Consider the following 135042-nt stretch of genomic DNA (forward strand, 5'->3'; position numbering starts at 1 on the left):
GTTTAAAATCCTCTGAATATGCGCTGCAAAGCATCCGCAGAACACCAGTATGCTAAATGAGTATGGTAAAGTGAGAGGTAACCAGCAGGTAAAGGGGTGGACGTACTGTGAAATTCTGAGTTGATACCAATATTTTTTATCATTGATTTTTGACAGAAACTAAGAAATCTTCATTATCTAGAAAAACAAGTGTACTCATTAAAGCAAGTAGCTGAAAATCAATGAAAAGCTGATGTGATGCAGCATATAAACAGGCCTCTATTTGTGAACATTAGCTTTGTGCTAATAGGCTGATATTTGCCAGAAAGACTGATAATGGCTGTTGCTGATGTTCAGTCAGCATATGGGTCCATAGATTAAAAGACCACACAATATGAAGTAGCTCCACCCTTGCTAACAGCAAAGGCCACTGACAGTAAAGTTAGCTGATTGGACAGTCCCTTTGAATGCAGGACCTTGTTTATTTGAGTGGAATTTATCCATTAGTATTACTACTTAAACTTAACAGATCTGAATACTTAAACTGAACAAAGCTCTTCACATGCCTAACTCGGACTGTTCTGAGTTTGATTATGCTTCTGGCTATAGTTTGCTTGAATTCATTAATCTGTGCATTTTCTGAACAACATACCATGATATGGTTCAAACTCATCACCTGGTCTGGCCCAAAACAATCAGTCTATGTAAAGAAGTTAATAGTAAGGTCCAGTAATTCAGCCATAGCAATTTTTTAATTTATTAACTGCATAATTTATCAATTCAATTGGATGCAGTGCACTTCTATATGTGGCAGCACTATTTATATGCAAACTTATCCAATTAAGGTTCAGATTATGCTGCGTGCCAATTAACCCACAAATTAACAGCTGTTATGTTTTACAATACTGATAAATAATTTATAATCTGTAAAAACGCTTGCAACTTTGCAGAAGCAAAGCGGATGCCTACAGCGTGTCTGATTTTGCATAACAAAATACTATTTAGTTTAATGTGAAATATTACCAGTAAAAACAGCAAAGAAGCACTTTAAAAAATTAGACTAAGTGGCTCAGATCTGAACCCAGTGACATATTAAGAACCACTTCAGCTAGGAAATATGCAAATAAGCACATGACATCGTAAATATTTTATGAGTCCTATGAAACGAGGCTATATAAACACATTTAAGCAGCACGTGCGGGCTATTTGTGCGTTGTTTTCAATGTGAAGAACCTGGAAAACTTTTCCTTTTTCGAAACAGCCCCATTCCCCACCGACGTGCCACGCAGTCAGGTAAACTTTAAACAGGATGGCTGGAGGCCTGATATTACAAACTTCAGCCAAACAAAGTTAACAGAAAGAAAAAAGCCACTTCACAGAGTAAACTTGGCAGGAACTAGAATCGTCAACGTCCCGTAAACACTCACCCGGCTGCTCCCTCAGAGCCATGACAGAGACGATATAATGCGCCATGTCAAAGAAAGGAAACATGGACAAGTTTGCCAGTCCATGAGAAAGTTCGTCGAAATGCAGCACACTGAGAAGATCCATCTTTCTAGAACAATTCGGCAGGAATGAGCTTCCAGACGAGGACTTGAAGCGGAGTAAAGGCACCGGTCCAGCTCAGAGCATCAGGGCACAAACTTGGCTTCATCCGCAGTCTTGTCAAGTCTGTCAGAGAGGCTGCTGCTGCCCAGCCGCTCGCACCAGGTTAGCTGACCCTTAGAGTAACTGGGGTTTATGTTGCTGGGCAACAGACCTGCACTATCGTACAACAGTCATTACTGCTGTTATCTCTTCAGCGACGCTGTCATCGTCGCATAGGCGGAATTCCTGCTCTACGTGCCGCCATGCTAGTGATGTGGCGGGCGGAGCTAGAGAGGCTCGGTGATTGGGGGAAAGAGTGCACCGCGAACCAATCGCTTGTCAGAGTGTGGCTTTCTGAGGTGATCGACCAGGGATGGGTAAAAGTAAACAAACCGCTTTACGTACCTTTTGTTTGCCTGTGCCTTTAATAGGTGGAGCTTACAGGTAGTCATGACACATGCTGTAGTCAGTTTGAAATATATTCAACCACTGGTATTGTTTTACTCAGTATATATTAACTTTAACTCTTTATTGTCATTGCACAGTCACACTTTATACAATAGTACAACGAAATTGGAGTAGCTACTTCACCACATCGATGCTACATGAAAGGCAAGCAGTAATCAGAATAAATAGCATAGCCAGCTGGATGGGTAGAAAATTAACATATAATGAAAAGTCAGGTCAGGTGTAAATTACCCCTGTTGACTATTCCCCTCTTGTAAAAGCTGCCCTTGTGTCTCTTTGTGACCTAATTATTCTGTTGTTATTACTTATAATATAATATCACACTTTTATTGTTGAAAGTTGGACATAATAGCCTACAAAACGTGATTTATTATCTGTTTCAGAAATTAGCAGGCTGCACTTCAAAAAAAAGAGCCATATATAAATGTATCCAAATGTTTAGGATAGGTCTACTTTACCTCCTGGCACTCTAAAATCAAAGATCAGAGAAACTAAGTGAGAGGATGCAGGCATGATACTAGAAATCCCTATATGCTGTTGTTTTTGCATGGGTTAACTTCATTGGGCAAGCTTTAAAAATGTGTCGACATAACAATCGTGAACCCTGTTGTCATGCAGCATGAGCCTCCACCCACCAGTTCCAAGAACAGTAGTATTCAGGTTTTACAATGAGCTGTAAAAACGCTTCAGTTAAACAGCGTTAGAATGTGTGGACATTCACACTCTTTAATTGCACACAATCTTCTGACACACATCTGTGGCAGTAACAAGAACAACAACAAAAAGGGGGGGAAAGTAAAGAAAGAAAACAGGTTTAAATCATGTGCTTAATAAAACATTAACCAGCTTACAGAGGGTAATATAAAACTGAGAAATTTCAGGTTGGTGGGTTATTTGTGAACTTTTGCAAGGCCGTACCCTTCCCCTTTTGCCATAAGTTACTAACTGCTATTACAGTGTTCAGGCAGGAGCACGACACCTGGTGGTGACTGCATGTTAATGTTTCCCAGTCTTATGTTTGTTTTTTTGATGATGATGATGATGATGATGATGAGATAGCCTTTATTTGTCAGTTGCAGGTCTTTTGCCCACAACCGAGATGACAGACCTTGCCGACCGTACATACAATACACAAACATCACATTGGGGAGACAGGTCAGGCTAGGTAGCGAGGAAAAAAACATCGAAATGTGTAACACAAAAGGATAATACAGGAATGCACAGATATCAACACACCATAGCACAATAAACACAGACAAGCAACGTGGGAAAGTTTTTGCTTTCTTGCTTGCTTTTTTGTTTGACTGCTGAATCACATGTATTAATTTGGGGCTCACTGAGACACTGACAAGTGTCAGCTTGTCACTGTGCTACAGTCAAATCATATAAAAACAGGACGAGTAACAGTTTTAGTCAAACGAGTTAAAGCTTGTTTATTAGAACAATGGTTAATAAATGGTAAATATTTGCATTTTAATAGCTTCACTGTTAGCAAACAAAGAATGACAATTGATACAACTTAATAAACTCATTAGTAATTGGTATGTAAACCATCTGCAAACAGCTGAAAAAGATTTTTATCAAATTTTAAAAAAAGAACTAGTTTGTGTTCACTGATGTTTGGTTATGTTTAATTATCAAGACAATTTGGTTTGTTTTGAGAAATTATTATAGTTTGAGTAAAAGACACCTGTTTTCAACATAAATCCTGCATTTTGCATGATGATGATCAAAGCAACTCAGTGTGATTTACTTATCAGTATTAAAACACAGGCCTCACTCGCCTCAGTTAAGACCATAAAAAGAGACTGGGCAGAAATGGCCTGCATGGCATAGTTCCAAGATGAAAACCACCGCTGAGCAAAAGGAACATAAAGGCTTGTCTTTCTGCCAGAAACATCTTGATGATCCCCAAGTCTTTGGGATGTTTTAGTAGACAGACTTCTGCTGTCTACCAAAACATCCTGAAGGAGAATGTCCGGCCATCTGTTTGTGACCTTGAGCTGAAGCGCACTTGGGTTCTGCAGCAAAACAATGATCTAAAACACCAGCAAGTCCACCTCTGAATGGCTTAAAAAAATGAAGCCTTTGGAGTGGCTTAGTCAAAATCACTCCAATTGAGATGCTGTGGCATGACCTTAAAAAGGTCCTCAAAAACCCTCCAGTATGCCTAAATTACAACAATTCTGCAAAGATGAGTGGGCCAAAATTCCTCCACAGCGGCGTAAAAGACTCATTGCTGGTTATCACAAACGCTTGATTGCAGGTGTTGCTGCTAAGCATGGCCCAACCAGTTATTAGTTTTAGGGGGCAATCACTTTTTCACACAAGGCCATGTTGGCTTGGACCTTTCCCCTTAATAATAAACGCCTTCATTTAGAAACTGCATTTAGTGTTTACTTGTGTTGTCGTTGTATATTATTTAAAGTTGTTCTCTGAACTGAAATGTTTAAGTGTGAAAAACATACAAAAAAAAAAAATACAAAATCAAGAATGGCCTGCATTTGTATAGCGCTTTTCTAGTCCATAGGACCCCAAAGCGCTTTACACTACATTCAGTCATTCACCCATTCACACACACATTCACACACTGGCGATAGCAAGCTACATTGTAGCCACAGCTGCCCTGGGGCGCACTGACAGAGGCGAGGCTGCCGGACACAGGCGCCACCGGGCCCTCTGACCACCACCAGTAGGCAAACACGGGGGCAAACACTTTTTCACAACACTGTATTTTGTGCCTTAATATGTTTTAGGGATATGGAAGCCTTTTGAACCTCAGTATGTGATACTGAGCTACACAAATACAATTTATCCGACCTGAACTGAATTCATTCATTGCATAAATACAAATAAAATCATTAGATATAATAATTTATAGTTTATAATCACTGGTATCACAGTGTCTCTTTCTAGCTCAAAAGTTTGTTCTTTGTTACAAGAAATTATAATATTTACCTATTTTACCATACATTGGTCATTAATTTTGTGATACTAAATGACTGGTGACAAAGGTGAATAAAGGTTAAAAAAAAAATATATATATATATATATATATATATATATTTTTTTTTTTTTTTTTTTTTTTTTTTTTTGCAAGAAGCTGTAATGTGAACTCTTGGCCAATAGGTGGCAGCAGTTAAACACCTAGTGCCGTATCTCCCTGCTGACATCTGCCCCCTGACCGACTGAAATACTCCCAGTCACCAGCAGCAGTGTAATGAGGTGTGGTTTCATGTTCTGTTATTAATATAAATAAAGAAGTGAATGATCACACTTCATGCAGAGAGGTGTTGGACTTCTAACTCAGAAGTGAGGCCCGTAAAAAAAAAAATATATATATATCGGTTTGTGCATCACAAAAGCTTTTATGTCACTTTTTAAAGCCATGATGGGAGCTCCCACTGGAGCTGATGTGATCACAAAGCCCCAGTGAAGATGTTAAAGACAGTACTTGCTGTAACATGGCAAGGTGATTATGTAATCATACACTTGAAACCATCATTCACAGGCAAACTGCCTGACACCACTCCTGTGTTTGTGATGGTATCAACAAACACAGATCTGTGCCATCTTGTAAGACCTCTGACTTTTACATTATGTCATCACTGGAAGCTGTGGGTGATTTCCACAGACAGCATTTAAGACAGGACACTTCCCATTAGTATGTTACAGGAGACTTTCAGGTTCAAGGCTCAGTGCTTGCCGATGCTTTTTACACACACACACACACACACACACACACACACACACACACACACACACACACACACACGCCCTTCAGCCCCCCTGCTGTCTGAGCTCTTCTGATCAGTATTCTCCCAGTGGTGTGGGATTAAACTATGTCCTCAGCTCTTAGAGCCCTGGGACAGCCTCTCATTCCTCAGATTTCTGGGGCCCACCTCAAAGACCCAGAGGCTACATCCAGAGGTTTTTAGAACAACTGGAATCTTTATTCAATTATGTCTGTGGCCGACAAGCATGTCACCAGCGGGTTACTCCTCAGTTCAAAGCCCCCCCTAATGAAGCCTTCGTTGAGCAAGTCAGGCAGGGGTGAAGTCAGATGGGTTTCTAATAGATATACTGTATCGACGTGTAAGTCTTGTATTCATGTTAAACAACTGTTGAGGCTGAAGTGTGTAATATTTGTTTTTAATAGAAATAGTTGACTTAGTAGTCGGGTAAAGCTCTACCGGCAGCTGTGTGTGTAAAAGTTGTACTTTCTTGTAAACCATCGTTTCACTTTACAACAGTAACATTATTGTTAACTCATAATGAAATGTGTCCAATGTTTCCTTAACCATTCCTCTCACTTCTGCCTAACTCATTCTAGGAAAGGCTTTAGCTAAATTAAGTCACCTGTAATTCCCCATCCTACCAGAAGAACAAAAGAAAAAAATCAGCTTGTTTCATTTTAAAAGGAGAAACATGTTCTTGTGTGGTCCACATTTTTTCCCTGTTTGCTATTATAGGTTAAAAAAAAATTCCTTTTATCAGTCTATGCTGTTTATAAAGAACATGTACCCCGCTGTCTTCAGCAGGCCACTATCTTTACCAGCCATTACCTTCTTTCTGTCGTTTCTTTGATCACTTCTGCTTTTGCTTATTTATTTGTGCATCTGGAACTGATTGTGTCTGTAGCCAAACAGGAGCTAAAGATGCGAATCAAAGCAAAGAGAGGTAAACACACATCTGTGCAAAATATTTTAACTTCGGTGAAACATGATGCAGTGTCTCCAAGCCTATCAGGTGAGATTCTGCCTTAGATTGTGGATTTTTGAGAAATCCTGGGAAGTGAAAACAACCTTACTGTCACTCTGAGTGCAGCTGGAGCTGTATAGTTCAACTAAGCTTATATATAGTGAGGGTAAAAAAAGGGATGGGGCTTGGATAAATGTATAAAGACCCTGGTAAGTTCTTTCAGCTATTTGTTGTACATTGGAAGGGAGGATGTAGTTCTCCGACTGGTTTTGAGGGCTGAATATTTTTGAGTTGCGAAATGCTCCAACAACACTACAGTGACTGTAGTTACATCGGAACGCATGTGGAAACTTATTCCGCATTTCATCTGTGATGGCCATGCTAGTGAAACCACTGAAGCCTGAGGGTAAACTAAAAGAGAAACTTTCTGAGCCTTAAAACCAAAACAATGAGCTGAAAGAAGCTAAAACGATGATGAGAGCTGAGGCAAGATTCAATGGAAAGCAAATGTAAAAATGTTGATTGCAGCCACTTAGAAGTCATTCTGGGATATTTTAGTAGCTGCTGTGTAGTTAAGGGTTTGCAGCTCTGTAAACTATAGCCTTAGTTTATTCCTTATTGAGCAGATGAGCAGTGAAAGGTGTCTGGCTTTTCTAAGATGTGTTGATTTGAAAGGGAGAGAAACGATGGCTCATAATTAATGAAACAACAAGCACAGATGTTTGGATTATAGTTTTATTTAAAGAGGAAATTTAAGGAAGAAGAAGGTGAAAACAGGTAAAAAGCCACACCTTAGGAAAGATGACATAAAGGAAGACTGAGTAATGCCTCGCAGCTGTTCTTAAACCGTGGGTCTTTTAAAATCCAAAGCACCTGAAAAATATAGCCATAAATACACAACTGGGAAACTGGTCCACAACATGTTTTTCAAAAACACAGAACTCATGACGTGCTTTGCTGTAAACAACATAACCAGCGGGCATGTTGTTGTGTATTAATGTAGCAACAGAGCAAATTTTTTGGTATGATGAGAAAGAGGCAGTGTATAAGTCCATTAATCACACTGAACTGCTGAGGATCTCTTCGTGTGTGTGTGTGTGTGTGTGTGTGTGTGTGTGTGTGTGTGTGTAAAGCAAGTCCAAATGATGCAAATCATTACGTAGAGACTTGTTTTAAGGTTAGGCCCAGGCAAGTTGTGGCTTTGTGGCTGGGCGGTAGGGAAAGTATATCTCTGCAGGAAATGACTTTAATTCAGTCTGTCTTCCTGTAAAAACAAAATTTAAAAGAAAGAAACTGTGTTTTTTTTTGGTATACATAATGTATACAAAATATACATTATGTATATAATGTATATTTTGTATAGCATGTAGGGGATGGGGTGGGCTGAAGTCATCGCAGTCATGGTACACCCGGAAAGGTCACAACACCCGGAAAGGTCACGTGGCTTGTGTCATTGGACCTGTTTTAAATGTGGGTTAGAAATAAACTCTGGCATGAATTGGAGTAATTCAGTGAGGAGTCATCACTGTGTGATTGTTCCAGTTTCACAGACAGAAGGCAGGTAACGGCTAAGGTCATAATGAAAGTACATTTAAGTTAATGCTTAATTCATCTTGGTGAAGTTCTCTGTAGAAAGAAGAGCCGTATTAAAAGTCCAAATATCCCAATCTTCCACAGGATGACCAAAAATCGGTTTAACACCCCCCCCCCCCCCCCCCCCCCCCCACACACACACACACACACACACACAAAGAAAAACAAAACAAATAATGACAGAAACAAGCCAAGCCATCTGATGCCTCATTCCAAGATTCCTTCCCAGCTGTGACAGATTTCTTCCCCCTTGCATTCTTGAACTCTCTGAATCATTCATTCACTTGGCTTTTAATTATGTCTTCAGACTCTAATCTTCCTAAAGTCTGGGCTTATATTTCTGAAAACAATTATTCTTCAAAGACATGCCCTATTGTCAGAGATTGATGGTGTTCTGTCTTGGATTTAAGTCAGGATCACTATAGTCACAAGGAATGTGTTGTTTCTTATGTGTAGTACCATATATTTGGCAGCATATCTCTGTTCTTGAAGAGCAGCAATAACATCTCCATGCAGTATAGTTTGTTGTCAGTTGGTTGTCAGCTGATGTGGTCTGGAAATAAGATCATGTGATCTGCTAGGAATGCTGGCTAAGCTTGACTTCTTAACCTGCACCAAACAGACTAAAGCTACTTTCAGCTCATCCCTTTCCAAACGGGGTTGCCACAGCAGGTAGCTCCACATGTTTGATGAGGTAGAATTTTATGCATGAATTGAGCCAGCAACCTTTCACTTCCTAAACAAACATGTTTAGCACCGCACCAATGAAGGTACAAACTAGAGTAGATGGGCAAAAGCACTGCAAGAGCTGCTTGGCCTTGGAACCAAGAGCTGGTGCACAGTTTTTGTGCTGATGTTAATGCCAGAGGAGTTTTCAAGCTCAGCAGTTATTGAGTCAGCATCGGCCCCTTTTTACGCACAGTGTGCATCAGAACTCTGCAACCTGCTCTGCATCCTATCATAGTACCATGCTTGAATTCGGTGGTCTCTTTAGAATGAGCAATGCTTTCACAAATGTGTATAAAGGTAAACTGCATGGCTAGGTGCTTGATTTTATACGCCTGTAGCAATAGGATTGAAAAGACCTGAATTCAAAGATTAACACGTTTGGTGTTAGAAGGTGGATGTTGTTTCTTTTTGTTTAATATTTGTTTGGTTTTTTTTTTTTTTAGTCATTCATTTTTTCTGATAATACAATTTTGATTGAAGTCTTTTTCTCTTTATGTCCATGTTTCATATTAAGCCCATGAATTTTGCTTGTCCTGTGATCCCTTCGAACAAGGTCTACTTTGGTCTTTTGTTAACTTCAAAGTTAAATAAGCTGTAGACTTGGGAAGAAGTTCTTGTAACTACTTAACTGTATTTAAAGTACAAAAAACATCTCGGCTTCACTTAACAACCAGTAAAATGGTGCGACCATGCTTAAAAATTTGATAACGTCATAAATCAGTCATGGGTGTAGAACAGGTGCTGTTTGTTTTTGCAAGTTCACATAAGCATAAAACTGCTCTGAACACCAGCGCAAGGTAAACAATGTCAACGAGATTTGTTTACAGGAACTTCTATCTCAGGCCTGATGACTCAGGCGCTGTGAAGCGATGTCTTGACACATTAATCCCCAGCAACACAGCTTAAAACGGAAACTAACCCCAAAATGCCTCAGAATAACCAGTGGCATTTTGTGGTTAGCTAAATATGTCAAGTGACAGCAACATAAAACCAGTCGTGCAAGGTTACAGCTGTTTGAAGTTATGCACGTTTACCTGGCTGTGTTTGTTTCCAATGAATCTACTTCTCAAGAACACACAAACACAGTTCCTGCTGGGGTCGTCTTCCCTGAAGAAGAAGAATGAACAAAATGTAACACAACTCCAATGAGAAACACAAAGCAGCAGCCACAGCGCCGCATGAGGATGCTTTATTTATTTCAGCCGTGTCACAAACTGTGGAGCTCGCGTTCACTCCCATGAGTCTCATGATCAAGGTTCCTCGGCAGACACAAAGAAGCTGATTACACAAAGACTGGCTTGTCTTCCTCCTTAACACCCTGTTTGTATAAAAACAGAAAGACTAAAAAGGTCAGGAGGTGTTCAGGATCTGTTCCAGCAAGTAATACCAAACCGTTCCTTCTCCTCCTTCTCCTCATCAGCTGAATAGAAACACTTTTTTTGCAATTATATCCAATAATTGATCTAAATGACTTAGTTTACTATAAGCAAACACTGCTCAAGAGCCATGAGACACTAACAGTGATTTAATCCTTTTGCTTGAACTCGTAAAACATATGTTTTGGACTTCTTTTAAAAATTAAATGGCTTCATATTAGAAATGTACTTTATCACTGAATGAGACATGATACAATATGTTTACAGACAGGATTTAAAACTAGCTTTTGTACTTTACAGCTTGTAACAGATCTAAGGAAACATGATAAATGTGTTTTTCTAAAATATGGTAGCGTTTTTAAATGTAGACTGCTTTTTACTTCTAGCTTTGGTTCAGTGGAATCCCCACGAGCTACAGCAATGCAACATCCATTTTGCCCTGTATCGACTAAATTTCTCTTTTGGTCTTTTGTCGGAACAATCCAGAGGTGCACTGATTTACATATTCTTTGTTTTTATGTTAGGTATAGTTTGGGTCTTATGGAAACTTATAGATTGCACTTTGTACAGTTCATGGCAAATGTTAACATTTTTTAACCCGCAGGTCTTATTCTGTTATTCCTCTAAAAATAGTTCAATACCTAATTTGTATTTTACACCTGCTTGTACAGCAGCTAAACCTTGGTCTGTTTTTGTTTCCCTTCCTGTTAAGCTGCATGTCAAGTTATAATGTAAAGTGTGAGAGTGATTCGTGACAAACCCACAGACAATCACCATTTAACTCATCACTTTCATCAGCACTGGTTTCAGGTGTTTTGGGAAAACCCAGTGTACTTTGTCTCTCAAACACCAAACAGCAAATAGACAAGTTAGTAAGCCGCAGCTTATGAACGCAACATAAAGTGAAGCCATAATATGTGCAGTCTAAGCATCTCACTTCAATTTATGTCCTTTAGGATAAACTGGGACACAGTCAGAGTTCTTCCAAAATGAAGAAATGGTTTAAAGAAAGCAGGAATTTCTCCCACAAAACTACCCGTTTGTACATGTAGACACAACGGCCATTTCAACAAGTCCTGGAAACATTTCTCTAAGATTTTGGTCCATAAATGATAGCATCAGGCGGTTGCAGCAGATTTGTCGACTGCACATCAGTGAAGTGAATCCTGCATTTCACATCCCAAAGGTGCTTGATTTGATTGAGATCTCTTGACTGTGGAGGCCATCTGAGAACAGCGAACTCATTGCCATGTTCAAGAAACCAGTTTGAGAGTTTTGTTTTTAACTGAAAAGTGCTTAAAATTATCCAGATAACCATGACCAACAGGAGTGTGTGGTCTCCAGCACACTGAATGTACATATAGGATCAGTGAGTCAGCTTGTTGCTTTCTGCCTTAGGGAACTAGATGTATGTGGGACATTGGCTGCCTCTGGGTCTGGTTGGAAAAACCTCTCACCCTCAAGACCTTTCCACAGTGCTCTCCACTGCCAAATACACACACATACACACACACACACACACACGATTGCACTGAATTCTATCTAAAGCATCCCCAAGCACGTGGGTGTGCTTGTGTGTGTCCATCTGTGTCAGCCTGACCACACAACGATGCAGTGAGTCGTGTGGCTGGCGTCATTCTGTGGTAAATTAGTAGTCATGTTATAAACAGATGATTTTAGTCTCTGATTACGAGCGCACCAAATGATGGCTTAGCCTAAACACCCCGAGACTCTGCCTAAAAGTTCCCTCTTTGATTACACAGAAGAATTTTTGACAATAATTATTGTACTAAAGATAGTTGGAGAAAATTATTACTAAAGGGGAAAACTTACACCACTGGATCACCTCAGAATACAATGGAAAGACTCGTCATGAGGCTGGAGGAGGGTGTTACATCTGCGATTGATGGACAGACATTGAAATAAAAGCCATGTCAGTCAACTGGATTTAGTCCATTAACACAATATAATATCTGAATCATAACATGCTTGAGATGTGATAGTTTCATAATAATTTCATTGCAGAAACCCTTTTATCTTCTGTTTGACTGTCAAAAACACACTTGATCTGGACCAGTTGTTAAACACGCAATAATACAGTACATATAATATATTCTAGTATACACACAATATCTGTGAAATGGGGCATTTGCTTGCCGAGTTACAATTTTCAGCACAATTTATGGACTGTTGGTTGTAGATGTATTAGTACTTTTACTTTTTATTGAAGGATCTGACTGCTTAAACAGTGTAGCTAAGTCTTTCTCAATTTTCCTTCTCTTTCTCCCTCCGGATGTAGCCGTTCCATCTGCATACAGCCAGGAAGTGAAGAGAAGATAATGCTCCTATCTTCCATACCATGCAGCACTTAGAATAACAGACCGTCCACTTTAGCTTTTGTTTCTTTTCTAGCTTGTCCACCAGTACAATTCACTGCTGCATACACCACAGGGAAAAGAGTGGAGAGTGAACTACAACCTCCTCTCTATCATAAACGTGCACATGCACAATTTTCTCTCTGCAGCCAGATTAAACCATATCATTTCAGGAAAACCAACCGAGCTGGGTGTTGTCTCTTCTAGTTAAAAAAAAACATGCCACACAGCTGGTTAGAGAGGTGGGTGGAGAAATAGGTTAACAGAAACTATGACTATTTGTGTTAGTCAGATAGAATTAAGTAGGACAAGGCTTCTCCTAAATCTGCATGTATGTGTATGTGTGTGTCTGTGTGTTTGGTTATCCACACCCACTCATGCAGGTTTGGCAAAAAAACCAACAAAAAAACATAAAATTTTGATAATAAATAAAAGAGTGAAAGCAAAAGCAGACATGAAAGAGGCTGCGACATTAGGCAGGCCAGGACTCTCATGCTGACCTCTAACACTGACCTTTAACTTGTTCAGCAGATGATCCACAACACTGCACTAGAGGAATGTAAGCCATGTTGTTCTCATGACAGACAGATCCTTAAAGTAATCCCAGTTAACCTTAAGGATAACTATTTAAGGATAAAATTGTCCTAAATCGTCTAGAAAGTCTCAATTTTCATGCCAGCTAATGTACTGTCCACAAAGGATGCAGTTAATTGTAAAAACACATCTTTTTGTCAAAGCTTCATTCTTGTTTGCTGACAGAATAAAGGAAAACAGGATTAGCAGACTGCACACTGAAGTTTCCTTAAATACTTTTTTAACCACAAGTTTAATTTTCAGTCCCTTTAAGGTATTTTTAAACATCAATAAGAGCCAGTTACTGGATACAGTTGTCATAATTAACTTTAGTCACTGCTGGTTAGCAGGTAGTGTTAATGATATGTAATGAAATTAACTATTTTATAAGTTGAATATTATCTCAATCTGAATCTGTGGTTTGTTTTAAACAACCACTGAAAATGTATTTCTATAGGTTAGCTTTCCTTAACCTTTTGTTCATTATCTGTCGCCTCATAATTTTACAGTTACTCACAAAACAAGAAGTCAGAACACTAACAACTGCAATTAATGGCATTTAACAGTGAGACGCACTGTCTTGGTTGCCTGGAGGCCATCTCTCTGGCAGGATGATATGTTTATACCAGTCTCAGTGTCTCTTTTCCATTGCCCTGTCTGCCAAGCTCAACAGTTGATCAGCTCTCAGTGCAACACAAACACAACATGACTTAGCTACTAAGGTCAGTGCGGCCAAATGGGAATGTAAATGATATTTGGGGAAAGTCAAACAATCTTAAAGTCCGAGTTATCTCCACACTTTTTTTAGAGCTTGAACTTTTTTAGAGTAGTCAAATATAACTACATTAATTCTTGTGTTTGTCAAGGCACTGTCCTATCTGAAGCAAATCTAGTGGCCAAATTTATCATTAATAACAAAGATTTCCTGGAACTCTAGTAACAGCAATTCATTGTCACAACCATCACGCTTTGAGGGATGCATGCCATAATCCAGTAATCAGTGTTCCCTTTCACTTCAGCAACCAGCTTTTATCAGACCAAAGAGGACCTCAAACAGCTTTAACTACGCTGTTTTTGTGTCAGTGTGTGCGAGGATGCGCTGTGGGAAAATCACCAATCTTTTACACCTAGTGAAAAGATATGGCCCTCGGTGTTAAAATCACAGCCAAGTCCCAACAGAAGCACTCAAAAGCTGGCAGTCAAGGGCACTCATTCATTTCCGCACTTCCTCAGCTCAGTCTTGATTGACACAAACATGTTTATGATAAGCCCTTGATTGCAATCCTGCCTTAAAAAAAGAAAAAAAACATGCTCCAATATTTCTCAACATAATTAAAACATAGCTGTGTAATCAGCTTCATTTCAAGTTACATCTTTTAAGAGTAACTTAATTTCCTTTTTTCCATACACTCTAATTCCCCGTGCTGCTTCAGACAGACACTTAGATTAATCAAGCCTGACTTGAGCGGTCGTCGTGCTGAGGGGGAAAGCTCCTCTTGACTCTGCTCGTGTTTGAGGATAATTGGTACTGATTACCACCTCTTACTGTGTGTGCTCACTGCTCACCGAAGAGGAATGGCTTAAACACAAATATGTGCATATTACACAAAGCGTGTTTGCGAGCCAAGAGGTGTGCATGCAGGAGTTTCACCCATTATCTCCCACAGTACATACCTGCAAGCAGAGGAAGTTTGTTTATTTGAGCCATTTTTGCCTCTTAAAGACATTCCAGAGGGGTTTTCCCACGCTGTGGGTAGTGCTGGTAGCTGTTAAGGCTGGAGTTTGATGGGCTTAGGGCCTTAGACCTTTTGGACTGTGTGTTGTCGAACTGCTGAAAATATCTTTTCTATCTGCTGTGAGACATAACGCACATTCCTCTGAGATATGTCCAGACATGTTATTAAAGACCATGCCGGGACGGACACACGTACTCACACACTCTCTCACAGATTAAGTTGTTTAGAAAGGAAATGGGTTTTGTGTGAGTGAGTGTGTGAGAGAAAGGATATTTGGATGAGAGGATTTAATGGTGCACTGTTACCACTGTATTTTTATTGTTGTGTCTAAACTCAACATGCTGCCGCTCGATACAAAGGCTAAAAGAGTGGCGGCAGATTTACAAAGAGGGCAGCAACATGCGTTAAAAAAGGGGGCTGGATAATCTGGCTATCATTAGAGACGCCATTTAAACCAAAATCACAAGCGTGGAGCTCTGCCCTGAACTGTGTGGCTGCAAAATAGATGTTATCAATGTGGCTCCTGTTGCCAGACGAGTAGTGACGGAAGACAACGGTTTGCTCTGTGTGTTGATGCGTAACACACACACATGCACAGGCACCGTTCGGCCCTCTGCAGCATCACCAATGCTCCCACTGTCAGCTTATATCAGAAGTGTTTTTTCTGAGGGGTGGGGGGGCTGAAACCAGACACCCCAGACATTGGAGTGCCAAAGAAGCAGAGCAGGAGAAGAAGGACCCATCCCCTCCCTTTCTTTCTCAGCACCAGCTGCCAGAGAGGGGCAGCTCTGTGCCCTGGGAAACTGATTTATACCCTGCAGGTGTCTGGCATATTCACGTGCATGCATGCATGCAAGTCCATGCACGTGTAATGTCAGCGCAAACTTCTTCAGTGTATTTAGCATCGAGTTTAGACTGTGGAGTGAAAAACACTGAGATGAATGCATCACACTTTGAGCCCAGCCAATTCATTCTGCACTGTAAAAGAGCCTCTTTCTGTGCCGTAACGGCATTTTGATTTAGCATGTGCCCGGTGACTCTTTACAGAGCACGTGATAAATTTTGTTAGAGGCCACACAGCAGTAGACATCTATGGCCGTATATCAAAATAAAGGACTTTATTATATTTTCTCATAAAAAGATATAAATATACAGTCCACAGCCACAGAGTTTATGATTGTAGTAACAGTAACAATTGACTCTGAAGTCTATAAATGACAACTGCAGACACTTATTTTTAGAGTGCAGAGGCATCTGCTTATCCAAGCACAGTACCAGCATAATTTCAAGGTAAAACCTGAAATTGTTTAAAAAAAATAAAAACAAAATAGGCTTCTTAACACAGTATGTTAAGACGTGTGGCCACAAAGACTCCTCTGTAGGGCTGAGGCAACCAAGAAAACAGAGCCTTGATAATCATCTAGGTCTGGGATGTCTGAGCCACACACAACCCATTTTGATCTTAAGTGGACTGGACTGTTGAAACTGCCCTTTCTGTAAGTGAAAGCATATTAATTTAATTAACTGCACATCTAGCCCCAGAGATGTCTAAATATAAGAAAAATGTGCCCAAAATGTGCCATTCTAATAAGAGATGCAGAATAGATGCATGTACAGACTATTACATCCCAAGAGTATACCCAGCCATCAAGTGTTTGATGAAAAAATCAAACCCCTTGAAATACTCGATTTGAAAAAAGCACAATCTCCTGTGCATCAGTTGCTCATTTCAGTTCCAAAAATGTTGCAATCATCAGTAAAACTTTCACACATCAGCGAGTCATACTATTGCTCTAGGTGACGTGTCCCTTTTATATTTTTATGACCCACTTTCCAACATTCAGTAATGGACTAATGTGTTCACAGACGGAAAATATTGGCGCGCGAGCCTGCCCTCGGCTCTGGCCTGTTATTGATGTGAAAATGCCAGGAAGTGTTTTAAAGTGCCACAAAAGCATTTCAGTCAGACAGCTCACATTTGAAATAATCGATTTGTTACAGCAACGCCACGTGGGTTTGGGTTTAGCGCTCGGAACCTCTATACATACTGAAATTTGCAGTGATGAGTAAAGATTCCCCTGGAGCCTACAGGTGGATGTTGGAGAGGATTGCAGGGATGTCTGGGAAGTTAGCGTGCATGAATAGTTTACACTGCATACATTCCTTTATTGTCCAAAACTGCAGCAATAGGATGCAGCCAGAACAAACTAAAACAGAGAATGTTTTGCCAGCATGTCTGTGAGGTTCACAGGATGCACAGATTGCATGCTGTGGGTCTGCTGATATGCATGTGTGGATAGATGCACACAAACTTTTCTCTGGAAGGCAGATTAAGATCAAATTCAGATAACACCGTAAGCGATGAGGCAGTTTTTGCACTTCTGTAAATATACAAGAAAGATTTTATTAATTTTATTATTTTCTTGGGTTTTGGGGCTTTTTTTTTCTTTTTGTAGTTCCCTTCTGGTCTCTATCAGTCTCTGTTCCTGCGTAACCCCCCATCTCACGCCACACCACCACCGAGCCCTACTCTTGTTTCATGTTCCCAGACTGATAGGCTCGATAAAGGGAATACTATTAGAAGAGATAGTGGGAAAAAGGATGGGATGATAAGAAAGAACGGCGGTGGAGTGTGTAGCGGGGTATTGAGGGTGGTCAGGTCACTTGCAGTGTGCTGAATCAGCTCTTACCAGAAAGATCTATTCCAGAGTTTCCCCAGGGAGCAGTTATGTTCTCATGGCTGCACTCTTTATATAACGGCAATATTCATAGGACTGTACAGCACTTAGTGACAGGGATCACATTACTAGAATGGTACAGAGGCTCCACATAACTGCACACATGTCCAACAATGAATCTAAACTTTAAAAACAAAGCTAATTTGATTAGAAATGTAAACAGGTGTTGTTTTTAGCTGTGTCACCATGTGGCGTTTTTTTCTATCTGTCCAAAGAGGATATACATGAAGTCAAATAGACTTAAATAAAAGTCTTTCCACATCTGTCAAAACAGTACTGTTCGTCTTCGATTCGCTCTTCCTCACACTACTTCCCACATTCAGCCGACTCAGTGCATCTAAACAATAGAGAGAAGCATAGAGTAGGTCAAGGCTGTCAACCGTGTCACTTAAAAAGCAGCTGAGCGGACCAGACCGGCCAGAAACTTAGACGTACGCTTCTAATTGGCTGTCAGGAAGGAAGTGGATGAATACCAGGAAGTGAGGTTCATTGAAAAGACCCAATATGGCCTTGCTTGCTAGCTGTGCGAACCATGAAAATTTCATGAGTTTGCTCAAGTCTGGGTGCTGTTGCTTAGCAACACTGATTAAGTGTAATCACAGAGGGACTTTTATCTATTTATCTATTTTATCTGTTTGTGACAGTAAAGTGTGTCCTGCCCTTCGGAGAGGTCACCCCAGATAATCCGAGTGTATCTGAGCATCGCCGAGCCAATTAACTATTCGGCTCTAGCATTTCTAGTCTGAGTCAGTGAGTCAGTTTATTGGAGAAAATCTTTCACGTTGGAGTGCTGGAAGGAGTCCAGAGGTGCTCAAGGTAACAGCCTTCAAGGTGGTAGTAAGCAAATTTAAAATAGGTTCCCACGTGGCTCCTCAGCATATTCATCATTCGGTTGTATATACAGTTTCAGTTTTGGTTTTGTTTTTTCACAGTTGATTTTTAACTTCATAACTGTATCTTTTAAAAAGGCTTTTAGGGTAATTATGCATAACCTCTGCTTGGCCACTGTATGTGTTAGTGTTTATATAATCCATTCATTACTATTGTATTTTTTACTTTGGAAAAATTAAAAAAGGGACAACAACCTTAAAATTCTTTAATCTTACTGCAGCTCCATAAACAACTCTTTATTGTGACCGAAAAATCCAAAATGTAACTAGCTGGAGGGGTTATGCTTGCTAGCCAGTGGCTCACTTATACTAGTAGAGTAAAAATAGGAAGGCAACTTTCTTGTGGCTAGAAAATGTGGTGATCGCAGTGAATTTTTATTTATTTATTTTGCAGTCACAAAAAGTAGAAAAGTCGATTGCAGAGCGCCTATGTCATTCTAGAGTCAAATCATCATCCGGCAGCAACTATGTCACTCTTTATAAAGGAATTTGTGAACTGTTTCAAATCTCGGAGGTTCTGAATGAAAGTGATCCCAATTAATCATTTTAGTACCATATCCATCCATCCATCCATTTTCCTCCGCTTATCCGGGGCCGGGTCGCAGGGGCAGCAGCCCAAGCAGAGAAGCCCAGACCTCCCTCTCCCCAGCCACCTCCTCCAGCTTATCCGGGGGAACACCAAGGCGTTCCCAGGCCAGCCGAGAGATATAATCTCTCCAGCATGTCCTGGGTCTGCCCCGTGGCCTCCTCCCGGTGGGACATGCCCGGAAAACCTCACCCAGGAGGCATCCTTGTCAGATGCGCGAACCACCTCAACTGGCTCCTTTCGATGTGGAGGAGCAGCGGCTCTACTCTGAGCCCCTCCCAAATGGCCGAACTCCTCACCCTGTCTCTAAGGGAGAGGCCAGCCACCCTTCGGAGGAAACCCATTTCCGCCGCTTGTATTCACAATCTCGTTCTTTCGGTCACTACCCACAGCTCGTGACCATAGGTGAGGGTAGGGGCGTAGATCGACCGGTAAATTGAGAGCTTCGCTTTTACGCTCAGCTCTTTCTTCACCACAACAGACCGGTACAGCGTCCGCATCGCTGCAGCCGCTGCACCAATCCGTCTGTCAATCTCCCGCTCCCTTCTCCCATCACTCGTAAACAAGACCGCGAGACTCCTACCACAAACATATTGCATGTAATTGCCAACTCAACTCCATTCGATTACAGACTGACAGCAGATAGCAGCCTGACTCCATCTTATTGCCATTTTATTGCAGTCATGATGCACCAAAGTCACTTTGAATATGGGGACTGACTGCAGGGTCTTCATCCTCAAAGGAACCAAAGGCAATGAGATTGCAAGTTCATTGCCCACATCGGCAATAATTTTAGTCATGTGGCAGTCTCCAACTGCTGTTTTCCCTAATAGGACTCTGGTATAATCTTTGTTAACTATTTCTCCATTCATAGAGGTATTATAGAAATAGAGAGATCAGGTTTGTGCAGATTTGCAGCTCCCAAAAAATATCAATAGACCAATCCACTGTTAAAGTTGGTGCACAGAGCATATGAAGTCAGTGCAGAAAAGTGCACTGACTGCTTCTGCCCCTGTTGGTGATGTTTTCATTATCCATTTATCAAAAACACAATTATTTAGACTGTCTGTCTGTTTCTCCACAGCACATTCCACACGATCAGCACTCTACCTTCTTTTATTCCCCACTCGGTTTTTATCTGCAGACTTTCCTCTCGATCTCCTATTCTGTCTGCTCTTTCTCTCCATCTCCTTGAACATTCCTCTCTCACTTCTCTGCCTCTGTCTGTGGTTGAATGGAAACAACAGGTAAGCCTCTCTCCTTCAAAATTTGCTGGCTTTGCAAGGTCAAAGACAGGAGGGAGCGGGCTGTGTTGTTATTTCAGATGCAATAAATAATTTAGTCTAGACATGAAATCTGATCATTTTGTATTTCTGTATCAATTTCTCTTGGGTCGATGCAGAAGTGAAGCAACAAAAAAACATGCAGGGAATAAAAAACAATCAACAAATCTAAAAAGAAAAAAAAATAGCCAAATCATTTTTACTTGATGAGATTGGTAACATGAGTATGTTATTCCATATTCTGATGTTGAATCTCAGTAGTGTCAAAGCACTCTGTAACACCAAGCACATCTTCATCTTCTTTCAGCTCTATGCCATCTAAAAGATGTTTTCTTATCTAGCAGCACCTTAAAGCAACACAAACATGCGGCAGTAGGACTTCCTGTTTCTTTGTTGACAACACAGACAGCACGCACAGACATATGTAAGCACTTTGTGCCACAGGACAGAAAGAGGCAGCTAGCAAAACCACAGAGGTTATTAATCAAACCACTGATATGAAGAGACAGATGGCAGGATGTGTGTGTGTCTAAGACAGCTGTGGCTGTCATACTGGTTTGACGTAAACTTTTACCAGGTGTTGCCTCCTGGGCTTTGCTGAGGACGGCTCAGTGGGCGCTGCATTTTTCTGCACATGTTTGTGTAGATGTGCGCTTGTCTCAGGGGAAACCATTCCTTTCATGAGTGCGTGTATGGGGTTTTTTCACTCGGGTTTCAGTGGTAGTTTACTGCACAAGTATACGTGTCAAGTCATGCCTTCATCCAGGAGAGTGTTAGCTGTAAATCTCATGCTGTGCCTTAAAGTCACTGGTATGAAAGACAAAAGTGATTTTCCTCACGTGTGCATTCTTCTCCTGTCAAAGCCCAGCCAACACCTAGATGAAATAAAGTAAAAATATCTTTTAGTTATTGCACAGTGGTTCACAAAGTTACAATTAGAAGAGAGGTAGATAAGCTCACTGCTATATATTCAACATTCAAAGAATACCAACCAAGCAAAGGGCTGAAAGCCACCTCATTACACTATCAAGTGCAATCCACGTTATTCTTTTACCATTTAGCATGCAATTTACCACAATTTGAAATCATTCATACATATTGAAACCAATCATATGGCCACTATGAATGCTGGTGGGTGCAGCGTGGAACACTGGGAAGAACTACAACCATGAGCATGCTTGTAGTTCTTCTTATCTTGCTTGGCCTTCTTCTTCTTCTTACGTGCACAACATAACTTCAAGACAGTATATCCACTCAGCCAAAATAAATAAAAGTTCACCATTTTTATATATTGATCCAGTGCCAATTACACCTACTAATGTGAACTTAGATGTGCGTCTGTTAAAACTGATGGGTAGAATGAAGCACTATTAAGTGGTACCATTAAGATCCCAATATATTTTTATACCAACCACTTGGGTGGCCTCAGAATCTCATCTCTGCTTTTCACGGATGATGTGGTTCTGTTGGCTTCATCAAGTGATGGCCTCCAGTTTACTTTGGAACAGTTTGCAGCTGAGTGGGAAGCGGTGGGAATGAGAATCAGCACCTCCAAATCTGAGGCCATGGTCCTCAGCCGGAAAAGGATGGCGTGCCGACTCCGGGTCAGGGATGAGTTCTTGCCCCAAGCGGAGGAGTTTAAGTATCTCGGGGTCTTGCTCATGACTGATGGGAGATCGACAGACAGATTGGTGCTGCAGCTGCAGGATGCTGTACCGGTCTGTTGTGGTGAAGAGAGAGATGAGTGTGAAAGCGAAGCTCTCAATTTACCGGTCGATCTACGTCCCTACACTCACCTATGGTCACGAACTGTAGGTAGTGACCTTAGAGATACGGTGAGAAGTTCGGCCATCCAGGAGGGGCTCAGAGTAGAGCCGCTGCTCCTCCACATCGAAAGGAGCCAGTTGAGCTTGTTCGGGCATCTGACAAGGATGCCTCCTGAGCGCCGGGCATGTCCCACCGGGAGGAGGCCACGCTGGAGAGGTTATATCTCTCGGCTGGCCTGGGAACGCCTTAGTGTTCCCCCGGATAAGCTGGAGGAGGTGGCTGGGGAGAGGGAGGTCTGGGCTTCTCTGCTTGGGCTACTGTTCCCGTGACCCGGCCCCAGATAAGCGGAAGAAGATGGGTGGATGGATATATTTTTATATAACCACTAAAACAAAAAAATTAACCAAAGTAATCAGGGATAAATTGACGAAATCATTAACATTGTAGTGACAGAATAAGGAGATATACCGTAGATCATAGGTGTCAAACTCTGGCCCGTGGGCCAAATTTGGCCCGCAGCCTAATTACATTTGGCCCGCGAAGCCATACCAAATTACTATTAGAGCTGGCCTACTGGTATTATACAGCTAATATATATATTGTTTAGTATTAAGCTTTGCTTGTTCCATATTCAGTTTTCCAGCAAAACTTATTTGAGTCCATAAGAAAAGATTCATTCTTATATCTGGAGGAAGATTTTTTTTTCAATAAATATTAAAGTTAGCCCGCGACTTTGTTCCAGTTTTGAATTTTGGCCCACTGTGTATTTGAGTTTGACACCCCTGCCGTAGATGGTCACCAAACATGCTGTATTGCAAAAATGACTTTTTGTTCATTTGACTTTAGCTGATCTGATTTCAATTACACCATCAGGCCGGAGTCTTTCTGTCTGGAGTTTGTGTGTTCTTCCCTTTTTGCGTGGTTCTCTCCTGGCACTCTGGCGCCTTCCCATAGTCCTAAGACATGCAGTTAGTGAGGTTCAGTTAACTGATGATTCCAAATTGCCCATAGCTGTGAATGTCAGTGCAAATGGTTGTCTGTCTCCATGTGTTAGCCCTGCAACAGACTGGTGACCTGTTCAGGGTGTACAAGGCCTCTCACCCAAAGACAGCTGGGATAGGCTCCAGCTCCCATTTGACCCTGAACTGGATAAGCGGAAGAGGATGGATGGACTTTTGCTGACATTGCATTAGCTCAAAATGCATCATTTTTTTCATCTGACCTCTTAATCATTGTCTGTGCATCTTTCTGCTGACTCTGAGTCTTGCAACAATCTCCTTTTAATCGGTAGATTTACAGATTCTTTTCTGACTGCATTCATTTGAGTGCATAAATTGACAATCAACATACTAAGTGACTTTTGTTGATTTTAGGGTGTTTTCCTTCTGAGATTAATGTACCTGGGAATATTTTTCACAGTAATTTGCTGTAAATGTGATTACTCATATACAGTATAAGTCATGAGTAACACTGAAGAAAAAAGTCAGTATTCGTGTGAATCAGCTCATACACAATAGACTTTTATGGCTTTATGTCTTGCCGGTGAGTCTGCTGTGTCAGTCATTTGCCTTCTTATCACTTCCACATTCCTGTAAAGCATTGATCACTGGCACCACATCACTGGAAAACTCTTAAACAGTGAGGGAAGTGTGTGACTTCAGATCGTGATGTGGCTCGACCTGAGAGAGAAGTAGCTGTCACCTGCCAGAGTCACATGGACAGGAAGTTGGTCACTTACTGATTTTGTTTCACTTCCCACTGCCAACTCAAAAGCAGGAAGTCAGACCGATAAGCAAGAGTGACCACAGACAAGGACCAACTGTAAAATACAATACCACAAAATTAGTGCATGGTCACAGGCCTATATGCATCAGTTGACTGACCTGAGAGTGAGTTGATGATTGCGAAACATGATTCATGACCAAAGAAGTGCTTGCTTTGTTTCCCTTTTTGTGCGCTACTCTAAATGAGCTTATTGTTTCACTATCTGCAGAAAAAGACTTGGCAGTTTCCCCCCGCTATGACCAAAATTCATCATATTTCCCACAAAAACTTTTTTCTCATCAAAAAAAAGAAAAAGGCCTGATGGAAACAAAGGACTGCGCTCCGAGCTCGCAAATGGAATCAGCAAGTGCAGCGTCGCAGTTTGGAAATAATAATGCACACAGGCACACATTCAGATAATTCAAAGATTAATCAGCACCAGGAAAAGTGCTACACTGTGTGTCTGTGTGAATTAGAGAAAGAATTAATCACATGCGGCAGGCTGGCTGCTGTCCAAGCAATGAGAAACTGCGTGTTTCGGTTCTGTGAGTTCATCAGTGAAGGGACCTGCAGACTCGCAGTTAAGGATGTCCTGCTGGTAGTGATGCTTCCTTAAGGAAAAGAGATGGAAAGGCTGTCACACAGTGGTATTTTTGTCATCCGGAGATGAGGATTTGTGTGTGTGTGTGTGTGTGTGTGAGATGTTCTAGATGCCACGCTGAATGAGGTTAAAAGTAACTGATGATTAGCATAACCCTTTTTTTCTACACAGTAATTATACACTCACTACAGCAGCAAACAGAACCTGAAGTAGCAGATCTGTCATGCTCAAGTTTGCGTGTAGAGTTAAACAAATGCACATTTCAACATTTACTGTGTTAGGACTTAGACACACGAGGATAGTTAGGGGTATAGTAGCAGTAGGTTTTTAAACTGTCTATTTCTTTTTACAGTCTATTTTTACATCCACAGCATTACCCTCAATGTCCCAAGAGCATGTGATTATATATCCTGGGTTACATGTTGTTGTTTTTTTGTGTGCTGTTTAACATAAAAAAAAGTCATTTTTCATAACTAGCACATCCACTGTGTAGTCTTACAATTAGAGATAGAATTAGAGATAGAATAGTGTGTAAATCATGATTATGCATAGAGCTAACCTCAGCTGATTTTTTATTTGCATGTTGTTTACACAGAGTATACAATGATGATGTTGACTCTTTCATTGCAATATCGTTCAGCACATTAGGCCTCAATCACACAGGCCTTGAGATTGATCATTGACCCACTGGTAAAATCCACTCACGAGGGAGAAATGCTTTGGTGAATAGTTGCTGGAGGTTCCTGGGTCTCACCAGATGGTTCTCCTAAAAACCTTATTGTGAGTTGTTAGGTTGCTAGCAGATGCTAGCCAGAGTACCCATGCGGACATAAGGAGAACATGCAAACACAGAAAGGCCTCAGACTGGATACGAATCCAGGACCTTCTTGCTGTGAGTCAGCGGTGCCAGCCACTGCACCACTGTGCCGTCCATTACCCCAAATTTTGATGGTAAAATCCACATTAATGTTTGAATAATTTGTTTGTGAAGGCATTTGTGTGCAAAAAGTTGTCTGGTCCTGAATAAAGGGCATCTTCGTTGTTAAAATATTCCTGACCAGCATACAGCATTGTTTACATGTCTAATCTCTAATCCGATGCACATCCTTTACCCCCATTCAAACACACAGACACACACACAGACACATTTCCCTCAATACCACAAACAGAGCATAGCCAATTAAGTAAGATGACCAGCAAAGCTTGGGGTTACTGGAAGCACACAAAAGGCTTTTGTATAGCTGCCTCAAAGTGACACACACTGGTTGAATGTATGGGAAAAGATTAACCATGCGTGCTTTACAATGTGGCCAGCAAGCATCAACAAGTGTGATTCACACGCATTGCACTTTTCTATATCTTCACAATACATCACATTAAAATCTATTTGGAGAACTGTTTGGAGAACTGCAGCTTGTAAAAAGACGTTCATCATACATCCTGAAGGTTTTCCTGTGTATTCGAGCAATGCTTTAGGCAAATCTAACATTTCTATCATTTAAAACAAAGGGAAAAATGGAAACTTTGAAAACTGTGGCCAGAAATGGAGGAAAATACACTGTAGTGGGGAGAAAGACGATGGTGAAAGAGAAAAAGAGAGAAAAAATGCAGGAGATTGAGTGGCGGCGGGGGGGGGGGGGGGGGGGGGGGGGGACTGGTGGGACAAAGACTGACCCTTCAGCAAAAAAGAAGAGAATAATAATCACTGTTCAGGCAGAAAAAGAATCACTACGAGACAAAGAAAAGGAAAACAGTAAGAAAAGAGAGTCGGGACAGAGAAGTGGGCACATCTTGGCTCATTTAGACAGACAATAGTTGAATGATACAGTGTCTACTCTGATAATAACTTGCCATATTTTGCACTGTTGTAAAGGAAACACAGAAAAGACAAGCGTGAAGTGCATAGCTTTATAAATTCATATCTTGTGGGAGTTCTTGTATATAAAGTATAGCACAGGAATTATCTTCTGAGTATAGCAGCAGCAAAAATTGTAGCAAATGTACATTTACTGCATTATAGGACATTTCACCTTTTCCTTTTTCCTTTCCCTTTTTATGTTTGATTTCTAAGTTATGTTGGCCCTGAGATGTTAGTGTGCCTCAGCAAAAACAAAGCACCACTGAATAAAGAGCACACCTTCACTAATCTGACAACGCAGATGGCACTTAGATAAAATGCTGCAAATACAGAGTCAAGCTGAAAACAGATGCAGTGTGCGGAGCCCTAAGAGCCACTCGATGAACACCTGCCAGCTCACAAAATCCATACATAGAAGACAGCACGCATGCAAACAGAGACACTGACAAGCATACAAATGAAGACACTTGTTTTGATTCCATTACACCCACTGCTCCAAAATGATCTATACAAGTCCTTATAGAACTGAATAATTCATCTTCACACACACACACACACACACACACAGGCACACACACACACACACACACACACACACACACACACACACACACACACACACACACACACACAAAGGCACAAACACACACAACTAGTACATTCACCGGTGTTGCCCTCCAAAAGCATTCAGGGTCAAACCTGTGAGATTTAAAAGTCTGAACTGCATGACTATATAAGAGCTGTGAGATGGTTCAGAAGGTTGTTCGTCTTTCAAGCAATAAAGATTTTTCTGGATATTAGCAAGGCTAATACAACTATCTGTTAAAAAGGGAAACAAAAATCTTGGCATGGCAAACCAGAATTTCTGCTCACCCTTTCTGACCTTTGTGATGTGCTAAGCTAACCATATTTTGCCTCTTGTGGTCATCTTCTCTCTCATGTGACTCTGCAAAGTGAATAAAAACATCTGGCAAATGCTGAAGCGTGCGTTTGTTCAAGCGATCACATGATCATGTTATGTGGATCACATGTAAAGCTCAAAAACCGGAGATGTCCTGATTCTTGTTTTTCATGCGAGATGGATCGGGGGGGGGGGGGGGGGGGGGGTGATGCATCTGTTTCCTCCCTGTTCAGAGCAGGATCAAGGAACAAAGGTTACAACCCTTAAGGACTCGCTGGATTGATGTGTCTCTCCTCTTTGATGGTGACAGCATCAATAAGGAATGTGGGTCTCATCATTCCCACTGAAGGAAATGGTCCACGACAAAGTAGTCATTACACTTTCCATTTAGACACAGAGAAAGGGAGAGTGTGCTGCCCCACCGTCTGACAGATAGCTTGCTACACAGAGCTATCTGCAAAGAAAAGGGTAGTTTATGGCATGTGTCTTACAAGGTGTTTTTGCATGTGTAGGATAACTCCACTTGCCAGAATTCAATACCTGATGAGCTAGTAAACAGTGACGACGATGTTTGATAGGTGCTCTCCATGTAATATAGCCTCCGGCAACTGAGCAAACACTGATCTGTGGGTGATTAGATGAATGCCGGATTTCAGCATTTGAAATAAGCAATAAGCACTGGACCTGTCTTTAATAGCTTGCATTGCATCATGCTGAATGGCCTTTAATTGCACAAAGGAGTCTAGTCTTTATACCAGTGAGGACTGGGTGATCAGAATGTAAATTAATACTACCAGAAAGGACTGCACAACGGGTTCATCCCATTAAGTATTTCATCCTGAAAATCTGTCCATAAAAGAAAAAAATAGCAGTCAGCACACAGTCACTGCTAAATCAACAGCTCTGAACTCCTTCTTGTCACATTACAACTTTATCTCTTCAGCATATTTTTCCAGTATGTGAGGTACTTCCAAGTAAAATTTGTGAATTTGATGGAAAACAACAAGAGTCAGAGTGTGAATTGTGTGATATGACTTCTATGAACTACTTTGTTAAGTTTCGAAACTACATCCTTTGAGTTTGGGGGTTACAAAGCTAACATTTCCCATCTGCAACAAAGCTTCTCTTCCATTTCCACGGTTGCCATAGTAATGTGTCCCACAACAGTGACTACATAAAAATGCCACATTTTTGAAGGGATACACTGTGACGCCCAATGTGAATTTCTACTATAACTGATCGCTTAAAATTCTTTTTAGTACAAAGTCCCATTAATATACCTAAGCACCTTGTCTCTAACTTTAATTCGGGGAAACCAGCAGGGATAATTCAGCATGCAAACTAAAGTAGCAGGGGCTCAAACTTCTGACTACCGCCACCCTGTTTCTTAATTTAATTTAGTGTAGTAACCATGAAAATAGATAAAGATATAATTTTCTAATTAAAAACTGCATTAAGCTGACAAGAAACCAGCAACCAATCACAATCCACATGCCAAAGACAGAAAAGCCGCCAACATCACTAAGCCTCGATTATCCTCTGTTATGGACACGGACAGCTGGAGACACCATGGCCGAGTAGTCATTCCTGTTATACTTCTTTGTTGTGCAGTACTTGAACCGGTCACAAAAAGAAACACTCACAAAAACTGAGCGGGAGTGTTTTCCCTCATAAGCCCCGAGGTTGGAAGAGGATCCAGAGCAAAGTAGTGCGTTTTTCTCTGCTGTTTCGCATATCAGAAAATGATCAGTAAACTAAATTTTTGGCAACAGTTTTGAGTGATATTGTAGACAATAAAGCTCAGATAAGAATGCTGCATACGACAGCATGATTGCTTGGGTGCTTTACTGAGCTGCCAGGATTCTTTGTCTGTTTCTGTGGATTGCTTTTCCCATGCTGCGTCACAAATACTAAAAAGCAGCTTTAAGTTATGTTTTTGCCAAACTCACGAATGCTAGCGTTAGCTTACCCTTCCATCTGAGTGTTTAGTCTGAGGTGCACTGTGCATATGTCGAGCCTTTCGCTGCCAAGGATTCTGAACTTGGTGTTAATCAAGTTTATTACTTTGTAATGCATCAAAATGTTTATGATACAAAGTCCACACTGCTCTGAGACTGAATATTTAAGCAATTAAAACACTCTTGGCCTCGTGTGCATTAGAGGAAACTTTGCCTTACTGCAAGGTTCTTTTTAAACAGCCCATTAAGTTGCTGCTCTAAAGTGTGAGGGTGAGGTTGTCAAGTATAAAAGAGGACTGCAGACCAAACAGAACAACCCCAGAAGGGCTGGATGAAATAATAATAAACACTGACACAGATGCAGCATGCAAGAATGCAGGGTGACTGCTCAGTGCTGGCATCAAGATCGCACTTTTCAGCAGAACCTCAGAATTAGGTGCTGAAATTCAAAGCATTTTTTAAATATAATTAATTATAAATAAACAAGGATCACATCTGTTCAGCCATTTACAGGGTCATTCACATGCTGCTACTAAATAAAGTAAAGCCTTGTTTAGAAATAAATAATGAAAACATCAGCGTGTTTCCTTATCCACGACGTGTAAAATCAACTAAGGAGATATTTTTTACCCCTCTCTTCCCAGCGGCAGAGTCAGTCTCTGAGTCTTCATATCATCTATTACTGCTGCAGGCCAGCATAATTGCACAGAGCCCATTTTCTGATTCAGCGTTTCCCCGGTGTTAGAACAGCAATCAGAACTGTCCCACAGCGATCCAGTTTATTGCTGTGCTCACTTCGTCTTATTTCAGATGATGTGAAGTGAAACACGGAACGATGGGCGGTTATGCTCCAAGGCCGCATCAGGGACAAGTTTTTCTCCATCTTGGAATTATTTATTTTAATTCCAAAGCCAAAGCAGATTGATTGGAAGGTTTTGCATAAAGGCCCATTTGTAATGGCTCTGTGGGCGAGCTGATGAACCGCTGTAGCATTTCGATTAACTTCTAACACACCACAGTCGCAACGCTTGATTAAAACTACTTTCTCAATTTGGGAAATGGACTTTGATCTTGTAAGAGGGAGAATACATGCATTCAAACATATAAATGTAAGTTTACTCTCTGTTTTTAATTTATCTAACGTTTGAAGATGGAAATGCTAATCATCCAGTGATGAATGAGCATAACTCCAAACCAGTAACCACCAGCGGTGGGCTCGTTGTGCAGAATATCAGCCCAATTATGACCCAGTCCTGTGTAATATAAAAGAAAACCAACAGTGCATCTGGAATGTCTCACAAAATCCCCACAGAAAGATTGCTATGTTTCTTCAACATGACACTGCCAAACCCAAAGTTGCCATTTGTCCATATATTAAATTCCTGAATCATCCCACAAATGAGTGTGAGGAAATGAGCTGAAGACTGAGGAGAGAAAGAGATGACTTGACTGCAGTCACTGGTTAGACTCGAGGCCCAAATCCTCCACTGAGCCCCCTCTGAAAAGAGTAATAGAGCAGGAAAAACCTGCACCTGTGGCTGTTACATCAACAAATGACAAGTAATCAGTGATCCCTGTTGTGATGGGGCTTACCAGACACACAAAAACCAGACAGGAATTTCTGGTCTCTCTAAGACAGGTGCTTAGCAAGACAGCAAAGCCCTTCTTTCTTATCCTTTTCGTGGCCTATTTAACTGAGGTCAAGAGCCTGAATGTGAGAGAAAATGCAACACAGAGAGTGAGATGGAGATTTTATCCAGGCCACCCACCATCCTCAGGACCGATGCCTTGTTTTTCGTTCTTCCGAGTAACTAAAAGTGGGACAATGTGCCAAATTCCCCTCCGCAGTTTGTCAGCTGCTTGTTTTGTGAACCCTTCAGAGCTCTGTTTAGGATAAATAAGCAACGATTTTCTATTTACTAGATTAACGCAGATAAAACCTGGGCTTTGTCAGCTTCCTGGGAACCTGTTTTGGAATTCCCAGACAGACAGGAAATCCATATAATTAATAAAGCTATTGAAAACAGATTAGAGACTTGTTTTGTTACTCTGTGCCCTCTCTCTCCTTATTTATAAGGCATTATAAAACCTCTGTTTTGTCACTGTTTTGTTTTTCATGAGCGAGCGTCTCCCATTCTCAGTGATAGTGACTCTGGACGATCGTCGGTTCTGCTGAGTGTGGCACTCTGAAGCGAGCTCTGCTTTTAATATTCTCGCGCTTGTTGTGGCTTTCCTAACCCTGCTCTTAATCTGGAAGTTGTTTGATATGTGATGCCAAAGTGCTCCAGGGTTTCTTGTGGTGAGTATGGATGTAGAGTGGTATGTTCTTTATGAATCAAGGATCGGCTAGATGGTGTGGGAGCTGGGACAGCATTCCCTGTGTGGGTTGATGGGAACTTTGTGGTCAAGCTGTTTTGTTTTTTTCCCTCTCTTTATATGAGCAGCAGGCATTGGTGCAGTGATGGATCGGACATGACAGCTGCCCAAACTGTAGACCACTTTTTGCATTTTTCATGTGTCTGTTGCATTACTTGTGGGCGGGCACTACTTTATGACTCTCCTTCAGAAGAAAGTTTGTGTGACTTTAAAGACCTCATTAAGCTTGGTTGGATGGTTACTGTAACTCATTAATTCCTACTTTGGCATGGGTCAGTGCATGTGTATGGAATCAGAAAACTAGTGTGAAAGCTATGAACCCGATTAAGGAAGTGAGTAAAGTTTACACTGTCAAGTATAACTGTATGACAGGCAAGGCAGGACCCGAACGCAGGACTCAGACACAAAAGGATAAACTGAAAGAAACAGTGTTATTTTTGTGACTACTTAAACATAAGAGCACTAACAAACCAAAACTCAGAAACAAGAAACTTGAAGCAAAAAACTTGAAACAAACAGGAATTTACCACTAGAACTTAACGAGGGAGACGAGGGAAACATGAAAACACAGGAAACGGGGACAACACGCAGAGGGAGACTGAGGACTTACTCACACAGGATAACAAGAGGATGAGCAGCAAGAGGAACAAATCAGGCATAACGAGACTAGCGAAGCAAAACTGAACACAATGCACGTGAGACACAGACTACCAAAATAAAACAGGAAACACAACACAGAGACACAAAGCGATGGAAAACACAGACAAGACCGAGAATGCCGGGATACGAAAGGGAACCGACTAAATGAACAAGTAACTAAGAGCTAGAAATACAAATGAATAAACTAGGAAGCACAAGGAAAAGCTAGATACACGCAACTAGAAAGAAACTACATAATAAACCTAGAAAAAAACCCAAATCACAAAGGCCAAACAACAGATCAACCTTCAAAAGAAAAAAAAATAGTTAATGAACAGGAATTGTAGCATTCCTTGTACAATGGTAATGTTTACATGCAAACGAATGGTGTGTAGGGTTAGTATCTCAGTTTCTGTCCTCACAAATGCGGCAGAAACAAAGTGCAGCAGCTATAATTCAGAGTTAGTATAGTATAGAGTTCATATAATTCACCCTATAAGCACTACGAACATTACCAAATGTTATAGCATGCAGTTATTTTCACATCACTATGTTCTGTAGCATCATATTTAACACGCATGAGAATAATATCCCTCCTAGCTCTCAGCAGGAATGCAAAAGCCCTCCTAACAAACATATACTTACACCATGGAGGGTTCACTCACTCATCTTTACAAGGGGAGAAAATTGATGCTGTTTTGGTAGCTGCAGTCATTAGAGAATGTAAGACTGTAATGATTTATATCCTCCAATCTGCTGTCAGAGCTTCATCTCACGCTCTTCCTCCATCAGCACACGTAATTATTAATCATCACATTTTAATTTAGCATCATAAACACCGACCTCCACTCAGTGTCTGATAATAGCTATAAAGGGGAGCAGGTGCTCTCATCGTCTAAATGCAGTAATGCGATCTCTTGGAGAGACAGGTTTTAAGCGAGCAGTTTCCCACTGTCATCTCTTCAAATCCCACGGGGCAAAAGTTACGCTCAGCTGAATTATTAAAATGGACATAAGTCTGAATGATTTATCATCAGGGGATTTTTTTTGTATTTGTCACCTTAGATCACCTATCTTGCGTTTTGTTTTCCTAGGTATTGTTTGCAGAATTCGTCTTCCTGATGTTTCGCATTTCTAACGTGCTACGTAAAACCACAGTGTAAAAGACCTGCTCTGTTTCTCGAGGCTGAGATAGAACGTGGCATACGTGACAGGGAAGTGTCTTGTCAGTTAGTCCCCAAGTGTGCAAAGTCATCCGTGTGGTCAACCATCAGCCATATAGCCCTGAGTGCCAGATGTGGCCTGATACATTATAGATGACAACAGTGTCAGAGAACATGATTGTCTGCTGCACATTGTCCCTTCTTTGCCCAACTCTAAAATCATTTAGCACCTTATTTTGTTTGGTTTTTAAAGTATTGCCAAGTATTTATTGATGTTTTGTAGTTTCAGTATAGATTTTGGCAACTCTTAGGAAAACACATTTTTAATTTAATAAGAGCTTCAACAGATCTTTGCTTTGGCATGGCTCTCAGTTAGTGGTTTCTATTTTTAAATCCTATTTTCCCCAACTAACAGAGTGAGAGAGAAATGAGAGAGACCAGAAGTTATGTCAGAACTTCTGGTCTCTCTCATTTCTTGTAGAGAACATTTGTAGAGGCTTATTTAAGGGTAAGTTACAAATAGATCACTCCATATTAAATCAAACGATTTCTAGAATATTTTCTGCTGGATCATCTCCAATTTGTGTAAAAACTTTATGGCACAAAGTCTGAACATATATAAGGAGTGCTGTGATATTTTAGCTTCATATATCAAATGCACACCCATATTTGTTAATAAGACTGCACATTTCAGCGTGCAACAAAAATGGCATGAACGCGTGTCAATGGAAGGTTATTCCAAAAAATGTATCTGGAAAACCTTTTGGTATATGAAGGTAAAATTTCACAGCAATCATTATATATGTTCAAATTTTGTGCCATAGCATTTTTGTGCAAATTGGAGATGGTCAAGCAGAAGGTCAGTGTGGATTTGAGACAGAATGATCCAAATACGATATGGAGGCGGTGTGATCTGAAGCAACACTCTTTTTCTTCTTTTCTGTGTCTGAAAACAAGTGCTGAAGGGAGTAAGGCATACATAAAACAGATCAGAACATTCTCAAAATAAATAAATAAACACAAAATAAACGCAAGTTGTCTATATATATGTTGCAGCTTTGTCTGAGTGTGTCTTAAACTCCTAAGACTATTCGTTCTTCCTCCTTTTTCTTCTCTTTCAGCTTGTAATTGGTGGGCAGGTGTTTGGGTGCAGCAAAGGCTAATGCATCATTCTCCCATCTCCTCTGAGACCTGTGCACAAAGTCATGTTTAATGCCATTAAAAAGTAATTGTGATTAATGCATACACACACTCACTGGCAACATGTTCATTTAATTAAAGCAGGACTGTATATCTTCTCTCAGAGCGCCTCATATGGCTTTCAAAGTATGGTCTTATTATATTATACGTTTTAAATCACAATATAACCAAGTAATTACTCCGTCCCTTTTATTCCGAGATCACACTGGCTCACCGGCATAATGCTAACGTCCACACTTTGCTTCGCATAGCTTCCATTTTTCTTCCTGCTTAGAAGACAGGGGATTTAATCAAGACGGTTGTGTCATATAAAGAGACCCTATTAGTCATTACTACAAGCAGTTTGTTATAGCCGATAGTTACGTTTGATTAAAGGGTGACTGGGGGTGTATGTGTTCAGAGAGCTGGGCTGTATTCAGCCCCCAACAGAACCTAAGAAAACATTTACTTAAAAGTGCAGAAGACAAGTTGCAGCTTCAGCCAGAACCATCCAAAACGTGGAAAAAAAAGTACGTACTTGCACTTTCACAGCCATCCTTCATTATCAGTAGATCTGCACATTCTTATAGGCATTTGTTAACTGTTTTATGTCAACATGATGATAAAGGAGTAGTTCTGATTTTTTTTTTTTTTATTGTAATTTTATTATTGTCACAAAACAGTTCTGAAGTAAAAGGTGGTGACGGTGATAAAATGTGGAGAGAAAAGTGTTGGAGAAGGAGTATAGAAGAGAGAATATTCCTCTTCCTCTCTTCATCCCCTCAATCTCGTCTTCTTTTCAGCTTTCCTTTTTGCCTTTTGTTCCTTGCCTTTTCCTTGTTGTAAAGTTGAGCAAAAACCTGACACCCTGCCCACCCCAAAACAAAAAAACAAAGAGCAAACATGCACTGATTAATTAGTCTGTCTGTGACACAAGAACAAGCTGTTAATCCACCGAGTCGTCTCCCCAGTAAATTGCAAAGTCTGTATGTGTCTGTGTCCATCTGTTCTTTCTCTTTCTCTGTGACCATTCATCCAATCGGCTTCAAACTTGGCAGGTGTACTGCTGCGGTGCCAAATTTGAGGCTGTTTGGATGAAGGCTAATGACCAATGGCGGCACAGAATTAGAAGTGGGGCAGTTAGCGGGGCGATCAAGAAGGTCAAGATCAATGAACAGAACAGAACTGCCTGAGAAAGTACGATTTTACAATCAGGACAGCAACTGCAGTGTTTTACTGCATGAGTCGGCAAACTGATGAGCTGAAGGTTGGACCTGAATTCTCCTGTTTTCTTGTGTGAGGAGGCTCATTTCTTCCTCCTTTTTTTTTTTTTTTTTTTGCTGCAGTAGTTCCTGTGCTCTCTGCCAGCTTTTTAATGCACCCATGATAGAGCCACCATGTCTGCATGAGGAGGACCTGGAAAAGTTAATCATAAAATGAATAACAAACGATGACAAATATCTTGTATTTGCTACAGTAATTTGACCTCTCTCTACTTCTGTATAACGTGTTTTGTGCCTTTTGGGCCAAAGTACACCTGTCCACCCATCACAGGTAAAATGCTTCATGGACAAAGGACCTACATGGTTGCTGCAGGACATTTAAGCAAACCCTTGGGAAATATAAACATCTGCCAGAAGTATGATTACTACCTGGGTGTTGTCAGTCAGTATGGTGATTGGGGTAAATTGTTGTGTGGCTAAAAGCTTCCCATGACCACCACAGCTTACCACACTGCTTAAACACTGATTTGATATCTGACTCACTGTGTTTATGAAGGGTAGAGGACGGACAATATTTAAAGGAAATTGGTGTTTTTTGCAGAGTGCAGTATATACATTCCAGAGATCTAGTTAATTTCAAATAAAAGCGTTATATTCAGTGTTGACAGTTTCTCTTAAGGTGGTATGATTACCATTGCATTCATGATTCAGTGTATCACAGCTGCTGACATGCACAATGCAAGAAGTTGCGATGCAGAATGCAGATGAGGCATCCTACTGAGGGAGAAGGAATGTTTATAGATGCCTCTCTCTGTGTGAAACTTGGACATGTAAAACAGGTTTATCTTCAGGGGCTTACCAGGAGGAAACACACTGCACATTTCTTTCATCTGACATCATATTCTGCGTTACACTGCGGAAATGTTTGTTTTGTTTTGTCACTGCTCAAATATATTTATTGTGACACGCTTCTGTACTCTAATAACCCTCACACGACTAGCTCTGAATTCAGCTGGTGTGTTTCTCTTTTGCTTTTAATAGTTATTAACAAGCTGGCTGGATATTTGATCACCCTTTTTTGGCAGAATTGGCCAATTTCCCAGCACTGATCTGGCTTTTGAGCTTAAACCACAAATTTTCAATAGCTTTGAGGCCAGGGCTTTGAAAAGGCCATTTTAGAGGCTTAATTATAGCCTGCTATCCGGTTGTTCAGTGATGACGTGACGAATCCTACTTCCGGGCCTAAAGTAGTCTGCGTTTAATATGGCATTTGTGTTGTTAACATGTTTAATGTTATGTATTTTCTTCTATTTGATCTCAAAAAGCTCCTAAAACAGTCAGTGATCACTGCTGACCTCCCCCGGCTTTTATTACCACTAATCATTTATTTAAGCTCAGTTTTTAAAACCTTAGGATGTAACAACAGCCCAGCCCATGCAGCAGTATATGAATGACTAACCTCGTATTGTGGATGGATTATCTCAGTTGTCCTCCTGGCTGAAGTTTGGTCCTTTTACAGCATCCTGCCATGCGATTACATTTGTTCCTGACCACCGAGAACACTCACGTTAACTTTTATCGAGTGGGGAAAAAAAGTTAGCTTGTTTATATTATGCTAACATAGCTGTGTCGCTAGCGGTCACGTAGCACATCATTATATACCAGCTAGCCAAACTTCAGTAACCCTACAAACGTCACTGCTGTTTAGTTTTCTGTCTTCATTTATGTTGGAAGTGATAACAGAGCTGTACGTTTTAATTTGTCTCCAAAACCCCGCAGTCAGGACATGCTATATTGTATTTGGATAGAAAACTAAACTATCGTATACACCAACCTGTAAATGCTCTTTTTGCACAATATTATTACTGGATTTTTGCACTAACTTCTTTACTTCCTAGTCTTCCTTAGATAGTTAGTTTTTTGTTAATTTATGTTGTAATTTATGTTAGGTCAGTTTGTCTTGTCTCTGCTAGCCAGCTAACTAGGCCTCTTAGTTGGCTAGTTTAGTGTTAACTTATGTTGTAAATTTATGTTGCATGTAGCACCTTGGTCCTGGAGGAACGTTGTTTCATTTCACTGTGAACTAAATGTATACGGTTGAAGTGACAATAAAGCCAACTTGAACTTGAACTTGAACAATGTACCACATCACATGCAGCAAAAACAGCCCCAGAGCATGATGTTACCACCACCATGCTTTACAGCATATACGGTGTCCAGTCATACCACTCGTAGCTCAATCTTTGTCTCGTCTGACAATAAAACTTTTCTCCAGAAAGCATTTGGCTCGGACATTTGGGCAGATGAAGATTTCAGTAAAGCTTGAGGGTGTTGATTTTGAAGGTGGTGTCTTCTTTCTGGGTGAGCACCCTCTCACCCCATGGCGATGTAAAGCTTATGGACAATGATGCTGCTGTTCCAACATACTCAGCAAGAGCACACGTTTTACTCACATCTTTAGCAGAAACGACTCTTGAGAATCTGCAAATTGTTTCCTGTGAAACTGCACCTAGTTTCCCGGTTTCAACACTAATGTCAAGCAACATGTAAACAAATAATCATTGAGCCTCATGCAGTCTCTGTTAGGGTACCTAGGTTTATTTATTAGGTGCTCTGTGTATTTTATATTTCCTAATCCATTATGCTTGTACTCGTGGGTTTATTCTGGATTTCTAGTCTTGGTGTCGCCCCTGTGCCTCCTCCCCTGTTAGGTCAGTCCTGTCTTCATGCGCATCTGTCTGTTCCCCTAGTCAGTCTGCATCTCGGTGTACTTCCTGTTTTACTTTGATAGTCTCCCGTCAGTGTTCGTCATGTTCTGTTTTGCCCTCCCCCGTCTCGTCTGTCTTTCCCAGGTGTTTCCTCTTTGCCCTGTTCCCCTTTTGTATTTAGTTTCTGCGTCTTCCTCTGCTCATCATCACACTCTCCCTCATACCTCACTGTGTGTTCTGTCTGCCAGCCTGCCTGTTTGTTTAGTTTATTTGTGTTCCCAGTTTAGTTAGCGACAGTCTTCCAGGTGTTCAGCAATAAAGCTGTTTTTTGAGTTTACCTTTTGCCTGCATTTTGGGTCCTCCATTCCTGCCTGCCGCACACAGCCCGTGACAGACTCCACTAAACCCAAAGCTTATTGTCTCTGGTTATGATTCTATGCAAAAAAAGTCAGAATCAGTGGATTTAAAGGCTCTCTGCAAATTCATCTGACTTTTGCTAACCTTTCAAGGTTTTGTGATCAAGTTGGATTTGAGAGACTGACAGAATTTGAAATGATGTACATTGTTTTAAAAACATTTCCTCAGAAGCAGAGTATAGAGAGGTCTACTGGGCTCAAGCTACAGTTTTCCATGGACCAACCCAAAGTATTTTTAATTGCTAAGAAATGACTACATCATACAGGGTGTTGAATGTTCGCATAGATGCTTATGACTAAGTGCTCCTCACAAATAGTTGCTGAAACATGGTTTCCTTTTGTTTTGCACAGTTGACCACATCTACGCAAATGTGCAAGCAAGTTTACTGGAGGTGCAGAAAAAACTGGCTTCAGGGTGAAAAACCTCATCTAAACTTAGAATAACCTCTGCCACACTCACTTCATACTAGCGTAGATACAAAGTTGCAATAAACCACAGCCTCCAAATAAAATGAAAAGTAAAGCCATCCAAATATGCTGGTTTCATTTTTGTTACCAAGACGGACAAAAACTATTTCTGAGAACACTATCAGCTATTTTTACATGCTGGAAATGTCACCTTCGTGTTTGTCGTTTCTCTGACCCGCTTCACCCGTCTGTCTTCTCTGTATCCCACTCAGTCTGTGCTTAAAACCACAAATTTAACAAGAAAAAATGAAGACTCAAGTGAATCACACCCAGAGTCTGACTCTTTAAGAAATGTGTTTTCCTCATCTGCTCCTGTAATTTCATACCAGTCTGCATCTACTCTGACTAAATTGCCCTCTTGTATTCTTGCGCTTTGTGAAAAGCATGCTTTGCTATTTTCACATTCCCATATTTGTTTTCATGCTCTCAAATTCATGTTATAAGGGGTCAAATGAAATCTTGATATTTTTCAGTACTGTAGCAAACAAACTGTTTGCATACACATGGAAAAATTAGCTTGTTAGAGCTAACTGCAATGGCTGTTGAGAAATAGACAGAATTGTGTCTTCTAATACAATTCTCCTTTTATGCAAATAAACCAGTTAATACATAGATCTGTTTTCCTTTGAAACCTTCTAGCATAAAATAAATGGTCTGCTCTATAACATTCTTTGGTCAATACTTTTTTTTAAATCTGTAAATGTTTTTGTATTTGGAAATATTTATTGCAGGTAAACCATGTTCAGAGCAACAGTATCTGTGGGTGAAAGAAAGCACATCTCACTTGAAAGAATCGGTCTGGCAAACGCAGCAGCGATGTCGGGCCCACTGGCAAAACAACTCCAGGCTCTCGATGAAAATGTTTGAAGCACGCATAACTTTTGCTGTCTCACAACTTGATCCAGTTAAATATGTGCAAACGCACATTGGTGCCAGATTTGTTTTAACATGATTGTTGTGTTAATCTTTGTAATCTTTGTGCTCAAAGATGAATTGTAACTTTTTGAAATGAGGCTTTAAGGTATGAAAACTTGAATTTGTGGAATATATTGATAGATGTATGAAGATGATGTTCAACCTGTTACTCATAGATAGATCTCTAACACTTGGATGAATTGAAAAAACCTTTGTTTAACCAGCTTCTTACTCCTTGAGGATGTTATTTCCATTAATGCCATTACTTGTCATGACTAATGAAATATTCTTGAAAAAAAGAGTCTGAAATGTAGAAGCAGTGTTTTGTTTACCCTCTTAATAGGATGGTAAATGGCAGCCTGGTGCCGCACATGATCAACTGGTCACCTGCAAGTGTGAGTATCCCTGTAGAAGCTGTTTTGGCAGGTTGCTGAGTTTTCAGGTGTGTGTTAACACAATGCAAAGTAGGAAAGACATCAGCATTGATCTTAGATCAATAATTATATATGATACCAAAATAATGATAAATAATAATGGATTGCATTTATATAGCGCTTTTCGGGACCCTCAAAGCACTTTACAATACCACTATTCATTCACTCTCACATTCATACACTGGTAAAGGCAAGCTACAGTTGTAGCCACAGCTGCCCTGGGGCAGACTGACAGAAGCAAGGCTGCCATATCGCGCTATCAGCCCCTCTGGCCATCACCAGTAGGTGAAGTGTCTTGCCCAAGGACGCAAGTGTCTTGCCCAGACCGAGACTTTCCGAGCAGGGGCTCGAACCGGCAACCTTCCGATTACAAGACGAACACCCAACTCTTGAGCCACGATCTCTCCATGTAACAACGTCTTTTTAATCCAAATTTAAAGAAACTTTTAACAACCTTTTCAGCCAGTCACAATATCTTTTGACTAAAAATATATGCAATGTGTTTATTCATAATTTGTTTTCAATGGTTATGCTTAGATTGTCACAGCATTGGTTAAGGTGTCTCAATTATGAAATGAAAAATCTCGGTGACTTTAAGCAAAACACATTTACTTTTTTAACATACAAGTGTTTTCCAGGCACTAGTTTCATATTGGGGAACAGAACAGGATATTTTTAGGCAAGTCCAGCTTTGAGGAAAAACAGCCATTCAAGCACAACAGCTTAGTAAAGTGTAACAGAATGGGAATTGATATAAATACATTTAAAAAACACATAAAAGAACCGGTCAGCACTGACTGAATGCACTGCATGTATCGGACACACGAAGGCTGGTTACAACTGTTTTTATGCGCAGCTTTGGCGTTTGACATGATATAAAGACATGTTGACCTCTAGGAGAGAGATGAGCCACAGAGGAGGGGGGAGGTGAAGTCTGGAGCAAGCATGCGTCTGGGAACCAAGTGTGATTCACACGCTACTCATCCCCATACAACTCTGTTCTATAAAGAGCCTGAGGCACTTCACTAAGAGGGGGGCTTTGTTTGGAGTCCTCTGAGTATTTGTGAGTGAGAGTTTAAAAAAAAAAAAAAAGACCTCCCATGAAACAAATGTACGCTTCATTTGTTTCCACCTGACTGATCAAGGGTTCATCATTTATTCATTTTCTTTGTTTTACTGACTCAACACCCTGGAGGAAGAGGTCAGAGATATTATCTGTTTCACCAGGAATTGAGCACAAGACAATGCTACATTCTTAATAATGAACAAAGCGCTCATTTTGTTTTGTTTTTTAACCTGAGTGTGCTCCCTGTGTACAGGTTGTAGGAGGCATGACACAAGGGAGCCACACGCAATATGAGACTATTACCGATCAGTACAAATCACACCACCAGACATGATATTGCATTAGATGGCTGACAATGAGAGTCTGACATCCACATGCTCACATGCACCTCCTTCAGATAATAGCTCGGGAAAGTTAAGGGCTGCAGTGCATGGGTGAAGGGGAAAAGCGTTGACCTCTGATGTTTCACCATAAGTGGAGAAGTGTAACAATTTGAAGAGGGGTGTTATATAATGCACCTGCTCTTGCCTTCTGTTGGGCACCTAAAAATGACAGACAGCTCCATGTAAATTGCCTCACTGACACTTCTAAATTTATTTCAGGCCTGTTTTTCAACAACCAGCATTAAATTAATCTGGAAATACTTAAATTTAAAAAAAAATTACAAGAGGAGCATGCTAGTATTCTGAGTGACCACGCCCATTGAAAGGTTGACCTTCATTCACAGAACCATGGTTACCTTGGTAACCCTCTGCTCTCATCATTGGGCAGTTACTGGAAGGTGAGTTTACATGTTCCTTCTTTGATATGACTTATTTGATTCCCAAGCTGAGAAAAAAAATGTTTACTTCATCTTCACCCATCATCACTAGTGTCAAGTAACAGATTACTACTATGATATATACTATTCGTATTAAAACAGCTAATCAAACAGGTGCATTATATAAGCTCTTCAATTTCGTCTGAATGCATGCTCAATCATCCAGGTAAGTAAATCTCCCAAAGTTGATTCTGTTCGTCTGGACAGTGGGAGACATCCAGATGAACAGAATCAACTTTTGGAGAAGCTCTTCAATTATTTGTATAATTATTTGTATTTGTATTCGTATGGCAGAAAATTAATCAAAATTGCTTTTATGTGCAGAATTACGTAGCCACCTGACAGAAATGCAATTTGCACCAAAGCCCAAAACAACAACAAAAAAATGCTCTAAAACCATTGTGTCAAGGCTGAAAGGACAAAAATGCAATATGCTAAGGTCTCATTCATCAAAAATACTTTATTTAAGCTGGAAAAAAGGCAAATGCATCAAACAGACAAAAGAAATCATGGAAGGTAACAGTCTTTAGAGCAGGGCGATATGACCAAAAATATTTATCACGATATACATTTGAAAATTTGCGATAATGATATAACTGACAATATAATTGACACTAGACAAAACAATTTACAACTCCACAACTTTATTAGTGCAAAAAAAAACATGGATGTATTTTCACTTAAACAAGCAGCTGTTTTTTATGTGCATTAAAGTTATATAAAAATTTAACAGTGCAAATGCAAATTCCTTGCTGACAGTTTAACCAAAAAGGCATTTCCAGTGGAAATTGGCCGACATATTCTCAGCATAACCATGTATAATATCCACAAAACTTAAAAAGAGGTTATACACACACAATACGGTAATATTATGTTGAAGCACAGTACGTATCACTCCGCGAGGTGCCTGCAGTAATGCTCCGACAATCCATCAAGCGGTGCGGCTTCGTAGCTTAGCAAAGTCGTACTAAAACATTTGACAGATTTTTGAGTGCCGTTTACCACATAAAATCATTTCGAGGTCAGTAAACACAACCAGGCAAGGCACACGGGATTATAAGGGGCACTGTCGATTGTCAGAAAAATCAAAGGATTGATTTTAAGTGTAATAACGACGGCCCGCTAGCATGCTCTACCAAAAATAGTGCTTTGTTGTGTATCTGACGGACGAAAGCTAAACCAGTTCCACACCACTGAAGCTGGAGCATTTTTACAAACCACTTCTGTTTCATCCGTTTCATTCAACGATCCACTTTCGCTCTTCTCATTCTCTGTCGCCGCTGTCATACTTTTTCCGCCATGTGCGTATGAAAACAAAGGCACTGCGCATGCGCGTTTTACCCATATTCTATCGCGATATTTCATTTTCTTATTGTTGCCCATTATTATACCGGTATTACCGTGATCCCTAACAGTCTTTGTCACACTGTAACATATTGGAGTATTTATACACATCAAACTGACTTCAGTGACCAATTTTTAGAGGCTTTGGACCCCCTCCTTTTGTGGGGATAACATCAGTTACAAGCTGTGAAACCCGCAATGTTCAGGCACTGTGGTTGAAAGACTGGAGCATTTTCAGTTGCAAAGTGCAAGTGTTACTCCTCATTAACATAACAGTCACTAAAACGAATGCTTGTTCTTAAATAACAGGCTACTGCATGGATTTAGTGCAACGTTTAAAGGAGAGCTAAAAAGATAGGCCACCCCTGCCTACTTGTTTACCCACTGCCTTATCTTTGTGAATGATAAGAAGTGATCTCATGGTAAGACTGACAAAGAGAGAGTGCAAATCCAGTCACTCAGACAGACAGACTGTCAGAGTTTCACTTAGACGGTGATCAATCTTCTGGAAAACCAGAGGCAGACAGAAGGAGGAGCCTTTAGATGAAATCATCTAAATTATTGGACGATTTAGCAATATTTGTGGTAATTTCAAATTTAAAAACAGCTATGAAAGTCTCAGCTGGAAAATATGTGAAAGCATCCCTGTTTTTTAAAAAAAAAAAACATTGTATTTGCACTTTGAAACAGGCCAATCACAGTTGTTTACTGCATGGAATTAGGGCAGTTCCCACTGAGACTAATCATTTTCTTTAGTAATTATATGTTCACTCTCTTGAATAGTAGTAATGTGGAATAAATAAACCTGCAGATTGGATTTAACTCATAGTGGCTTAATGAAGTGTATCTATTTTGCTATTGCCCATTTTAATGGTATGTCACATCACCTCTAGTAGCCTACATGACTCGCTCTCAGCAGCCCTAGAGGGATATCCAATTACCTTGTGATCTGTGGTTTCTCTCTCTCTTTTGTTTTCTCTTGTGCTTTTTTTTTTCAGTCTCTTACCTCAGTTGGTTTCTGACTGCTGGTTATTACTCGCTGGTCCTGTCAGTACACTCTTGTACAGTCATTTCAGACAAGGTTCTGTTGTGAAACCGTACAAGTAAACCAAACTAGTTGCATAAAGCATCTCACTGGCTCTTTTTTACTAATTGCGGGGCTGTATGACTTCACATTTGTTGAGGGAGACAGAAAAGACGTGGAACAAGTCTAACCATGAAATCTGAGTCAGTTTTGAAACAGATGTTTTAGAAACTTGTAGCATGAAAAAGAAACAGATACAGTCAGTGAAGCAGAACAAGCAAAGTCCATTAGTCAGCACATCTTAAAAATGACATATAATAGAGAACTTCTAAAAAAGTATTTTACACACTCAGTTCTTAGTTGGGTCGACTTTAACAGGAATTCCTGCATCATTGCAGCGTGGTATGGACATCAGCCAGTGCTGAGCTGTTACTGAAGCCCACATCGTTTTTATAACAACAGATATATATGGTATATGGTATATTTCCCCATTCATTACATTTGATAGTTATTTTTAACTTTAAAGACCATAATCCATTATTTTTATGTGCAATATTGCATCAGGATATATACACTTTCTTGAATTTTTTTCACCGTGTGTGTCTCTGATCTGTGCTTAAAGTCCAAGTAATAGATTCAGTCTCTGATTTTGACACAAAGCTCAGAGTGGGTGCATAAATGTTAATACGATTAAATAAAAAAAAATCAAAGTGTTCCTACATGATCAAAGCCCCCTGTGAACCCATGAACTCACACATGCTGCTACGGTAGTTGATCCTGCTCTGACCTGAGCATCTGTAGACCACTAATGCCTCTGGCAGATGGTTTGTGTGTGTGTGTGTGTGTGTGTGTGTGTGTGTGTGTGTGTGTGTGTGTGTGTGTGTGTGTGTGTGTGTGTGTGTGCACATCTGTGAAGATATTAACATTCATGTTTGTGTTTATTTGTGTTAGTTATTCAAGCAGAACAGCGCCCCAGGACAAACAGGTCAATAGTGTGTCTGTGAGTCAAATCAAAAACTAAACTGCTGATATGCCTGACTGCAGAAATCTATCAGCTTTCAGTGAGACTGTAAATAGACACTTTCTCTGAATAACCATATAAGATTTTAAGTGCTTCTTGTTAGTATTCCATGTAGATTTATCATGCAAATTATGCAATATTATAGGATGATTTCTGATTAGCAAGCAAGTGCAAAATTGATTTTAATCAAACTAGGACGCCTCAAATATAGACCCAGAGCAAAGCAGCAGGACTTGCAATACTTTGATTTAAATTACCATATTACCATACGGTTTTATTAAAATGTCATGCTATGAAAAACACTGACTCAAATTTTGGTCAGTCTATGCCTTTAAATCCCACAAATCCCACAAATATCTACCAATCACAGCTGATGCAAAACCAAAAATTAGCAGGAAACCATATCAGTATTTATAGTAACCGTTTTCTTCTAAATTTTGCAGTGCGCCTATATATTTTTAGTTTATCCATCAAGTTTGTATGGCTCTTGACACATTCATGTTAACTAGCTCACAAGTTGAAGAAAATCACAGTCATGCTTATAAGAAAATACACCCTGTTTTAATTCTAAGGTTTTTCACAGCAGGACATTAAATCAATCTGGTGCTTACCAGGTTATGTGCCATGTATTGTGGTACATCTGTGGTTGCAGGTATGCAGATTTCTTAAACAAAATGTAACCTATATTGAGGTGAAGGAAATAATTATACATTATAAACTCCACGGAAGAAAGAAACTACACTGAGATCACATACAGAAGAAGAAATACATAAAACAGTATGACTCAGCAAAAGAGCTAAGACAAACTGAGGCTTTAAGCATACACGCGAGGTAAATCAAGGGAAGTGGACAAAGGAGGGTGATAAGACACAACTAAAATGAATTGAACACAAGGAAGACAAGGAAGTAAAATTGCAGGGTACAAGAGACAAATTACCATTACAGTAAATCAGGAAGGGGATAACTGAAAACAGTGAATATGGAGAACTCAACACAGGAAGGGGAACAAAATCTCATAGGAAACAAACAGTAACCAAAAATCGAACTAATGGGAAGTGAGAACACGGAATACAAGAAAACACATTAAAAAACAAATCAGCATCCAAAACCATGAAACCCTAATGAACAAAAGTAAATCAACCCCTGAAGAACAATTAAACTCAACTACAAATTGCCGGACGCCCTTCCTGATGCAACCAGTAGGGCTTTGCAAAATGGGGATCTTTCACTTGTCAGGCAAGTGTGTAAACCACTACATTACAGGCCAGCTAGCTTCCTCTGTGACAGTTATCTGATAATGTTTAACCTTTTGCAACAAGCGCGTGCTCCCCTGCTTCTTTTTTTTCTTTCTTTTAACTTTGAGCTATGCTTTGTGTAGAAAATCATGAGTTTTAATCTGTCTCATCGGCAGTCTTTTGAATCTAAGGTCACAGATTGTCCTGGATTACATAAGTGCCATTGTAAAGGCTTGGCCACACTATAGGCTACAGTATATCCTCTGACTAAATTGCATTGAGATTATGTAAGAAATTCCCCCCATCTCTATCAACAAATGATGTGTTCTGAAATGTCTCAGTGTTTAATTTGTTTCATAATCAGATAGTCAGCCTGTAAGGACAGGTATAGGAATGCTTCAGAGGACACAGCGAGAAATATGACTGCGTAGCTGATAGAAGAGTTTACAGAGTGGGTTTGTGCGTATTGTTTTCATCTGTGTGTAACGTATGTGTGTGTTTGTGTGTGGGGTGTGGCTCTGCCTTGCATTACCTTTGCATTCCAAACTACACCAACTCAACTGCACGAATGCTATGGCAACTCACAAGGCACTATAAATCAGACACCCACCTCTCCTTTGAACACGCTATTAATTCCTGCTGCCTGGGTCTCAGAGGCATACGGTTACACAAGGGGGATACCTTTGAATGCTCAGGTTTTAAGAGGGACAACCCGTAGAGAATAAAGCGAGTCCTGAGGTCCCCCTCTCGCTCTGTGTAGTGTTTCCGACAAGCAGTAAACAGACTGACTGCAAACAGAGGTTTCTCCATTCTTTCATCATTTCTTTCAAGCACCTGTTGAAAATGTTCCAATTTCACTTTTTTCTTTATGTAATTTTATTTTCAGCTGAGGGAAGTATTGAGTTTCAAATGAAAAGTTGAATGTCTCCAGTGATGGCTTAAAGAGTAATCTTCGCATGCAAGGCCAAATGCAAACAAAGACCTTTTGGCGTTGTGACAGGATATCTTTTTATGGGGCCTCCTGTGGTAATGGGAAGTGACACTCAGGAACAGACAGAAACCTGAGCAGCACAGTACCTGGTTTGTGAATTAGCCCAAACAAACTGAGTGAGAGTGCAAAAGCTCTGAACCTCTCCTTCTGGCTAGGGTATTTGTGTAATGTGAAGAGGCTTCACAATTAGCAAAAAACAGTGCCTGCTCATGTGTACTGAATGGCATGGGAAATGACCAAAACAGCATTTCATTAAGTTCTTGTAACCACGTCATTTGATATGTGCTGCTTTTGTTTTAACTATTCCCCACCCGCTTTGGGGGTGAATGTCAGCAGAGCGCTGGAGAGGCAGCACTGAATGCATCTTCAGGGAACTTGTGATGTGGGTCACGATTGATCAAGCAAATGTGTTGTCACACCACAGCAAGCATCAATAATCACAGCAGTACGTGCCATTTTACAAACAGGACCATCAATAATCGAAAAAACGGGGCATTGGAGAGCACTTCTTGTACCAATAAAAACGGGATACAAACACATTAACTTTTAGGACATGTACCAGTTGAATGTACGGCTGAATGATTAAATTGCAGGTCATACAATTCTACAATGAAAAGGACAATGAGAACATAATACCAACACTTTACTATCTATGGGTCTGAAAATCTTCCCAACTTAAATGTCTGCATGTGCCTTACATATAACCAACCCCACACTGGTATACACTCAAAAACGGTTTATTACTGAAAACATACTGATACAGCCTGTGTGTCTATACAAACAGTGCTCCTTATTCTACACAGAGTCACTCACTGCACTACAGTACATGCTTAAAGGGATGCTGTAAATAGTAAATGGCCTGTATTTATATAGCGCTTTACTAGTCCCTAAGGACCCCAAAGCGCTTTACACATTCAGTCATCCACACATTCACACACTGGTGATGCCAAGCTACATTGTAGCCACAGCCACCCTGGGGCGCACTGACAGAGGCGAGGCTGCCGGACACTGGCGCCACCGGGCCCTCTGACCACCACCAGTAGGCAACGGGTGAAGTGTCTTGCCCAAGGACACAACGACCGAGACTGTCAGAGCCGGGGCTCAAACCGGCAACCTTCCGTTTACAAGGCGAACTCCCAACTCTTGAGCCACAATCTGTAAGTCAACATTTTAACAACCGGCCTGAAGATGGACTTTAAAAGAAGCACTGATGTGTTTTTTGGTATTTTTTGTTTTTGTTTTTCCTAAAAAAAATTTAAAGAGCAGGAAATGTGGTTTTGATATTTAAAAAAAATTCTGAATTAAGTAAGACAATTATGATGAGGAAATACACAGTGCTGTGCAAGTCTTGAGTTACCCTCTTCATTTTTTACATGTGGTTAAAAGTGCTCAAAGTGCTCTGAAGCAATAGTTCTCGAGGCTTTCTGAATGACTTTCAAAGTTTTTCTTTGGACATTAGCTGCCTTTCCACTCTCATTTCCAGTCCCAGCCTTGTACCAGATCATTTCCAGAGTGATTTTTTGTTTGTTTGATTCGTAAACCATTAAACACCGACCGCTGAAGCACCCAAGTATAAAAAGGACACCTAACACCTAACTAATTTCTTCCCATTTCTTTAGCTGAAGTTATGAAAAATTACAGCAATAACACAGTTTGACAGTCCAAGTATTTTGGACCAACAAGGTAATTGCCTAATGGGCTATTAGCAGACAATTTGGCATATCTCAGTATACTGGGCAGTGTGTCCTTAAAAACATGACCTGACATGACCAGGCCTGAAAAGACAGCAGACGAACAATACCTGAACATCATATCTATAAGAAATGGGAAAATAATGCGCAGACCTAAAATAAGACCTGAGAGATCTATTCAAGCCTTCAACTGATCCATCTACTGTTCATTTATAACTGTCAAGAAACCATCTTAATGAAGAGAAACAGGGAGAAAAGTCTGAGACGCACCAAATTATACAAGAAGAAGCTGCAACAGTTTTTACATAGTGATGAGTCCAAATTTGAAACTTCTGGTGCAAATCATCATCGGTGTGTATGGAGGTAGTCAGAATAGAGGTACAACAGTGAGTTTCTGTAGCCATCTGGAAACCAATCTAGAGACTCTGTCATGGTTTGAGGCTACATTACGGCCAGTGGTGTTCGGGATATTGTAAAAATTTAAAAGTGCTCCACTGCAAAGCATCTGATTGGCAAAATCTTCATTTTTCAGCATGAAGACCTCAACATTATCGAAGCAGTGTGGGATCACGTGAAGCAGCCGACATCCAAAGAAGAGCTTTGAATGCTCTTCAAGAAGCCTGGAGATTGTTCCTGAAGACTACTTACAGAAATGGGAGGAAAGCTTGGCTCAGAATAAAGGTGTTCAGACTAAATATTGACTTTCAAGCTCCTTAGTTTCCAAAAAACGACTGCACCTTTTTCCCATTACCGTACATACATGTGCGTCTATGTATTAAAAGAAGAAAACCTAATAGCAAGACATATATTTTATTGAATATTCAATTTGGACTGGCTTTCTAGCTGAATAATAGGAACAGTTTTCACATTATTTCTTTCATTTTACAGCCCAGTAATTCACTCTGCAGCGCATTAATGTAAAACTGCGAGCTTCTTAGCTGTATAGTCTACTTTATTATCACTCTACTTATCAGGACTGACAGTGCTGTTTCTGTCTGACCTCAGTAATGTCTTTAATTACCAGAGGACTATTTCTTCTATTTCCTTCTATTTCTTGCTACTTTGCATTAAAACCCAGTTATCTTCTCTGTGAATTTAATTTTAAAGGATTGCCCCTTTAGTAATTCACAGGGAAGCGAGAGCGGGTAGAGTGGTGTTATTTCCAGCAGCAGATTGGACACATAGATGTGGGTGTTTAAAGCCTAAATCCGTCTTGCCCTGCGTATAAAAATGCACTAACATTAGCATTACAGAGTCATTTTAATTAATTTATTCTGTACCTGTGTGGAAGTGATGATGGTGTAGAAGTAAAGGGACATCAGGAGGGAAAACAACCTACATCATGCAGAGGTGTCAAGGCCATGCTCATATTTCACTATCCTCGTGTTGTATCTGTGGCTGGGACCTGGGCAATGTGTGACTGGCTCTTTTCCAACAGCATCCTCATGTCGCAGCGTATAGGGACGTTAGCTCCATCTGAGTCTCCTGAGCTGCATACACAAACTCAGTGCAGCCTGCAGCATGCCAACAAACTGCTAATTCAACAGTGTTGATAGTATGGCAGAGGTCCTTCATACCAGCCAAATTACCATTCACTGGCTTTGGCTTTCTTCCTAATTTATAGCATCATTGTAAAAGTTAAGCAGCTAAAAATGCTTTATAGAGCACACTGTACTCAATCCCAACAACAAGCTCATAGCACATTTCGGTTATCAGTCATAAGGAATTTATTGTACATTTCATTAGTATACTAGACAGTATAGTATAGTAGACATAGTGTATTTAGTGGAAATAACAGAAGACTCTATACAGTCATGCAAAGAAAATGCTTTATACAGACGAAGGTCACTCATATCCTGTTTCTATAGGAATTAAGAAGGTAAGTCACAGCCAGGTGCTGCTAATAAATACACTTAACTGATTATCAGCTGGTGTAGGCGCCTCTGTAAGAGCAGAGGTTTTGGCAGTTTGCTAGTCTGAAGGTTTCAGGAGTGTGTAAACACAATGCTACAACATCCCTAGAAGTGGATGTCCCAGCAAATTTACCTCAAGGTAAGAGAATGCAATTATCAGAGAAACAAGAAAAAAACATCTCAGGTATTAGTTATCATGTTAAATATTAAAGTTCACAACAGCGCAATTAGAAAAAAGACTGAACAAGTTTGACAAGTTTGGAAGAATTGCCAGGAGCAAGTTTCTCCAAAAAGAGCGTTGCAGCACATCATAGGTTTACAAAGCTGCATCGGAACAAACCTGGCTGAAACTGGGTCACACAGCAGGACAATGATCCCAGCGCATCGGCAGCTTTACAGCAGAAAAGAATCAAGGTGTTGCAATGGCCCAGTCAAAGTCCTGACTCCAAACTGGTTGAAATGCTGTAGCCAGGCCTTGAATAAAAGCCCTTAAACTTCAATAAACTGATGCAATTTTGGAAATAGCGAGCCAAAATTCCTCCGCAGCGATGTGAGAGACTGATAAAGTCACACAGAAAACAATTGCTTCAAGCTGCCTCAAGCTCCTGAGTCATGATGTGTACTGTTTTTCACTGGGCGCCCTGCTACTCAAGGAGCCACACCCCTTAGTGATGCTTATCATTAAAACTTAGTGAGTTATAAGTAAATGAACCCCTAACAAAGGGGATAATATGCTGTAGAAACCAACACTTTTTTGTAGCAGGCTGCAAACATGTTAATTCCTGTTGTAAAGTTGGGCATTTTAACACAGTAGTCTCAGGGAGAATGACTTCCTTTTGGGACCTGCCTCATGTGGTGATTAAAGGAACTCCAATTATCCTCATCCTTTTTTTGGTACATCTGCTTGACTTTTAAGAGGTTTCTGCTTGGATATAACATGAATTAGGAAGAATTGAGTGAAATCACATTTCCCCACACACTTGTTATTCAGACATTCGGTGTGGAAAACTTCTTGTAGTAATGCAGTGTTTCCGAGCGGTCCTATCCGTCTGCTGTGTTCCTCTCATTTGGATGTTCCCACAGTATCTCAGTTTTATATGACAGCCTTTCCTCCTGTGACTTTGCAAAATGACACTGCATGAAGCTAATGAAGATTCTCAGCACAGATACACTTCAGTACAGGAACAACACGTACCACCTCCTGTACGAATTTCATATAACAAAAGAAAAAACCTATACATTTTCCGTGCAATGCATTGTTGCCTGGGCTATGTCGAATAGCTGAATGTGCCTAGAAGCTTCTCACACATCATCCAGCGCTCTTATGCAACGCACCAATCTGAATTACCCCATTAGCAGAATTATTACATGTGCTGTGCTGCCAAAAATAGATGAAATGCAACAAACTCTTAATCCTCTTGAGAGGATTGCAACTCTTTCCAAATTCAACAGGTGGTCTTGTAAAAGATATCCCTTTTCCTGGATCCAGTCTCCGCTCTGCCACTTATGCTGATTGTCTTAGCTCTGCTATAAATCTTTGGTGAGTTTCAGGATACTGCGAGGGTCTGTGTCCAATCAATTCATATTCATGGATGTGTTCTTCACAGGCAATAGATCAGATCAATGGGATACTTGGATTTGAGGCTTGACAGATTGAGTACTGTTTTTTCTTAGATTTTTCAAGGAGCCATCAGAGTCTGTCTCCTTTGCTGTATTTATGTCCTACTACAGAAAACCAACATTAAATCTTCAAAAAACTAATTCTGGTGTTGTTTTAAACAGTACTTTCTTTTTAAATTAGTCAGGAGACAAGTGTTATTGCTCGTTTCAATGTCATTTCTTGATAAGATGTTAGAAGACACACTCAGTTAAAAGGTTAATCTCTATGGCTGAGTTCATCCACACTGACTGTGTTTGTCAGTCCCTGAGCTATGCTGCCAGTAATGGAAATCAGCAGGGGTCCAGCCAGGCTCAGTAGCAGCAGCAGTGTTTTTCTATTACTCTGTCACCGTGATGAACAGAAGCAGGCACAGTCCTGGGGGTAGCAGAGGAAAAGAGAGGGGGGGCAACAGAACTCCAGAGAAGCTTGTGTTGATCCACACTCTCTTTGCTTCAAAGGATCTCTTGATCCAGTCTCGGGGCTTTCTGAATAAACTTGCACAAGCCAGTGGCCCTTGGAGCCATGAAGTAGTGACCATCATTTGTAGCCTGAAGCTTAAAGTTTAAGATTAGGAAAAGTTGGGCTGTGTATTTTTAATAAATAAAACGTATATATGTGTGTGTGTGTATATTCTGTAAGCCAGCAGGAGTGTGGCCACTGGGCCGACTGCATAGCAGGCAGGCAGGCAGCAGGCAGGCTGGTTGGTTAGGAGCTCCTCCCACCTCCTTGTGCTCTCCCCCACGTTGCTGCAGAGGGCTGCGCTCCAGCACTCCACCTCTGCACAGTGCAACAGCAGCAGCACCAGCATGCCTGGCTGGAGCCGAAAACAGCCCGCAGCAGCGCACAGTCTCCTGCGTCTTTAACCTGTGGGTGGTGGAATACTTGAAGACAGACGGATATCGACATCTGTGGGAATCACGAGAACATTTGCACGTGTATTCATTATTTTAGGTCTTTTTTTTTTTTAACGCTTTTGTGTTACCAGGCAGGACGAAGTCCGAGCAGGTAAGCAGTCGGCGGATAACCTTGGCTACTTCAGCATGGTTTCATTGTAGGTGCCATTTATTTCCTCCCTCCCTTTATTTCCTTTGCATAGGCGACACCTGCTTCATCTGCTGAACAAAGTTGTTTCACTTGAATTTTCTATAGGCGTGCGCGTTGTATTATTCATTCAGGTAATAGATTTTTTTTTCTAAATAACGCAATATTCTAAGGACATCGTTTTTCTTTTACATTTAATCTTCAACAACCCATCGCCGACCAAATTTGGCATGGCGACAGCAACGTTTACCCAAATCTTCACGCACCTCATCTAAAAACAGAATCTCAGACCGAAACACGTGGGGTGTTTACCGCAAGTCGAGCGGATGTTAAAGCTGATGCTCGCAAAATAGACCAATAATCTATCTAAGATGGGGGTTTAGAAGAAAGTTCACAAGTTATTTTAGGGTGGCGGGGTTGGAAATACCCCCCTCGTGACTGTGGAGAAACCTGGTTGCGCCCCCAGAATGAATGAACGGGGCCGTGTGAGTGAGCAGGCGTGACAAATGTTGCCCGAAAAGGGATTTGTATTCAAAGTGAGGGACTACACACTGAGGTGACCTGCTTATCAGACTGTGACGTGAACTAGAGGTTGTCCAATTATTTTGATTATGTACGAGTGGATGTGTTTTGTTTTTGTTTTGTGTGTGTTTTTCCCCTGTTTTGTGGGCCTGTCATCCAATTAAGTGTGCGTTTGCTCGCACGGCACAGAGCAGCTCCTTAAAAAGCAGTCAGTAGGACAAGTCGGTGGATTACAGTAACCCTAGACTCGAGTAATAACCATCAGATGACCTACACTTCATAGCGACTGTCTCTGCGCTTGTTTGCTTACGCGTACATGTGCGCGCGTGTGTGTCTGTCGGGGTATGAGGTGGGGTGGGGGGGGGGTTGGGGGGGTGTCATGTGTGTATGTAGGTGGTTGACTCCTTGGTTATGCGCTGCTGCGTAAAGATTCAGGATTCAGACAAAGTGCATTCTCACACCCTGCTCATCAAAGGGAAAAGAACCAATTTTAGGTTCAGCGGTTGGTTATAAGGTTTAGAATCTTTGAGATTACCTTTGGATCTGTTTGAAATATCAGTGTGTGTGTGTGTGTGTGTGTGTGTGTGTGTGTGTGTGTGTGTGTGTGTACAAAGGTCGAAAGAAATGAGGGCGGAGGCTTGTTAAGGTTTGCACAGTCTATATGAGGTGGTGGCTCAAAACTGTAAATTCCACATCCATCCTCAAGTCATTTTTCTAGCCCCCAGCTTCTCATATGCTCATGAGATATTCTCCATAGTCTGTCTTAGAGCAGGGTGATATGGCCAAAAATATTTATCACGATATATATTTGAAAATTTGCGTTAACGATATAACCGACGATATAATTGATGCGAGACAAAATACAACTCCACAACATTACTAGCGCAAAAAGACAACCTTCCATTTATTTTCACTTAAACAAGAAGCTGGTTTTTATGTACATTAAAGCTTTATAAAAATGTAACAGTGCAAATGCAAATTCCTTGCTGAAAGTTTAACCAAAAGGCATTTCCAGTAGAAATGGGCTGACATATCCTGAGCATAACCATGTATAATATCCACTGAAGTTAAAAAGAGGTGCTTTGCAACATTAAACTGCAGTGTGCAGTACGCATTTTTCGGACCATAAGGTGCACGGGATTATAAGGCACATTAAGCGAAACAAAGCAGTCAGATAAATCAAACTTTATTAAACTCATTCTTCTTGCTTCCTCCACTTCTGTACCATTGATTCATTAATGTTGAATTCTCTGGCAGCTGCTCTATTCCCATGTTGTTGCAGTATATTAATGACTAACCTCGTATTGTGGATGGATTATCTCAGTTGTTCTCCTGACTGAAGTTTGGTCCGTTTACAGCATCCTGCCATGCGATTGCATTTGTCTCTAACCATGAAGAACCTTCACGTTAACTTTTATAAGTGGAAAAGTGTTAGTGTTCGTCCTCCAGCTTCACTGTTTATGTTATGCTAACATAGCTGTGTCGCTAGCGATCACGTAGCACATCATTATATACCAGCTAGCCCAACTTCAGTAACCCTACAAACGTCACTGCTGTTTAGTTTCCTGTCTTCATTTATGTTGGAAGTGATAGCAGAGCTGTACGTTTGATTTTTTTCAGAAATCTCTCAGTCAGAACATGCAATATCATGCTTAGGTAACTAGCGAAACTAGCGAGCTAACTTCCGCTAGCTTCCTGCTAACTTCTAACTCCGTTAAATGTAATAACTTTTGTTTTCATGGATGCCTGGAAGTTAAACTTTATAGTTACACCTGGTAAAGCAGCAATGCTGATCGTTTTATTAAAGATGAAAGAATTTAGACAGTTTTTAAGTCTCAGTGATGCTGCAGTGTTGTTTGACCTGAAGCATACGGAGTTTAGGACCCAGATTACTCCCAGATTTAAGAGCATCTTAGTCCGACAAATACGACAATAACGACGGCCGCTTGCATGTTCTGCAAAAAAATGTGCTTTATTGTGTATCTGACGGACAAACACCAAACCAGTTCCACATCACTGAAGTTGCACCATTTTTACAAACCAATTCTGGTTCATCTGTTTCACTCAACAATCGGCCATGTGCGTATGAAAACAAAGGCACTGCGCATGCGCGTTTTACTCCCATTCTATCGCGATATTTCATTTTCCTATCGTTGCCTAACATTATACCGGTATTACCGTGAACGGTATAATATGGCCCAGCCCTAGTCTGTCTTATATCGAAGGTACTGCTTCACTTTTCAACTTCTTGTTGCTGCGTGTGAGAGCTTTTACTTTTTTACTTTTAGCAAGGGGAAGTGAGAGAAATTGAACGGTGAACTTGAGAAGGTGTGGGGAATGTAGACCACAGGGTCTATCTCTGTTAAAACAAGTAGCTCTGACCATGCCAACAAGAGCCAAAATAACCAAAACCGTGTGCAGCTTCATTTGTGTCCCAGTGTTGCTGTGCAAATGCAGACACGAGTGCCAGAAGTGGTCTCAGGTGAAAATCCTGCGTGGACGATTGCGACTCTCTTAGCAGAGACTAAAGTTGACTGGCAGCAGGTCTGTGCACTCGAGAACCAGTGGCCCAATAATCCCTTGCGCCTCTGATCAGTCATCTATCCGCATGACTCATGCACGAGGCTGTAAGATGTTGGCCAAGCTGCAGTTTCCTCTGTTGTCGCAGGAACGGTAAAACAAACAGTGAGCTAGCGGATGCCTTCCTGCATGAACTGAGTCAGACAGAACAAAGAAAAATGTAAACATGCATCTTATCTTTGCCAGCGGGACCACTCGTCATACCCTGTGGCATTACTGGGTCATAAAGCAAGAATTAACTGGAGTCTTAATAGGCCTAACCTCTATTAAGTATTTTTCAATCCATGGCTACGTTAATGCTTGATGTCGCTCTAATGTTTCTCTGTGATGAGTCGCAAGTTAGCTGAGAACTTTCCTCAGTCATAAGAGGAATTGTGGATCCTCCTGCCTCTTACGACTGTTTTCCAGCCGGTGCATCTTAAATAGCGAGCTAATGTGGCCGTATGTCACTGCATCACCTTGTTGAAAGGCAATTAAAGCTGTGTCAGGAGCATAAATAGAGACACACACCCCCACCCCGCTCCCGGCTGCGAGGAAACAAATGATCTCTCTGAAAAGGTGTTGATCTTCTCTCTGTCGGCCCAGTTAAACGGGGCTCAGCGAGGGAGAGGAAGGAGGTGCGTGGTTCAGTTGTGTTTGTGAGAGGTGTAGGACGCACATGTTGTTTGTGTGTTCATGTGTAGAAGAGAGAAGGGGGGTGGGGGGTCATCGTGGGTGTGAGATTCACCCTGGTGAGACTTGCGCCTTTAGACATTCCTGACATTCCGACCTCCGGGATGCTTGAGGCTCCTCCGTCTTCTGGTAGCACGCTGGGGGCTGCGGAGGGCTCCGGACGGCTTTTAAGTTGCCAGGCTCACATCGGCAAAACCCTTTGGTTGAACAGAAACCACATACCCTCTAATTTAAGAGGGCATGGGAACATGCAGTGCACGCAGGCATCAGGTCTTCTCAAGTTACATCCATGAATGACACTTGAGTCTTAACAAGTCTTCTATGGAGTCAGAGACACTTGTCAGCCTGGGCCTCCTTGTCTTTGAGTTTTTAAATAGATGCTTGAACTTTTCACTGTTTTTTTTTTAAATATCTGTTAGGATTTATGGCAGAAGATCATGCATATGTTAGGTTAAAGGCAAAATTAATAAAAACAGTCTGATACCTTTTCTCCGGGCACTGCAAAAGAGATATGAGCTGTCAGACAAGAACTTAAGGGCTGGGTGAGATTTATACATCAATTTTTTTTGTTTTGTTTTTTGGGGGTTTTTTTGGTGACAAAGACATGTGGAATTATTATTATGACTTAATGTAATCACTTTTAGGCCATATGTCTAACTCAAAAACCTGTGCTTCATTCTTCTCTCTGCCTTTTACATGCTGCCCTACGACCGACACCCCGTGTCGCAAAATCAGCCATGACAGGTCATCCTGCATCTACCAGATACTTCCAGAGCCACCTCTGACCAAACCGGATTTAGCGAACCCAAGATGTCAGCGTGCAACGACTTTGCAGAACACGTGTGGAAACCCGGCTCTTGTAAGAACTGCTTCCACCCGTTCAGCGCACACAAGACCGTTGGCTTCCGGGATGGCGGCGCACCAGCTGCGTGTTTGAAGAGCAGCCCGGGAGGTGATGAGGAAGCTTTAGTGACTGCGCCTTCACCCTACAGCAAGCCGACGATAGCTGTGAAACCTACTATGATGAGCCTCGACACCAGCGATGCTGCAGATGTCAACATGAACATTGAGCAGGTGAGCCTCTCAAATGTTTCCATTTTTTATTTATTTTTTTGTCAGCTGGATGTGTGTTTGGTAATGTGTGTTCATGTTTGTTTGTAGGAGGAAAACACAAAGAGCCCAACTGAGAGGCTGCGCCTCAAGCAGCTCTTAGACCTGTCGTCTCTTTACATTGATAACAGCGGCTGCAATAAGGCCCACAGAGACGCAGTTCTTCAGAGTCCCGACGCCAAGAAAGACTGCAACAACTGCTTCTCTTTGACTCCCTTGTCCCCCACTATCCTGCCCACTGACTCTAAGATCATCAGCAATATCTATGTTACCCAGGAGGAGGGTCGAGGTTCTCAGAGTTTAAAGAAAAATGCCAATGAAGACTCCTGCAGGCAGCAGAATAGTACATCCGCTCTCCGAACCAAAAGCACTTTTAATGGAAATGTTGTGACTACCAGGTCGAATTATCAAGAATGTCAACAGGCAGCTGTGGAGATACCCTTTTCACTGGATATTGTCCCTACTAGCCCTGCCACAGTCCACAGCAATGGTATGAGCAGTGGGAGTGCGACGGGTGTTACCACAAAGACATCCAGCACTTCTACCACTTCCTGTGTGGATGTTGCTAGCCCTAAATCTCTTTGTCACATCCTGTCCAAACAGAGCAACCTATCAGACTCCTCTTATTCTTATCGTAGCAGCACAGATTCACTTCCTGGAGGCTCAGGCTCAGGAGCAAGAAAAGACAGCTCGAGGAGCCCCCAAAGCCCACCATCTATGGGTAGCCCACAGTCAACTCCCACCTTTTTCAGTGGACAGAAAAGCTCAGAGCCAATTTATGCTGAGAGCACTAAGAAAAAGCGCAAGCAGCAAGAAAACGGACTGCAATCTCAACCGGAGTCCCCAAACCAGACTGAGGAGTCCCTAAGCTCTGAGCATGACCTCTCAGGAGACAGTCAGCGGGCCACCATCACTGTAATGGCTGCTCACATGGAGGAGAACAACAGAACTTTCTACTTGAGCAGCCCGGATTCGGCTGTTAGCACCCAGTGCCACTTCAGCCCCACGGCTCGTAAAGACCAGAGCAGTCCTGCTTTCCGTTGGCCCAGCCCCAGCCACAGCATAGGCTCTCTTGCTACAGAAGTAGGCTGTGCCCCTACTCTGCACCCCAAGCCCCAGTCCAGCCCACCAATTCCTCCAAAGAGGAACACCCGCTCCCCAAAACTGGGCACCTCTAGCCTCTCATCGTCCATGTCTTCTCCAGTCCCGCTTCCTGAACTTCCCAGACTACTGACCTCCAGCCTCTCTCCGTCTGTTTCATCTCCCGTCCCTCTCACTGAACTCCCCATGCTTTTCTTCGTCTCTACTAAAGAGGTCACTGCTGAGAACCAGAGCCCAGCGCCCGAGCGATGGCACAAGCCCCACCACCACAGCTCTGGCTGGAACTGCCGCATTGAGGAAGAGGAGGAGGAGGAAGAAAGAGACCGGAAAGAGACTGAAAAGAAAAAGTTAGCCGCCAGTGCTGAGGCAACCTCTCGGGTGACAGGCGTAGTCAATGGTGCTGCTGTCTGGAAGGAGGCCAGGGACTCGAAGGCCCACAGCGGCCCCCCTCCGCTGACAGAGCCAGGCACGGCCCCCCCAGCTGCCACTAACAATGGTGCCTATCAGGGGGAAACTAAGGGCAACGGCGCAGAGGCGGAGGGCAAGCATAACGGGAGCATGCCGGCAAAGCAACCGTTGCATGGTGGCTCATCAGAGCCGCTGGCACCAGGGAAGGGAGCTACCAGCCATGACCCCAATCCACCGCCTCCCCCACCCAAGAAACTGCACAGGTAAGAATAGCAAAGCACTGTTTTTGTTTTACAGTCACACATTTGGTTGACCCTTGAACAGGACAGAGCAGCAATGCAGCAGATCTCAGAAAGATCTATGACTTTTTTTTTATTACTAAATCTGCTTTTTCAGTTAATCGTGTTGTCAAAAGCAATGGCAGAATAGCAGCAAGATGGCTGAGCCTATCTGAGGCAACGACACTGCTCCATCACTCATGTTGACCAACAAACACAAAATATCTCAGAAGGTGTTCACTAACTTTGTTCAGAGTAGCTGGAAAACATCACAGGCACGAAATCCTTTTAGCTGATCATCTAATATCCAAACATGTAACACAAACAAATGCACAACGTGGCTTAAGGACAGGGGAACTGAAATATTGTTTATTCAAAGGCAGCAGTGAAAAAGTGTGATAAATACTGCATTATATGGAGGTAAGCTGTTGACATACTGTAATACAGTTTAACTGTAACGCAGGTTTATCACATGTGGATTGCCTGTTGTAGCAAATACTTGTTCTATTGTTTTGTCTCAGTGACTTGCATTAGGATTTTTGGGACTGTGGTTTGATTATATTATTTAATTTAGCACTTATAACATCCACTTAGGCCTAATGTAATGCTCTCCACAAAGGCAGTTCTGATGCATTTATGTCATGCAAGTCACTATTCGGTGTCTGTGACCATACATATGTGCAGATACAGTATCTAACTGCAGTCATTAGTGTGAAACTCGCAGTGCCTTCTCCTTTCATAGCATCATTATTCAGCCTCCATTCTAATGCCTTGTGATCATTCAGACTCTTGCAGAATATTCCTTAATGCACGCCTTGTTCTATTCATGCTAGCAGCGTGACCTTTTTCAATTGTAATTAATGCACAAAGTACGTCTGTTAAGTAGCCCGCTGCTATGTCAAGTTACTGTAAATTTGTTTTGGCTGCACCACTGTAGACGATGAATGCAAAAAGCATTTGTAGTACTGTGGAAAACTCTTGAGTAGCCCTTCCTTTCTTTATATTTTAATAGAAAATTGGGAGAAATCTTTAAACATGCATGAAAATACAGTGTGCACAGCAAAAACGAGCCTTATATAAAAGATTTCTAACAAGCGTGAAAGCCAATATTTATTCATTAACACAGCCTGAACTCTCTTAGGCACGAAAGTAGTCTTCAGGAATAGTTCTCTGGGCTTCCTGGAAGACTGTCGAAGCTCTTCTTTGGATGTTGGTGGCATTTTACTGTATTGTGGTTGGGATCTTTGTCAGTCAGATGCTAGTGGGTCCAAATCTGATGGCATTTTTCTGTGTTCATAATTCCATCAGTTTTGACAAGATCTACAACACCCCTGGCTGAAATGCATGCTCGAACCATGACAGAGCCTCCACCATGTTTTTACAGATGACTGTAGCCAGTCACTGTTCTGCATCTCTCCTTATGTCCTTGGTACATATTGACAGTGGTTTGAATCGGAATTTTCACATTTGGATTAGTCGCTCCAAGACCTGATTTTCAGTCAAATTCTTATGTAAAGTGACATACCTCCACCTTTTTCCCCAATTTCCTTCTGCATGAATGGCTTCTTGACAGCCACCTGTCCACTAAAATTATTTCTGATGAGGCTTTAGTGAACAGTTCTTTGGATCAACTAAAGGCTCAAATACATCTCTCAGCTCCTTTTCAGGACCGTAATAGATTTTTCTCACTCTTTAAAGACATGAGTTTCAGGTGCTGTTCAGATATTTTAAGGACACACTGCACCACATGCTGAGAAGTGCCAAATTCAAGCTGATAGCTCTCTGGGAATCACTTTGTTGGTGCGAAAAATACTATTGTATGTCTGTCAAAATGTGTTATTTTTGTGAGTTTCATAGATTCAATCAGCTAAAGGAATGGAAACAAATTATGTCTGTAACAAAGATCCAATTTAAAATGGGCCCCCTGGTCAGTTTTCTCTTATATGTAAAAACAACACTGGTTCACATCCTTTGTGTTAAGAGCTTTTTTCATCCTTCAGTGATTCATAAGTCCGTGTTAAGAGGTTCAATAAACAAAACCCAAAAAAAAGCATTACTCAGAAAATGGGCAGATGCAAGGACTAGACTAAATATGATTTTTTTTTTAAAGCAGCCACTATCCAAAGAAAAACTTTGAAAAACTTCAGAAAGCCCAGAGAACTATTGCTCAAGACCACTTAAAAAACATTCCAAGAAAATCTGACTTCTTTGAAGAAAAATATAAAGAAATGAGACCAGAGGTGAAATTTTCACAGTACTGTGTGTTTGTTTGTTTGTTTGTGTGTACGATATTTCTGCTGAAGTCCACATGCTGGTCATTTGTGTGGCTTGATAATCACGTTTTATTACATCATGTGCTATATATGCAAAATGATGAATGCTCCTCTTTGCACACTCCTGGTTTTACCAGTCATATGTAAGCTATAAAAAAATGCACAGTTGCCTTAAACTGAAGTTGCGTGAGTCTAAGAATACATTGTGCTGTCTGAGTCAGTTTTCCAAACAAGAAAAAGAGAAGAGGCTCTGTGTTGAAGTTATTAGAGCATCAAATGAACCCCCTCCCCCCTTAAAATAAACTTTGCTTTGTCTATAACAGTGCAATGAGGTGCAAGCCACACACACACAATGTGACTTCCCCTACGTAAGCACGCGTTTTCTCATCTTGAGCTAGATTCGGCCAAAGCTCAGAAGACGACACAGACCGCTGATCACATTTCAGTGGGGCTTTATGTTTGTGGTAATTCTAGGAAGGAACCGTTTTTGCTGTTATGACATTGCCAACATTCTGCGCTGATAAAAAAAAACCTTGTTGGGACACATGTGGGAACACGCCTTTACCCAGTCAGTGACAGCTCTCACTTTGTGGCATTCCAAGTTTATCAGTGGGTTTAATGTGTTTAAGCAGTAAGCGACCCTGGTCACTACTGGAGACACAGTACTGGAGAGTAGTTCCACATTCCCGACTCAAAGACATGAGTACACGTCCCCTTTGAAGGAGCATTTTAAAGTTCTGAATCATTTAAAATCCACAGATGGTTTAAAAGAATCTGGCTCTCAGAGCCTTTGATCACGGCATAAAACACCAGATTTTGCTCTTTAATTCCATGTAACAGGTCATCCAATGGATTATATGTCGGGTCGGGCCTAGGAGGTGTTCGCTTTTGTGCATGTGCCTACGTCATGGATGAGTGTGCATGATTAAGTAGCCTACTCCTTAACAAGGAAGGCGTGTCAACTGGTGTGTAAATGTTGCCAAAGAGGGAGGGGCTTTAGTGAACAGATTGCTGCCCCCCGGGGCAACTCCCAAACTGTTCCAGCCTGGCGATCAGTTGCCACAGATAGAAGTAGATTTTATAGATCAGCATTGTGGACTCAACTTGACTTGGGTTTGAATTGGCTTCGCTCTGTGATCTGCTATTCCAAGATTTGCTGCCCCTCCCTGCACAAAGCCTTCCTGATCCCCTTTCTGCTGCACAACAGATAGCATCTTGTTGCAGTCTGGCAGACTTGAAGGCTTTTCTAAAGTGAACTCGTAGGTGAATGAAATTAGAAATGTGGGCGCTTTAACTCCCCGCATCTAATGGATGCTGTTGCTTTTCTTGTGAGACACTTTAAATACACACATTACTCGTGTGGCACCAGGGTTGTGTTACCTACACACGCCGTGGCTCTAGGGAGCCGCTAGCATGATCCAGGGGCATTTTGTACCAACCGGCCCAGCAAGGACCTCAGCATGAGGTAGGCACCTGACGACAAATTATTCTCCTGCATCACCAGTGAGACACAAAATCGGACTGCTATGTCATTAGGCTGGTGAAGAGTTTGTGTTTCAGGTTGCTTTTCTCTCTCTTTCTTTCCCCCCACATCTCCATCAGATGCCAAAATTTAGATGTAGCATTGCATGTGGTCAAATTTGTTTCCTTCCTCTTTTACAAACTGCCATTTGCTCTTCTTCTAATCTCATGTAATGTTTTTCCACTTTCTTGATCTAATTCTCTGTTTTAACAAGTCTCGCTGGTACAGTAGAAAGAAGTGGTAAGATGAAAAGCTTGATAGTTCTAATAGATTTTACATTCTTAGACAGGAGGAGCGACAGAGTTGCATTTCAAAGATTGTTTTGGGGTTTTTTTTTAAACACGTGAGCTGAGCGGCGGTGAATAAGAAAAGGGGGGAAAAGGCTGACAAATGATGACAAGGTAGGCCTGGAGCAGTCTGCAAGAGATAGCAAGGATTTGTGTCAAACATTAATGGATCTTTGGTTTATAAAACTGTACAGCCTTGGTAACTGTCCTACAGTCTTTGGAGGCAAACAATGTGTCTCTTTATTCTCTGTTGGAACATGTAGAGGTTGCACAACAGGCGGGAGAAAATATAACCCTGTGTAACAGAAATGCAATATACAGCTTTTTACCTCCTGTGAGTCTTTATATTAAAGGAGGACATGAGATATTTATATTGTCCATAATATCACAGAGATAGAGTTCAATCCGTTCCTCTCTGGCAGAGACTCATAAAAACTAACACTGCAAGCTTTGCGGGGATTGTGTTCATTGCATGGTGTGTCTGCTACCACCTCTGCTTCCTGCAGCATACATAAAGGAGGGACGGTGTATTATGAATTAATCGGGTGTATTCTTAATACTCTTTAACCAGCTAAGCCCGTGACTAAAAGATTACATCTCTACATGAAATGGCCCTGAAAATCCAAGTATATTTGTACATGGGTGAGCATGTGACCTTTTGCACGTAAACATACAAAGCGTATGCATGCTTTCGCTCCCACTGCATCATTTTATGTGATTACCACAAAGAACGTCCTAAGTAAGAGTCGGGAAGTGAAATCAGTTCAATTAGGCTAACCTACAACAACAACAACACTGCTGCAGTTTGGTTTATGTCTCATTTTACACTGTTACACTGCTATCTCTAGCTAGTTGGCTGCAACGCCAGTCCGATTCACTGGGGCAATAAGAGAATCTCAAGTAAGCTTTGTTTTTTGCTGGAAAGCTGATCAGATCTACTCAGAGGAAATGAGAAACCAAGGTTATTAATAGATGTTTAGTCTAAAATCAGACATTCTAGTCACGGTGATCTTGGAAAAAATGTTGTCTTTTGGTGCATAATGTGCATTTTATACAACACTGTATAAAGTGTGTGTGTGTGGGGGGCTTTTAAATTAAATTAAATTCAAACTGCAGATACCAAGTGTTCACAGCAATAAAAATCTTCACTTGAAACATTTATGTGCATTTAATGGAACAAACAATAATGAGGACAAATATTGTACCACCCTAAATGCTTGTATCTCCTTCCTTGCGTGCCTCTCCTAAAGAAGCTTGCTTATCCATGCTCATCCTCCAGTATAAATCAGTGCCATTATTTTTTTTCACATAGGAAAATCTCATGTTTTGGATACAAATCGGAGAGATCTAGACCGAGACATGCACGGGCGCAGACATGCACATTCGCTCATAATCCCTGCGCTCATTACCATTTCTCCTGCGCCTCAGCGTTTCCACTGCCTTTCATCATGGCCTCTTTTGTCTGTAAAATGATAGCGAATCCTTTAGCTAACTACCAACAGAGAATACCTAACCCTTTGTCTCCCCCCTGTGCTTCTCTCCTCTGCTCCTCTGTTTTTTCTCCTAATTTATGGTGGAACTGAAGTCAGGGGCCGGCAGATAAATGGATAGAGGAGTCATTTTGTGACGGAGGAGAGGACGGAGAGGGGCAGATGAAGGGGAGGGATGGGACCCTGCTTCCCTGAGCCATTAGCAGCTGTAATGAGAAGAGCGAATAGCTGTCAGTCACCCTAATTGGTCAAATTTATTAGAAAGTGTTCATGAACAGTTTTCACTAGCATTATAAGACGCAGTCACGATGGTTAGATGGTCAGGTAATCAGGCAAATGGACAGGAGGAACTTTGGTTGTACTTTGTGCTTAAATTTGTAGCCTTTAGTTGAAGCTATATTTGGGAACCATAGTGCAGTTTTTAAAAAGATTATAAAAAACCAGAGAGGTCCTCGCATTTATTCTTCTTTTACAGATTTTAGTCGTTAATGTAACTCTGAGTCCCTAGCCACAAGCATAAATTAGGAAAATGCAACTAAATGTAGGGAAATCCAGTTTGCACCTATGCTCTTATTGCCACTTGTGGACACAGAGGGGCTAACGCTCAGCAGCAGTTGCTCAGTCTCACTTTTAGATTCCGATGTGATTGGCAGTACATTTTTCATCAAGGCTTGTTTATTGCAATTATGAGGCAACGTTGAATCAGGAAGCGTTGCACTCCTAACAAAGAAGTGAAACTTGACATGACTTATTCATCGTTTCATCTGAAATGATGTCGTCCTTCCCGCAGGTTTATTAATTGCATGGTGCAGGCGTAAAACAAGCAAGAGGAAGAGGGATGGTTCCACATTTACAAACGGGCATGCAAGAAAAATGCCCATTTCTGCTGCAGATCAGCAGATTGACTGCCTCGAGACACTGCACCGGGCCCTGTTGTAGAAAAGTAAATGGTAAAAAATCAAGTTGTGTAACATTATCTCTGCTTTTTTGTTTTCTCCATGACAGAGTGGGTAGGATGAGTGGCAGCAACATGGAGATGGACCGCTGTGGCCAACATGGGTCAGTAGAGAGCCCTACCTCGTCTCTACGGGGCCTGAGCAACTCCAGCCTCCCAATGGCCTCCACTGACAACCTGGCTGCAACTGACACTGGTAAGCAGCTCATACTGAATCAGTTAATAAAAATAATAATAGCAGTAATAAACATTCGTGTAATCCAACTGAAACGAGCATGACATATCTACATGGCAATGTCAGTGAATTTTCTGACATGTACACTTGGGTATCCGTGGAAGTTGTTTTGCTCTTTTATGACTGCGAACCATAAAGGTGCACTTTGTTCAGAGTTAACCTGAGCAGCAACATCGAAACAAGGAAAGGAAGCTCTGCAGGGATTTACAGTTAGTGGCTGTCAGCTTGTCCCTGGTTCCTTTTTTCGCATGCAGTGCACATGCAGTTTGTTGTAACGGGTTCATTAGTTCACGTTTTTCACGGTCTTCTAGCCTGAGACATGGCTCAGAATGAGAGGCATCTGTCCTCGCGTTGGAAACTGTCGTCATCCTTCACGTATCAGCTTTAAACCTCGGTGGCACTCAGACACTTGTAATTGCTGCAACTTCCTGAGCAATGTTGTTTGAAGAGATAATTATGGACTCTGATAACGAGGGGAAAAAGGGCTCGGCTACATCCTAGAGCCACCCCCCACCCACCTTTACTGTCCACCCCCCCTTGCGAAAGCAGTTCTTGAAGACTGCACCGCACAATTATCTAAATATCTTCAGTCTTCTCTGGTGTAATGTCAGGTTCCAAGTTTAAGTCTTTAATTGATAAATGGTTCATAACTGGGTGGAAGATGTTTTGGCTGTCACCATGGACCCTGGATTGTGGAAAATTTCCAGTTCTTCTGTAGAAACAAGGTATGTCTTTATATTATAGCCGAGCAGTGCGCAGTGACATGAGGGGCGTAGTAGATAAATCAGATTTGCAGCTGTCACCTGGGAATATTCTATCAGGGAATCCTGTTAAGGAAAATTAACTTAGAAGGACGCACAGACACAAAGGATACACTGTGTGAATCCACAAAGGCAGGAAAACGAAAGTCTGCCAAGAGACATTTCTCTCTGTTTGTGTCTGTATTAGTTTGTGTGCATGTGGAAGCCTGTAATTCCCAAGTTGACACAGTTTGTGTTTCATTGGTTATGTCTGTGAGTTTGGTTTTAATTTAATTGGTAGACCTGCTAACGTCTTTTTTTCTTCTTCCATAGGTTCTCAGGATGCTACACGAATGTCTTGTTCTTCTCCGTTTCCTAGAAGCCCAGTGGCTTCAGCTCCAGGTTCTCCTAACCCTCCCTCCATTACCAGCCCGAGTAAGCAGCCGCCTCCACTCCCAGAGAAAAAAATGGCCAGCCGCACCGTGTCCGCTCCCGACGGAAACGGAAAGCCTTTCGTTCGAGCGTACCCGCGCCTCCCGTTTACCGGCTCAGAGAGCAATGTGTGCCGGACCGCTGATGCCAGCTCCCGTTCCAGTTTGCCATCCAGCCCCGTTGATCCACGGCCCATTTTCTCCTCCAGTGAGTCTCTAGAACGTTGTCACGCCCCCCTGGGACGAGCCTTGAGGTCCAGGACGCTGGACGAGCCGGTCAAGACTCATGGTCGGCTGGGCGTGCACTGCCGAAGCAGCATCACTTGCTTATCTTCTCCTCAGCTCAGCGTGCCGTTCTCAGCTGCAGAACCAGGTTCAGCGCCAAACTTCGGCTCGAGCCTGCAGCTCCAGACCCTTCTGAGCAACATCGACAGTAGAGAAGGAGTGTACTCAAAACTGGGCGGGCTTTATGCTGAGTCTCTGCGGCGCCTGGCTCTAAAATGTGAAGATCACTTCACTCGCTCACAGAAGAACCCGCTGAGGTTTGAAGAGAGCAACTGGTCTCTGTTCAGGCTCACGTCTAGCAAGCCCAGCTGCAATGCAGGAGACGCTGTATACTACTCTGCCGCCTGTGCCTTAGACCCCAGCAGCTCCTACGCTGTAAAGGTAATCCCTAAATACTGAGCTTCATTTGCAAGTGAGAGATGTTTTACTTTCCAGGCACGCAACACACTCTGTGAGCACTTTATCAGAATTAACCCAAAAAGACTAACTGGGCAACCGAATGAACAACTAGCTTTTTGTTTGTTGTTGTGAGCACCCAAGCACTTTTTCTGCAAAACAGGGAAAGGGTGGCAGGTGTGCAACCTGTTATGCTTCCTGTCACTACTTCAAAATAAAAGCCTCAGTGCCGTTTTCTACACACCTAACATGAAAAAGCAGTAGTTCAGTTAGATTGTCAGTAACTGAACACAGCTTTGATGCACTGTTTGGAGAGTAAACGATAAATAGGGAGGTACTAAAAAATAAAAATGTAAATAACAGTTACCTCTGACTTCTTTTGAAGTGGGTTCTCATTAAAATGGGATTGTAGGATCATCAATACAGTACAGTTTACAGTATTCATATTATTAATAATATCCTACATAGTTTAAACAAGTGGTTGCCAATGTTTTTCATTGGATCCCCTAACATACTTCGAAACTATTTTAATATAACATGTTTTATCTTTAAATATATATTCAGCAGAATTCATTTCAAACTGGTTTGGGCTACTTTTGGATGCCCCCAACCGGTCAAGGCAGATGGCTTCTAAAACTGGTTCTCCTGGAGGTTTCTTCCTGTTTTTCCTTCTAGCTGTTGCCAAGTGCTTACTCATAGGTGGTCGTTTGATTGTTGGGGGTTTGCAATAGGCTAATAGTAAAGTTTATCTTTCAGCATAAAGCACCTTGAGGGGACTGTTGTTGTGATACTTTTAGCAGCACTCTATTTATCAAATATTAATATCAAAGGATGGTGTCACCAACTCTACCCATTTATCCAGTATATGCCCTGTTAACACTTTCAACTTTACCTAGCTAGTCAGCTGCTAATCCATATTGCTAGCTAACGATTCACTGCTAGCCATGTTTCAGAACAACAGTTTGCAAATGTATTCATAAATCAGTTTGATTTGAAATATTAACTAGTAGTGTCAACTCTTGGCCAAACATTAGCAAGCTGTATCTTTATCACTTGGATAGTTACTCATTCATTTTAATCACTTACACATTTTTTGGCTGCCATTTTTTTTTACTGCTTATCCATTACTTTTAGCGAAGTGTAAACTTTAAACTTTGACCACCTATTGTACTTGTATTCTTGGTTTTCATATAATGTACTTGGATTTGCAAGGCTAACATTTAAATGAAATGGAAAATTTTAAGGAAAACATTTGTTGTTAAAACTGTGCAGAAGATAACCTGCAAGTGTATAGTAACAGAGTCGGGGACTTTGCTTGCTCGTAACTGTCAGTTCCAGTTGAGAGAAGTGAAAACTTACAGTTGTCTGAGGTACAGTTGACCTAGTGGGTGTTGAACTTTTAAGCAGGTACTTGACAGTTTGAGGACAGGATGAGGAGCTTAAAACTGGGCAGCAGTCTTATTTGTTCTAAGGCTGCAGATGGGATAGCCCCACTACAGCGCAAACCTTAAAGGCATGTAATGCAAATAACGAGGAAGGAGGGTGTGGGTGATGTGATCTTTGCCCGAAAGTCATTAGTGCTGTACAATGTAGCAGCTGTTTGTATTGTGTGTTTTGCCACAGCCTGGGTGCCCAGACTCTTGCTTAATATCTCTGGGCTGATTAATCTTTACATTCCAGGCAGGGTTTACAGTCCAGACAAACCCTTTCTGTTGTCCAAAGCCAAGACAAACTTACTTAGAAGACACTCATCCCTGTGCTAACGATAATTTTGTACATTTAAGCAAAGTCAGTACAAAAAGTCAGCATGCTTTTTTACATGTAATGCTGTTTACTGTATTGCCACCTAAACCTTCTCACTAAGACGAGATCATTATTTTTGGGGGGAAAAAAACAGTCCCATCAAAGACTTAAAATAAATGTAATTTAATGGGAGGTGTTGTTTAAAAAATTTGATGTAATATTTCACACAGACCAGTTTGAGAATGGACACTGGAGGGCTGTAGTAGTTTATTTTCATCCCAACAGAATCTGGTACTGCTATCAACTTGCCAAACTGTGGTATAAAAAGTATTTTTGAGAAAGCTTTTCAGCTGAGGCTTGAGCTTACATGTCCATCAGGGGTGCTGATTTCACATGAATAGGAACAGGAACTGAATTAGCACTGACCTTGGAACTTAACTAACAAGAATTCCTTTCTTATGTTTCTTGGCTCCACTCCCTTCCCGTCTCTGGAATTTTCCCTCCCTCCCTCTTTGTCCCTTTCTTCTTTTCTGCTTCACCCCTTTCTCCCTTCCTTTGTGTACATACCTCTGCAGATCTGCAAGAGTTCAAGCATTGAAGCCAAACAGGGCCATCTCTACGGCCTGTCAGTGCAGCAGAGCATGCCTCCTCACTTCAACCTTCAGCAGGACTGTGGTCACTTCCTCGCCTGTGTCCCCCAGAGCATGTTGCCTTCTGATGAAGTCTCCCAGCCAACCACACCTGCTTCGCCACTGCCTCAGTCTATGCAGGGCCAGCCGGAAGACAGAGAGCGAGTGGTGGTCATCACACCTGAGATCCCTCAGCAGACGGCAGCTGACTTTGTTCGGGAGTGGGAGGCATTCCACAAAGCTCAGCCAGAGGTCTACGAGCGTCGCATATGCTTCCTCCTCCTACAACTCTGCAATGGCCTAGAGCACTTGAAAGAGCATGGGGTCACGCACCGTGACCTCTGCCTAGAAAATTTGTTGTTGGTACCTCATCAGCGCAGGCCCGCTCTGTTCGCTCCACAGACTGAAAACAGCTCCAGTAATGGTTCAAGCGGTGCAGAGGCTCAGCGTCACCTTCCCCGGCTCCTGATCAGTAACTACGCAAAGGCCAAGCGTCGCTCCTCGGAGGATGCCGTGTCAACCAACGTGGACCCTCGCATCAAACGTGACCACGCCAGGCTGGCGCCTGAGATCCTCTCAGCAGCCCAGTACCGCAAATTTGATGAGTTCCAGGTGGGCATCCTGATCTATGAGCTCCTCCACCAGCCAAACCCGTTCGAGGTCAGTCCAGCACTGAAGGAACAAGACTACCGCTGTGAGGACTTGCCTCCAATCCCCTCTGTCTCCCTCTATTCAGCTGGCCTCCAGAGGCTGGCCCAGCTCCTTCTCCAACCTGACCCCATCAAACGCATCCACATCCAGGAGGCCAAGCGTATATTGCAGAGCTTGCTCTGGGGACCGAGGAAGGACCTCATGGATCAGCAGTGGGAGAGACAAGGACAAGGGGGAAACTTTGTCGATGGATCCCGACACGAGGGTCTCCTTAATTGGCTCGACGTGAAAAGGGCGCTGCTGATGATGAAGTTTGCCGAGCGCTCGCTGGAGCCAGAGAGGAACGCAGAGCTGGAGGACTGGCTGTGCTGTCAGTACTTCTCCTCAGCTCACCCTCTGTCCCTCTGCCATACAGCTGAACTGCTCTACTCACTAAAGTGAAAGCTCACCTTATGGGTTAAAAATCCATGTGGGCGAAAACATAGTTATATGCGACTGTAGGTGCAAGAGAGACCAATGATGTCAAAGAATGGGATAAGGAGGCACAATCCTCTGGAGAAAACCCGCACCCGTGTATTCGATCGACTTCATGCACGAGATCCATGCGTCAAACTAGCCGTCCAGTCTGAACTTTTTTTTAAATTTATACCAACAGTATCCTGCGACAGTGAGCTTAGTATAAAAAAGACCTGTGAACACACCACTGATTTTGTAATAATCAGAAAGATTCTCATGACAACTAGAATCTGTTTTCATTTTCTCTCGCGCTCCCGGTGGATGCATCAGGGGGGAAAAAGAACATGGACAGTATTCATAATAATACACTTACCAAAGTTCATGTTTGGCACTGTGTTTTGTGTATTTATTATATGTCAGTGGAGACATTTATACGCGCTGACGACAGGATAGCAATTCATAACCTAATTCTGTGTCAGTAATGCTGTGTCGCACATACATGTGCAGCTAACTTTGTCTACATGTAACCTGTACGGCTAATTTCTCTGCTAATGGAAATGTGAGGTCACCTGCAGGCTTTACCGTATTGCACCTTTTACTCTCATGTTTTTTGTCATGGGCACATAGTGCTGTATTGCAGAATTACTGCAGGATTATCCTTTTTTTTTTCTTTTTATTCTGTGTATACTTGGAAATGATCAACACAGCCTTTTGGAAAAAAATACTACTACTGTTCTACTACATGCAGTTTTTTCCCTCCTTCGCTCAATTTTATTATATATTTAAATGTTTGTTGACATTTGTCACAGTGCCTTTTGTTCTTTTGTATTTGTTACAGTGACTCGAGCCTAATGTAAATACTCCCCACCATTTGTCCTTTGTGAAACTGGCCTTTCACAGGAACAATGTTTTCTTTTCTTTTCTTTTTTTTGGGGGTTTTGTACAGTGATTTGCAGATGATAATAGAAGTGAATGGGCCCAAGCAGGTCTTAAAAAGCCATGAATATGAGCAGTAGTTAAAAAAACAAGATGATATTTATGATTTAAGTTGTTATCTTGTAGTAGTCACTGGAATTTCTGTTTATTTCCATGATATTCAGCAGCAGCTGGGCTTTTTTATGTGCCATGAAAGCTTCAAGTTATAAATTATATTAAAACAAAAAGTGTGGCAACACATTAACAGCCTGCACGCAGGTTTTTATTCATGACCGACTGTTTCTAATGTGGAAGAAAAGTAAAACACGCCCTGAACTCACGACTAATGCATTATTGATTGGAATTATTTTGTGTGTGTGCCTCTTATTTGCATCTATCAATAAACTGCATATATTTTCTCACTGCAGGATGTGGTGTGTTGAGGTAGTTTTTTTCTTTGTTTTGTTGTACTTATCCATTTTAATGATTGGGCTATTAGCAGGTGCCGCTAATGAATATCTGCAAGCTGTTTGTGACAACTGATAGATACATTCCCTGGCCTTTTTATTAGTTCCACAACTGCTTGTTAACGCAAATATGGCAGCAGTTCTTTGCATTTAGGCACGTAGAAATCATTCAAACCAAACAGAATAAAGATGAAAGGTGATTTTTGAATTGAAGTGACTTTGGACATGGTTGTTGTGCCAGACGTGTTGGGCTGAGTATTTTAGAAACTGCTGATTTACTGGGAATTTCCTGCAGATCATCTCTAGGGTTTACAGAAAATGGTCAGAAAAAGAGAAAATATCCAGTGAGCAGCAGTTCTCTGTGTGGAAATCCGTTGTTGATGCCAGAGTTTAGAATGGAATAGAACATTTCAAGTTCACAGGACAGCAACGGTATCTCTGAACGCACAACATGTTGAACCTTGAAGCAGATGGGGCACAGCTTCAAGGTTCCACACCTGGTGGACCACACAGCGTGCCACGCTGCCAGCTGAGAACAGGAACCTGATGTGACAGATCACACAAGCTACAAGATCGGGGGGGGAATACCTGCTCTGATGAGTCTCTATCTGCTGCCACATTCAAATGGTAGGGTCAGAATCTGCTGTAAGCAACATGAAAGCACAGATCCATCCTGCCTTGTATCAGTGGTTCTGCACACTGGATTACTTTGTACCAACTGATCGTTGTTTAAACACAGTCTACCTGAGTATTGTTTCTGTTCATGACCACAGTGTGCCCATCTTCTAATGGCAGCTTACAACAGTATAACGCTCAAACATGGACCATGACTGTGAGCTCGCTGTGTTGAAGAAATGGTCTCCTCAGTCCAACAGAGCACCTTTGGGATGTGTTAGAAAGGGAGTTTTGCATCAAGCAAGCAGATCTGAAAGCGTCACACAGGAAATAGAGGGTGTTTTTGATGAACGGGAGAAAACACCAGCCTTTTGTTATGTTGTTGTGTGTTTTGTGGATCCTATTACTCCAAAGTATGCTATGTAAGACTGTGTGAAACACATGCAAATTAACTAACTAACTCCGTACTGAAAAAAAATCCACAGCAGTAAACGATGTTGCAGATACCTCCTCCTATTGGTCCTAGCCTTTCTGTAGCTTGGCTGAGAGACTGTGCATAAACATAATAGGGAATTAACTTCTGTTGATTCTATTTAGAATAATTTCTCTATGTCTTGTAAACTATTTTTTGTGCAGGGACTAAAGCGCCGTGAGCAAATTAAAACTAGATTTATTTATTTTTTTGAAAAAGTAAAATAAGTACAGGATGAAAGGAGCCAAAAACTCCTGTCAGACAAAAGAGAAAAACATTTGCCGCTGTGGAAGACAACAGGTTGGTCATGTGGTGGAATCTCAATTTCAGTTTGGAGCCTCAGGCCAAAACAGACCCCAGACCCCCCTCCTTCCCCAAACACCCCCCAAACTCAATACCTCCCACCTGCTCCCCCCACACAGTGTAGCCTTCTGCTTCACATCACTCCTTCAAAACCACTGGCTGCTGCCTTGTCATAGGTGGAACTATGTTGCTATGGTGTTTTGACCAATGGAATGGCATTTCCAGGAAAGCAGTCAGTCTCTGTCTTCTTCTCCCTTTCAGTAGCTCACCAGTCCACACACACACACACACACACACACACACACACACACACACACACACACACACACACACACACACTGAAGCAGCCTGTTGAGCAAGAATCTAAATAACCCCCTGGTAACAACAGCAAAGCCCCTTCTTTGTTTGTGCAGTGAACACCGGTCAAGAGGTTGCATTCTTTATTTAAGAGAAAAAAGGAATGCCAGCAAACTGTCTTTAGCAGAAGACATAAGAGAGTACAAAGCGGCTCAGCTCAGCTAAAATATGATTAAGGTAAAGATCTAGCTATAGTGAGGGGGAAACGATTTATATGAGTATTTAATTGACTTTAAAAAAACAAAACGCTAATTTACCAGTTATTGCTCATTTAACTCTAGAATGATTGTTTTGTTGGGGCCTTGACTAAAAGTTAAAACTAAAATCTGGTTATGCACTTTATTATCTCCTTCTGGTCTTTATACCTTAAGAAAGACAGAAAACCCTTTCATAATGTTATATATCAGAGTGCTTACTGTATGAAGCTGCCCATTAAAAAAATGCTCTTTTAACACTGAGGAGGATTGTTACATGCAGCTCAGTGGAAATGTGGGGCACATCTAGCATGGCCTTAGTTCCATTTCCCTATAGCCAAGAATCAGCCTCAGGTCAACAGGCCCACAGGGCTTTTTCACAGGACACATCTGACATACCACAAAGAAAGAAAAATAATAAAAGTTATATATATTATTAACATGTGTCATTTACTACAACTTTAATTGACCAGAATTGTTAATATTAACATTATGAGTGAAAATACTTGCTATGACAAAGGCCCATTCAGTATCTAATAAGTAGTAGTAATTCTAATCTCTGTACTATTCTAGGGTCTTTAACTTGAAATAGTCAGCACCTTTAGGTGACGGCTGTGGTGTTTTGGCGCTATATAAATAAAGCTGAATTAAATAGTGACAGTCACTGACATGGCATTGGTCTTTAATTAATCACAATGATATCAGCAACTCTTCATGTCACCCAGCTTTCCCATATATCCCAAACGAGTGATGCACACAGCTGCAGCTTCCTTCAGGTGTTTCCTGCGGAGCAGTTGAAGGACTTGCAGCCTGCTGCTGGAGCTAAATAGGAAGTCAGAGTAATTTTCGTCCTTCCCCACTTTAAGTTCTCACACTGACGAGCTCCTCAGTCCTTCACCCTTGAACGTGTTTTGTCCCACTTGCACTTCCTCTTCCATTATGTCCTTGCTGCTCTGCAACAATTCTATGAATCATTAATAAGAACATAAGGCAGCCTTTATGGCAATAAAGAATATTCCCTAAATCAGTAAGTCATTGTGAAAAGGGGGGCACTATGAAGAAATGCAAATTGCTGCTTCATCAAGGTCAATCTTTGGAAGTTAGAAGGTGCCGTCTCAATTTTAGGATGTGTTTAAATTTGGCTTTTTAAGACAAAAAAAACAAACAAACAAAAACAAATTTCTCTGAAAAGGTGCTTGAAACGTTTTACAGTTATGCACCTGGACTTTATCAGCAGTAGTAAACACTGAAACACAGAGGCATGTCTCCCCCCCCATTGATCCTGCATACACTTGTTTCTTGTGTAACTTGCTTTTACAGACTTCAAAATGCAAAAATCTATGAATTTTTTTGCAGTATTCTGACATCTAGTGGCTGAATTCTGTCATTACTTTTGTATTCAATGCTATAGTATTTTCTAACAAAATAATTTAGGCAGCCTTTTAACCTCCTGAGATCCGAGTAAAACTAAAGTATCTTTCAGTTTAACTTTGTCTACTACAGAGGAAATATAGTTTGGGCTTCATCTCTGGAGGATGTGTTTGAAGAATACAAAAACTAGCTCTAGAGCAAACACCAACTCTTGTGACAGAGGTATAGCATGACGAAGAAACAACACTCCAAGGATCCTGAATGGAAATCTTTGGCAGATGCCCATTACAAAGGCGCCAGACAATCAAAGAAATCAAAGATTTGGCTGGTGATTCCTTACATGTTTTTTGTGTCTTCGTGCCCACTGAACCTAAAGTTTAACTTGGAAATTATGTGTACAAAACTTTCCAAATAAGCGCCCTGGGACATTTCAAAGATAGCTGCCAAAATTTACCTGAAGTAGTTACTGAAGTGTTACTGGGATAAACGTAGTTTTTAAGTCTATATATTATCTGTATCTATATACATCTCACTGGTTTTGTTAAGACATTCTGTGCCACACTAGCTTTAAAGTCACACAAGGAATAATTCATGAACTGCCAAACTTTATTTATAGATCAAAACAACGCACAGCATTAAAACATTTCAACACTGTAATGACATCCACCCACTGTCTGAAGAGAGTGAAAAGATGCAATCAAGCACTTCTGGTTTATCATCATGCTCAGAATTAACATTAGTCTGAAGATGAAAAATAATTCACCTTTTTTTTAAAAAAGAAAAGAAAAATTTGACTTTTATTGTGTCAAAGCCCAAGCAGACGTAGGTGAAAGAACGTCACTGAACATTTTTTGTGATGCTTTAAAAAGCATTCAATCATTCATTTTTTGTGGTGTTTCAGAGTGTTTCAGATGACTTGTTAGTATGTAGCCTGCATTGCAGTGAAGCACCAGGTCCTATGACAGGACACGGTGGGATCAGCCCAGAAAGAGGATCGGATGGGAGGGGAAAGGAAAGTTTTTAAGGGTTCTAAGAGGTGGGAGGGGGATTCAGGATTCAGTTACAGATAACAGGAGGGGTTGGGGAGGGCTGATTTCGAGGCTTTGTGTTCATTTCTTTTTGGTTTTTGGCTCCAGGGGTTGGCCAATATCCTTCCCACGTAGCTTCAGTCCTGTTCATGGTCAAAGGTAAAAACATGTGGGTCATACAGCCGAGAAAATAACATAATTCAACATTTTGTTTTGGAAAAATTTAAAGTAACACACTTACCGATTGCTCTTTCTATTTTCCCCATGACCTGGTTGTTGGGAATGGCTCTCCCGCACTCATAGTCAGCAATGATTTGAGGCTTCTCATTAATTTTCTGAGGAAAAAGTGTGGAATAGATCATTTAGAACTTGTGGGTAGCACATTTCACATAACTGCAGGGTGATAATAAACACTCATTGTAAGGTTTGCACTGGAAAATTACTTTGCTAGCAAATACTTTAAAAAAAAAAAAAAAACACAGCTAAAGTACAGTCATGGCTAAAATTTTAATTTTTTCAACAACTTTCCTTTCCTTTTTTAAGTTTCTATGATTACAGTGAGGAAAAAAAAAACTCACCATAGATTCTCAACTTGGCTAAGCTATCATGTTTGCCTTGTAGAAAAGTGCATGATCATGCACACATCACCCCCAAGTTGCTCTGGGATTGCTTGAAGAAGTTGATAACACTCTTAACATGGTCAATCCTTTAAAAAGCAAATGGAACCAAGCAGAAGACTACAAACTTTACTCGACTTTGAGTCCTGATAAGATGGGAACGGAGAGCTATCAGTCAGGATTTGGCCTTGAAGCACACCTCTTTGCATAAATTATTTTATTTATTATTTGACAATAAAACTCTGAAACTTCTGAAAGGCCTAGAGCTGAGCGATAGAACGATATGCATTGCGAAAAAACTTTTTCTCTATAGAAAAATTTAACTAATGCGATAGGCCTCATCTCTCTTGCTCTCTTAAAAAAAACAAAAAAAACAAAAGAACAGCCAATCCAAATTAAGTAGCGCAGAGCCGAACCAATCACAGCCGCAGCGTCACGTCACGTGACTTGTTACACACAGCACAAGTGCCAAGCCGTACATGTGTATTTGTTTGAGAAGCAGCCAGCCGCCGTGCCACCCGGGTAACGGAGGAAGTGAGTGTGCTGACTAGAAAAATCAACCGAGAGCGTGACCGAAGGTTACCGAAGAGAAAACAGATGATGGTTCCAATGCCGGAGAGATTGTCGAACGGAAAGGCCAGAGAAGTTTCGGCTATTTCAAGTCTGACAAAAAACAGAGTAGCGCGCACTGTAAATTGTGCCGAAAGCAAGTCTGGAAATACAATAAACCTTTTTTATCACCTGAAGCAGTGCCACCCACTAGAGCATGCTCAATCTCTAACTGAAAGCGCTAATTCGTCATTTGTCCGACTAACGTTTTTTGTTTTTTTTAATAGATAAAGTTGCACCTTGGATGTGCACCTAGGATTTGAAGAATGTTCTGTTAGCATCTTTATTTTAAAACTGTTTGAAAAGCTAAGCTATACAACAAGGAGAGATTGAGAATTTCCTTTTAGTTCTCAGTTTATTTCATATTGACAAAAGTTAGTCAGTTTTGTCTGTTCTTCTGTAAAACAAACTAGATTTATTTTTAGAATTAATAATTTATTTCTAAGTGGAATTGACAATTTAGTCTGTTTCGTTTGTTCTATTTTGAAACTTAAACGCTTTAGCGGCTGCCTTTTGTGTAGTTTGCAATATTTGCCTTTATTTATCTGAAAAAGTCTCATGTTCCTTAAGTACATCTACCCTGTTGAACTTATTATGGGAAATAAATATTTAAATAAAAACAAGCTGCTGATTATTTCACATTTTACTCGTGAGCAACGGCACATTTAAATCTTACAAATATAGTTATTTGGCTTATATCGTGATATATCGTTATCGCCTGAAATGAAAAAAAAAAAACATATTGTGATATGAAAAGAATCTTATATCGCCCAGCTCTAGAAAGGCCTGTCATTGTTCTTCACTATACCCCAGAAACATGTCAAACCGCTGAAACTGCTGAAACCTTTGCCCATGACTGTGATCATGTTAAAAACATGGATCATATTGATCTCACAACAACGTTCAAACAATTCGTCACTGACTTGGTTTGGTTTATCTTACTAAGTACTACTTTTTCTTTCGATACGTGTAGACTGCTTTCTGAGATGCTTTATAAAACCAGACATGGCACATTTTCCAGCAGTCTATGCACTGTTTATACAAGCATAATATATTTGTTTACTCACAGTGGCTAGATCTTTCTGGGTCAGGCCTTTTTCCTGTCTGCCTTGTTGAATGACCTTGCCCACCTCCAGAGGAACCCTATCATGGTGCAGCTCCTCTGTCTCCCTGTCCAGTTTGGCTGTATTTTTTGTCACAAGGTGCTGTTTGTTCTGCCCTGCAGCCCCTGCATGACAAGCCGTGGATAAAATCAAAGCATCACTGGGCAATGCAAATAATGCCGGGCATGCAAAGACTGCAGTAATCATAACACAGGTGAGTAAGAGGACTTCATTCTTATAGTGTAAAACCAACTACTGGGAATTTACATTTCTTGGATGTTTGAACTTCCTCCCCACGTCTCTGAGCAGATGTGATTGCCTGGGAAAAAAACAAAACAAAAAAATAGGACAAGTACAGGTCATAACATTGCAGCAGATTGCCCAGCTCTTGATACACACTCTTTAGCCTTATGCCATTTAGTTAATAAGTAACCAATCTGTTTATCAAAGCATATTGACTGAATTTAAGACAGTTCACCTTAGCACACAAACTGAACCTGAATACAAACAATATTTCAGATTTCTCAAGATAGAATAAGCATTCACACACAGAAATGTGACATTTAAGTCCACTCTTTTAAGAAAGGTGTCCTAAGGATTTATAACACTACAACCAACCCATATGAGCCCAAAATGACATCTTGAACCCTCCCCTTTCAATACACGTTTAAAACAGCAACAACAAAATGTCAAAATGGTGTCACAATCAGTTCTTAAACTTCAAAAATTAATTGTTTAGCGAGTCATTTTAATGTTTTTTTGAAGTACCACTTTAAGTTACAGTTAAATTATACTTGTGGCATTTAAAGACGTTCGCTACGTGCCTGCTGATGAGCATTCCCACCATTCGTATAAATAAACACCAAAGTGAGTGTGCCTTTATCCTGACCATCCACTACTGATAATATAGAGGCTACCCCGGCATTAGTGTGATCATTATCCGTGTGAAGTTTGTTTTGTTGAAGGTACCATATGCTACTAGAAACTGTGGCATAAAGAAAAATACACTTCAAGTTAGTGCAGGAAGGTTAGCTAGCTAGCCCTCCTTCGAAGACAGCTAGCACTTGCTTAGTTAAAAACACTCAAACAGACGGTTTAAATGTCTCCAATACGACCGGTCATCTAGAGGCGGTTCATCTTGCTAGCTAACATTAACGGAAACGGGCGTTCATATCTGTTGTTATTGAAGTAAACCAGAAGGATGTGCGATGGTTCTTAGCGCTTCAACTAACGACCACGTGCACAAAGAGCTTTTACCAACACATTACACACGATTAATTCACTCAGTAAGGTAGATATCCGAAAATGTTGTTAGTCAGCAAAAGTACGGAAGCACAAACGAAATACGGCGTTCGCACTAACCTGCTTGGATTTGGCCTGGGCAGCAGTCGGCCCCTTCTTCCTCAAGACAGTTACGGTGTCCCAGTCGCTTTCTGCCATGTTTATCGGTTGTTCACACAATACCCGTAACGTTGAATATATATATAAAAATAAGTTTAGCTGACAATTTTCCTTCGGGGAAAGGTGTTTCTACTTTAACTAACCAGGCGCACCTTCCAGAATTATCGACCATGCGTTCTGCCAAAACTTTATTTACAACAATGTGGTTAACAATGACATAATGCTGGCCTGTCAGCAGCGACCTCTGCTGGTGATTTCACGGTTAAAGAGCACCTTGCATCAGACACGGACACAAACCCAAGTTTTTTGTTGTTGTTTTTTTGGGGGGGGGGGGGTTTCTTCAAAATATTAAACTTTATTAAGAAACAGTATACAGAACATGTATACAATCAGAACAAAATTAACATATGCCAGGGGGTGTAATACAAGGAATTACAAACATTCAAATAATTTGTAATTACTACAAATAGTAATAGTTTTCATAGCCTTTTTGTTAAGTGATCCACTAATCAATTTTATGTAACATAAAACATCATTATAGTAATGTTTAAAATTAGACACAAACCCAAGTTTTGTTTTGTTTTTTTGTTTTTTTTTTTCAAAATATTAAACTTTATTAAGAAACAGTATACAGAACATGTATACAATCAGAACAAAATTAACATATGCCAGGGGGTGTAATACAAAGAATTACATACATTCAAATAATTTGTAATTACTACAAATAGTAATAGTTTTCATAGCCTTTTTGTTAAGTGATCCACTAATCAATTTTATGTAACATAAAACATCATTATAGTAATGTTTAAAATTAGGTTTTTTGTTACTGTATTTGCATTTGTGAAAATAAAATTTAGCTAAGATAACTAATAAGTTTATTATAAAGTAAACATCTTCTTTTTTTTGCCTTCGAAAGAAACAAAATACAACATTTTCCCATTTCACAGTAAAGTCATTATAGAGATGTCCAGCAATGAATCTACTGAAGTCTTTCCAAAATGTTCTAGCGTATGAACAGATCCAGAAGAGGTGTTGCACAGTCTCAGGATGGCTTCCACAAAATCCACAGTTCACATTTATGTCCCTTTTGAACTTCGTCATGTAATGATTAGCAGGATAAAATTTATGCAATATTTTAAATGAGACTTCCTTCACTTTATTCGTTACCAGATACTTGTTAGGAATTGACCATACTCTTTTCCAGTTAATGTCACTGACAAAGGAATTCCAATAAGAGACCACATGTGGGATAGTTAGAGATTCTGTCTGGAACAAAGCACGAATATTCTTATTACTTTTACTGTGGTTTGTTAGACAGATTCTTCCTATGTGTGAATCTAAAGGGTTGGGGAGAGAAACAGATGATATGCAAGGTTGAATACCTTTAAAAAGCATTATAATACCCGTAGGTATTGCATCAAATAATATGGCATATTCTTTGGGTGTGGCTGGAAATTTATAGGTGTTTAAAAATTCTGAGTAGGACATGAGCTGCCCATTAGGATTAAACAGCTGATTCACTAAAACAATCCGTTTGTCAACCCACCTAGAAAAAAATAATAATTTATTTTTATACACTATGTTCCTATTATTCCAAATTGAATATGTATGGGGTGTAAAGTTGTGTTTATATATAAGGGACCAAGCTAATAGAACTTGTTTGTGAAACATCGAGAGCTTTTCTGGAAGCTTATCTATATTATAATCACAACCTAAGATAAAACTTAGACCACCAAACTTAGAGAAAATGTAGTGAGGAATAAAATTCCAAATGGATACCGGATTTTTAAGAAAATGTTTAGCCCAATTAATCTTAAATGTATTGTTTAGAGTAGTAAAATCCAAAACATTGAGACCACCGTGTTCATAGTCATTCATCAATACACTTTTTCAGATTGTAATGTGTCCGGTTTTTCCAAAGGAAGTTGAAGAGCATTCGGTCAATATCCTTACAAGTTTTGCCGTCCACATGCAGAGAAATTGCTGCATAAGTCAGTCGAGACAGACCTTCTGCTTTTGAGAGCAATACCCTTCCTCTTATACTTAAATCTCTCTGCAACCATTGATTTAATTTGGTTTGAGATTTTTTAATAATTGGGGGAAAATTTAGTAAAATTCTGTCTTTTGTATCTTTGCAGATAATCAGACCTAAATATGTTGCTTCATTTTTAACTGTTATATTACAAATACTCTGAACATTACACTCTTTGACAGGTAATAACTGACATTTATTTAAGTTTAGGACCAATCCAGACCCTTTTGAGAAATCCTCTATTACACGTAAAGCAATTGGCACTTGGCTGGCATTTTTAAGAAAAATTGTGGTATCATCTGCCAATTGACTGATGACAATCTCTCTGTCTGCTATGTTTATACCCTTCACAGGGCTATTCGAAATATGAGAGGCAAGAATTTGGGTGCAAAGTAAAAAAAGATAAGGGCTAATCGGGCAACCTTGGCGTACACCTCGATTAAGACTAAAACGAGAAGTGGTGCCATTTTTCATTCTAATAGAACTATTAGCATTGGAATACAGAGTTTTGATAGCTCTGCAGAAGATATCACCAAAACCAAATTTCTGAAGTGTAAGAAATATCAATTCATGCTCAATTGAGTCAAAGGCTTTATAGAAGTCCAGGAGAAGGATAAATGAGTCATCAGATATTAATGCTGAGTAGTCCAGAATATCCAAGACGAGTCTAATATTATTGGAGATGTGTCTGTTTGTCATAAAACCAGACTGTGTCTCGGACACAAACCCAAGTGCCCCTATCCGGTTGTTCAGTGATGACGCAACGAATCCTACTTCCGGGTCTAAAGTAGTCTGCGTTTAATATGGCTTTTGTGTTGTTAACATGTTTAATGTTATGTATTTTCTTCTATTTAATCTCAAAAAGCTCCTAAAACAGTCAGTGATCACTGCTGACCTCCCTCGGCTTTTATTACCGCTAATCATTTATTTAAGCTCAGTTTTTAAAACCTTAGGATGTAACTACAGCCCAGCCCATGCAGCAGTATATGAATGACTAACCTCGTATTGTGGGTGGATTATCTCAGTTGTTCTCCTGGCTGAAGTTTGGTCCTTTTACAGCATCCTGCCATGCGATTACATTTGTTCCTGACCACCGAGAACACTCACGTTAACTTTTATCGAGTGGGAAAAAAAGTTAGCTTGTTTATATTATGCTAACATAGCTGTGTCGCAAGCACGTAGCACATCATTATATACCAGCTAGCCAAACTTCAGTAACCCTACAAACGTCACTGCTATTTAGTTTTCTGTCTTCATTTATGCTGGAAGTGATAACAGAGCTGTACGTTTTAATTTGTTTCCAAAACCCCGCAGTCAGGACATGCTATATTGTATTTGGATAGAAGCTAGCGAGCTAACTTCCTGCTAACTTCTAACTCCGTTAAATGTCATAAATTCAGTTTTCATGGATGCCTGGATGTTAAACTCAATTGTTACACCCGGTAGAGCAGAACGCTGATCATTTTATTAAAGATGAAAGACTTTAGACAGTTTTTCAACTCTCAGTAATGCCATAGTGATCGTTTGATATATGGACCTGCAGCGGAGTTTAGACCCAGACACGGCTAGTGACGTCAGACTGAACAATCGGATATTGTTGTTACGAGATTTGTGTGAAGTCACCACACAAGCCAGTATACCATTATTTCCGGCCCCAAAGCCCGAAAAATAACAAAATAATAATAATAAAACCTAATCAAACATGTGAATCATTGAGAACAAGATTTCCATTAAGAATTAAAGTCAGTAGAAGACAGAATACATGAATGAATAATAAGTAGACAAGTTGTGGTTGTGGAATGATATAGGATGTTTGGGATGGAAGTAGCTGACCCTTAAAGAGGGCAGCCGAAACAAGAGTGAAGTCATCGCACTATTTACAGTTTTTGAAACATAACTTAACAAAGTAACAAATTTCCTACTTTGCAATATATCAAAAATGTTTAGATAGTTTAACTGACTATGTAAAAATGTTCAAGTTGCTAAAAGACAGAGCTGAGAAGAGACAATCTTACAAAATAAAAATCAAAAGCCATGGTTTTATTAACAATACGGGGTGTTCAGTAACATAATACACACCAGAAGAAAACCACATTAAAGTATTAAATGCATGAAAACTATAGCTATAACAAAATGTGAAGCATTGTCATGTTATTTTGAAACCTCAGCTGACATATGGAGCTGGTTAAACGGTCACCAATTACAGGACATTTCAGAGGCCGCATCGCTGCCACGTCGTGTGCGAATGGGGGACCAGCCACACTCTGACAGAGCATCATCTGCTTGGTGGAGACGACCCCAGCGGTACCCATATTTGGAACTCTGTTTTCCTGCCCATGCACGAGGTTTTGGATTCATCTGGAAAACATACAAAGAATTTTCACGGTTATTTTCCAATTCATGAGTAAGCTACCCTAACAATCATTGCAACTGATCCTAAATCTTTTTGCCATCAGAGTTTTTGGTGTATACTTTCAGGTCTTCCTACCAGTGCCCAAGCGAACCCTAATGACATCATTTTTTAAAAGTGGAAGGGAGTCCTGTCTTCATTGCTGAAGTGACAGTTTTTTGACTGATAATGCTGGAAAATGAGTTATGAGAAAAAGACAGACGTTTTATTACATCCCCTCAGACAACCCATCCCGTTCCCACCTGAATAAAAACAGTGGTGTTCATGTGAAGAGTCTCAACTCGCTCAGACAGGTGATTCAGCCACTCCAAATGGTCACTGATAGACTGGCTTAGATCACTGTTGCTCTGAATTTAAAACAAAACAAAACAAAAAAGGTTTGTTTATAATACAATTTTATTAAACAATTGTTTATATGATAGATAAGCATTTTAATGAAAGTACCCCAGACAAGTTATCCTTCAGTTCAACAGCACCAAGGCGAACATGCTCCAGTTTGTCAATCTGCTCTTTCAGGCGGTCATCAAGCTCCTGCATCATCATCAGGCCTTCATCGGGCCTGACAGCACTTTTGGCGGTCATCCTGGATCAGAGAAGCAGACCTGTTATGCAAAGATGTTTCAGCTTATAGTACCACCCTATAGGAATGTATTGGCATCAACCAAGAGCATGTTATGCCTAATGTCATTTGTTTTTTTGTGAACATGTAAACAGTTCGATATGTTAGATGAGGTTTTGCTTTTGATTTTTGATATTTGTTTTAATCTTTTTGAATACACTGTTTTTGTTTGTTTTGTTTACTGGGCAGGTTTTTAACATTTTCTGTATTTCTGGGGTTGAAATCTGAGAAACTGGTGTTTATTAACAAACCACCAGGGGACGACACAGTTCTCATTCCACACAGATTTGCTGCAGAGTGGCCTTCTGTGATGCAAAGGAACACATCTAGCTTCCTGTTGATCTGAATTCACATAAACACATATAATGGTCTCACTGGAAAAGTGGCTGTCAAGAAGACATTTTTAAGGAAGGGAAACAGGGGGGAATTAAAATTAAACAAGAACTGGACTGAAAGTCTGTGGCAAAAAGTCTGACTGAGTGATGAATCCAAATCATCATCAATACATATGAGGCCAGAAAAAAGGTAAGACTGTGGGTGTCTAAAGCCACATTTAAAACACAGTGCAGGCTGTTTCATGATTTGGAGCTCCATTTCAGCCAGTGGTACTGGAAAGCTTGTCGCAATTAACAGAATTATGAACACAGAAAAAAAAGTCACATCTTAGGAAGCATGCATTGAAAATGGCTTAATTTTTCAGCATGAAAATGATCCCAAGGATCCCTGAATAGATAAAACACACAATCTGATACTATCAGTCATGGATTGGCCTTCATGGAGCCTGGTTTGACATTATTGAATGAATTAATTCTTTAAGAGGCTTGGAGAATCATTCCCGGAGACTACTTAAAGAAATTACGAGAAAACCTGCCTCAGAGTGTGAAGAATAAAGGTGCTCATACCAATATAGATACCATATATGCCAGCAATATAAAGCACCTTGAGTTGAATTGCAACAATTTCAGCATTGTTGCAATGCACTGATTAAGAGTGACTTCCGATCTTGCGTCTCCTTACAAAAATAAAAAAAAAAAGATGAACCGAGAGCTGGCAGTTCTCAGGTGTGTGGAGCAAACACCTCAGACTGACCTTCTCTATAGTGTTAAGTAACAAAACTCTACCAAGCAGCTTTTTTTTCTCTTTTTTTGCCAGCTCTTTATTTATGGTAGAAGGCTCAAATGAACAACAATGTAGAATTTTCCTTTGTTTTGAACAGGCACAGAAATGTGTTAATTATTCCTTTTCTTTATCTATTCTGAATCATTTAAGACACACTATACAACAAACAACTAGACCATCTGAATATTAACAGCATAAATAACATTGCGTTGTCTTCAAATGCAAGCTGAATATGTGAGTGCAAATAAACTTAGCAATCAAAATCAGTCGACAGTCATCTATTAATTAAAAATGACAATATAATAATTCGAACATAAATGTTCTATTTTTTATTTTCATAAATCAGTTGAAGAGTTAACTTTATGCGGCAAAGATGGCTGCCGTATGTTCTGTTAAGGAGCGATATGGATTTTTTTTTTCTTTTTAAGCAACTTTTCCGTGAACTGCTAACGGGGTCTGACGAATATTAAATATTAAAAAAAATCCTATTAACGATTATCGTCTGTGTGAGCAGGCAGTAATGAGGAAAAACAGCCAGCTTTTAGCCAAGAGCCATTTTCCCCTGTTTGGATTCTGTTTGTAGTAGAAAATGCTGAAAAAAAAGAAAATTAACTAATTAATTTTTTTTTTTTTAAATCTAAGTTTTCAGATAAATTCAGAGCGAGGCGGTACTTTTTCGCTGTTTATCGTTATCGTCACGAGTGCAGCACAGGAAGAAAAACGTCGAAGAAGATGGTGCAGCTTTCTGTCCTCAGACAGCGAAGAAGAAGAAAGAAAAGTTACCTTAGCTATCTGGATAAGAAACACTCCAAAAGCTTCGTGGAAAGCCGCGCGGTGAGGTATGCAAACTCCCGCTCCGCACCCAGGAAGGAAGGAGAAACTTTCTTCGTCCAGACTCGCCTCCTTTGGGTTTTTTTACGCCGCAAAAATCTCCGGAATCTCTGACCCGAGTGACGTCACCGTGCCTGAACTACACAGGTGCGTTGTTGTCGTGTTACTACGGAAGTTATTAATACATGTGGACGTTTACTAAAGGTAACTTTGTGATTACAGTTAAACAATGTACAGCACAAAAGAAATAAAGCAGCAAAGGCGTTGCTCCCAAGACACAAAAACCTGCATTGTGTGTCCACTGCTGACCGAATAATAGAGTGGGTGTAAAAAAATCTGAAGAGAGTTAGAGTGGGGTTTTTTTTAGAGTGGAGAAAAAAAAAAGGCAGAAAAATACGTGGAGCTTTTTCAGTTTTCTTTTTGTGCCTCCTCAGTTTTCGTGACCCTTACATTTATTTTGTGGGCCTTGGGGAGTTTACCAGAATTTCTAATCAGAGTGCTTGATGATCATACAAAATATATCAAAAACCATTATTTAGATGCCACAGCCTACCTATGTATTGTTGCTTACTATATCCATCCCTTTATGTCCACAGTTTGCGCTTCTTCGGGACAGCATGCCATGTCACAAAGCTCAGACTACCTCAAACTGCTTTCTTGGACATTGAAATGAATCCACAGTCAATCTCAGTCCATCAGAGGACCTTTGGGATGTGCTGGAACAGGAGTTTCGCATCCTGATGTGCAGTCAACAAATGGAACCAAAATCTCTGGGGAATGTTTCCAGCAACTTGTTGAATTCATGCAAAAAAAAAAAAAAAAAAAGTTTAACCTGAGGGAAAAAGGTTGAGTCCAACCCAGTCTTGCCTTTCTGGTGTCTGGTAAGTGTATTTCCTGCATGGATTTCATGGGGTATGTCAAAGTTGATCTTAAGTGGGCCAGACCAAATGAAATTCTCTTTTCTGTCAGCACAAAGAAGTTTAACTACACATTAAATCCTTAAGATATCATTGTATAAGAAAAAACAAGTATAATTTCAACAGTATGTCTCATTTTTTTTCTACATGATAAAGAAATGTTGCTGTAACAAAGAAAGAAATCTGTCAACATGACTCGCAGGGCTTAAACTGTAAGAAATAAATATATAATAAATATTTCTCTAATAAATAAAGTGTCCTAATGAAAAAAATGATGGTAGCTTGTTGGCCAGGCTGTCCTATAATACTAAAATAAAGTTTTTGTTTATTCTTTTTTTTCTAAACTGTTGAGCCAAAAGGTTTTCATATTCTCTTAATTTAATGTTCATCTATTACTTCATTTCCTTAGGATAGTATGAATGGCATGGAAGTCTTTATCAGTAGGAAAAGCTGTAAAACCTATAAAAATAAACGGAGAAGCACAAAATCCATGTTCCCCTTCACATCTTTCAGTGGGCCAGATTTGATTAAGAGTGACTTCCAATCTTGGGTCTCCTTACAAAAATGAAAACAATGATGAACTAAGAGCTGGCAGTCCTCAGGTGTGTGGCGCAAACACCTCAGACTGAACTTGTCTATCTTCAGTGTTAAAAACAAACATGGTTAGCAGAGCCTAAAACTTTTAAAAAACTTTTTTTTTTGAAACTTTCCTTTGAAACTCACATATTTAGTACACAGTTAACCTTAGTGCCCATCAAGGACACCACACATTCAACAAACTGCAAACTATTCATCCCGATAATTGCTGCCATCAGAAGAATCTGAGGTACGAGAGTGCGAGTACAGAAACAACTGTGCATTTAAGAAATCACAACTGCTTTATTTATTTTCTCTCAATAAGCTCTTTTTCTTTAACAAGGGAGAGTAATGACCAAATACCTGAAAGGATAAAGGTCAGAGAGGATAAATAGAATGCTGGATCAGCTGTAGAAAGCACTGGTCCTCTGACAAAAACTGAAATATGCATCTTAAAAGTTAAAAAAAAAACAAAAAAAAAACAACCTCAAAATGGGCAACATTGCGGTGCAGGTACAATGATGAGAAGCGCCAAGATCCTTTCAAGAAAGGGGTAAGAGGCCAAAAAAACCAACAACAAAAAATAACCCACACTCCAAGCCCGATAAACCTAACAGGTGAAAGCAGTCCGTTCTGAGAACACAGTGACCTTTTTTTTTTTTTTTTTTTAAACATCGAATCCTTTATAGTGCCACAATATCTAAAATGAAATGCAAGTTTAAGCCTCCCTTTGCTCACAAGGCTCAACTGTACAGTTAAGTATGCGTATACACATATAGCAGTGAAACACTGTTGTAAAGATAAACATTTGTAGTGTCATGGAGCATTATAGTAAGCAGTAACAGTTATGGCAGGGGCGTCATGAGTTTCAAATTGAGCGCCCGTTATAAAAACAGAAGACGAACAAAAATAAATGATTCCATCAGCTTCACATTTTCAAACAGAACACTTTTTTTTTGTTTTTTTGTTTGTTTGTTTTAAAGTCCTTCGTAGTCTGCTGGATCTGCTGTGCTCGCACACAAAAAAAAAAAAAGAAAAGAAAAAAGGGTGGATTTGAGTTTAACAAGCAAACACCCCTCGTTATGTGATAATTAGCTTCTAACGGAGGAAAAAAATTAATTGGACCCTGATTGTGATTATAGTTAGGCTGCATTTATTGCTAGTGCCACCTCAGAAACCAGATTTTGAATTATCAAATAGTGATGAGATTTTTTTTTTTTCTTTTTTTTCAATAACTCCCCTCAGTGATTTTGAAATGGGATCTGAACAATATGGAAGTCTTTCAGGAGCCCTAAAGAAAAAGAAAACAAACGCTAATGGATGTTAAAGAAGGAAAAAAGAAAAATCGCTTACATCACATGTTCATTAACACAGTTTGATTTCATTACAGCCCAAAGCAAAGCGATAAGAAAGCAAACATTTCAATCAGCTGTCTGAGAGTCCTTTTACAGCAACTGTGAATGCCCACCTCTCAGCCCTCCAAAACTTCACAATGAACCCACAAATGTTTTCAGCGTGGTCAATCCAAATCCACACACACACCCCCGCACGCACACAGAGCACACGTCAGCATAATAAATGCAGAGTTCAGGTACAGTCTTTGTGAAATGTTGCTAGCTTCTAGGTAGATGTCCTGCAAGTTTACACACATTCAACACATCACATGCACACGCCATCGATGCCAGTGAACTTCCCATGGAAGCAACATAATTTTGGTAAAACCTCCATCTCTTTTTTTTCTCCTTTCAATTTACATACAGAGTGAGCAACAGAATCTAAAAGCAAAGAACGGTTTAAAGAGAAAAAAATGTTTCTAAGAATCTAAGCAGTTTTTACGCAGTTCATGTGTTGGGTTAAGTAGCCCAAAAAAGACGCATTTCTGAGGTGATCCACTTGACTTCTGCTATGTTTGACATGCATGATGCCCAACAATTGCGTTTTATTTTTTTCCTGGGTTAATGAAATAAGTCTTTTAGCATTAGTATGGATGTCTGGGTCGTGACTTTATTTACCAGAAAAAAATACCAAAGAAAAACAAAAAGTGCCCCACACTGCATTTAAAAAAAAAAAGTTAACAGACTTTGTTTCTCAGTTGTATGAAGTTCCTGTCGGGTCTTTAAGGGATGCAGTCCATAAACAGGGAGTAATTACAGTTTGGCAAAACAGTATGGAAAATGAACCATGTGAGCTGGCCATTTTCCTCTTCCCCCACTTCAGAGAAAACGCACACACAAAAACAAAATGTCTTTTCTTCTTACCAATATCCCCTTAAAAGTGACTAATAATAAATTAAAGAGGACCTTGAAGAGATCTGTTTAAAAGACTGTGTTTATGCATATATTTATATATATTTATATATCTCTATACGTGATGTGAAATAACAGTGTCCAGTTCTGAAAGTTCAAGAGGGGGCATTTCATTATGTTGTCTGCCTGCAGGCCCCGGGCCTTGGAGCCTTGGGGGTAAGGTGGGTTTTAAAAAGGCTGACAGTGGTCAATGAGCTTTGTGTTGGCAGGCTTGGTGGTGATGAGGATTTTAAGGTCCATTATTACGCCTTGCCCTCTTCTACTTTGACAGCCTGGGGTTTGATGGCTCCAGTGCGTGCTGGTTTGGCTTGGCCTGTGGAAGGTAGGGGCTCCTGGAGTTTGCTGGTCATGCCCCCGGACGGTGTTTTGCCCTCTCCCACCGCCTTGCGTACATCTCTTATTGTTTTATTCTGTACAAAAAAGAAAGAGGACTTATTAAAGAGACGGCAGTGCTTGGTAAGCCGTACATACAGGGAGTGCAGAATTATTAGGCAAGTTGTATTTTTGAGGAATAATGTTATTATTGAACAACAACCATGTTCTCAATGAACCCAAAAAACTCATTAATATCAAAGCTGAATGTTTCTGGAAGTAGTTTTTAGTTTGTTTTTAGTTTTAGCTATTTTAGGGGGATATCTGTGTGTGCAGGTGACTATTACTGTGCATAATTATTAGGCAACTTAACAAAAAACAAATATATACCCATTTCAATTATTTATTTTTACCAGTGAAACCAATATAACATCTCCACATTCACAAATATACATTTCTGACATTCAAAAACAAAACAAAAACAAATCAGCGACCAATATAGCCACCTTTCTTTGCAAGGACACTCAAAAGCCTGCCATCCATGGATTCTGTCAGTGTTGTGATCTGTTCACCATCAACATTGTGTGCAGCAGCAACCACAGCCTCCCAGACACTGTTCAGAGAGGTGTACTGTTTTCCCTCCTTGTAAATCTCACATTTGATGATGGACCACAGGTTCTCAATGGGGTTCAGATCAGGTGAACAAGGAGGCCATGTCATTAGTTTTTCTTCTTTTATACCCTTTCTTGCCAGCCACGCTGTGGAGTACTTGGACGCGTGTGATGGAGCATTGTCCTGCATGAAAATCATGTTTTTCTTGAAGGATGCAGACTTCTTCCTGTACCACTGCTTGAAGAAGGTGTCTTCCAGAAACTGGCAGTAGGACTGGGAGTTGAGCTTGACTCCATCCTCAACCTGAAAAGGCCCCACAAGCTCATCTTTGATGATACCAGCCCAAACCAGTACTCCACCTCCACCTTGCTGGCGTCTGAGTCGGACTGGAGCTCTCTGCCCTTTACCAATCCAGCCACGGGCCCATCCATCTGGCCCATCAAGACTCACTCTCATTTCATCAGTCCATAAAACCTTAGAAAAAGCAGTCTTGAGATATTTCTTGGCCCAGTCTTGACGTTTCAGCTTGTGTGTCTTGTTCAGTGGTGGTCGTCTTTCAGCCTTTCTTACCTTGGCCATGTCTCTGAGTATTGCACACCTTGTGCTTTTGGGCACTCCAGTGATGTTGCAGCTCTGAAATATGGCCAAACTGGTGGCAAGTGGCATCTTGGCAGCTGCACGCTTGACTTTTCTCAGTTCATGGGCAGTTATTTTGCGCCTTGGTTTTTCCACACGCTTCTTGCGACCCTGTTGACTATTTTGAATGAAACGCTTGATTGTTCGATGATCACGCTTCAGAAGCTTTGCAATTTTGAGACTGCTGCATCCCTCTGCAAGATATCTCACTATTTTTGACTTTTCTGAGCCTGTCAAGTCCTTCTTTTGACCCATTTTGCCAAAGGAAAGGAAGTTGCCTAATAATTATGCACACCTGATATAGGGTGTTGATGTCATTAGACCACACCCCTTCTCATTACAGAGATGCACATCACCTAATATGCTTAATTGGTAGTAGGCTTTCGAGCCTATACAGCTTGGAGTAAGACAACATGCATGAAGAGGATGATGTGGACAAAATACTCATTTGCCTAATAATTCTGCACTCCCTGTATATGCACCAACAAGTGTTTTATGTAACACCATAAAAGTCTCACATTACTGAAAATGAATTCAACACTAAAAAAATGTTACATTTTTAAGTCAAATCACACAACAGTGAACATGAAAAGCATTTCAAAATAAGAGAAAGATAAAATGGATTAAATTAAATTACCTATATTTACAGTGGGTGGCTCACCTTCATGCCATCCTCTTGCCCTTTAACTGGGGGCTCGGAAGCTGAAGGAGGGATGGAGTGGGGAGGGTCACGGCCAGGATTGGGGTAAGGGGGGGAACGGATGATGACGGGCTTATTGACCTGCATAACAGGTCTCTGAATAGGGTTGGGGAAGGGGCCTGTGGTGGGGGGACGCATGTGCATCACCATGCTGCCCTGAGCAGGAGGGACCTGTTGGTCACAGAGGAAACAACAGGAGGAAAAGCAGGTGAAGGGTTGGGAAATAAATGAAATGCAAATAATTAGCAAGTGCTGAATTTCTTAACACATTTTTAGACTTGACTTTTAGATTCCAAATACTGATGTTCAGGCTAAAGGATGTAGCGATCCTACATTAGGATATGATATTGGCAGCAGTATGCATCAAAGACTCTCACTGAGCAGAAAAGAGACCAGTAACAAATACCTTTTAAAAAAATAAAAAACATCTTGGTCCTCCTGTTATTTATTTAAAATAATAAAGCCCAAGCGAGTAAGTGCATATTCTTGTATTTGTATTTACCTGTGACAGTTTACTTGAATAACGTTCAAATCCAAGTCTGATACTGGCTTAGACATAAAATACCGGGGGGCTGCCAGTGCTACCCCTCAGCCTCCTAGTAAATACACATACGGTATGAATTTAAAACTCCTATGACTTTGAAATTCATACCGTATGTAAAAACAAAAATGATTCTCCGTCTCTTCTTTAAAGTAAAGTGTAGAGCTTACTCGTACTTAGTGCTCTGTATGAGCAGAAACCAAGGTAATGGTCCTGGAAAGGTTTTTTGTTTTGTTTTGTTTTTTACAGTATACTATATTTTAATTTAGGGCTGTGCGATATGACCAAAATCTCATATCCCGATATAAGAATTCTATCGTCCCGATAACGATATAAATCACAAAAATGTAACATTTTCTGTCAATTCTGTGAATCTCGGTCAGCTCGACTTGCGTGAAGTGTTTCCAGCTGCGCGTCGTGTATTTGGAGTCGAGTGTTTTAACCGATGCATGAAACGATACATTTTTAGACATAGGTTGTAACGGCCGCCGTTTTCTTTGTATTTATTACACGGCGTGCTGTGGGGAAAAGCCTGTTCTAACGTTTCAGTCTGGCGGCTCTTTTTTAATTCTCATCCGTAAATAATCTGCTCTTTCACGGGATTCAGTTTATTTTGAAAAATCTCAACAGGATCTTGAGCTTTATTGTGAAAGGTTTATGTGGAACATAAACAAGTGGACACGCGATGCTGTTACCGTCATTGTTGCTAACCACAACGCATAAAAACAGGCGCTTGTCCGTCTGTAGTGTGGTTATATTAAATATAAGAGAAAGAGAAAACTTTAAGAAATTAATATAGCCACTACAGTGACCATCAAAAAGATGAAAAATATTGCCGTAAACAGTTTATTTTGTGACACCACGAAACAAACGATAGCGTAAAATGAAACGATAGACGTTTTTATATCGTCATCCGATATATATCGTTATATCGAACAGCCCTATTCTAATTGCATAATGGTGCATTTAACTAATCATACCTAGAAAATAAAACATACATATAGGAATATATTGTGTGGCCCACTTTTAAAACAATGGTCGCATAAAAAGAAAAAAAATATGGTAATATTTTAAGGTGAAAAATCCATACCTGCTGAGCAAAATGTGTAGGCAGAGGGCCTACAGGTCCTCCAGGACCAGAGGGCTTCCCGCCGGGGCTAGCAGAGCCAGGTCTGATATAAAAAAATAATAATAATAATAATACAAATGAATTAGCCAACTGTGCACTGTTACACAGTGGAGCACATCTGAAGTGATAAAAAGATCTACATAACTAACTTCTACTACCTTCCTCAAATTATTTCCACTCACCTGTAAGAACCTCCAGACATGCCTGGGGAATGATTGGGCTTCTCAGAGAACTGAAAACCTTTCATTTCCATCTGTGGACCCTGACAGTGGAGAGACACACAGAGGTACATTGTCAGACAACTGTAGTGGAATTTCAGTAATGGTCAGCGGTGTAACAGGTAAAAATGGCACACCAGTGCTGAGATATCTAATGGATGGAAAGTTGAGTAACATGAAGCCAGTAAGGCTCACCTCTCTGCTGCCAGTCATGACAGCTGCCTGCGACCCTGGTGGTAGCATTCGGCGTGGGGCTCCCACTGACAAGTTCTGTCCCTGCTGCAGCTGGATGGACTGTGGGAGGATGAGGTGTTGTTGAGCTGAACCATAACGCAGCTGAGAGCCAGGCAGGGGCATAGTGACCTGGTGAGAATGAAGAATTGATTGTAAGCCTTTAATATAAGACAACAGTCCAATTATGCCATTTATATGACGGCTTATATTTGTTAGGCTAAAACAAACACTATGAACAATTTTAAAATCCTCTTATACGTTAAAATGGATATTTTAGTCCTGAGCAGCAACAGCCCACAAACCTGAATGAGCTGAGAGTCCATTAACTGTGAAGAGCCCATGCCAGGCCCTTGGTTCATCTGACTATCATAGACTAGCTGCTGGCTGCCATTCATAGGCTGGTAGTGTGAGCCTGACTGGGGTTTAACCATGTCTGATGGCTGCATGCCAGGGAAAGCTGAGTATGGGCCCTTGAGAGGGGCTCCACCTGACAGTACCATGGGGCTGGGCTGTGACAAGTTGGGGTGCATGTAAACCTGGGACCTGAAAAAGGAAGGAAAAGAAAAGCAGAGTGACACAATGAGCGAAAGGAAAAAGTATTTTTTTTAAACTCTCGAAAAAGATTTTATCTGCTTTCTAAATAAATGAAGTGAAGCAATATGGAAATTCTTTAAGCAAGCAGTACCTGAAGGGGGGGATGGAGCTGAACATCTCTTGGGACTGAGAAACAGGCAGACCTCCCCGAAGCCCCAACTGGGCCTGAGCCTGAAGAGACGTGTGTAAAGAAATGGGAATCTGCTGGGCTGCAGCCGCCTGAATGAGTGAGCACATGCAGCATCATGACAATTTGCTGGTACACAAGCAAGCCTGTGTGTGTGTGTGTGTGTGTGTGTGTGTGTGTGTGTGTGTGTGTGTGTGTGTGTGTGTTACCTGTTGGTAAGTCTGCTGCTGGGTCATGGTAGGTGGTACAAGGCGTGGCTGGCTTGGAAAGACGTGACCATCCAGATACAGCGGGGGAATATGATTCCCTGCATCAGGGGCAAAACCCAAACAAGCTTTCATTTACTCCTCTAAGATAAATCCTTCATCAAACTCAAGAAACAAAATGTAGTTTTACCTTGCATGGACATGGAAGGTGCTACTGATGCAACGGGCATTGGTGGCATGGAAACGCCTCCAAACGAGCTGTAACTGACACCAGTGGATGAGCCGGCACTGCAGGGAGGCTGAGCACCTGAAGCGCTGCCACCAGGAGAGCCCTGCTCAGGAAGAGACTGGGAGTTCTCCCACGCCTTGCGTGCTGACTCCATCTGCAGAGACACAAACATTTCAGATCAGAGTTTTTCTAATGTTTTTCTTACATCAGACAGGCTCATACTGTCAATCTTTTTAAATCTTATCTTATAACGCATTTTTATTTACTGGCTTTTAATACAGCATGAGAGTTATTTGTTAATTCATATTTGGTGTTTGCTTTTAATACTCTAAGTTGTTTTATTATGTATGTTGTATTCTTGTACAGCACTTTGGTCAACGCTCCTGTTGTAATTAAATGTGCTATATAAATAATTAAACTATTAAACTATTAATGTTTCCTACTAAAAGCACCACAAATCAACAGGAGTACCATTCTTTCTAAGTTATATATTTAAAAAAACCAAAACTATCTGACATTGGATTGTGATTTAAATACCTTGAGAGTGAGATCAGCACTGGGAAAGGAGATGGGGTTGAGGTTGATGCCAGGCTGCAGGTGGTTGGAGCGCAAAATGGGGATACTCTGATTCAAAGCAGTCTGTTTGAGGACAAAGAAGATTATAAATACTTACAAATCAACATATCTTATTTTCAAATAAGACACTATTCCATTAATGGTTTCAGGTGTATTACAGCTAATTTCATTGATTTCTATAAAGTACAATAAGTCACTTACGTCCTGAAGCTTGTTCACAGGATTGGACACGGGTACTGGGGTAGAACCCGGCGGCAGGCTGAAATCTGAATCTTTGGCACTGACACCAAACTCAATGGGTGGGACAGGCAGCACAGTGTCCACATGGAGGTCCACACCATTGACTGGTGTGATAGGGCCACCTTCCAGCCTATCGACACCTTCTGAGCCCTTCCGGTGTTTCAGGGAGCGTTCATTTCCGATGGGCCCTGGTTTGTGCTGCTCTTTGTTTTGTTCTGGGCCCGCATCAGAGTCCTGTCCCAAAACATGCAATGTTATGAGTCTATGTTTTTGAAAGCAATACTAGAACAACTGAAACTAATGTGAAAAAGAAAGTTAAAATGAGATTAAAAACAAACAAACAAAAAAACATGCAGTTTAGTAGCAGCTGCATCACACTACCTCAGAGTTGGGCTCACTCCCAGTGTAAGACACCTGTTTGGTCCATGAGTCTCCCCCTGAAGACTGCACTGAAAGAGCTTAAACAGATACACAAACCTCACTGTTATTAATGAAAAATGCAATCATTTGAAAAACAAAATGTTCACAAAAAACTCAAGCTTTCATATTATGCACATTCATATTACAACATCTGTTCTTTATGGACTTTGCCATAAATACTAGGAATAATGCTGCAATGCTCTTGTTCTATATGTAGGTTAGATTATATGATTAATCTCTCATGGAGTAACGAGTGCCCAGGCTTCACCACAAGCTATGAAAGGACTTGTCAGTTAATTTTAGTTAATTTTGAGTCCCAGGAAAAAGGAGAGTAAAATTACTTTAAGTTGGTGCAAAACGTTTTGTTAAAGCCCTAAAATTAAATATAGAAGTCTGTACTTAAAGCATGCCTTCATTGTTCAAGTTCACTGTGATGATGAACAAAGGTAACCTTTCAAAAAGTGTAATTGCCCAAAAATTCATGGGGCCTGACTGTATGTGCCGTCAGTGTGTGTTGAGGCTAAAGGTTTATGTTTAATATAACAAAATGCATATCTCAATGAAGCACTGACCAAAAATTTAATAAATAACAATACCTGAGCTGTTGGTCTCCCAGATTTCAGTTCCCAGATTGTTAGAAGAAATTCCTTCCTCGGGTTGTTCAATGCTCATGCTTCCCTGCTTTTTGGCAAAGCGTGGTGGCATCTTGGAAGTGACTGTCCTGTTTTTCACTGGTACCTAAGATGGTTAAAAGAAAAAGCTTCAAGGTTCGCTGTGTAAAAATGGCAAGCAACTAAATGGAACGAACACTTTTGTGTAAACATAATGTGATATATCCTAGAAAATACTGCCGGCCTCCAGTGCTAACCCCCTCAGCTTCCTTGTACATGCACCTGAGTTAGAAATGTGAAAATCCTAGATCACTTCCTTGAGTTATCCCTGAAATTTTAACTTGTCCCAGAGTTTTGGTAAATGTACCTATGGTACACATGTGAAATTCCTATGCCATCACTTTTTTACGCTTGAGGGATAAAAAAAAATAAAAAATTACACATTCCCTCTCTTCTTCACATGCCGATGTGCTTGCAAAGTCTGATGTAATGAGTTAATTACAGTGTAATTAAGTTAAGGCTGTTCGATATAACGATATATATATCGGGTGACGATATAAAAACGTCTATCGTTTCATTTTATGCTATCGTTTGTTTCGTGGTGTCGCAAAATAAACTGTAGTGGCTATATTAATTTCTTAAAGTTATCTCTTTCTCTTATATTTAATATAACCACACTACGGATGGACAAGCGCCTGTTTTTATGCATTGTCGTTAGCAACAATGACGGTAACAGCATCACGTGTCTGCTTGTTTATGTTCCACATAAACCTTTCACAATAAAGCTCAAGATCCTGTTGAGACTTTTCAAAATAAACTGAATCACGTGAAAGAGCAGATTATTTACGGATGAGAAGTAAAAAAAGATCCACCAGGTGCTAAAAAATAAACCTTAGACTCAAACGTTAGAACAAGCAACCCGCAGCACGCCGTGTAATAAATACTCAAAGAAAACGGGCTTTACAACTTATGTCTAAAAATGTATAGTTTCATGCATCTGTTAAAACACTCGACTCCAGCTACACGACGCGCAGCTGGAAACACTTCCAGCAAGATGAGCTGCCCGAGATTCACAGAATTTACAGAAAATGTTACATTTTTGTGATTTATAATGTTATCGGATGATAGAATTCTTATATCGGGATATGAGATTTTGGTCATATCGCACAGCCCTAAATTAAGTGAGTGTAATTAAGGGATCAGTGCAGCCACATTCCCAGAGATCAGTGTCCAGGCATCACAGCCAGCACTTACTAAACTGTGTAATACAAAAAGAGTAGCACTGCCATGTATTTGTGCCCGTTTGTTTTGTTTGGACATGTTAAAGTAAGGGTTGAATTATTCTCAAATTTAGCACATGTTCAGCAGTCAGTCAGGCAGAGACAATTATATGGAGGAAAAGACGCAACAAAAACTGACAGCATGGCAGCCAACAGAGCATCTTAAATAAAACAACATTAAACATGAAGTTGCTGTGTGATTTAAGTCAACTACCAGAAGGTCATGATAGAGGGGTTGACAACTGACTCGCTTTTTAGGACTTACATCTTGTAGAGAAACAAATGAGCAGTGCTGCAGCAAGCTGGAAAGACAAGAAGGCTTTGCCAATGCAGAAGGAGCTTGAACTCAAACAGTATTATCAGAAGGTCATTGCTGTATCACTTAACAATTAAGTAAGCTTGCAGCTTTCTCCAACTCCAACAATGCATGAATGTGACGATTAGTTTGTAGCATTTTTTAGCAAAGTTGTTTGAAAGCGGGAGGCGAGCCAATTTACAAGCAAGGGTTTAGCGAATTGCTGAACTGATTTGCTCAAGTAAACCTTGTCAAGACTGTATTATACCATTCTAGGTAGATAAGATCACATCGGTCAGCTAACCCTTGGCGACCAGTCGCCTGGGGAAAAAGGTATATTTCTCAGTGGGGTGTGAAGTAGCTTTAACTGGCTGCTGCCAGGTAAAATATGTGGCAAAAAATCAGCTTGCCCAAAAACCTCCTTGTGAATTCACAGGGAGATTGCCATGGTCAGCAGTATTTTGCATAGTAGACAGTGACTTTCCTGAAAACATCTGGCAACTGCTCACTGATTGGTGACTGAGTACTAAAGAGCATTAACAACCAACCACTGCAGGACTCATAAAGGGAGCAATAGGGCACTTATAGGACTGCAGTTCACATATTGGGCCAACAGTGTCATAAAAATTACTTTCCGAATTAAACACATTTTAGAGGGACATTTTTATTAAAAAAAACAAGCAAACTAATAATATTTTTTGAGTATTTAGAATTTCGTGTATGTTAAACTTACAGCTGCCCCTTGTTCTTTCCTCCTCCTGTCATCTTCCTGTGGGCGTCTTTGCTTTTTGGACAAGGCATCCTGGTATCCATCTGCATTTGAACCTGGTCCCCCTGCGTCTCCTTCAACTACAAAACAAAGTTTTTGTCAGAGGAAAAATCAAGAGTGCTCAAGTAAAAGCTGCAGTGCTGAATCGCATCTGTACCTGTGTAAAATGCTCCATTAATACATTTTACCGTGAATTAAATTACCCCACCTAAAATGTAAAGCTGCTAAAGACTTTCTCCCAGTTTAAACCTAAAATATGAGACCTTTCAATTAATTTTACTATTTAAAAATTATTAATGGTATTCTCACTGCACCTAGAAAAAAAAATCAGTTATTCTGCTGTCTGAAAACAAAAAAGGAGGTCACCAAGACTCAAGCTTTTTTTTGCTTTACGAGACACACCTATAGTATCAATTTCAAAATCCTGTGTTTCCTTGTTCTCAAGTTATCGCTTTCAGAAACTTGTGTCCTCACCCCCTACACCAGCATGGTAATGGCGCCTTTTACAGCTGAGGGGTAGAAATGTGTATATAAAATATAGCATATGTGAGCACAGAGAGTGAGAGAAAAAAGAAAAGACGTCAATTGCAAACAGGAAGCCAGCGCACTGAAGTGAGATTAAAAAAAAAAAAAGAAAGTAGCCCACACCAGAACTTCTTTATTGCTTGCAAATCTGTTTCCACCACCCATGGTTATCCCTCAGCATTAAATTTTCCCCATAGCTTTGGCCTGTGGGCATGACATCAAAGTTAATCATCATGTTAGCCACGTTAGCTGGGTTGCGTGCAAACAGGATTGTCCTACTGCTGTGGGGACACTGCCATAAAAAGTTATTTACTAACTTTTCAGCTTGTCAGGGGACAAGAGCACATTAGAGTACTATTTGTAGGCCTCACACCTCTAACACGTTATCTGAGTGTTTAGTTCTCAATCTATATTAACAGACATGAACTTCACCTTGGAGTTGCTGTTCTGCAGCTGTGCAACTTAATTTTTAAACAAGTTAGTCTGATTCCACACATGTTAAGAAAAACAAAATCACATAACACAAACAAGATTCAAGGGGATTAGAGGAATGAATGAAAGCAAATGTGTTTACAGTATTTTTAACACTAAAACTACACTATTGCCAACACTTTGTTTCCATCAGAGTGCATTCCCTATGCATTCCATAAAGATGTGAAAGAAAGTTGGACTCACTTGGGTAGCTGCTGAGCTCATATGGGGACAGTGGTTCAGTGATGTCTGTTTTGACAGGTCCTGGCTTCAGCTCCTTGTCTAATTTCTTCCCAGCGGGCTCAATGGGCTCCCTCTCTTCTGGCAGCTGCTCTATGCTGTATACAGAGCCTGACTCATCTGGACTCCTGCTGTGAACAGGACATAGAAAAAGTGCTTAAATTGTGTGTTTTTTCCAAAATAAACCAAATTGAGTAACTGAAAATGGTGTCCTTGTAATCAAAATTATAGTCATCATCATACAAATAACAAAGTGTTGTTGGTTTCTAAGTAGCTATAACAGACGACTGGTCAGTAAGTTATTTGCCTCACCTTTTACAAGAAGTGCCTCCGTTCTGCCAGCTGTCACTCCTGTTCGATGAGGTGGGGGGATTATCAGGTGCACGCACCATCTTGCTTGCGTCCAGCAGTGATGGTTCTCCTTTCCTGTTCTGCCGTTCCACCAATGGTCTCTGACTAGAGAAGCTTCTCTTAGAAAGCTCCCTCTTCTCACTGGAGCCTGGCTCCTGGCCAGAGTCTGAGGGAATATCGCCATGGCCCTGTGTAGCAATGCCTCCACCTCCACTCCGTTTCTCTCTCCAGTCACCAAAGTCGCTGTTGTCTGAACCCGTCTCCCATTCCTCTGTCTGGCCATGCTGGCTAGGACGTCCAGAGTAGTGGCCACTGGGCCAGTTATCATCACCAGTGCTTTTAGAATGACCTGGCCAGGGATTTGCAAAGTCTCCGTTTATGAACTCATCACTTGTCCACTGATTTGAGCCAGGTTCACGCTCTTGTCGTAGACGACGGAAGCGCGGAGGCTTGTCTTGACGTGGAGGACGCCTTCTCCTTAAAATCTGTCTGTCAGGGTTCTCGCTGTCAAAGTAGTATTCTCCTTCACGCTCCTCTGTTCCATTTTCCATGAAGGAGCCAGTAAATTTAGGAGTGTACTTGAGAGCGTCACGCTCAACTGGGGGTCTGCGGGAGTAAGCAGTCTCTGCTCCAGGACCATAACCATTTTCTTGCATCGAGCCGCTACTGCTGCCACTAAATTGAGGCCCACGGCCCCTCCATGTAGAAATATCTCTAGATCCTCCAAAGCTTCGACTGTAACTACCAGTGGTGTTCAGTCGTGGAGGCAGCACCCGATTTCCAAAGCCTCTGGTGACCTTGGTCTTTTCTCTGGAATCTGGGGCAGTCTGATCATCTGTGTACACCTTGTTGGATCTCCAAGACTCTCTATCAGCTTTACGGACATCCCCAGACTCTGTATAGCCTTCTCCATTTTCAGATCCTTTCTGGCGACGCCTCTTGGGAAGTTCCTCATACTCTGAGGCTTCACTCAATGTTTCACTGACATTTCGCCTACGGGGTTTGCCCCTCTGAAACTCCTCGACCTTGATTAGATCCCTGGGTGGTGCTCGACCTCTGCCTGCTCGCTGAGTGCTGCTGCCACTGCTGTTGTTATTGTTGTTATAAACACCTCTGAGATTATCTCCACCGCGGCCACCGCGGGTTCCACCTCTGGAGTTAAATTCCCGGAAGCCTCGACTGCGGCCTCTACCCGTCCCCCTCACTGCACCAAAGGCCTGTTCTTCATCAATAAAGATCCAGTTATTGCGCCGTGGTGCCTGGGGTTCTCGGTTCTCCTGACTGTCTCTAAGTGACTGGCTTTTAGCACTGCTCCAAGTGTTCTCCTTGGGAGAGTCATCGCTGTGGGTGCTCAGAGGTCTGTCCATTTTACTGGGAGCTGGAGACTGGCGCTGCCTCTCTTCAGGTTGTTTTTCAACCACAGGTGATGCAGAACGCCTATTGTTGGCAGGCTGGTTGTCTTTCTTCAAGTCATAAACGTTAGTAAGGACTTCTTTCTCCAGGCGGTAGGGGACAGGCTTCTCCTCAGGCTCAGGTTTAGGCTTTTCATTCTCCTTGTCTTCCACTTTGAGAGCCTTAAGAACTGGTTTCTTGATGGGACCAGTTCTGCGTATCAAGGTGCGTCCACTAGCCTCAGATGGCTGGTTGACACTACTTGAACTGGAACTGGCTTCAGACCACTGGTTTTGGGCACTGTTAACCCCTCCGTCTTGTTTCTGGCTACCATCTCTTTTCCAGTTGTCTGTGGAGCCATCTAAGGCCTCGTCGTGGGATTCAAGGCCATCTTTCAGATGCTTGTCTCTCGACTCTTGCTTTGGGTATTCACTATCTGAATAATTCTGAGAGAGGTTCTGAGCGGTGGTGAGCAAGCCTTGGTCATGTTGTTCTCTGTCTGAACCTCTGCTCTGATAACTGTGATGGGGAAGATCATCTTGAGTGTGGGACAAACAATCACTGGCCCTCTCTTCATAGGAGTCCTGTTGGGAAGAGGCCATATCACCTCTGTGGATACGAGGAGACATTAAAAAAAAAAAAAAAAAAAAGATTAGGAATGAAAAAACCAGACAGAGGCCCATTAACAGAGCCTCATGCCCTTAACAACATAGATTCCATTAAAAAAAAAAAAAAACATGGACTTTACAGCGTTGAGGAAGGAATTATTAAAATGCTCAGTTTCACAGATTAAAACACAAGAGGGCCTCATGCCTTAATTTAAGGACTGCAGAATTCGAACAAAATAAACTTACCTGTCATCGGGATGTCCGCTTTCCGAGCTTTCACGCTGTCTCTGGTAAGGTGGAGTAAAGCTACGCAAGGGATAGCCATCTTGATTCCACACTGGGTAAGGCTCAGTGGAAGGCGCTCGTCTCTCCTGAGGCAAGTTTGGATGGCATCCCTCATCAGAACCGGGACTGTTCAAGTGATCTTGGTGCATCATAGGTTTTATCATTCCTGCTGAAAATCAATCAATCACATATTAATCATGTTAAACATGATTTCAGGTGTGTCTGTCCTTCCGTTATTGACTGTATAGTTTGTTTATACCGAAACAAATGTGTCTGGCCAAACCACCTGTTATTTGTTTAAATTTAATACATATAAGTATATAAGGATTTAGTAATTACCAGGGTAGTAGTCAACAGGAGACCGTCCCTGGGTCATGCGGGGATCCATGAAAGGTGGCATCATCATCCAGCGCGGATCAAAACCGAGGACATGTGGAGGGTAGTAGCCCCGCTGAGTGTGGCTTGACCCTGATGGATTAGGGTGACCTGACTGCTGCCAATGCTGCATCTTGAACATTTGTTCCTTTAAAATCCACACAATAGACATTCAACAAATGGGCAAAATTGACACTGTCTGTTTTGTGTAAAATGAGACAAACTAATTGAAGACATTTCCAGGCTAAGCTAACAAAGTCAGCAGGATATTGTTCCCCATTTAGCATTCATAACAAAAAAATCAAAGTACATTTATTCTCATATATTTTAGAATGAACCAAGAAGATGCTGGAGATTCTCTTCTCAAGAAATTAGACCTAACGTTCTAAATATCCTAGTTTCACTTCTCTAGCACAACCCCATCATGGTCAATATCAAAGAGGCTGTTCTTTATGAAGGTGACCAGTTCCAACACACAAGCTGTACTTGCCTGGGCTGCCCAGGTGTATTAGTGGCCTAATGCCGCATAATAAGGTCAGCAAGTAAGCCATCTCTAAGAGATCCTGAATGCAGTAACACTAGAAGTTCCAGATGGCTAATTTGTGCCTCTGTAAAGCTGCGGGGAGTTTATGGTTTTCACCCGAATATACACCATAGGCTACTGTCACACATTTGTTACATTATTTATAGATGTTTTAGTGCAGCTCCTCATTTCCTAAATCTCTACAACCAAGGTGGACAGTGCAATGTTAACATGACCATGGGCCACATTATTAAGAACAGTGCAATGAAACCAGAATTCTCCTTAATTTGGAGTTGAAGCTATTGGCATCAGCTGGTGCTCACCTGCTGCTGGTGGTGTTGTGGTTGCTTTTGAAAGCGGGGTGGCACTGGTTTGATTGGCTGACGCCCACTGTAGTCTCCTGATGGTGAGGAGGGCTCTGGGCCATCGTCTTCACTGCCACGGTAGGTAGAGAAGCCAGACTCTTCACGGTAACTATGGCCAGGGGAAATGTCCGAGGGACACTCACTTCCATCTGGAAATCGTGATAAAACATGCTTGAATAGTTGCATTTGTGCATTTTTAAAACTATATTTTATATAAAATAAAAAAGGACTAAGGACTCTTTTTACCTTTTGTGCTGTAGTGCCAGTTATCATGGTGGCTTCGACTCTGTTCCCGACTTGGGGACAGTGGAACTTCTTTTCCCTCTACCTCCTTCTGGCTGTCATCCGTCCTTGATGTCTGCCTTTCAGTCTTCCCAAATTTTTCATCCAGTTTTTTGAGCTTTTCAGCACATGCTGCCAGACGTTCCTCACGAGCACGCCTCTCTTCCTCCTCCCGCCGTCTTCGGGCTCTCTCAACAGCCTCAGACAGCTCAGGCGACACATACTTGGCCCTAGCTGGTGCCTGAGACTGCCGCTGGTGATCATCCTGGTCAGCAAGTGGGTCTCCTTGGTTTCTCTGTTGGACCTAAAGGAGTTAAAGGGGAGGAACTTGAGTGATGAAGATTATTCCTTACTTTTTTTTTTTTTTTTTTTAAGGAGGTCCATTAGATTTTATTTCACTCTAAATTTATTTTGGGGGGGAAGGACTAGCAACTATTTCTCCCAGATTAGTTGCTACTCAAACTCGCTGTTACCCGTAGGACACTTGTCCTGTTTCTTAAATTGCATATCCTATAGTATCTCTTGCTAAAATAAACAATTACCCTGGGAACAGATAAAAGCTTTGTTTTTATTGTAAGACATATTTTAATATTGTGGAATCTTTAGCTTATTTTAAATAAGTGGTTTGACAAATTTTCTACAATGAATTGCAACTAACAAACACCAAACGGACTTGGCAAATGAAAAGTGCTTAGACATATCACTATGGTTACCGCAAGGTCAAATCTCCTAACTCGCAATGACAGACTCACTTCAGGGTATGTAAAGGCAGACAGCTATTCATATGCTCTACAGTGGTGTCTCTAACGTTCCACAGTCACAAAGGAATTAAAGAAAATGGTGTGTTTTGACTGTGATCATCATAATAATTTGATCTTAGGTAAGTAATCTCAAAAGAGGGCTGAAATGGAAAAACACTGCCCTGTGCATGGTTACCTGGGTGTCTGTGGAGAGATATTTGCCGTTGGTCTTCCTGGGAGGCTCGTGGTGGTGATGCTGGAAAGAGTAACTCTCTTCTGGACCCTCTTGTGGGTAAGATGCCTCCCCCGAGCTAAGGGAGGAATGGCAGTCCCGCTGGTTATCTCTCTCCCTCTCCCAGTCAGCCCTATGAAGAAAAATAAAGCCAGAAACATTTTTAAATAAAGACAAAATTGGAGTGTTTAGAGTAATAAGCAGCCTTTAGGGACGCGCTCTCACCAGATCTTGTTTTTGTCACTGGAAGAGTGTTCTTCTTCATCATCACTAAATTTGAGCTTCTCACTATAATCAACCTCCTCATGAAGTCCTGTGGGCAGGGGGAAAACAAAACAGTCAGTCACAGTGGTGAATCAGGGTGAGGTCTAAACTATACTGTCCTGGCTGTATTTATAGAGTGAGGTAACACTAGCTGTGAGGTTGAGCAGACAAACAGTTTGTTCTCCTGGGTCATATTTGTATTGTGAAGAACAGTCACCCTGTTCTTTAGAATCACAGTTTAAAACAACTCTTTTTTTCCCCATTTATCTGTCAGACTGTGGTGAATAAGTCACTTGACTTGCTCTAAACAGGTAGGCCGACATCCCATTTATTTAACAACAGTCAACCAGAAAACTGTTATTAAAAAGCCACAGTTGGAACTGGATCTCATCAGCAATTGCCAAATTATACCGAGCTGGTATTTGGTTTTCATAGTACATACAAAGCCCATCTGATTGCGTCCTCTGTGGCTTTGCTTTGGGAAATATACACATAACCGTTCGCAGTGTGTGTGAGGAAGATTAGCATTACCCTAAAGTACACAGGCTGCACCATTGAGGATATGACGAGATAAAGAGAAAGCACCACTCCAAGCCTTTAACTGGAATCTCTTGATCATGTTACACATTCAATAAAGTAACATTAACATTTATTTTCTTACTTATAAGCCACAGACATATCATGCATCCGCAGGGTTTTTCTTCCATATAAGAAATTTTAATGGCCACTAATGAGATTGTGACCCTCTCCCAAAGGAAAAAGATCACTGTGACTGCAATTTAAAGCTTGCAGTCACAGTGAAATCTACCGTGAAATATATTTTTTGTTAAAATGGTCAAAAATGATGGGAAATACTCATCACCTTCTGTAAGATAAATTAACAGACTGATCATGTATAAGTCTATGGCCAACAATGAATACTAGAAAGTGATAAATACAGCATTCCACACATAAAAATATAAGGGTGAAAGATATTCACAAGCTATAGAAGAATCTCACAGTGAGAAAGTGTCTGGGACCATTACACATGTCTAAGATATACTGACCAGCCCATCCATCTTCACAATCATTGTCAAGCTCATCCAGATCCTTCAAATCCTCTGGATTAATAATGGCTGGGCGAACTGGTCTGTCGGTAGGTCTACGGATAGGCTGCGAAGAAAGTCGAGGCGCAGCACGGACAAAGCGATTCTCTCTCCTTACGTCACCACTGCAATGAGATTATAGCAAATTAACAACTGCCAAGTATCCCAGATCTCTATGTCAAACTGCTGAAAAATGGATAACTACTTGGATATTTAAAATGAACTTACTTTACAAGCTCAGGTTTGGCATAGCTCTGCCTAAAAGTAGGTTTGCTGTCAAAACGGGCGGGGGCTGCTACGGTGGTGGGAACATGGTCTGTACCCGTAGCTTCACGTGTCTCTTTAGAGCACATCTGAAAACAGCAGCACCACACGGGACGATCATATCAGGCATGCAAATGCCAAACACTCTGTTTTAGATTGTATCTAAAAGTAGGCCATGTTGTTTTCTTCCACAATCACCTGTAATGTTATGAGTCATACATTACTTACAAAGGCAGGCAACATGTCATGGTAGACAGCAGTTGAAGTGTGATGAAGCTGGTACTGCAATGCAGTAGGGACGGCTGTTCTGCGGACAGGCTGAGCAGGTCGCAGGGAAAGCTCCTTGGGGTCAGGGCCTGGTGACGGAGCCGTCACCGTATTAGATGAGGTGGTGACTGTGGCGGAGGAGGGGTGAGACGAGGCTGGAGGGGTGCCAGTCTCAGCCAGGGCAGTGGCCTTACCCTCAGGATCTGCTGGCAGGCTGAGGGTCAGGGATGAGGGCTGAAGGTTCCTGCCACCACCTTCCCTCCAGCTTGTCACATCTAGAAGTAAAAAAGGAAAAGGGGGAAAAAAAATTAGAGGACCAGACCAAGCTAAACTAATAAAATGTCTAAAGCCCTGTGAAATTAGGAACTGCACTGAATTTCAAATAGCAATAGGTAACAACTTTCATTGAAAACAAGCAATGACTATAAATTAAAAACTCATCCACTGACCATGTTGTTTCATCTCATCTCAATGCGGTAATTTCAAGAACTAATTGCAAGTGAATTAGTTCCATACTTTTTTTTAATCAGAAATATTTAATCGAGTTCCCAGCCTGCATAGACAGATCATGGCCAAATGTGAGGGTGGGTGGTGTGAGCCAGGAGTCGTTAGTAAGAAAGTTGTCAGATTTCTGCTCTGAAAGACAACTTGCTTGGAAACTATGCAAGTAAATGACATCAAGAAGCATGAAATGTATGTAATGTATTTCTTAAATAAAGTAATGTCTGCCAGTTTAAAGCTTTGCCTTCCAGGAGGTGTTACCTTATCTGTGAGACTGCCAATTTTTAAAGAAGGTGATACACAAAACATAAGTTACTCTGGGGGCGGAGGCTTGGTCCGGGCCCATACGACGGATCGAAGCCGCTTCTTTCCTTGCCAGCCCTGTCCTGTTCTCCAGCTGCCTTCAGTGTGGGAAATTCCTCGTGAGAGAAGGGCTGAAGTCGGTTTGAGGCCCTTGAACCTGATGTAGACATTGAAAGACACCGCATAAAGAGAGATGCTTGTCTGAGCTGAGCAAACAGAAAGCCATTTTCTCAACTGGGGTTTGAAATCTGAACAGCATACTGAACACTAACTGCGTGACATTTCATTTTAAACAGACTTTATTCTGAATTAATGAATGACTCACCATCTTGCTCTACTGCCTTTCCATTTAGCTGGGCCCATTGCTTTGGTCCACTTGTGTTTGTGTTCTGTGAAAATTAAGAAACCAAAGTCACCATCCCCACAGACCTAATGGAAGTTTCTCTACCTTTGAGGCACAAATGAGAAATTATCTTAAATATTCACAACCTTTCTTGTTCAACTTGGTAGTGTGAGCTTTCCTCCATAAAGAAGGTATAATTCTTTGCTCTTCTACCATTATTAGTCTTCATTAGAATATCCACTAGACACTCATTTGTATACGAGTAGCTCTCAATTAGCAAATAACCGAAAACACTTAAACACAATCAATGTGTTAATGAAAATCTGCAATAAATATATGACTGAAGCAGATTTATAAGCATACGTATACTCATACACACCTCCTGGTTGGCTACCGGTGAGGACTTCTGAAGATTGGAGACAGATTTCTGCAAAGGCAGCGGCGGCTGCAACTCCGGCAGCTGTGGTGTTGATGCAACAGAACTACGAAAAATAAAAAGACAACTGTGAGAAATCAACCCTCAAAAGCCTCTAAACTGCTTCTCTTTCTTCCTGGTGAACAGCTGACTTCTATCAAGATCAAAGCTTTAACTTATTTTATCCTGACACTGATCCCTGAAAAATATGTGAGTTTAATGTCAATGTTGATACTTCAGGAAGGACATTTCCATTTCAGCCACTGTAATCAACTAAAAAGGGTGTCTGAATATAAAACATTATAGCATAATTAATTTACTTGACAGACATATTTTTATTTTTTAAATCGGAGAAAGCGGGTCTATAAAACACGCCTTACTTCTTTTGATCGGGTTGTTCCTGCTTGTTCGCCCATCCTGTACCGTCTTTGGGCACTATAATCACGTTGGGATCGTTTCCTTTGTTTTCAGACTTCAAGCTCGGCAGATGAGCTGGTGGGGGCATACGCCGGGCTGTGGCCACTTTACCAAGACTCTGCAAGCCATGTCGCGGAACTACTGGGAGGCAAAACATGTAGATAAAGAAGTAGGACCAACATTAGTAAAGGGGCTTAAACTAGATAACAGATGAAGAAAAAGTATCGAGTGGAGAAACAAAATGAGCCTTACCTGTGTTTTTCTGAGTTTCTATTGATTTTCCCTTGTACTTATCAAATAGGCTGAGTGAGGAATACTTGCTTTTTCCATCCTTGGACTTGGTTATTTGCCCCAAACGATCGGACATTGCGATGTAATGTCATCTAGTATGGAAATTTTTCTTTGCGCCTCTTCCCAGTGCCTTCTGATTCTAAAAAGAGGAAATGAAATATCCACCTTAGTACAGAAGTCACCCAAGGAAAAACCAAACCTCAAGAATAAACAATGTTAATTCACAACCTTTGTAAATATTTAGTGTTAATCTGCCAATATAGACCAAACCAATAACTATACAACACAGCACACTGTAACTGAGATATTCTACATGTAATACTGGTTTACAAAATACCCATGTAAATAAAGATAAATGTTCACAGGAATAATACACATGAGTAAACAATATACAAGTTAATATAATATAAATATTATATATTATTAATATCAGTTAATGCACTCCAAGTAAGCCAGTAGGGCATGTAAGCAAAGTGTGAAACCAAAACAGCCATTAAGTCACTTAGAAACAATTTTACAAGTCCCTGAAACTGCATTATCTCCAGAAGAGATTAAGTGGTGTGGCATCAAACACATGTCCCAAAATCTTCGGTTGGTTCAAGACCCACTGACAGCATATGATCGAAACACTTTAGTGATATCACATCCTCTCTGGATCGGTCCACGGCTCCCTACAGAAATGTTTCATCAACTCTTCCACTGAATTACAATGACCATTCACACTGAGGGAAGAAGAAACCCAAACCATGGCAGCAAAAATGCCTCCGACATCATAATGAAACAAGGTCACCAGATTCCCTTAGTGTGGGTGCCAGGGGTCAGGGTTTTATTTTAATGCGTCTCTTTACCACATGTATAGGAGTTTCATAACCTAAAACCTACCAAGAACCAAAAGACCAACACATTTTGGTGTGAATTGTGTTTTCGATATATCAATAAATAATGAGGCCAAGTAAGTATTCCACAATACCCATATGGTGAACTGTGTTAACCAACACGAAACGGCTACAAATGGCAATTCATTTATTTAAGTGCTAAAAGTAATTTTATACTTTCCAGCTAGACTCAACAAAGATGGCAATGCTTCTGCAAAGGTATAATTAACCACATAAAAACACATTTTGTGTAGCGGAAACTTTATCTAAATGCAATTATTTTGAAACCACTACTGCTATTCTTTCTTTGAAGCAAATATCCCCTGTCCACCATCTATTGTGGACATTCACTTGAGTTTTGTTTTTCCTTTCTATCTGACCTCTGAACATTGTCAGAAATGTCTTTGAGGCAGGGACAACAACAGTTATTTACTGAAATTGTTGTACAAATAAATTTAACTGCACCTCAGAAGCAATGCAGGAGATAGGCTCTAAAATCCTTGTCAACAAGTTGTTCACTGCAAATTTCAATCCAATATATATTGTACTGTCAAATTTAAAGATGCTCCCTTCAGACACCACATGTGTTACAAAGAACAAGTCTTTGGGTGACAGGAAATACTTGAACAACTGTCCTACAACTGTAGAGCAGGGCAATTTGACCAAAAATATTTATCATGAAAACATTTGAAAATTTGCGATAACGATATAACTGACGATATAATTGACACTAGACGAAATACTTTACAACTCCACAACTTTATTAGTGCAAAAAAAAACAACAACAACAAACAAACATCAATGTATTTTTACTTAAACAAGCAGCTGTTTTTTATGTGCATTAAAGTTATATAAAAATTTAACAGAGCAAATGCAAATTCCTTGCTGACAGTTTAACCTAAAGGCATTTCCAGTGGAAATTGGCCGACATATCCTCAGCATAACCATGTATAATATCCACAAAACGTAAAAAGAGGTTACGATAACCACAATGCTCCGACAATCCATCAAGCAGTGCGGCTTCGTAGATTAGCAAAGTCATACTAAAACATTTGACAGATTTTCGAGCGCCGTGTACCACATAAAATCATTTCAAGGTCAGTAAAAACAATCAGAATTCATACATAAGGCACACAGGATTATAAGGGGCACTGTCGATTTTCAGAAAAATCAAAGGATTGATTGTAAGTGTGCCGTATTTTCCAAAAAACACGGTAATAACGACGGCCCGCTAGCATGCTCTACCAAAAATAGTGCTTTGTTGTGTATCTGACGGACGAAAGCCAAACCAGTTCCACACCACTGAAGTTGCAGCATTTTTACAAACCACTTCTGGTTCATCCGTTTCATTCAGCGATCCACTTTCGCTCTTCTTATTCTCCGTCATACTTTTTCCGCCATGTGCGTATGAAAACAAAGGCACTGCGCATGTGCGTTTTACCCATATTCTATCGCGATATTTCATTTTCTTATCGTTGCCCAACATTATACCGATATTACCGTGAACGGTATGATATGGCCCAGCCCTGATCTCAAGTCAACATTATTCAAGTGGTTTATCACATAAACTTGAACCACAATACTGCCATCTATTCTGATCCCTGGGTAGTAGCTGCATATGTGGATCCATCTGCTGTGGTGACCCCTTGTGAATAAGGGAAGTGCTGAAAGAAGCTTCTATATGAATCATGAAACAAGGTAATACAAGAAATCCATGAGTGTAGTTTTTACTGTGATACACTAAATTTCTTCTGAAGCGATCCAAATCTGCTTTGTAACTCAACGTGTTGTTTCACATGATTTTACACATTTTTTTCCTGGTGAATTTCTGCACATTTTTTAAATTGCCATTTCTCATCTATAGCAGGAAAATGTATTGAGGATATGGTTTAAAAGAGATGTAACACCCGCCCAAAAAAGAAAATTTACACTATCAACGCACAGACCTTATGTTTTAGTACGCATGCATAGAACATCTTTATGCAGTCTTCAAATATCTTCTGCAGGTAAACATCAGCCAACAAAACATTACGGGGTGACTAACCGTGAGATACAAAACACTATAAACTTTAAAAACATCAATTACTCTCACAATATTTGAGCTAAATAAAAAAAAAATGCAGAGCTTAAGACAGTCTCTAAATGAATATCTGATATTATGTCCAGGTCGATGTCTAGTGCTAAAACCAAACAATGCCACCAACTTTCAAGAAATTATCAATAACAATGTCATCCTATGTTAAGCCCAGTTTTCCCCTACCATTTCAAGAAACACTGATCGGGGAAAAAAAATAATCCCACCTCACACCAATTATTAAGCACATCCCTATGTTTTTTTTTTTTTCTTTTATGCACTTAGGCCTACATTGCCACTTTACCACAGTAAGGTCCTGACATGAATGATGGCTGCAGGTTTAAATGTAAGCATGAAGAATGGTTATCTGTCTTTAATGTGTTCGCCTGATGTTAAACCGGCAACCTACAGGGTGTACCGGGGCTTTCACTCAGTGACAGCTGGGATGGGCTCAACCACTATCCCCACAACCCTGAAATGGACCAGCAGCTAGGAAAATGGATGGATTTTTATGATTAATAGGAAATAGTTTACACTGAAAACAGTAAGCCAGTATGATTATTACAGCCAGGAACCTTGCTTTTGGTATGCAACATATTGCTTTTTAAAAAATGTTTCAATATATAAAAATACATGTGGCACTGTGTCCCAATATCTCAGAAGCAGTTGTCTTGACACCTAATTATAATTGCCAGTATTGCTAAATATCTCTGGGTAACAGAAAAAAAAATTTATGCAATCCAACCTGAGAAAAATAATGTGACATGTTAAATTCAAATCAAACTCAAGCATGTCCATATTGACAGGAAGCAAATGTTACAATGCCAAGAATTCCTTCTCTTTCCTGGCTAGTTCAAACTCCATTTCCATCTATTCTTTATTCAGTGTTGAACTATTCTGAACAAATGATGGAGGTTTGCAGAAATTTACAGGATACTTTAGTGAGAAACATCAAGTTAAGCTGACAGAAGCCATAGCATGAACAAAACTAGAGATGGCTTATCAACCCCACATGTAAACAAATAGTATTATGGTGACTTACTTTTTCGGTGTGATTAAGCAATACACAACCTTGGTAATACAGTTACAAATGTCTTCTTTGTCTTCATTTAAACAGTTTCATGTATTCTTTTTTCCAGTGTTATAATTATTGTTGTTGTGCTTGGTCAAGCGTCTTTTTTCATGATGGCTACATGAGCATATTTTTCAGTGTTGGATAACACAGTATCAAAACAAAATACATCTTGATAGATTTATAACAGGACACAAGCACTAGTGTATACTAGGAGTATTTTCATGTGTGAATGAAATTAAGCAGGTTTCAACCATCAGTGGATAGTTGATTATCGTATTTGCAAATCTAAATAATAGTAAATATCATTTGAAGCTAACACCCGTCAATCCATAGCACAGTGGAGGCCGCTCGGTTAAAAGCTCCGCATAGGCGTTTTACAAAGACTTGTAGCCATAAATATGTCCATCAAGCTAAATTTAGTTATGTAATACACTCTGTTATGGTCGCTCGCACTACTCCAAAAAAACATAAAATCTACCAACCTCTCCAAACACAATCAATTTTTAAAATACATTGAGATGTGTAAGCTAACGCCTTGACGGCTAACGCTAGCTCCGCCTTGACTTTGTGTGAATTTCAAAAGGCTACATCCACCAGAAAACCCAAAGAAAACACCACAAGCAATAAAGTGGGCATTATGTAATCGTAAAACAAAAATTTGGACTGGATTTTAGTTTCACCCCGAGTTACTGTTCTTATTTTTTTAAGCTAGCATACATGCTAAGCTCTCCAGCACAAAACTGACATTAGCGAGTGCTGCACAAAAACAAGAAAGTCAAAGGCTAATGCAATCGTTTAGACTACAAATCGATCGTCTCAGGTCTGTTTAACACACCTATCAAGACGGGCTAACTGTCTGTTAAATTGCAAGAGATTCACACAAACGTTACCAAAGATGTAGCGGCTACTACTCGGCGACAAAATGTGCTAACTGCTGGCTATGGTTATGTATATAGCAAATGGTCGTAGTGAGGATCCTGTAGAGTCATCTAACTTCACAGTTAAACGACGAAGACACACAAAAAAAATGTAAACTGCTACTTTTCTGTTTTTTTTTCCCCTAACAACGGCTCTAATTTAGCTTCAGCTAACAGCCGTAACTCTGGCAGCTTGTTGGAAAATTAGCGAAACGCCAATCCCGTAAAACTTCCAGTGATGACAAATTACAACCGGTGTTTTTTTCAGTGCTTCTACAGTGGTGCTTTTATTACTGGGGATATACAGGCTTTTCTGTGGAAATTCTCTATAAAATACTCTGACCTGTGCTTATTTTTTCCCAATCCCGCTTGGCTTTTTGAACGGCCTGAACACAGCGATGGGAATGTAGGACAAGACGATTAAAAATGGCTGCTGCCAGGAACAAAGCAACAATAAAACTGGGCAGCGGAGAAGACGAGCGAACCGGGAGCTCCCACGGAGCTATCTGCACGTATAACTCACCGATTCAACAACTTGGAGTGTCTTCTGATCAGTGACGGTGAGAAATTTCCACAAAATGTTGTCTACTCAAAGGATGGCTTGCGATTGTACAGCCGAATCTTCTTTAGGTTTAACCGATTGCAATGTTGTTGCTGGGGTCCTACCCGGCCTGAGAATGAACAGGGCAGAGTGGAGGCTGGATCGGCTCGGCTCACTACGTCCTACGTCACCGAGGGACGTCGCCAGCACAACATCGCCTCCTGTCGTTTAATTTCAGAAATCACAAAAACACTTCCCTTGATATTTCTAGGCCCTTAACCCCCAAAAGCCCTTTTTGATTGACCCCTACACACGATAGAATGAAGCACAGCAGTTTTTTAAAGTATGAAACAGATTTTTTCATAAATATTTTATAGTGAATGCGGTTAAACTGAGAGATATTTAAAATACAAAATAACAAGACAACTAGGAGATGTTATAATTTGACTCACACCTGTAATTTTATGATGGAGGCATTGATTCATCATAAATTGAGTGTAACAGCAGGCTAATGGTTCCTCTAGGTGTCTTCAAAAATGGATGTACTCCTCTTTATGCACTGAAGAAATACAGAACTTCTTTTCTGGATCACTGCTCCACCTCACCCTAGCATTCTTTTGTCACACCAACCCTCTGCATGTCCTGTTTCACTACATCCATGTGATCTTCTTCTATTCCTTTAACCAAAATATGAAATCTGTCTTTACATTAATCAACTTCTTTCAGAACTTTTGTTACACAAATACCAACGTGTTTTACCACAGGGATGTCAAAGAGTACACTGTGTGCACGTTTATGAACAGAGAAAAGTTTATGTTTTCGGATACAGAGACCTTTGAAAAAATTCCATTGTCTTGAATCATCATCTGAAGTTCATCCTTGAGCTGCCTTCTGCAGTCTGGCTTGTTACAAGCTGTTTTCTTTTTATTATTATTCTCACAGTTCTTTAAAAAATGAAATAGCCAGCAGCATTAAAGCAATTTTGGCTGCTTAAATGAATAGTCCTTGGTGGAAACACTAAGAAACCTTTCTTTAAAATGCTGATTAAAGACCAGATTAACTTCAAAGTGAAATAAATCACAGACCTGAAAGCCTACTAAGGAAGGCCGGGTATTTGACAAACGTGTTATTAAGCGAGCATTGTCAAAAACATAAGAGATAAGGTCTTTATTGTCATTGCACAGTCATACATAGTACAACAGTACAATTAAACTGGAAAACTGTCCCACGTCGGCACTATGTACAATACAACACAACACAGTAACTTAAGTAATAAAAAGAAGAATAAGTGTATGTTTATTGCACATTGTTATTATTGCACCATGTTATTAATATTATTATTGTTATTGTTGTCCCCCCCCCACCCCCACAAAAAAAAAAGTCCAGGGAGGTAGAATTCAATGGCACAGCGGTAGAAGACGATCAGCACCTCCTTCTTCGGGTCCATTTTTCTGAGGATTCTCAGAAAATGGAGATGCTGTTGGGCCTTCTTTAAAACTGCCGAGGTATTTGAGCTCCATCGGATTCCTGTGTCTATGTGCACACCCAAGAACTTGAAAATGGAAAATGCTGACAGGCTGCATCAACGGGGGCCTTCCTTCTTCTGAAGCCGACTACCAGCTCTTTTGTCTTGGTGATATTGAGATCCAGGTTGTTGTCTACACAACAATCTGACAGCCTCTTAACCTCAGCTCTGTATGCCGTCTCGTCTCCCCCAGAGATGATCTGCGAACTTAATGACTGCATTGTCTGGGTGGGAACTGAGGAAAGATAAGGCCCCACTCTAACTCTGTGTACACGGTCTGAGAGGAAGTCTCTGATCCAGCGGGTGGTGTGGAGCATTGTAGCAATGGTGTCTTCAGTTGATCTGTTAGCTCTGTATGCGAACTGGAGCTGGTCGAGTGTGGGTGGCAGGCAGGACATGATGTGACGTCGGACCAGTTTCTCGAAGCACTTCATTATAACAGGTGTTAGAGCAACTGGTCAGTAGTCGTTGAGGCTGCAAATGTTGGTACGCTTTGGCTGTGGGACAATTTTGGCCGACTTTAGGCATGGCAGGATGCAGGACTGGGACAGTGAGGCATTGAAGATTTTAGTGAAGATCCCAGCCAGCTGGTCTGCACATTCTTTTGGAAACCTTCCGGTCACCCCATCTGGACTGACGGCCTTCCTGGGGTTCACCGCCCTCACTGTGCGCCTCACGTCATGTTCCTGCACCATGAGGCTTGGGCTGTTGCTGCCGTCTGATGTTTTAGCTCCTGCTGCCTCTAGTCCCTTCACCTCAAAGCGTGCTTCAGCTCCTCCGCAAGCATCGCGTTGCCCTCAGTCAATGTGGTATTGCCAGGTTTGTAGTTGATTAGTTCTGAACTCCCTGTCATATCTGTCGTGAGTTGTTGCTGAAGTGGTCTTCAATCCGCCTCTTGTACGCTGCCTTGGCCTCTCTGATACCTCTTTTCAGCTCAGATCTGGCTGTACTGTAATGCAATAACATCACCGGATCTGAAAGTGGCGTCACGTTGCTTCAGCAAGACCTGGACTTCTTTAGTCATCCAAGGTTTCTGGTTGGAATACACTCGGAGATGTTTGTCACAGTAACACTGTTGATACATAAGTTAATATATGAGAGCACTGATGTTGTGTGCTGTTCGAGGTCCTGGTGTTCAAACACACTGTGCTTTCAAAACAGTCCTGCAGCTGATGTGATGCACCTTCTGGCCACCTTCACAGTCTTTCTGGCTGGGGGACTCTCCTCCTAAAAGGAGTGTATGCAGAGATCAGCAGCATGGATATGTGGTCTGACAAACCTAGATGTGGTAGAGGGGTTGCTCTGTAGCCTTTTTGGATGTTGCTGTAGGCTTTATCCAGTGTGTTTTTCCCCCTTGTTGCACATTTAACATGCTGTTCAAATCTGGGGAATACTGACCTTAAGTCAGCATGGTTGAAGTCCCCAGCTATAATGTGCACTGCGTCGGGATGGGAGTTCTGCTGACTGCTTATTGCCTTGTCCAGCTCCTCCAAGGCCGAGTTAGCGTTAGCATCGGGTGGTACATACATGGCCGTTACCATGACGACAGTAAACTCGCGAAGTATGTAGAATGGTCTGCATTTCACAGTAAAATATTCCAAATCCGGGGAACAGTGGCGGTCTACAGTCTTTGTGTTTTTGCACCAGCTGTCATTGATGTAGATGTATAAACCCCTTCCTTGGTTCTTAACGGAGTGGCCGTTCCTGTCGTGATGGTGGACCGTGCGGCTTGCTAACTCAATAGCTCAAGTCTCTGTGAGTAGTAGGATGCTGCTGTCCCGTCTTTAAAAGAACACGAAGAGAGAAACGGCAATGAGACTCCTGACTAAAAATCTAAAAAGGCTTCCAAGGTTTTTTCAAATGTTACTTTGGGATAGAGTCTGCAAACTATGTTTTATGATGGGTGCTGAATGATAAGACTTGCTTCTAGACAGATTGTTGGCGATTACTGTTAAAAAACAACAACAACAATAATAACATAAAAATTATCTTATTCAACATTTTAACACGATGACTTTCAATATTAGCATTGTGTTCATATGTAATTTCTCACTTATTCTCTCGAAGACCTCTGTAAAGTCTGGTATTGACGGGGTGCTGCTGGAAACTCTAAAGTTTGAGAGACTTTTGCCTCCTCTTTGCTTTTGCTTTTTCCTCTTCATCAGCATTTTCCTTTGCTGGGAATTGGGTATCATTGTGCTCCCGTTGGTCTCCTCCAAAAAAAAGCCCACACAGCAACCTACGTTTGTCCACAGCCCGACATTCACACACAAGCCCCAATATATGCCCCATCACTTTGCACTGCCACACTGACTGGCCATAGATGTAGCCATCTGATGGCTCTGTCAACACTGACTTGTAGTGTCAGGGCTAACCCCATCTCAGACATGCATGGAGATATTTTTCTGACATTTTCAGCGGCAGATTACCCGTATCTCCTCCTCGTTTTTCCCTCCGTGCTCATGAGTTTGTCATGGATTCTGATATATAATGCAGAACCTCTGTGCTGTCAGCATCCCAGATAACAATATTTCCTTTTGCTGAACGCAATAAGTACTCCGGGTTCAGGCACATTCGTAATAGCAAATGTCATATAATAATTAAAAGTCAAAAACAATTGTCAAATAGTCAAACAGTTACTTGTTTCCTGAAGCAAACAATCTGGTGATTGAGCTCTTTTCCATATTAATATTCCACTTCCCCCTGCTGAGAAACTGTGCTTCAGAAACGCAGGATGCTGGAGGGATGCTGAACTGCATGGTGTTAAGGTATCCCACATGGTGATCACGCCATTTTATCAAATGGAGGCAACTTGCTTAAAACAGGAATAACTCATTGTTTGAGTTGTAACAGACTGTGGACCCAGATCCAGTCACCCTTAGACCAGAAAAGTAAATTCAAACTCCAGAATGAAATCACTGAAGTTTGATCAGTGCAACTGTGTATGATGTGGGTGATGAGTTTGTGGTGTCCCTCTAACTTATATTTCCAGGATGTTGGTTTGTTTGGATGCCAAAACCGCAGTGATATATCTGATCCACCAGTCACCAACCTCGGAAATGATGAGGATCTTTCAACACACGCGCAACACTCTTAAAAGAACCATTTCTTACAGACTGTTTTAGATATGCTGGGTTTGGTGAACACAGGTGAGAACAGCGAAGCTCGAGCAAACAATTGAATCATGCTGCACACACTGATGAAGATGGGAATCCTAATGTACAAAAAAAGACTTAAGAGAGATTCTTTAAGAGTGTTAAAGGATATGCGCCTCTGTATGATGGGAGATGAGCACAGACAAAAATTCTTTTGAATCGCCAAAGGAAATAAAAATCCCTTTGAGGCCACTGGATCAGCAGTGCATGATCACCACTGGGCTGTCCTGCTTGATAATGCAGTACTGTATTTCAAACCGATGAGGGAATTCATTCCACATTGTCGCGAAATCGATCAATGTAGAGCAGTGTCACAAACCACGGAGGCCCCCCAAAATACATGTTGTGGACACTTATAAAGCAGTGGGGTACACGCCCCCCCCCCCCCCCCCCCCAATGGCATCAATGACAGATTAAAAGTTGAAAGAGGTTCCAGACATTAGTCACAGTTAATCGTACATCTTGTACATCTTCAATAGCTATAAACAGACATAGAACTTCTCTTTTCTATAACACCTTCCATACAAAGTAATAAACTTCAAGCCCTCTGACTCTGGTCATCTGTTGCCAAGTAGAATAAAATATAGTGAAACTCCAAATGACACATTCCTAGATTATATGTGTTGTAAGCATGCATTGCAGTTATCCTTCTATGTTCTAGTTTCCCTCAGCATGTATCACCTGGACAGTCACGCCAGTGAAGCTTAAGACCCTTAATGAACCGAACATCAACTCAAAATAAGCACAAATATGCAATGTGTATAAAATACTTCTAACCGTACTTGTAATAAAAGTTAACATAATGGAAGGATCCTCAAATGGACATCTTCAATCAACAACTTTAATGCAATATCAATACTGTAAGAAATATTATTAAATGTAATAATGCTGTAAAGAATCTTATTAATGCAGTTATAATGATGCAGGTTATATAGCAGCAATAAAAGAATTTCTGTATCTCCACAACATGCACAATATTGGGTCTCTGTCATCACACCATAACTTTGTTATGCCATATCATCATCATCATCATCATCATCATCATCATCATCATCATCATCATCATCAACATCATCATTTATTTATATAGCACTTTAAAAACACACCTGGTAGACCAAAGTGCTGTACAATACAAATATGCATATAGTAATAAGATAGCAGAAACCAGACATAGCAATCAAGTTAATAAAACAAATGTCAGTAACCCACAGAGTTAAAAGCCAGGGAATAAAAATAGGTTTTTAATAAAGACTTAAAAACTGGCACTGATGTAGCCTGTCTAATATGGAGAGGAAGGTTATTCCAAAGCATCAGCGCTGCAACAGAGAACGCTCGGTCTCCTCTAAAGTTTCAGCCGTGACTTTGGGACCGAAAGCAGCAACAGCTCAGCTGACCGAAGGGAACGAGTGGGGACGTGGGGCTTCAACAAGTCAGACAAATAAACAGGTGCCAGACCATTTAGAGATTTAAAAACCAATAAAAGGACTTTAAACGGATTCTAAATTCAATTGGAAGCCAGTGTAGAGAGGCCAAAATCGGAGTGATGTGATCAAATTTCCTTCTCCCAGTTAAAAATCGTGCCGCAGCATTTTACATATGGAGAGATACACACATCTCTGACTCTTTCTGGGATGTTTTGAATTTTTGGAGTTGCTATTTGAACTCCTGGTAAGAAGCTGGTTTTTATAATCATGGATCGCGGATATTCATTGATGAGTTCTTGGAGTCTTCCAGCAGAAGGCAGTTTCTGAAACTCAGAAATTCGAATGAGATCCATATCAAACATAAATCTATAAAATTGAATTCAAATTTAAAATATGGTATAAAGCAGACTAAAGACAGCCGTGGCCCATATACGCATCTGAAAATCTCCCTCCAAACCTTCACTGAGGAGCCCTTTTTATGTGGCAGGTTTCCTCTGCATGCTCTGTTCTCCTCCTGCAGTCCAGAGACATACATGTTAGGTTAACTGATGACTCAGAGGTGGCAATATGTGCAGATGTGAGCTCGATGAAGCTATGAGTGAGCAGTAAACCTATAAAAATGCAAGCCCAAGTGTGTGAATTAATATTATAAATACATAAAAAGCTAACATAGCATTAGGGTTCAGGATAGGTGTGTGGGGTACAAGCCACAAAGATAATAAGTACACCTTCACCAGGTTGTCCTTGCATGACACAATGTGGTAAAACTCCTGGGATCAAATCTGAGATGCACTTTTTGTATCCATCTGTCTGCACAGTCGTGTTCAGCAAAGTCAGATTCTCTGAGCACCACAGTTCTCTTTTCCTAAGCCCTTTAAATCGTTTATCCTGACCTTTCCCATCACAGTCAAATAAAGGTGATTTGGAAAAGGTTGGACTATATTCCACCACAGCCCACTGTGTATTTGGATATGACGTCCTGGAGTGTAGTCAAGGAGAGTCCTCTAGAGGGCGCACCTGTCTAACCTGTTACTTTTTATTAAAGCTGCACAAAGCTGCAAATGACCCCATAGCTTCTTTTCATTGCCTTGCAGTATTATTTTTATGGCCTATTGCACCGCAGTTGTTTTTAGTCCCCATGCTCATGCTTCAGTGTATAACATTCACAGTCACACACTGAAGCATGACAGCATTTTACCCATGATCAACATATATGTCCAAGAAACTATTTCTGTCTGTTCTGCACAACACTTACTGTCTTAAACTCTTGGTTAAATATTCAAATAGCACATATAGTTTCACAATAGATCCTCAGTTCCAAAAACATTAAGGTGAGAATCTGATTGATTTTGAAATCAGTTTTCATTCCTGCTTTTGGTTTCACAGCGCACTCCTTTGCATTGGTGCGGTTTCCTATAAAAATCCTCTGAGGTAAGAACAGTGTGACAGGAGAGCTATAAGGGTATGAAGTATGAACAATAGTCTGAATCGGCACATTAAAGTGTGCTTTCTGGATAAAAACTCTGTCGAGTAAGCGTAATCTTGGATATTCCTGTCTATTTTTGGTCCCATTTAATTTGTGTAAATTAAAATATTAATTTATGTCGCATATTCAGTCGTGCAATTTCATTTTATGGCTTTGCGTGATTGAGTTTATTATACTATTAAATACTTCATTAATATTTAAAGGCAGACTGTGGCCTGCCATACACCCAGAGCATTTTAATCTATAATTGTAATAATACAGGAAAAATTAATTAAAAAATTAAATCTCTTTTTCATTAAGTAATTTTAGGTTGATGGGAGGCTGTAGTGTCCATGTTATGCACACTCATCAGCCACACCTTGCAAGTATTGGAATGCACCCCCTCTTTCAGCCTTCAGAACTGCTTTAATTCTTCATGCTATAGATTCAGCAAGGTGCTGGAAACAGTTCTCAGAGTTACGTCCATATCGACATGACAGTGTCACACACTTGCTCCAGATACAGGCCATTTATTTACCATTTGTTGGCTGCACATCCTTGATGTCTCTTGTCCCACCAGATCGCAAAGGTGCTCTATTGGATTGGAGACTGTGGAGGCCATTGGAGTACAGTGAACTCACTGTCATGTTCAAGAAACCGGTTTAAGAAGCTTGAGCTTTGTGACGTGGTGCGTCATCAGCAGAACTCAAGACTCATCCAATCAAGGAAGTTTGTTTTGTTTATGTTTTGTTTCTCCAGCCTCCTACTGTCTGGTTTCGTGAGCTTGTGTACCAGTTTCTGTTCTAAGCTGACGGGAGTGGTCTACTGCTACTGTACCCCAGCTGCCTCAGGGTTTGGCGTGTTGTGCGTTCCAAGATGCTCTTCTGTGGTGAGTGGTTATTTGAGTCATTTTGTCTTCCTATCAGCTCAAAGCAGTCTGACCATTCTCCTCTGTCCTGAACTGGCGCTAACTGGATATCATCATTTTTCAAGCCATCCTCTGTAAACCATAGAGCTGGCTGTGTAGGAAAATCCCCGTAGATCAACAGTTCTGAAATGCTGAGACCAGCGTGACTAGCACCAACAACCATGCCAATTTTAAAGTCACTTAAATTCTGATGCTCAGTTCGAATGTCAGCAGGTTGTCTTGACTATCTCTATCTCACCTGTTGTGGATGGAGGCAGTGTGCAAAATGTGTGGTGTAACTGCTGGCCAGAGGGGCCGATATGGCAGCCTCGCTTCTGTCAGTCTGCCCCGGGGCGGCTGTGGCTACAACTGTAGCTTGCCTCCACCAGTGTGTGAATGTGAGTGTATGAATAGTGGAATTGTAAAGCGCTTTGGGTGCCTAGAAAAGCGCTATATAAAAGCAATCCATTATTATTATTATTAACTGGTCTGTGAGCCCCTCATGCTTTTGCTGTTGTTTATCCATTGGCAAGTCACAGAGAAGAGTAAAGTTATAACATGTAAAGAGCTGAGGTTGAAAAAGAGTGAAACGTGTCCACTGTATATGTATATATATAGTGGGTGCAAACACCCCATCTGGAAAGAAATGGTGTAAAATGTCTTTCCAAATGAATAGCCCTCTCCGTATGACATCCCTATGGAAATCCATAACTTAATTTTCTTGAGCTGTGGGGCATTTTACAATCCTTGTGAAGTCTGAAGTAATAAAAACTACTTTTTTTGGAAAGTTGTCTTAAGAGCAGACAAATAAGCTACTGGTAAACAGAAAACAACATTTATCCTATTAATTGTAATAAATATTTTTCCCCCACATTCTGCTTGTGACGTATCTGCCCAAATCTTTAATCACAGACAGAATAGAGCAGCAATCCCAAACACCCACAGGCACATATACATCAAAACAACAAATTTGGACTGCTAGTGGCATCCTCTTACCAAAACTAAATAAAACACATTTACATTTTCCTAACGGTTCATTTCATTTTATTGAGATAGAACAACATAGTAAAAACATCATATACAGATCCCTGTACAGCACATACTCGCGTACACTAAACTGTTTAATCATACTAAACCAATGAAATGATGGCAGAGTTCATTCAAAGCCATAAAAAAAGGCATAACATGTCCACAGCTGATATTTCAAACCAATGTTTGCTTCTGCTTCGTATGCATATGTTCCCACACACATGCACTTGTTTTTAGTGAGGCATAGAAATAGTTTCACTGCCATAAACAGTTTATGATCAGCTAATTTAGAGATTTTAATGAATCATTAATGAAAGTGCTGTGGAGAAATATTAGCTTTAAAAATGATTTAAACTCATTAAATCACAAATGGCACATTGATAGAAATTAAACTTGAAAGGGTAAGAAAAAAAATTCTGGGTGATAATTGTACATAAACAGATTAATTAAAAAAAACTTCAAATATGATAAACATATGAGCAAAAGAAATAAGAAATGTAGACTATCCAAACTGCCTTACTTTCATATATACTTGAATGTTACATACAACAATATAACTCCAAATTTCAGTGTTCAGTTGTGGCTTCTGTGTTTAACTCTCCTAAAATAAAAGAGAGAAAAAAATGAGATCCAATGGAGTTTGGTGTCCTTGATAGAAGTTAAATAATAAATGAATATGAATGAAAGTCTTTTGAAAAAATCCAAACCACTTTTCCTTCATGTACACTTTCAAGAAAACCTGTAGCCAGTCTGCAGATATTTTATTTTGCTTGTGGCTGTTAGTGTTTTGTTAAAACTATGAAGCAGTGTCATACTAGAACTTGTAAAGCGTTATGAAGGTCTTGTGAGCTTCCTGGTTTAGGAATTGCATGCAAGTCAGCATCTGGATCCGAATATTAGTGGGTTCCTGCTTGCAGCCTGCAACGAAAACCTGCTTTGCAACTTTAACCAACGCATAGGTGACAATTTAAAGGAAAACCCCAAAGACTTGAGCCTTCATCATGAACAGAAGAATGCAAGTCTTGTTGAAACAAAGCCAAGGTGCAATAAGGCTGTTCTGGCACCAAGTGTTTCCTTTAATTTGTCACCCGTCTGTGTGTTTGATATTGCAAGGTTAAACAAGCCATGTGTGCTAGTAAAAAGCTCAGAAAAAGGGGCTCCAGCTCAGCGTGCTTATGGAAATAAGAGTCTGACAGGTGTTTGATGAGAGCCACACCGTCTCCATTAGGCTAAAATGGAGCATGCCAAGCGCAAAGCCGCACACCATATCTGTTAGGTGGTGCTTGCCCAAGAGCACCCGGGACATGCCCACTAGGAAGGCCCACAGCACCAACAGGATGCGAAGCGGCACAGCCAGCACCAAGTGGGACAGCAAGAACTTGGAGACCATGGCAGCTCGGCTGGCGTGGGCAGCGGGGAAAGAGTACACGTCCATGGCGATGCAGTCCAGGAAGCTCGGTGTCATCTCCCAGGGTCCTCTCCGTTTCACCAATCTCTGGACTCCAGCCACGGTCATCACGTCAAGGATGAGGGCTATCATGAAATAAAGAAAGCAGACAGTTAGTATGAATATGCAGTGAAAGTCAAAGAAAATGGTTAAAGGAGTACCTGACTTGAATCATGGTACAAGTAAAAGATCATCGCTTGAAACCATATTCAGAGAAGTATAGAGGTGTTACTGGTGATATGTACATTGATTTTAAGGTAAATGTGATCATTTTGTGGAAAAACAACCACTGTGAGTGGTTTTACTTTGTCTCCCCTAACTGGACATCTCTAAGGTGTGAGATGATTAATGGGGATGGATGTAGCTTTTAAAAAAAATCAAATGGACATCAACTCAATAATCAGTTTTATAAAACTATTGGTCCATTTGTTAGTCTTCACATAAAACAGAACAACTGTAGTAAATGTGTAAGTAGATATTTCGGTGACTAGTACTAACCAGCGAGTAACATTTGCTTCACATGACCAGACATTCGGAGACGCCTTTTATAACTCCACAGCACTCCTCAAAAATATTTCTACTCTGACCATCAATAAAGCCATTTAAAGCCATCTTCACACTCACTAAACCAAGCCTACGCTAAGTAACTGTCAAGTGTGTGAGGTACTAGTTATACTGCTCTAATACTTGCTATCCTAAAGGGACTGTTCTTTCAAAATCAATCTCAGCTCATTAAAGGCAATACAATGTGTCCATGCATATAAAATCAACTAAATCTGAAAAAGTTCTCTCAGAATCAGACGAATTGTTCTGCACAGTGAATTTAGTCTGTTTAAATTTTACACTCATACAGTGAATTTTTTCCCAGTTACAAGCCCTACAGGGTCTCACACGGTCTATTTGCAATTTGTGGCTTCATTGCTTTTTGGGCTTGTTACAGATTTGTTTTGGCGTAAAATAACAGGTCTCTTTTACTGAATTTTCTGAACTTTAGAAGGGGGAATTCCAGTTGCTAGGACCTCGTCTGCTGGCTCATCCACTGACTAAAGATGTTTGATCAGTGTGATGATTCCCAGCTCTTACACAGAACACCAACGATGAGTGTTAAAATATGACAGAAAATCATTTGACAGATTGAAGATGAGCCTGGAATCAAAATGCAGATAAAAAAAAGAGGAGACCTTTCATAAGCAGCCGCACTAAAACATCCACAGTACCAATGCTTGATTCTATGTCACAGACATCAAATTGGTGTCATCATTTTGTTAATGAAGCAATAATATATCCCATAATACTGACACTTAGTGTTGGTTATAGAGAAAAAAAAGTACCTCAAAGGCCTACAACTTGGAAATATCACCAATTGGGAGGTAAAATTTTGTTATAGTTAAAATAAAATGAGGCATAAGATGCCAACTGATATTGAGTAGAGGTGCAATGGAAGGACATTTGGGGTCTTTGCTGCACGGCCCCATTGTGCCATCTCAGCAGACGGGGACGGTGCTTGTAGCCAAACGGTGACGCATTGTATCGGCTGTAAGCACAAGTCTCTTTGCGACTGAGGTTCTCTAAGGTTTGCTGTCACTGCAGACAAACTAAGATTTTCTCTGTGCTCCTGCCGTGAAAGATTGTCTGCAAACCTGCGGTCAGCATTGTGGTTCGTTTTCAGAAGTACGTCATCTAAGATTTGAGGTGATGAACTTAGATTTGCCGTTTGAGGGTGGAAACTCCGATTCTAGGAAGTGTAGCAGGCGTGAGCAGACAGTAGGTCAGGCTGCTACGTGCTGCTGAGAAACAGAAGGAGTAGTCAGTCTGTCGCGTATTCTAACATACACACTGTGGTTAGTCAGCTCACATGCACTTATAGTCCTGCTCTATATACTCTACATAGATGTAAAACACAGTAATGACCACAGCAAGCCATTTTTCTATGTTTGCTGTTGTTCACATTTACTTTTCAACAAGGGAGGTTACATGTATTTATATAAGGTTTTTTGTATTGGAGGGGGCGGCATGGAGGCACAATGTTTTTTGTGCCATTTTTGCCATTATTGGAAAGTACAATGCGAGAAAGACACGAAATACAAGAACAAAGGAGCAGGGGGGTGACATATAGTGAAAGTCGAGCTGGTAATCAAACTAAGAGCTTTGGGGAATCCACCTAAACAGCTAAAAGTGGAAAGATTGTTGAAATTTCCGTTGTGAAAACCAGCGATATCTCATATTTTCATCTCAAACAGACATACCCTGCGCTGCAACACTGAGATACTTCACAAATGCTTTGTCTATATGTGTTTAACATCAAAAAACACCATTCATTTATTGCTTCTCAAAAGACAAAAAGAAGGGAAGGAGGGCTACACAGGTAAGCCCCTTGAAACATAAAGCTTAATACTGAGCTATCTGTTCCATCAAGCATGATGAAAAATTAATTAGAGACAACAGCTGGGTGAGCATGACCTAATCCTGTCTGTTTGTTACTGTCACCCTGCACACAGGCCTCGGCACAGAGAGATGGTTATTCAGAGCACACCGGACTCTCTCTCATTCATCCTTGTAATAGCAGCGAAATGGATGCTGACAATAATGTTGCAATCTTACCTGCATGCTTAACAGAACCATATAGATGATAATATAACATGAAATAAACTTGAGTACTTTAAAAGTAGAAACAAAGCCGCACACACACACACACAAACCACACCTGATAAAAATAGGAACATCCCCTCCACAGCTAAGACACGTCTCTGACATGTTTAATAGTCTTTGAGAAGGTCCCAGGTTGCGTGCGAGTAAAACAACTTAAAACCTAAAGGAGAAACATTTCTACGCTGCACAGCACCACGTGTTTGCAACAGTGGGCTGAATCAAACTAATCCCGACAGACCAGTCATGGCCGATTAGTTTCCCCGATAGATAAAAACAAAATATACTTTCAGCGAGTATTTAACATTAATTCCTCTTCCCTCTGTTGACCATGTTGGGATATTTTCTCCTGACAGACTTCAACAGACCAGAAATTATCCTGCAACCAACAAATATTGAGCAAGCACTTAGGGCAAAAAAAAAGTCCCAAACACAATTCAACAGTGTCCCAAATCCAGAGATTTAATAGCTCCCACCCAGAGCTCAATGCAGCTACAGCTACACAAGATTTGTGTTTCTGTTTGGTCTTTAATCTGTGTTTGGGACTGTGTTTATGTGTGCATGCCTGCACATGAACAAGCATACACACAGGTCCCCCAGACTTTCAGAAAATTCTGATCTGATGTAGTGAGATCAAAATTTTGCTGCAGGATAATATTAAATGTGCTGTAGTAAAGCTTTATGTAGTTACTGATGGAAACAATAACCCAGTACTGAGTCAGTAACAGGACTTGTAAGAGCAACGTGTGAACCCATTCTTAGGAACCTGGGCCTTTGCATTGTTTGTACATACTGTTCCACTGTACCATGACAACCCTGATTGGAAACATTGATAAACTGCTCATGAACACAAATAAAAACTTCAAAAGAGGATATTTGAAGGGTCTCGAATTGAAAGAACTTAATGTGAAGGACTCACTGTTGTCCAGCTTCATAGATGTGACGCATGGTCAAACTAAAAAGTCTGCTTCACTCAATGCAGCCAGGACACTGTGCTGTGGGACACTGTCACCGGTCCTCAGCCCTCCTCCTGCTCGATATCTACCCATCAGTCGTCCCGGGCTGAAGTGATGGTCCATAGCTGCCTGAGGGATCAGAGTGGTGCTGTTTCTCCACCCAGCCTGAACCTCTCCAGCTGCTACACAGCAATGCCTGATGACAACTTACTCCATGTGGACGGCCAAGCGGGTGTGGACCCAGAAACAATACCTGATAACACTGCAGCTTTTCCACCACTGGTGGCTGATGACACCAGAGCGGCCGGCAACCCCATCATGAAGCCAAATAAATGGACCTCATCCCAGCGTAGGATGCTACAGTTACAGCATTCTCCTTTCTGGGCACAAAGTAAGGACTATGCACTTCTCTTGCGTAAGAACAAACAGCCTTAATCTGTCATGCCAAAAACTGATTTTCCCCAATTTGGCAAAAAAAAGAAAAGAAAAGTATTTAAATTGTTGTAAATGACTTGTTGGTATATAATCTGTCTAACATATAAAGTTATTTTGGGTCACAGAGCAAATTCCTGTCACAAGACAGAAGCTGCAATCAGCTTTTGGCAAAGTGACTTTTTTCTATCCTGCATTTATCCGGGTTAAAAGTTTCACTGGCGTTAGAAATGTCCCTTTCAAGAGTGAGCCGGCCAAGAGGGCAACAAATATAAGATAATAGTTCCATAAAGATTTTCTAATTAGCCAAAAAGGACTGGATAGATTATAATGTCATGTCAGAATCATAAAGACGCTTTCAAAACAGGCAGTTTTTTAATTTTATATATAACCTCTTTCTTAATCTTGTTCACTACAGCCTATTTGCCATTATAAACAACAATATTACACATGAAAAACACAGAAACAGAAATCACTTTTTGGCATGACA

At 40.8% G+C, this 135042-nt stretch overlaps 7 protein-coding genes and 1 long non-coding RNA gene across 13 annotated transcripts in view; 3 read left to right on the forward strand and 5 right to left on the reverse strand.

Annotated features, from left to right (window-relative positions):
• tmem38b (transmembrane protein 38B) overlaps window positions 1-1903 on the reverse strand; it is a 12175-nt gene extending 10272 nt beyond the window's left edge. The window contains exon 1 of the mRNA XM_082540978.1: window positions 1407-1903. Coding sequence (XP_082397104.1) covers window positions 1407-1530 — 124 coding nt within the window. The 5' untranslated portion in view covers window positions 1531-1903. The remainder of the gene's footprint in view (window positions 1-1406) is intronic.
• A 52524-nt stretch (window positions 1904-54427) lies between these two features.
• Window positions 54428-74899, forward strand: prag1 (PEAK1 related, kinase-activating pseudokinase 1). Its single transcript, XM_082539668.1, has 6 exons — window positions 54428-54754; window positions 59300-59638; window positions 59726-61446; window positions 68039-68184; window positions 69297-70060; window positions 72394-74899. Exons 2-6 carry the CDS (start codon window positions 59375-59377, stop codon window positions 73537-73539), a joined length of 4041 nt encoding a protein of 1346 aa, XP_082395794.1. The 5' UTR covers window positions 54428-54754; window positions 59300-59374; the 3' UTR covers window positions 73540-74899.
• A 3937-nt stretch (window positions 74900-78836) lies between these two features.
• On the reverse strand, window positions 78837-83223 carry edf1 (endothelial differentiation-related factor 1). Its single transcript, XM_082540980.1, has 5 exons — window positions 82968-83223; window positions 81873-81924; window positions 81570-81730; window positions 79518-79611; window positions 78837-79419 (listed from the first exon to the last, which is right to left on the reverse strand). The coding sequence occupies exons 1-5, from the start codon at window positions 83043-83045 to the stop codon at window positions 79358-79360; spliced, it is 447 nt and encodes a 148-aa protein (XP_082397106.1). The 5' UTR covers window positions 83046-83223; the 3' UTR covers window positions 78837-79357.
• A 3836-nt stretch (window positions 83224-87059) lies between these two features.
• On the reverse strand, window positions 87060-90127 carry LOC309709853 (uncharacterized protein). Of its 2 annotated transcripts, none has more exons than XM_082538748.1 (4): window positions 89970-90127; window positions 87893-88050; window positions 87691-87795; window positions 87060-87396 (listed from the first exon to the last, which is right to left on the reverse strand). In XM_082538748.1, exons 2-4 carry the CDS (start codon window positions 88028-88030, stop codon window positions 87232-87234), a joined length of 408 nt encoding a protein of 135 aa, XP_082394874.1. In that variant the 5' UTR covers window positions 88031-88050; window positions 89970-90127; the 3' UTR covers window positions 87060-87231. The 2 variants fall into 2 exon arrangements, with proteins under 2 accessions (XP_082394874.1, XP_082394873.1); XM_082538747.1 differs by having other exon boundaries at window positions 87893-88031; window positions 89970-90121.
• LOC309709855 lies at window positions 90061-92045 on the forward strand. The gene is made up of 2 exons (XR_014277618.1): window positions 90061-90164; window positions 90614-92045. It is a non-coding gene; the product is annotated as an uncharacterized lncRNA (long non-coding RNA).
• Window positions 91794-119745, reverse strand: prrc2b (proline-rich coiled-coil 2B). Of its 5 annotated transcripts, none has more exons than XM_082538738.1 (31): window positions 119549-119745; window positions 114046-114223; window positions 113757-113931; window positions 113341-113443; window positions 112944-113007; window positions 112632-112775; window positions 111776-112089; window positions 111512-111636; window positions 111245-111408; window positions 110160-110247; window positions 109899-110067; window positions 108927-109266; window positions 108639-108829; window positions 107757-107940; window positions 107379-107586; window positions 105094-107133; window positions 104746-104912; window positions 103510-103625; window positions 101187-101328; window positions 100552-100628; window positions 100132-100404; window positions 99892-99993; window positions 99316-99508; window positions 99129-99226; window positions 98884-99011; window positions 98501-98741; window positions 98160-98327; window positions 97929-98008; window positions 97708-97789; window positions 96038-96247; window positions 91794-94226 (listed from the first exon to the last, which is right to left on the reverse strand). In XM_082538738.1, the coding sequence occupies exons 2-31, from the start codon at window positions 114158-114160 to the stop codon at window positions 94059-94061; spliced, it is 6669 nt and encodes a 2222-aa protein (XP_082394864.1). In that variant the 5' UTR covers window positions 114161-114223; window positions 119549-119745; the 3' UTR covers window positions 91794-94058. The 5 variants fall into 5 exon arrangements, with proteins under 5 accessions (XP_082394864.1, XP_082394865.1, XP_082394863.1 ...); XM_082538739.1 differs by having other exon boundaries at window positions 107379-107583; window positions 113757-113934; XM_082538737.1 differs by having other exon boundaries at window positions 104746-104909; window positions 113757-113934.
• Window positions 119746-128929: 9184 nt separating this feature from the next.
• LOC309709852 (inactive phospholipid phosphatase 7-like) overlaps window positions 128930-135042 on the reverse strand; it is a 9272-nt gene continuing 3159 nt past the window's right edge. Inside the window, exon 3 of the mRNA XM_082538746.1 lies at window positions 128930-130604. Coding sequence (XP_082394872.1) covers window positions 130216-130604 — 389 coding nt within the window. The 3' untranslated portion in view covers window positions 128930-130215. The remainder of the gene's footprint in view (window positions 130605-135042) is intronic.
• The window catches only part of fam78ab (family with sequence similarity 78 member Ab), a 19294-nt gene continuing 14881 nt past the window's right edge, over window positions 130630-135042 (forward strand). Inside the window, 2 exon segments of the mRNA XM_082538749.1 lie at window positions 130630-134143; window positions 134146-134511. Of these exon segments, the coding sequence (XP_082394875.1) occupies window positions 133972-134143; window positions 134146-134511 (538 nt within the window). The 5' untranslated portion in view covers window positions 130630-133971.

The sequence above is a fragment of the Aulonocara stuartgranti genome (assembly GCF_965226115.1).
Source record: "Aulonocara stuartgranti genome assembly, chromosome: 7".
In the NCBI taxonomy this organism is placed as follows: domain Eukaryota; kingdom Metazoa; phylum Chordata; class Actinopteri; order Cichliformes; family Cichlidae; genus Aulonocara; species Aulonocara stuartgranti.

Excerpts from the sequence above, each read along its gene's own strand:
- prag1 (XM_082539668.1), top strand. The coding sequence starts at position 59,375 with ATGTCAGCGTGCAACGACTTTGCAGAACACGTGTGGAAACCCGGCTCT. Across the intron at positions 68,185-69,296 it reads CCTGGCTGCAACTGACACTG|GTTCTCAGGATGCTACACGA; the intron begins GTAAGCAGCTCA and ends CTTCTTCCATAG. Across the intron at positions 70,061-72,393 it reads GCAGCTCCTACGCTGTAAAG|ATCTGCAAGAGTTCAAGCAT; the intron begins GTAATCCCTAAA and ends ATACCTCTGCAG.
- edf1 (XM_082540980.1), bottom strand. The coding sequence starts at position 83,045 with ATGGCAGAAAGCGACTGGGACACCGTAACTGTCTTGAGGAAGAAGGGG. Across the intron at positions 81,925-82,967 it reads CCCAGGCCAAATCCAAGCAG|GCAATCACATCTGCTCAGAG; the intron begins GTTAGTGCGAAC and ends TTTTTTTCCCAG. Across the intron at positions 79,612-81,569 it reads CCCAGAAAGATCTAGCCACT|AAAATTAATGAGAAGCCTCA; the intron begins GTGAGTAAACAA and ends CTTTTTCCTCAG.
- LOC309709853 (XM_082538748.1), bottom strand. The coding sequence starts at position 88,030 with ATGACCGCCAAAAGTGCTGTCAGGCCCGATGAAGGCCTGATGATGATG. Across the intron at positions 87,796-87,892 it reads TGAAGGATAACTTGTCTGGG|AGCAACAGTGATCTAAGCCA; the intron begins GTACTTTCATTA and ends TTTTAAATTCAG. Across the intron at positions 87,397-87,690 it reads ACACCACTGTTTTTATTCAG|ATGAATCCAAAACCTCGTGC; the intron begins GTGGGAACGGGA and ends TATGTTTTCCAG.
- prrc2b (XM_082538735.1), bottom strand. The coding sequence starts at position 114,160 with ATGTCCGATCGTTTGGGGCAAATAACCAAGTCCAAGGATGGAAAAAGC. Across the intron at positions 109,267-109,898 it reads ATCTCTCCACAGACACCCAG|GTCCAACAGAGAAACCAAGG; the intron begins GTAACCATGCAC and ends TAACTCCTTTAG. Across the intron at positions 98,328-98,500 it reads TGGACTCTCAGCTCATTCAG|GTCACTATGCCCCTGCCTGG; the intron begins GTTTGTGGGCTG and ends CATTCTCACCAG.